At 33.7% G+C, this 144,179-nt stretch overlaps 8 protein-coding genes, 1 long non-coding RNA gene and 1 other non-coding gene across 11 annotated transcripts; 5 read left to right on the top strand and 5 right to left on the bottom strand.

The window, feature by feature from the left end:
• Positions 1–10,363: 10,363 nt before the first annotated feature.
• On the top strand, positions 10,364–13,158 carry LOC149906772 (uncharacterized; the record flags this gene model as incomplete). Its single annotated transcript, XM_090104943.1, has 3 exons — positions 10,364–10,399; positions 11,868–12,014; positions 12,682–13,158. Coding segments are annotated over 3 exons (660 nt in total), but the record flags the coding sequence as incomplete, so codon positions are not given.
• Positions 13,159–16,593: 3,435 nt separating this feature from the next.
• LOC149906771 (uncharacterized) lies at positions 16,594–18,842 on the top strand. Its single transcript, XM_090104392.1, has 2 exons — positions 16,594–16,653; positions 18,366–18,842. The coding sequence occupies exons 1-2, from the start codon at positions 16,594–16,596 to the stop codon at positions 18,840–18,842; spliced, it is 537 nt and encodes a 178-aa protein (XP_089960518.1).
• A 15,293-nt stretch (positions 18,843–34,135) lies between these two features.
• LOC149906770 (lipase member H-like) lies at positions 34,136–43,751 on the top strand. The gene is made up of 2 exons (XM_090104940.1): positions 34,136–34,277; positions 42,823–43,751. Exons 1-2 carry the CDS (start codon positions 34,160–34,162, stop codon positions 43,731–43,733), a joined length of 1,029 nt encoding a protein of 342 aa, XP_089961066.1. The 5' UTR covers positions 34,136–34,159; the 3' UTR covers positions 43,734–43,751.
• Positions 43,752–44,047: 296 nt separating this feature from the next.
• Positions 44,048–45,276, bottom strand: LOC149906769 (uncharacterized). The gene is made up of 2 exons (XR_016456993.1): positions 45,118–45,276; positions 44,048–44,814 (listed from the first exon to the last, which is right to left on the bottom strand). It is a non-coding gene; the product is annotated as an uncharacterized LOC149906769 (long non-coding RNA).
• A 21,267-nt stretch (positions 45,277–66,543) lies between these two features.
• Positions 66,544–68,520, bottom strand: LOC149906768 (pancreatic triacylglycerol lipase-like). Its single transcript, XM_090104324.1, has 2 exons — positions 68,367–68,520; positions 66,544–67,559 (listed from the first exon to the last, which is right to left on the bottom strand). Exons 1-2 carry the CDS (start codon positions 68,473–68,475, stop codon positions 66,655–66,657), a joined length of 1,014 nt encoding a protein of 337 aa, XP_089960450.1. The 5' UTR covers positions 68,476–68,520; the 3' UTR covers positions 66,544–66,654.
• A 4,352-nt stretch (positions 68,521–72,872) lies between these two features.
• Positions 72,873–83,926, bottom strand: LOC149906766 (hexosaminidase D-like). The gene is made up of 11 exons (XM_090104334.1): positions 83,869–83,926; positions 83,738–83,792; positions 81,693–81,875; positions 81,006–81,203; positions 79,962–80,145; positions 78,338–78,492; positions 77,508–77,620; positions 76,818–76,918; positions 75,823–75,937; positions 73,738–73,824; positions 72,873–73,100 (listed from the first exon to the last, which is right to left on the bottom strand). The coding sequence occupies exons 1-11, from the start codon at positions 83,874–83,876 to the stop codon at positions 72,917–72,919; spliced, it is 1,383 nt and encodes a 460-aa protein (XP_089960460.1). The 5' UTR covers positions 83,877–83,926; the 3' UTR covers positions 72,873–72,916.
• TRNAP-CGG (transfer RNA proline (anticodon CGG)) lies at positions 80,849–80,925 on the top strand. Its single transcript is given in 2 exon segments — positions 80,849–80,885; positions 80,890–80,925. It is a non-coding gene; the product is annotated as a tRNA-Pro (tRNA).
• A 758-nt stretch (positions 83,927–84,684) lies between the features above and the next one.
• LOC149906765 (monocarboxylate transporter 9-like) lies at positions 84,685–121,156 on the bottom strand. Of its 2 annotated transcripts, none has more exons than XM_090104935.1 (6): positions 120,969–121,156; positions 95,880–97,465; positions 95,362–95,799; positions 94,742–94,963; positions 88,043–88,352; positions 84,685–85,633 (listed from the first exon to the last, which is right to left on the bottom strand). In XM_090104935.1, exons 2-6 carry the CDS (start codon positions 97,104–97,106, stop codon positions 85,443–85,445), a joined length of 2,388 nt encoding a protein of 795 aa, XP_089961061.1. In that variant the 5' UTR covers positions 97,107–97,465; positions 120,969–121,156; the 3' UTR covers positions 84,685–85,442. The 2 variants fall into 2 exon arrangements, with proteins under 2 accessions (XP_089961061.1, XP_089961062.1); XM_090104936.1 differs by lacking the exon at positions 120,969–121,156 and adding an exon at positions 101,854–102,101.
• A 1,647-nt stretch (positions 121,157–122,803) lies between these two features.
• LOC149906764 (monocarboxylate transporter 14-like) lies at positions 122,804–138,807 on the bottom strand. Its single transcript, XM_090104937.1, has 6 exons — positions 138,722–138,807; positions 130,349–131,842; positions 129,790–130,260; positions 126,045–126,266; positions 123,948–124,233; positions 122,804–123,477 (listed from the first exon to the last, which is right to left on the bottom strand). The coding sequence occupies exons 2-6, from the start codon at positions 131,570–131,572 to the stop codon at positions 123,326–123,328; spliced, it is 2,355 nt and encodes a 784-aa protein (XP_089961063.1). The 5' UTR covers positions 131,573–131,842; positions 138,722–138,807; the 3' UTR covers positions 122,804–123,325.
• Positions 138,808–142,617: 3,810 nt separating this feature from the next.
• RpS24 (ribosomal protein S24) lies at positions 142,618–143,261 on the top strand. The gene is made up of 2 exons (XM_090104307.1): positions 142,618–142,761; positions 142,867–143,261. The coding sequence occupies exons 1-2, from the start codon at positions 142,712–142,714 to the stop codon at positions 143,213–143,215; spliced, it is 399 nt and encodes a 132-aa protein (XP_089960433.1). The 5' UTR covers positions 142,618–142,711; the 3' UTR covers positions 143,216–143,261.
• Positions 143,262–144,179: the final 918 nt, after the last annotated feature.

Here is a 144,179-nt window from a genome sequence, read left to right as displayed (position 1 = left end):
AAACCGCATAGAATTGCCTGCAAAATATACCCATGAATGAAGCAAAATATAAGCTGCACTGTACTTTCTCTGTGCGAATTTAATAATATTCGCTTGTTTATTATATTATACCTCGACATTTATGTAAGCATTAAACTGCCTGTTTAATAAGGCAAACCGTTGATTAAACTTCGTCGTAAGGGTCGTCGTTCATATGAACGGAATTTAATTTCAACCTCTCGAATTGGATTTGGTAACGTGATTTCTTGTAAATTGCAAGGAATATATTTTGTAAAAGTGATATTTTCTGGGTTTCGTAAAGATAACTGCTTTATTTTGATTATAAGAATATATCGACAGAAAAGCAAAAATTTCAATTCGATTTGTATAACATTTTTTTCAAAAATGTATGTTATTGCACGCCTCATAAGCGAAGCGTTGAGGTGGGTACTACTGTCACTTCGCGCAAAACATCTGATTTTTCAAACTTAAAATGTCTTTATGTATCATACATTGCACTTGTAAGATAATACATACACACACATATTAAGAAAAAACACTATTTTTAACGTTCATGATATTTTTGATGTCATTTTTGTTATTTAAACTAGTTAAAAAACAGTTTAAAAAAGTTCTGTCTTGGACGTCCGTGTGTCTGTATGTGCGGATCCTTTTTCTTGTTAACACGATAGCGACCGAAATACTTTACTAATCGAGTCTTTTTTTTCTCTTACGCTTGAGTATGCTCAGGAATAGAACCCTTTCATTTTTCAGAGTCTGATTCGATGTGGTTTAATTGTTATTAAATAAACAAAAATAATAATTAATAAATATTCATTAAAAAAAATTATGAGGCGTGCACTTTTGGATTTTCCAAATTATTTTTATTTTAGGCTTACGTACTATATTATTTTATTGCATATTAATTGTACATAATAATTATCCTTAAGTTTAACAAACACTCCTAAATATGTTTGTATATGTATTGTAATGTGAACTTGACTGAAATAGTGATTTCGACCAATATTATTGAATATTGTATTTGGTTTTTTTCAACCAAAGCTTTTTTAAAAGAAATGCTTATTAAAGTATTAAAATAGTAATAAAATAATAATTATTTAAACCTACATTTCCCAAAAAAATTAGAACTTCTCAATTCAAGCTCGTATTTAACTTTAAGTCAATCACAGTATATTTACCTCACCTTGGCGCAGTGTGCGCTGACCATAGAACATAAGCGTAAACCCGGATAGCATTAAACACACTTTGGCGCCATTACCCGGTTACCGTTATCCGGGATTACCCGGATCAACTTGTGAGCCATGCTTATTGTGTTACATATTAAAAATAGTGGTCAAAAGGTCTTTAGAATAACTATTTCTGCTTTCGAATTGTTAGGTAAAGGATTAAAATATTGTTGCATAAAACTTTTCAGGGGTGTTTTTAAAGTGAAGTGAAAAGCAAATTCTTGTATCTTAAAATGCTTATTATTCGTTCAGATTGAAATGGCTTCTACGACCTATGTGCTCTTATATTGATCAAATCACAGCTTAACATCAGGTGGGTCAAACGTCTGCCTATTATGTATATAAAAGATTAATTTAATTCAACCTAATAATACATAGATAATCTTTGTTTAATTCGGACTAGACCGCGTGGACCGCAGGAAAAAAACTTCGAAAAGCCAAGTCGAGTAGAACGATTCACCCACAAGACTATCTGCTAAGACACCATAAAGTTTTCCACCTTGCGGTCAAAACTCTGTCTATTAAATAAAAGCAATGCCAATTTTTTATGAATATCTTACTAAGACATCTCTACGCCCATAAACTTCATATAATACATATTTTACATCGCCTATGTAAACAACGAAAAGCGATATAACTGCTGTAAAATGATTAACCACCATGTAGATGTAAGGATGCTAAGACATACACCCATAAACTGGTCATACAATTTGTTACATATCCATACTAATATTATAAATGCGAAAGTAACTCTGTCTGTCTGTCTGTTGCTCAATCACGCCTAAACTACTGAACCAATTTGCATGAAATTTGGTATGGAGATATTTTGATACCCGAGAAAGGACATAGGCTACCTTTTATTGCGAAATATGTACCACGGGCGAAGCCGCGGCGGACCGCTAGTAACTTATATGTAACAAATTGTATGATATAAGCATCACGTATGACATGCTAACATGATCGTACAATTCGTACACAGAACAAGATCCAAATAGTTGAGCGTTAAGTTAACAAATGGGATTGGCCGTGCTTGCGCTGCATTGTGGATGCGAATGAATTCATGAGAGAATTGTTCGGATGTTTTATGATGCGTTCTTTTATTATTCTTCGTGTTATATGGAAGTGAGGTGAAAAGATTTTACAAAATTTGGTTTATTCTTAGCTAATATTAATAGTAGTAATTTGTAGAGCGTTCATTGTGGGTATTATGGCAGTATGGTAGGGGCTGGTAAAATTATAAAATCAATGCTAATACTCGATTCATTGCTGGATGATTTATTTAACGAAAATTGTCACTTAAATATAAAAAATATAATCCATCTCGAAAAGTGAAAGAAGACATCCTGGGGAAACTGACATGTCGAAGAATCAAAAGTTCGACGACATGTGACAACCCGCCCATGGCCAGAGTTGTGGATTATGACCTGAACCCACATAGGAGGCCCGTGTCCCAGCAGTGGAAACATCTTATACAGGGTGTCCCGCTGTTGGTATACTAAGCTCAAAGGAGGTTATAGTTTTGCATACGCTGAGTACGTAAAAAATAATTAAAAAATTCCAGACGCATTTTTTTTTCATATAGATGAATTCTTAAAACTCTATGTGTACACCCATAACAAGCGAGCCGCCCAACTTTGCCACCAGCACGTGAGCTATCGTTTAAGATTATGTTTTCATAGATAAAATGCTCATATTAGAGAAGCGGTATATGCCGGCTGCGCGAAGCTAGAGAAGAAAACACGGATTTTCAGGAAAAATTTAGCAAAAAATTTTGGACGTAATTTTTTTTTTAAAGTATTTTTTACGTGATCAGTGTATGCAAAACTACAAGTTCCTTCGCGCTTAGTATACCAATAGTGGGACACCCTGTATAAGCTGATGATGATGATGAAGAAATTATGGGGAAATATTTCCTTTTTTTAACAAGTATTCTGTATTTGCATATTCTGGGTACCTATTTATACAATCGCTGCAGTGTCACTAACATGAGCGACATCTAAACCATCAGTTCTTTGGCTATCCTCAAGATTCCAAACAAAAGTTGAACCAACCCGCTCCCGCTTGCAGCTTGTAAATTTAAAACAGACTCCGCTTTTCACGCACATTCAACAATTCAAGTGATTTATCCGAGCTGTAAACTAAACCGGAGCGTCGCTACGCCACCACACCGTTATTCCAAATGTGCTGGCTAAAGCATCGTTGACGTTGGCAAAGTATGCCCAATAAATGGGGACATTAACATATTGGGACGATAATTTTTCTTTTGTTGGCAAGTCCCGGGTTGCTACTGTAAATGTATGCATGTAAATAGTGGGAAGTTTATAGACGTTTTTAAAGTTTTAGATTAGATGTGAGGCAGATGTGAGAGTGTATTAAAGTTTTGTAAGTGGTTAAGTGTTTTGGCGTTGATGAGTGCATATTTAGTAGCACATATAACTTACTAGTATAGATATAAATTAATAGTATACAATAAAAGAATGTTGAAATATAATTATACCGCTTTCTCCTTATTACAGGAACACAAACAAACAATCATACGAAATCAATTAGTTCCCGATAAATGTTGATTAAATAAACGAGTCAAAGGACTCCACGTGTCTATACATAGAACTGTTTATTCCGGCGTCATGATAACATATTATATTTTTCTAACTAATTGATTGAGCAACTAAACAAACTTGACACTTAATTATTAACTATTATGACAAAAAACACGAGACTGTTGTGTATGAATTTAATTTTTTGTTTTTATACACATCGTGTGATGTCAGTCAAGTGATAGTCGCGTTCTCTTTGACGTTTTATAAAATAAAACAAAGCTCTTTTATCTAAAAACAAAACGTGCTAAACCACTTTTTCATTGTAAATGTACATATAAATCAGGACGCCACTTTACCGGCTGTACTGGCAGATTGAAATACGAGATGCCCCTATTGAATTTTTACCTTTGCAATGTCGGCTGTTGAAATTGGTACAAGAGATATGGAAAGGAATCTATAATGTACGAATTCGTACGTGCCGTTGGTTGTATTGGAAATGGCGATTTTTGCTCGCGAGAAATAGAAAAATTAATCATTTTTGATAAAACGTGGTGGGATATAAAAGTAAAATATAAAGAAGATATAAACTGTGCCTCTGAGTTTCTGGTTCCTAATTTTTTTTTTGCAACACTATCTATATGCATGACATGATATGTATCTCGGGTATAATCTATCTGGCTTTGTTAAATTGTAACAATCAGACTTTCGCAATTATAATATGAATACGATGGTAATAATATCCAAAAAAATTGACAACAGGCATAATCAGTAGGTATCCTCAACAGAAATAAGCAATCCATACTAATATTATAAATGCGAAAGTAACTCTGTCTGTCTGTTACTCAATCACGCCTTAACTACTGAATCAATTTGCATGAAATTTGGTATAGAGATATTTTGATACCCGAGAAAGGACATAGGATAGGTTTTATCCCGGAAATCCTACGGGAACGGGTTTTTCTTTGAAAACGCGGGCGAAGCCGCGGGCGGAAAGCTAGTAGTTAATAATTTCATACATCATACTAAAGTACAATGTAACATAATTAAATGCATGCATATGTCGATTCATAACGCGAACTCTACATGAATTTAGATCAACCTAAAAAACTAACAGGTCAGCTAAAACCCATATAAAAAAGTAATTTCCAAGTATTGCAACCACGGATCGGAGGAGCCTAAAATATTCTGAAACTCGTTGACCCGAAAATGGAGTAACATGAATGTAAATAGTAAAAAGGAAATAAAACTGACGGCCGGCCTGAATCCAGAACGTTTTAATGTTTCAGAACAATAACCAAAAGTACTAGGTATTCATGACATGACGAGGTCAGCTTGCGAAGCTGGAAAAACTGTTGTAATTTCAGCTTGAGCGGAATAATTAATTAGAGTACAAATACTAAGGACTGATCCTTCGATAAGAAAGTAACCTTAGTCCAACGCGATGTGAACGTTGTTAATACGTAGGAAGGTTCTCGAAAACAAAATAATGTGCGCACATATTTTTTCTTTCTCGATCTTATACAATAAACTCTTTAATAGCGATCTCTCTGGTCACATTACGAGAGTGGTGGTATAGGAAGTGCACAGGTGTTTGCGAGCATTACTAGCTGCTCCGCGCGGTTTCACCCCCGTGGATCCACTCCTGTTGGCCGTAGCGTGATGATATATAGCCTATAGCCTTCCTCGATAAATGAGCTACCTAATACCGAAAGAATTTTATAAATCGGACCAATAGTTCCCGATATTAGCGCGTTCAAACAAACAAACTCTTCAGCTTTATAATATTAAGTATAGATAATAATTATATATTGCATAAACTATCTGCTCATCATCTAGATTATCTGCTCAGTTGACTAGTCTTTATCGATCAAAGAGGCTTATCAGGATCAAAGCTGTCTTGGCTTTGAAATTTAGTATAGTTTAATTATTAAGAAAACACTTTAAACCAAAATAAAAACGATCCATCCACTTCAATTAAATTTATGCGGACCCTCTTAGGTCGATAAATAATTTACAAACTTCGACTTTAGTGTTGATAATAAAACCCTCACTTTAACGAGTGAAATAAAAAGCATTATAAAACTCACTTAAGTAGTTTCAACAAAAATCGTCTAGTCCATCCCAGCATAACTAACATCGAATGAAGAACGTCCAGTCTTCATTGACCCGTCATACCGTCCGTTAATTTGGAGGGGCCTTAGAAATTACAAAGCGAGCGTCTGTCGTAGGGATCAACGTATGATGGTCGTTAGACCTTTGGGGCAGTGATATAAAACTAAGATTTTTCAGTGTTCAAAGTGAATGTAGGCCTTAGGGATTGAGTTGTGAGCTAAAACTACAGTGCTGTGATTTTATTCATGGAGTGCTTGCTTTGTTTCGTCATTGCGGTTTCATTGTGGAAATACGGAGATGAAGTATTTTAGTAGTCACAAACTTTTGGGAATAAAATTGTGAATAAAGCCTAGATTTGTAAACGTGCTTAACGAGTACTACTGTAAATCTATTTTTAAATTCCGGTCATTCCTCCACGTAATAGAATCAAATTGATCGTACTTTTGAAGTAAAACTTCTTTATCGGGGTTGGAATAAAATTTAGTGTAACATTTTTTCGTTACGCGTGACATTTTTCCGTTACGCGCCATCTTTTTCTTATCCCTACCATGCGTGATTCGACGTATTTTTGTAAAGTAGCATAAAGAAAATATTTTTTTGAAAAATAAGGTCATAAAGAAGTTTCACTTCTTACGTGTGTACACTAGTACACGCACACATTTTTTTTATTTATTCGTGAACGTTTGTATATTATGTGTATTAAATGCAAGTATTTTTTAAGTTAAATTACCTAATGTAATAGCATAGACTAATCACAATAAATGCAATATTTATTCATACCTTCTACAACTACATACACATGTACAATTAAAAACCGTTATAAAATTAAAAAATAAATATTAAAAAATGTTCAGTTTCTCTATTTAATTAAAACTTCTAAATACACTACATACTCTTGTCCGGTTTCATTTTACATCTTGTTAATTTATCTAAAACTATGGTTAGCTCAACAATTAGTAGAAGATACGAAACTAACAATGTAGCAAGTTAACCCAAGACTTGAAACTTGTAAATTTACGATAGAGACAGCAAATTAAACACTATATGAAGTACCGATAGAATGATATTATTTCACGTGTATGTACTTCGATGTGTGTTAAAAAATCTATCATCAAAACAAAATGGTTTTACATACCCAGTACATATTTTTGATAATAATAAACAGTCTTAAGGTTGTTCTGCAATAGTTTCCTCGTTTCCATTTTCTTAAAAAAAAAATGAATTTTTTATAACGATATTTATGGCATTAATGATTCTTTTCTTTTAAATAATTAAAAAGAGCTTTAAGTCATTTTTCCATGGCTTCTTCTTTGAGCTAACATATTTTATAAATTATTCTCTAACCAGACATTCACTTTATATTCCATTTTTGTACCAAAACAACCACATCTACGCCAACTTTCTAAATTATTAAAGTACTAAAACGTACAAATATTTCTCCTCTGACGCTACAAGACTTATACAAGCATATTTTCAATTAAGGGCATCTAATTAAATCTCGAAAGGAGTTGTTTTCCCCTTGTACAACTTTAGTACATCGTAATACATCGTAACATATCGTGTGACCAGTATAACAAGACCTCCCGCCCCTTCTAAAATGGTACTTAACTGGCAAATAATGCGAGCAATGAGAGATCAAATGTCTGGTTATGTAGACCGTTTCGGAATACAAACGATCTCACTTTAGAAGTTTGATGTGTTCAGAATAAATTTCATTAGCATTTTATGGTTTTACATTTTAAACAGATGTTTGGGAAGTCTGGGGATCGAATTCGGTTATCTGTTATGGACTTGATAACTGCTGTGATTCTATGAGCATTTGATAATAATTATTAGTTCCTGTAAATGTATTGAGACTGGAATATTTACTTGCTATTCCAGGTTAAAATAATGTTTTAGGACTATTCAATTGCACGCCTCATAAGCGAAGCGTTGAGGTGGGTACTACTGTCACTTCGCGCAAAACATCTGATTTTTCAAACTTAAAATGTCTTTATGTATCATACATTGCACTTGTAAGATAATACATACACACACATATTAAGAAAAAACACTATTTTTAACGTTCATGATATTTTTGATGTCATTTTTGTTATTTAAACTAGTTAAAAAACAGTTTAAAAAAGTTCTGTCTTGGACGTCCGTGTGTCTGTATGTGCGGATCCTTTTTCTTGTTAACACAAACAAGAACAATGTTATTAAATTTGATTATAGATTAAATGATGAAATGCTTCAAAGAACAAATCAAATTAGGGACTTGGGTGTTATCCACGACACAAAACTGTCACATAATGATCATGTCGAGTTGTCATGCAAAAAGCTTATAAAAATCTAGGATTCATACTTCGCACTAGTGATGCATTTAATGACATTCTATGTTTAAAGGTACTGTATTTCGCGTATGTACGTAGTGTGCTCGAATTTGCGAGTTCTATTTGGCGTCCAATCTATCGTTGTCATATTGAACGGCTAGAAAAAATTCAAAAAATCTTTGTAAAAAAGCTAAATTTTTTATGTCAGGCTAATCCAGCTGACTATCTCGAATCTTGTGCACTCCACAAATTAAATACCTTAGAACAGCGAAGGGATATTATTGATATGATGCTCTTTTATGATATTGTAAACAATAAGTTGGACTGCCCGAATATTCTCAGCAATATATCTATTCAGGCGCCATCGCTCCGCACTAGACACACACACTTATTCAGAGTACCGCATGCATCAACCAAGCATCTGCAACACTCAGCTCTTTTTCGTTTGCCAGATATATATAATAAGAAATTTTCTAATGTGGACATATTTAAGACATCTCGCTCTAATTTTAAAAAAGAAATCACTTTTTCCAATAATTCATAATAACTATTATAGAATATAAATAGGTTTCAGTACTTAATTTTTAGTTACTTAAAGTACATACATACATACTCTCATTCACACACTCACTCACAACAGACTACACACCATACCCACACCTACACTCATCACAATAGTATTTTGTTTATTATTTTAACGTATATCTTTTCCTCCTACTTTCTTACTCAATTTTCTTTGTCACATGTTTATTATAATAATTCTATTAATGGAATTCCTTTTTATTGGCGTATTGTTCAATTATTATGTAATTATTGTAAGAATAGCTGTAAGGAATCAGAAATAAATAAATAAATAAATAAATAAATAAATAAATAAATAAACACGATAGCGACCGAAATACTTTACTAATCGAGTCTTTTTTTTTCTCTTACGCTTGAGTATGCTCAGGAATAGAACCCTTTCATTTTTCAGGGTCTGATTCGATGTGGTTTAATTGTTATTAAATAAACAAAAATAATAATTAATAAATATTTATTAAAAAAAAATTATGCGGCGTGCACTTTTGGATTTTCCAAATTTGGTATTTACTGTGATGAAAATAAAGGGGTGCTTCAATAAGTAGCATGTATGTTTTTCGTGTACGTGCGTGTCTGTTGTAAAAAAACTAAATGTTTTATTTTCGTAGTAAAACAATGAGTTTGAGTTTCAGGATGTAATTAATTGAAATAAATAAACAAAACCAAAGAAACTCAAGAATAAAACTTAATGCTTACCATATCTGCATGCCTTATAAAAAGAAATCAGCTTGTCTAAGCTTTTCTCATCTCCAGTCTTAAAAGATTTACTAAATAAAACCTTAATAAACTCGAGAATAAAACCTGCTAAGACGTTCCCGAACTCGCCAAGAGCGTTTTCGTGTTACAAGTTTTATCTCAAAGCAAACAAAACCACGTGTTTTGTTCACACGCTGTAAAAGCTTAAACTTTTTGCAAAATTTTTGTGTTTTTGTCGAATTTGAGAATGTCTCCTTTTTGTAGGTGTGGATGTTGGTTTGGGAATTGATTTTGAAGTGAAACTTCTTTAGGCGCTTTGAGAGCAAAATTTCAAGGTTGCGTCATGGCAATACCGTCACGTCGTGGAATAAGGCGACGAATTTGGTATCTTTGAATATTGCCAAAGAAGTTTCACTTCTGACACTAGTGCACGGGCAAGCACGATCTTATATATTATTTATTTGAAAATCATTTTCAATCGACTTCAAAAAAGAAGAGGATATATAGAGGATTTTACCATGATAATTTTGTCCTTAAATGTACTTATATGTTTAAAAAGTTTTTATGTGTGTGTGCCTAAAATAATAGTAAATATATCCTAAAATAAGCATACAATATTTTAAATCAATTATTACTATCAGCAAATAATATTATTTCAGATATAATATTACAAATTGAATGAAAAATTCAATCACAAACTATTAGTAGAGCAAATAATATTACAATATGAAATTGAAACTAGAATTTCACATGATTTAAATAGCAAAGTATGCTATTGGCTTTTAATTAATATGTTAATTGAACTATTTATGAATTTAAAACATATTTAGCAATGTTTTGAAATAAATGCAACGTAGAACAATAAAACAGTGGAGCTGCTTGATATAACAAAAATGTAATTTCTTTTTTATACGTTACAAGCTTTCTACCCACGGCGTCGCGTCGCCCGCTGTATCTATAACCTAGTAAATTATACATAAAAATAATTATTCAATCACTCTATCTATTAAAAAAAACCGCTTCAAAATCCGTTGTGTACTTTTAAAGATTTAAGCATACAATAGAGACAGAAAAGGCGACAGTGATATTACAATATGTTTTAAGAACAATTAGTCTATGTCGATAACTATCCTTTAAAAAACCTTTGAGACAAATAGCAAAAAGTGGAAAAACAGCATAAAATATAGTTATATTTTATTGTACAGTTATTATACATGTATGCATTGTTATTATACAGTTGTATATAAAATGAAAAATTTTGCTTGTTTATTATGAAAAATATACATAGCCACAAACAAACATCACAGCAATATTCCTCGATCTTTTCTCAAAATCATATGTATTGTCTTCCATTGTTTGAATTTGTTTCAACAACAAACAATTCTTGATTCCATCTTACAGCGAACATTGTCATTTAAAACTTGCGAGCGATGGAGGGAACATATTGGCTCATTTCTTTCTTATTGTTAACTCCAATTATAGTGGTAAGTTTTTATTAAATTAAAGGAATTGTTTTTGCCTTTTTACTGTGCATTTAGATCATACGAACGATTCTAAACCCACTATGTCAAATTCTTTTAGTGTAAACAGGCGTAGAGCATTATTTCGTTGTTCTTAGTGCATTCGAAAAGATTGTCTATATATTATAATGTTCAATTACTGAACAATACTGAATACGAGTTTTCGTTTATACTAAAATATCACGAAAGAATGCTCTTGCTCTGTGTTCGTTTGAGGTAAATGCACCATTACAGTATTCACAGATATCTTACGTTAAGTAAGTTCACGTGTGATTGTTATATTTTGAGAGTTAAGTATAATTTATTTTAAACTAGCGGTCCGCCCCGGCTTCGCCCGTGGTACATATTTACTTTTTCTCTACATAAAAACCATCCTCGTACTTCAAGGAATATAATAAATTAAGAATTATCGAAATCGGTTCAGCCGTTCTCGAGTTATGCGCTTACCAACACATTTTGCGATTCATTTTTATATATAAGAAGATCTAGATAGATAACTTGAGCCAATAAATAAATGATTATGATATTGTGAATGCTTCTGTTCCTGGTTTAATAGTCTTAGGTACTGAATACTGATCTTAATTTTAGAAAGCTCCTTATACGTGTTTCATTTTTTCTCTATTGTATATTGTACGTACTTAGTCTATGATAGAGCGGCTATAAAATCCGCTCTATTATAGCTTCCTTGCCGAATTATCATTAATGTTGTTATTTATACTAGCTACCCATCCCAGTTTCACTCGAGTTGATTCCGGAATTAATTATTTTTTGCTAGTAAAATAATTATTGAAATCGATTCCGTCGTTTTTAGTTACATCGTATATAACAATCAAATCTCTCCTTTTAAAATAATATAATATAGATTATTGCGTATATTTTCAGGAAGCCTGGCACACCCATGAGTACAGGCGGCACCCTCGAGGTCTGAAAAGCGACGTTCATTATCAGTCCAAACGTCACATGCTTCCCCGCGAGATTGAAGCAAGGAAGCGGTTTAGTACTCAGACTCCGAAGGAAGGGAGGAAGAAGGTTAGTCCTTTTTAATTTCATGTATTTAGACATATTATAAAATTTAAGGTTCCATTAAGACAGTGCGCGCACGAGCAACTTTGTCTCCGCAACTATTTTGTCTCTCCCACCTATGGGCTAGTATGAAAGTGCGCGCACGTAGCGACGCAACTCCCCATACAAATTGATGGGAGAGACAAAATAGTTGCGGAGACAAAGTTGCTCGTGCGCGCTCGCTCTAACATAACTTACCAGAATTCCTGGATCTTCGATCGATCTTTGTATTCGTGAAAAATGTTCACGTTTTGATTTAAAATTAACACGGAATTACAACTGTTCGTCTATTTTCTTATATTTTTTCAATCTAAAATTTGAATTATCGTTATGAGGCGTGCACTTTTAAGTTTTATTTTTTTTTTATAATGAATATTTATCAAGTATCGATATCATTAAACGTTTAAAATATCATTACAGTAGAGCTTTTGCAACACGTTTTTAAGAATTTTCTACGTAGTTTTTGGGCGTAAATAAGTGCTCCGATTTTATTGTTCTATGTATAACAAAATATTTTTTTTCTATATGCATGTTTTTTTTAATCTATAATATATTATAAAGTTTACTAAACATTATAATATTTATTAAATAGCTAATCTCGTCACTACGTTTTTCTAATCTTTCTCAATTGCAGCCTTCAGGCCACCTCAAACCTTTAAACGAAGATGACATGGAAAACGATGAGGTAATATCAGTAGCCGTGGGCCCTCCAGCGATCCGACCCCAATACGAGCAAACAATAAAACACCCCAGAACAACCCCCTCACAAATCAATGCAGGAACGAACATAGTTAAAGACGTACTAACACAACTAGGAAGAGAATTCCTAACCCATCAAGTAACAGAAGACTTTGTTTTCGGACAATATATAGGTAACTCCATGAAGAACCTAACCAGCGATTTGAAGCTCAAAATGCAACACGAGATTTTGGAACTTATTGTCAAATACCAGAAGGCTCAGAATGGCGAAACTGTACAAACAACAACTGTACAACCGGAAGAGAATATCACTAACAGCATTTTGAAGGAAATTAAAGATATTAGGGACAGGAGAAATGAGACTGACGAAGGGTGGCCCGATTTCAGTAATTTAGCTAAGATCGTTGGTTAAATAAATTGTATGTTAAATTTTTTGTTGTCTTTTATTTAAATCAACACAGGTATTCGATAAAATACTACCTATAATAAATGATATGTTCAGTAAACAGCTTACATTAATTACTCTAAAAAGACGTGTGGCACTCGGGGACTGCCGCGGTAAAGCTATTGCATGCTATGCCTTTAAGCCACACCTCCACGCCCGTCGGAGTGGGGAGCGTGAGGTTTTTTCGTTACGGAATTTCTGAATTCGGTCCCCGCGCTCAAGGCCCGCGATAGAAGCTATGCAATAACTTTAAAAGTAACGAACATGCAACAAAACATACTTCTACAATACATAAATACAGTCTATTTTTACATAACATTATTCACAAACTTAAGGGCAGTACAAACCTAATTCACAAACCGTTATCATTTGCTCAGTTTCACAAACCGAATACACTATTCATAGAATTCAAAGAACTATTTACGGGATAAATGCTACCGTCCCCTCATCCACAAATCTACTGAACCGATTAAACGTTCACAAACACTCCAATTTGTTAGAATTGGACCCTAAACCGTTTACTGCGTTCGGCGTTCCCGCTGCTAAAATTCGACCTTTTTAAGGTATGTTTTGGGGCTGAAAAATTTACATAAGTTACTATAAATAGAGTCGTAGGTACTAAAACATAGGATAACTATTATAGGAAATTATTAGATCTATAGGTAAATAGAGTTGTAGGTACTACAAAACATCGGATAATCATTATATGAAATTATTATGCAAAAGTGAAAGAAAATGCGAGTTGACATTGACATAAACAAAATAAAACTACATGGAACTCAAACGACTTCAGAAAACATTCAAAGGCAATGAACATAAATTATATATTATTTACAAGAATATTTTTAACATTCATTCGCTGGAAGCTATCTCTAAAACTGCAGAATAAATATAAAAAAAAAAACATTCACCTGTCGAAATCTATTACAATATATTATCTCAGACCTATTTCTTACCTAAACAACGTAATGGTAACCAACATACTGGAAAAAGCTATTTCTAAACAATATAAGATCCACAACCACAATTCAGAATTGGTTGACAACGATCAACGCTTACCATCTGCATCGATAGCGCAAATTGCGAAAATTGCAAGTGTGCACTTTTATGTTTGTCTCGCATCTTGGTTCATTACCGGGAACTGCTAATAAAGTGTTTATTCAGCAATTGTGGAAACGTCTAACCTCGTATTTGAGCTGCTTAATGAGGCTTTATCTCGCATTTAATATTAAACGAATTGGTTCTATATTACGAGGAAATTCCTTACGTAGTGAATGTTTGAGAGTGAATTTGAACGGTTTGTGTAACGAAAAATAATTTATAATTGAAATATTTTTATTTAGTATAAGATGAAATAACGTTTTTAAACATATTGTATTTTATAGTAATTGAAACACATTGATTGTCTTAAACTATCTAGTTTACACTTATTTTTTATGAGTACTTACCTATTATAAAGTGTATGAATACATCATCTATACTGTAATAATGAAAAGATCAATAATAATCTGTGAAACATAATCCTCTATAATATTTAATCTACCATGGTAGCCAAGTGCGAGTGTGAACCATCACAAACTTAATGTCAAACTTTTTCGCTCGAAAACGCACCGTAACAAGATTTTCCTTGAACGAAATGAGCAGCGAGCAGAGAAATTGCAAAATCATAAAAATTTTGATCATCATACCCTCTCCACATATTCGAAAAGAGCTGAATTAAATCACGTTTAAAACATAAAGAAATCCAAGTTGTAAGGATCTATTTAATTAAAAATTTCTTATGAGCCAGCGACATAATCACTCTTTTATGTAAGCCCCGCCATCTTTTTTCCGTTTCACTAATTTGAAAGCAATTACAGTGAAGTACCAACGTCTGAATATCAAGCATTTCTAATTAGGAGTAGCTCACAAAGTTTTTTAATTGGACTCCTGGTTTGACCCCAACCTCGTTAAAGTTGGGGACACATTGAACTTTTAACAACTGTTTTTTTATTGGCGCTTAACGCTTCGTCGGGACGGCAAATTTTTGTACAAATTTCATTAATTTCGCGAATGTAAGGCGCTAAATTTTTTAACAGACTTTGTTTCGATTGTGAGGGAATGAGTACTGAATGATAATGTAGGTATATTTTAAATAGGCGTTGAATTTTACAGCGATCTTAGTTAATTTTAAGCCAGTAGTAAAATATGAATTCTTTATACAAATATTTATTTTCATAATCATTTATATGATCTCACGTTATAACAAAATAATACATTCCTAAAATTTAAAAAATACGAGTAACTTGATATTATAAGGCATCAAACCTATAATTACTAAATTTTTATTTACAGAATGCTGTATATAAATAACAAAAAAAATTATTAATAAATAATCGAATCGGCCTATTGTATCTCTGGCCTACACAAAAAACAGTATGAAATCTGATTTATTAAAATGAATTTCTTTCCTAATTGAAGTTTCACATTGTTTCAACATTCTTTTACTTAAGTTATTTGCAATTTGTTTAAACTGATTAATGTGCGAAGTTGTTAAACGTGATTGAATTCTTCTGAACAATATTTATTTTATACCTTATACGATATTGTATAAATTTTATTATTCACAACTCTATTACAATAACGATTTTCAATTATCTATGACTAACTCTGCCCCGCGATTTTACCCGCATTGCTCTGCTCTTGTTTGTCTTATCGTGATGACTTCTCAACCATCTATGTATTTAAATACCTGTCAAGTCAGCTAAACAGTTGTCTAACTCATCACTCTACTAAAGAACACAAACACATCAATAACTATTAACTAGTGCCCTGCGGTTTTCCCGCAGTGCTCCGCTCCTGTTGGTCTTAGCGTGATGCTATAATATAGCCTATAATAGCCTTCCTCGATCGACCACGCTCGCTGTAAAGCTGCTGTTGTAAAGCTGTGTACCGAAATAATTTTTCAAATCGGACGTAGGTCTTGAGATTAGCGCGTTCAAACAAACAAACTCTTCAGCTTTATAATATTAAGTATAGATTGAAAATCGATTCAAAAGAAATCATACAATAATTATTCCTATCAGAATACTATTCAATTAAATAATTACGTGTACCTATACAACGGCGATGGTCTGGTAATCATTATGGAACACAACAATTTACTTAAATATCTAAAGAACGCGGTTGTATTTATTATTTGTAAAATTAAAAAAATATATATTTTTATCAATCTAGAGTAACCTTTACAAGTCTACCCAATTCTTTCAAAGCATTTCTCCACTTGTTTTACCAAAAGCCTTTTTTTAGCCCTTTATAGCCAAAGAAAAGTTAATCTACCTTTCAGAAGCTTTCAGTACATACTACACATTACTTCAAACCCTTTAAAGCCTTCCGATTTCCCGTGAAGCCTACTAAGCTGGTATGGTAATTGCTGAGCCAGTAAGGCTAAAAGCAAACAACGATAAAAAGAAGAAAAACTTGGTTAGAAGTGCGAATTAGAGAGATGGGGTGGTAGTGAGAGCGGTGTATAAGGCAACTTCTTGATAGAATACTAAATAATTCTAGAGTACTAAATACTGTTGTTGTTGTTCAAGAAAAACTAAAAAGTGTTTTAAAGTTTAGAACAAGCAAATTGTTCTTCAGTGTTTCGGGAATTTAAATTTTATAACAAAAGTAATATTCTGTGTGAATTTATTTTATTATTGTTAAGAAACTTGTCCATTACTCAGAAATGGATAGAATAAATCAATAAACCCATTCCAATTCCGGGATAAACCTATCCTATGTGTTAATCCAAGTTGCCCCCTATATGTGTGCTAAATTTCATTGTAATCAGTTCAATAGTATTTGCGTGAAAGACTAACAAACATACATACACATACATCCATCCTCACAAACTCTCACATTTTTAATAATAGCAGGATAGGCAAATCGCGAAATACTTAGATAAGATTTATTCAAATCGCGGCAAATCGAACCGAACCCGAGAGATAACCATGTAATGGTGCAACGGTAAATTAATTTTTACCCGCAGTAACCTCAACGGCATGAAAATCCACAATTTTCTTTTATTTGTTCGTTTGTTGAAAGTAAATTTTAATATAGAACGGCTCAGTCAATTAGGCTTATACAACCCGCATCAAAAGTAATTGTTTTTATGTAAATTATAAATTGGTTTATGCTAGCTATTGCCCGTGACAACGTCTGCCCAATATGTACTTTTCAAAGTATGTGAGTTGTTAATTTATGATGTCCCGTAAATACTGTTAGTATAATATAATCCCAAAAAGTGTTTTATTTATTCTTATTTATTCTATCACCCATTTAAAATCGAACATTTTTGTTTAATAAATTATCTGGCATTAAAATAATCATTAATTTGGTTATAATAAGGTCGGTTGGTGTGATGAATAAATCGTCGAAATTTTGACTTTAATTTTGCCAAAATTCTGAATTAACAAATCAAAATTCATATTTAGTAAAAAACATTTTAATAGCAATTAAAGGCAATAAAACTGCGTCTGCACTATCGACAGGTTCGCTTTTGAAAGAGGAAGCAGCCAATATTGATGGCACAATGTTCCTGCTCCCTAACTAGATACACTTAGTATGTTTCCATTCAACACCATTTAACATTGACCCCTCCCGATCCGTCACTCCCCTGTTTTGAAGAAACATGTTACAAATGCTGGGGTTCTATACAAACTGGACGTGATGAACGCTCCCGACTTTAATCCTGCGTTTAACGTGAACCTTATGCGGAGGAAATAAGGTTGTTTTTGACTTGTTTGTAGTATAGTTTGGTTTCCACGCTATTATTTCGTGAATGTAGAGAATAAGCTGTCGTAGGTGACGAATTGTAGGCTTTTCACTGTGCAGTACAAATTGCATGTTCTGAATACGGATTCGGAATCGGTGATTTTAGCTGGCTGCTGATATAAGCAATATTGAAGCGCTTTTCAAATGTCGCTAGGCAATGTGGTAGTGATGGTTTTGTATTTATAAATGACAGCTAGTACAGTTTTTGAAGTCGTATTGAATGTCTCTATACCTACCAAATTTCATGCAAATTGGTTCAGTAGTTTAGGTGTGATTGAGTAACAGACAGACAGACAGAGTTACTTTCGCATTTATAATATTAGTGTGGATTATTAATCTCGTCAATACGTTTTTCTAATCAATCTCAATTGCAGCCTTCAGGCCACCTCAAACCATTGAACGAAGATGACATGGAAAACGATGAAGTAATATCAGTAGCTGTGGGCCCTCCAGCGATTCGACCCCAATACGAGAAAACAATAAAACACCCCAGAACAACCCCCTCACAAATCAATGCAGGAACAAACATAGTTAAAGACGTACTAACACAACTAGGAAGAGAATTCCTAACCCATCAAGTAACAGAAGACTTTGTTTTCGGACAATATATAGGTAACTCCATGAAGAACCTAACCAGCGATTTGAAACTCAAAATGCAACACGAGATTTTGGAACTTGTTGTCAAATACCAGAAGGCTCAGAATGGCGAAACTGTACAAACAACAACTGTACAACCGGAAGAGAATATCACTAACAGCATTTTGAAGGAAATTAAAGATATTAGGGACAGGAGAAATGAGACTGACGAAGGGTGGCCCGATTTCAGTAATTTGGCTAAGATCGTTGGTTAAATAAATTGTATGTTAAAATTTGTGTTTTTTTTCTTATTGCTTTAACACTCACTGATAGAATGCGATGCAACTGTTTGTTTGTGTGTCTTTCTTTCGTTGCAACAAAGCAATTTCAAGATATGATTTTTATGTCTGGAGATAGTAAGGAGGCTAGTTAATGACATATCTAGGTACTATTACTACTAAGTACAGCTAATTTTGTCGTGTTTAAATAACTCATTCCCATAGGAATTTCCTTTTACTTCGCGGGAAAAGTCGTGGGCGTAACACCATTTATATCATTACAGATATTCGATAAAATACATATAAACGATCTGCTCAGTAAACAGCTTACATTAAGGTAACGAACAAACATACAACAAAAAATACTTCTACAATACATAAATACAGTCTATTTTTACATAACATTATTCACAAACTTAAGGGCAGTACAAACCTAATTCACAAACCGTTATCATTTGCTCAGTTTCACAAACCGAATACACTATTCATAGAATTCAAAGAACTATTTACGGGATAAATGCTACCGTCCCCTCATCCACAAATCTACTGAACCGATTAAACGTTCACAAACACTCCAATTTGTTAGAATTGGACCCTAAACCGTTTATTGCGTTCGGCGTTCCCGCTGCTAAAATTCGACCTTTTTAAGGTATGTTTTGGGGCTGAAAAATGTACATAAGTTACTATAAATAGAGTCGTAGGTACTAAAAAACATCGGATAACTATTATAGGAAATTATTAGATCTATAGGTAAATAGAGTTGTAGGTACTACAAAACATCGGATAATTATTATATGAAATTATTATGTAAAAGTGAAAGCAAATGCGAGTAGGTAGGTACATTGACATAAACAAAATAAAACTACATGGAACTCAAACGACTTCAGAAAACATTCAAAGGCAATGAACATAAATTATATATTATTTACAAGAATATTTTTAACATTCATTCGCTGGAAGTTATCCCTAAAACTGCTGAATAAATATAAAAAAAACGTTCACCTGTCGAAATCTATTACAATATATCTCAGGCCTATTTCTTACCTAAACAACGTAATGGTAACCAACATACTGGAAAAAGCTATTTCTAAACAATATAAGATCCACAACCACAATTCAGAATTGGTTGACAACGATCAACGTTTACCATCGTTAAGTATTCGTTAGCGCAAATTGCGAAAATTGCAAGTGTGCACTTTTATGTTTGTCTCGCATCTTGGTTCATTACCGGGAACTGCTAATACAGTGTTTATTCAGCAATTGTGGAAACGACTAACCTCGTATTTGCGCTGCTTAATGAGGCTTTATCTCGCATTTAATATTAAACGAATTGGTTCTATATTACGAGGAAATTCCTTACGTAGTGAATGTTTGAGAGTGAATTTGAACGGTTTGTGTATGTGTAACATTAAACACTAGCTGTGCCTGCGGTTTTACCCGCATTGCTCCGCTACTGTTGGTCTTAGCGTGATGATATATAGCCTATAGCCTTCCTCGATAAATTGGCTATCTAACACCGAAAGAATTTTTCAAATCGGACCAGTAGTTCCTGAGATTAGCACGTTCAAACAAACAAACAATATAGTTTATGATGAAGCAACGTTATTAAACATATTTTTATTTTAAAGTAATTGAGGCACATTGACTGTCTTAAAAAAAGTTTACACTTATTTTAAATATGAGTTATTAATTGTATAAAAACATCATCTATTCTGTAATATTGAAAAGATCAATAATAATCTGTGAAACATAATCCTCAATAATATTTAATCTACCATGGTAGCCAAGTGCGAGTGTGAACCATCACAAAGTTAATGTCAAACTTTTTCGCTCGAAAACGTACCGTAACAAGATTTTCCTTGAACGAAATTAGCCGCGAGCAGAGGAATTGCAAAATCATAAAAATTTTGATCATCATACTCTCTCCACATATTCGAAAAGAGCTGAATTTAATCACGTTTAAAACATAAAGAAATCCGAGTTGTAAGGATCTATTTAATTAAAAATTTCTTATGAGCCAGCGACATAATCACTCTTTTATGTAAGCCCCGCCATCTTTTTTCCGTTTCACTAATTTGAAAGCAATTACAGTGAAGTACCAACGTCTGAATATCAAGCATTTCTAATTAGGAGTAGCTCACAAAGTTTTTTAATTGGACTCCTGGTTTGACCCCAACCTCGTTAAAGTTGGGGACACATTGAACTTTTAACAACTGTTTTTTTATTGGCGCTTAACGCTTCGTCGGGACGGCAAATTTTTGTACAAATTTCATTAATTTCGCGTATGTAAGGCGCTAAATTTTTTAACAGACTTTGTTTCGATTGTGAGGGAATGAGTACTGAATGATAAGGTATATTTTAAATAGGCGTTGAATTTTACAGCGATCTTAGTTAATTTTAAGCCAGTAGTATATATGAATTCTTTATACAAATATTTATTTTCATAATCATTTATATGATCTCACGTTATAATAAAATAATACATTCCTAAAATTTAAAAAATACGAGTAAATTGATATAAGGCATCAAACCTATAATTACTAAATTTTTATTTACAGAATGCTGTATATAAATAACAAAAAAATTATTAATAAATAATCGAATCGGCCTATTGTATCTCTGGCCTACACAAAAAATCAGTATGAAATCTGATTTATTAAAATGAATTTCTTTCCTAATTGAAGTTTCACATTGTTTCAACATTCTTTTACTTAAGTTATTTGCAATTTGTTTAAACTGATTAATGTGCGAAGTTGTTAAATGAGATTCAATTCTTCTGAACAATATTTATTTTATACCTTATACGATATTGTATAAATTTTATTATTCACAACTCTATTACAATAACGATTTTCAATTATCTATGACTAACTCTGCCCCGCGATTTTACCCGCATTGCTCTGCTCTTGTTAGTCTTATCGTGATGACTTCTCAACCATCTATGTATTTAAATACCTGTCAAGTCAGCTAAACATTTGTCTATCTCATCACTCTACTAAAGAACACAAACACATAAATAACTAGTGCCCTGCGGTTTTACCCGCAGTGCTCCGCTCCTGTTGGTCTTAGCGTGATGCTATAATATAGCCTGCCTTCCTCGATAAATGGGCTATCTAACACCGAAATAATTTTTCAAATCGGACGTTGGTCTTGAGATAAGCGCGTTCAAACAAACAAACTCTTCAGCTTTATAATATTAAGTATATATTGAAAATCGATTAAAAATAAATCATACGATAATTATTATTCCTATCAGAATACTATTCAATTAAATAATTACGTGTATACAACGGCGACGGTCTGGTAATAATTATGGAACACAACAATTTACTTAAATATCTAAAAAACGCGGTTCTATTTATTATTTGTAAAATTAAAAAAATATATATTTTTATCAATCTAGAGTTACCTTTACAAGTCTACCCAATTCTTTCAAAGCATTTCTCCACTTGTTTTACCAAAAACCTTTTTTTTTACCCCTTTATAGCCAAAGAAAAGTTACTCTACTTTTCAGAAGCTTTCAGTACATACTACACATTACTGCAAACCTTTTAAAGCCTTCCGATTTCCCGTGAAGCCTACTAAGCTGGTATGGTAATTGCTGAGCCAGTAAGGCTAAAAGCAAACAACGATAAAAAGAAGAAAAACTTGGTTAGAAGTGCGAATTAGAGAGATGGGGTGGTAGTGAGAGCGGTGTATAAGGCAACTTCTTATAGGGATAGAATACTAAATAATTCTAGAGTACTAAGTTGTTGTTCAAGAAAAACTAAATAATTTGGAAAATCCAAATGTGCACGCCTCATAATTTTTTTTAATAAATATTTATTAATTATTATTTTTGTTTATTTAATAACAATTAAACCACTTCGAATCAGACCCTGAAAAATGAAAGGGTTCTATTCCTGAGCATACTCAAGCGTAAGAGAAAAAAAAAGACTCGATTAGTAAAGTATTTCGGTCGCTATCGTGTTAACAAGAAAAAGGATCCGCACATACAGACACACGGACGTCCAAGACAGAACTTTTTTAAACTGTTTTTTAACTAGTTTAAATAACAAAAATGACATCAAAAATATCATGAACGTTAAAAATAGTGTTTTTTCTTAATATGTGTTCAGATGTTTTGCGCGAAGTGACAGTAGTACCCACCTCAACGCTTCGCTTATGAGGCGTGCAAAAGTGTTTTAAAGTTTAGAATAAGCAAATTGTTCTTCAGTGTTCCGGGAATTTAAATTTTATAACAAAAGTAATATTCTGTGTGAATTTATTTTATTATTGTTAAGAAACTTGTCCATTACTCAGAAATGGATAGAATAAATCAATAAACCCATTCCAATTCCGGGATAAACCTATCCTATGTGTTAATCCAAGTTGCCCTCTATATGTGTCCTAAATTTCATTGTAATCGGTTCAATAGTATATGCGTAAAAGACTAACAAACATACATACACATACATCCATCCTCACAAACTCTCACATTTTTAATAATAGCAGGATAGTCAAATCGCGAAATAGACAGGAATTATTCAAATCGCGGTAAATCGAACCGAACCCGAGAGATAACCATGTAATGGTGCAACGGTAAATTAATTTTTACCCGCAGTAACCTCAACGGCATGAAAATCCACAATTTTCTTTTATTTGTTCGTTTGTTGAAAGTAAATTTTAATATAGAACGGCTCAGTCAATTAGGCTTATACAACCCGCATCAAAAGTAATTGTTTTTATGTAAATTATAAATTGGTTTATGCTAGCTATTGCCCGTGACATCGTCTGCCCAATATGTACTTTTCAAAGTATGTGAGATGTTAATTTATGATGTCCCGTAAATACTGTTAGTATAATATAATCCCAAAAAGTGTTTTATTTATTCTTATTTATTCTATCACCCATTTAAAATCGAACATTTTTGTTTAATAAATTATCTGGCATTAAAATAATCAATAATTTGGTTATAATGAGGTCGGTTGGTGTGATGAATAAATCGTCGAAATTTTGACTTTAAATTTGCCAAAATTCTGAATTAACAAATCAAAATTCATATTTAGTAAAAAACATTTTAATAGCAATTAAAGGCAATAAAACCGCGTCTGCACTATCGACAGGTTCGCTTTTGAAAGAGGAAGCAGCCAATATTGATGGCACAATGTTCCTGCTCCCTAACTAGATACACTTAGGATGTTTCCATTCAACACCATTTAACATTGACCTCTCCCGATCCGTCACTCCCCTGTTTTGAGGAAACATGTTACAAATGCTGGGGTTCTATACAAACTGGACGTGATGAACGCTCCCGACTTTAATCCTGCGTTTAACGTGAACCTTATGCGGAGGAAATAAGGTTGGTTTTGGCTTGTTTGTAGTATAGTTTGGTTTCCACGCTATTATTTCGTGAATGTAGAGAATAAGCTGTCGTAGGTGACGAATTGTAGGCTTTTCACTGTGCAGTACAAATTGCATGTTCTGAATACGGATTCGGAATCGGTGATTTTAGCTGGCTGCTGATATAAGCAATATTGAAGCGCTTTTCAAATGTCGCTAGGCAATGTGGTAGTGATGGTTTTGTATTTATAAATGACAGCTAGTACAGTTTTTGAAGTCGTATTGAATGCTATATGGACGCAATAAAAAGAGATTATTTTCTATCTATAAGATTTCGTTTTCAGGTATTTTCGAATTTAGGAATACGTTTGCCTTGTTGGACACAACCTTGCTTGTTTTTATGGAACCTCTATATTTATTATTTAAGCTGATTAAATAACAAAACCTTTCACACGTTGTTCACATGTACGTGTTCTTTGTTCTTAAGCATTAACACAGATTATAATTGATGTTAAAGAAATATTTCAAAATCAGAAACTCAATTGAAGCATGAGCATGTCTTTTTTCGCGACTAATAACTAAAAATAAACTCGAAGCATTTTCTTTCCAATATCTTGTTTCTAAATGCACTTTTTAATTGACAAACTGTTATATTCTACACTAAAAAGTGATAGTGAAGTCCCATGTCCCCTAGTGGGGTAAGGGGCAAATTATACATCTGTTTCACTGATCGATTTTCTTTAGGGAAAAGTAGGTGATCCTTCTGTGTCCTGCTAGACCGAGACATTTTTTTTGTTCGTCTCCACCGGGAATCGAACCCAGGACCCCTCGGTGTTACGCTCACGCGTCAACCACTGTACCGAGGAGGCGGTCATATTCTACACTACATGACTGAATAATTTTCTCCTCTAATAATCTGGTCCTCCTCAGGCCTCTTATATAATAGCGAATTGTCTGACTATCTCCTTCAATCGCCTCTACAATCTATCCAAGATTGGCACAGTACTAACACAAATATGTTTGACAAGTTGGCAAGTAAGATTACACTGTAAAGCATAACATCTCCGAGATGAAATACGATACTAATTAGAAGTTTCACGGGCCTGTCGGCAGCGGCAATGGGTATGACGTTGTTTTAGAGATAGACTGATAGTGAAGTGTGGGTGGTAATAACTAACTATAATACATAATTAAACAATAACCAATCAGAATACATTTAGTAAAAGTAATATCAAAGCCAACCAGCAAGGAAAGTATTATCAATTCTACAATCATAATAATCAAAGTGTTCTTATATTGTGAATGCAAAATAATGTCTGTTTTGTGTTCACCGTTGATTACTGGTTAAAAGTTTGCATGTAAAACACTGCTTTTAAAAACCAAAGTGTTCAATCCTGAATGCAGAAAAAATTAAAACATCTTATTAGACGTTTTTTTTATTGTTTTATTATCTAGAATGAACAATTAATGATATCGTAATTTACTTATAAAAGAATGAATTTTTTTTCTTCGCAAGAAACAAAAATATTAATTCAAAATATCGATATCGCAATCGAACATCACTAGCAATTATAGTGTCGTCCACAGCTCTCAACGCAACCCGATAGTAGATCGTTATAACTCCGCAACTTATAACTTTATAGTAACTATCCTCAATCGACTTCAAAGGCTGTGTTAACGAACAAAATCTATGATAAAATTTTATCGATATCTCTTTATAGCATTTTCTCGAAGCGCCTCACTTGTAAACTTGTATAATGAATATTAATATCGTCTTCACTGTTTTGTTTTTCTTTCCTTAGATCAAATAACTTGAATAATAAATTATTGAGTAAATAAGTTCTACGATTTCGAGTGGGTGTGTGATCTAGAAAAATATTAAGACAAAAATGTTATTACATTACATATTCAATATCTTTAATTTTAAATTACAAAAGAGCCTTCATAAATTTAAGAATACAACAGCAATGCAATTATTATAGTCGCTGCAGACTACAGTAAAAATTTACTTTTTCATAGGTCTATCCTTCTCTCGCATCTAGAAAGCATCTATAGTAACATAATATTATATTACAACTAGCGGCCCGCCCCGGCTTCGCCCGTGGTACATATGAAAAATAGATGTTGGCCGATTCTCAGACTTACCCGATATGCACAGAAAATTTCATGAGAATCGGTCCACCCGTTTCGGAGGAGTATGCAGACTAACATTGTGACACGAGAATTTTATATATAAGATTATATGACATTTCGTTAAAAATACTTCCATTGTTCAGATTTCCCGCCATAATTTGAGCGCTTTTAATTAAGAATGCAATTTACTTAATTGTTAAATAATTAATCAATAGTCACCAAATATAGTCATTAATTAAAAACAGATGATCACTTGATTGCTCGTGAATCATTTACGAACAGACAAAAACCCAATTATGTCGCGCTGTTTACAGAGTAATTAATGGCCGCCATTTTGAGATGCACATTTGGCGCGAATTTGCGCTAGACGTTTTATAATCTGTATTTGTTAATGCTACTTTGTTCGCTCTTTTTGAAAAATGTGTGTTTTTTAAGCTTTTATTGTTACGGTATAAAATAATGTTTTAACATTCAATTATTTATTTATGTTTAATTGTATTTCTAATTTATTCTTCACTTACCAAATTGTTTTTAATGTAGTCGGTACTCAGTAGGTAGTTAATGTAGTGTATAGGAATATTATATGTATAAACATAGGAAAAAAATAAGATATTCAGAATAAACAAAAGCAAAAATCTTATCTTGATAAATATTTAAATTACTAGCTTGCGGCCCGCGGCTTCGCCCGCGTTTTCAAAGAAAAACCCGCATAGTTCCCGTTCCCGTGGGATTTCCGGGATAAAACCTATCCCACAGTATTACCATATTTCCTACAGTAGTGCGACGAATGTACTTGTGCAGAGAAACGGAGGGGAACTTGCGGGGGTCGGGCGACGCGGGCCGCGTAAGGCAAACACGCTTAGTTTGCCTTACCTAGCGAGAAAGGACGACGCAGTCGTATTTTTTGTGTAATAATTTTATTATACATAGGTACTTACATATTCTATTTTGGCGCGCACAAACTGTTCCGTTTACGGATGTAAATCTACATTGAAATCCCAGAAGGAAACAATATTTCAGAAAGATTGTATCAACCTAATTGTATCTGTTGAATTAAAATCAAAGCTATGTATATGTTGTCCTCATTATTTTCTAATCAGATTGTACATCCCAATGCGAATGCATTACTTAGTTAAATGTTATAAATTATAATATACAATTAAGAACATCCAAAAATAAAGTGTCCACGTAAATAATATTTAGCAGTGCAATATCTATAATTATATATTTATGAACAAATAATTACATCAGATTTAATAATCGCAATTATTTTGAATGTACATATGAATAAATGATTACATCATAATATTAATAATCACAATTGTTTTATTTCCCATTTGTTGCAACCCTAGCGTATTTTCGTGTGGCAGCGTAAGTACCTACGCTGGCGGCGGCATCGCGCGACATCAAAGGCGATTCCTTACTGTAGGAAATAATATTGTAATACTGTGCCTATCCTATGTGTTAATCCAAGATAACCTCTATATGTGTGCTAAATTTCATAGTAATCGGTTCTGTAGTATTTGCGTGAAAGAGTAACAAACACACACATACACACATCCATCCTCACAAACTTTCGCATCACTACATAGTATAAAACAAAGTCGCTTTCTCTGTCCCTATGTCCCTATGTCCCTTTGTATGCTTAAATCTTTAAAACTACGCAACGGATTTTGATGCGGTTTTTTTTAATAGATAGAGTGATTCAAGAGGAAGGTTTTAGTATATAACTAGATTTCCGCCCGCGGCTTCGCCCGCGTTTCCAAAGGAAAACCCGCATAGTTCCCGTTCCCGTGGGATTTCCGGGATAAAACCTATCCTATGTGTTAATCCAAGTTACCCTCTATATGTGTGCTAAATTTCATTGTAATCGGTTCAGTAGTTTTTACGTGAAAGAGTAACAAACATCCATACATCCATACATCCATACATCCATACATCCTTACAAACTTTCGCCTTTATAATATTAATAGGATTTATTAGGTTTTAGACAAAACGGGCGAAGCCGCGGGCGGTAAGCTAGTTTATAATATTAGTAGGATATGAAGTAGGATATGTATTTAAGGCAGATTTTTGAATAGATGTATTTACTATACCTACGGTAAGTGTTAAAAAAACAATTTTTTGTATGTATTTTTATACAAATCCTAAGCAAAATTGTTTACCAACTAATCCGTTGAAATACATATGGGTGATTATACAAAAATGGGGTAACTCGATGTCATCAGCCAATTTAAACAAAGTCTTATTATATTTTATTCAAATAACAATCTATTTTAAAACAATGAAGCGTCCTTTATTTGGTCACTCAATTTCACTTCTTTATTTAAAATACAAATGAATAAAAAAAATAAATTAATACCTCAAATGTCAGTACTTTGGCATGTCACAACTCCGAAAACCAACAATCAAGTGACTATCGTTTAAACATTATCATCGATTTAAGAAAACTTACACAAACACTACAATCTTTGATGTACATAGTATTATATACTACAAATTTCATAACGCAATGTTTTCCATTTTATTTAAAAAATAAAATTAAACTTTGTCATCGTTTTCACTAGTCAGTCCGTTGTGTGTTTTTTAAATTCGAAATTCTCGCTAAATATCACCAAGTCGAGGTCAAATCCCTGTCTAAGTATTAATGTTGGTAATGAAGTTACTTGTGCACCGCATATTTTGACGGCCGTCATAACTGTACCAGCGCTAGGGTTGTGTTTGTCTTCTAAAATCTTGCTGCGCCAGTCAACATTTCAGTCCTATGGTGAGTCGTTATTTTATTGTTAATCCGATTTTTATTTTCATTTATAAATGGTTAACTATGATTTGTAAAAATATAGTTTGTTGATATTAGAAATTAGGCAAAAAAACATAATTTGTGATTATAACCTCATATTAAGTCCCTTTTCATCAATCCGCTGGCATCAGTCCTTTGTCAGATATCGTGCCAGAGGACTGACGCGACCCCATAGTACTGATGATTCTGTCGTTTTTGAGAACTTTTATCTTGATTGCTATTGGTATAAGCATTTCTATTTTATATTTCAGTTTAAAACGTCATGCGCCACGCTAAAAGAACCTGAATTTGACTTGGGAAGAAACATTTAAGAAAGAGTAGCAAAGAAAAGAGCTATTGAAACAAACTACTAATAATTTTATTAAAATAGATCTTATTTTATTTTAATTATTGATTTTGATGCTTTCAGGGCATAGCTTTTTATATTTATCAGATAAATACGTATACGTATATTACTGTGAAGTAAAATTACCTCAAAATAACATAAAAGTTAATTAATATACTTAATAACATTATAAAAATGTCAAGGGGCTCTTATGAAAACTCAGATGAGACTTTCATTCGAGACTTTGGTTTTTAATTTTACTATAATTAGTACTTTTAACATAAATATTGGTAGATTTTTAGGGCTCCGAACCTCAAAAGGAAAAAACAGAACCCTTATAGGATCACTTTGTTGTCCGTTTGTCTGTTAAGATGTTTTTTTTGGAACGCGTGGAGGTATCAATCTGAAATTTATATTGGATACTCAAGATTAAGAACCCTTGGGGCTGTAAAAAAATCAAACTTATAACGCAACGCAATCAAAAGATACCTACATCCGTTAATACTGCAAATTTCCGCAAAATTAAATATTCGCAAGGGAATAAAAAAACACACAGGATGCTTGCAGTGTATACAGTCTACTATAAACTGCTATATAGTTTACTTCTACTTGGTAAATAGCAACGTCTTTATAACACAGATAAGGAAAAATTGCTAAAAGCAGAGGCGGCTCGTGACAAAATTTTATGGGTGTTCACTTGAAATAAAACACTGAAAATACATGGTGTAAAGCAGTACATTTATCAAAAAAATTACTTATAAAGGAAATACATAGTTACGTCTTTCTTTTTGGTGTGCAAAAATATAGTTATATAACTTAAAGCGACAAGACATTCGTTAATGTCTGTTGTTGCTACGGGCGCCCAGGCGCGGCGGTAAAAACGTACCGGCAACGTTTGCGGGAGCGGCGCTCCGAATTTTGCTATTTTTCCATAGAAAATCTTCTGTTTCACGCGCGCAGGGCACTGGCAAACCCTCTCTTTCACTCCTATTGGATTTCGTATTAGGAAATGTACTAAATATTTTTTCATTGGAGCGCAATCGTGAGCGCGCCGCTTCGCGCGTTACTGTATAATACAGTATTATTCAGGTGTATGGAATGATGGAATGATGGATAAATTCATTGGTATTGACAGTAGTTTTTTACGATTACGATTGATTATAAATAGTAATAATTAATATTAATAATGAAATTAAGGAGTATGATTTTATTATAATTATTTATGGGAGTTCACTGCACCAGCGCTCCTTAGGGCGAGCCGCCTCTGGCTAAAAGTGTAAATTTTTAGTTACAAACATAATAAAAAATAGGTTTTTTAGGACTCCAACTCGCACTTGGTCGTTTTTTTGTTTCTATTGTTTGTGAATTACTTGAAATATCAAGTAAAACTAAGTCAAAGTAGAAAAAGTTAAGTAAGAGAGTAAGAATATTCACGTAGCGTTAAATGTCAGAAGGCTGTTTTGAAACTTGAGACATTGTTTTTTCCCAGTATCACATATTATTAATTATCATTTTTAAACGTAACTAAGTGATTTTAATACTTAAAAGACATGTGCCATTATTAAAACTGAGAGATTTGTAGTAATTTTCATTCAATTTCTTTAAGAATATTACAAAATTGTGTTTTTTATCAGTACCATGTTAGCCTCGTCAGTCCCCTGGAGGCCAATTTCAGAAAATTTAAAATATCTCACAATCTACTTAAAAAACTGGCTGGCCCGATTTGGAACAATATATTCATTAGATTAGCTATCATATACACCCTAATTTGTAACAATCTGATATAAAAAATATAGTAAACAAAATATCCTCAAAAGTTCCCCCATTTTTGTATAATCACCCATATAAATATTCTCACGCGAGGTCCTTGACCGTAACTCGCGATACGGATTTGTTATACTTTGAATGTATTAACCTAATTTTTCAAAATATTAACTAATTATTTCTTATTAGATGTTTCCGTGTGAGTTGTTTCCTTATTTTTGCATTTTGAAGTAAAACTTCTTTAGGCGCGTTGAGAGTAAAATTTTAAAGATGATGATTTTGGTATCTTTGAATCTTGCCAAAAACGTTTCACTTCTGACACAATATGTGCATTGTGCACGGCACACACACTCTTTTTTATTCTATTTTTTTATAAATAGTATATAATAGATACCAATGAATCCACAATAGTTATGACATTAATGGTATTCATTTAGCATTTATTTTAATTATAATTAGATTCTGCGGAGGAAGCTCTGAAAACTCGCCATTATAAGTAAAACAAAGCGCAAATTGATCAATTATTGGATATTTTAATTTAAGAAACAGACAGAAGAACAAATAAAATTATGACTATAGCAATTCCACTAGTAGTTACTTATGTTTTCACTATAATTAAGAGTTGCTGTTTGATGAAATACAAAACAGCTTTACATATAGGTATGTAGCATGAATACATATTCATGTGAAATTACGTAGTTGATAAAATTAAATTATACTAGCGGTCCGCCCCGGCTTCGCCCGTGGTACATGTTTACGTTTTCTCTACATAAGAACCATCCTCGTACTTCAAGGAATATAATAAAAAAAGAATTATCGAAATCGGTTCAGCCGTTCTCGAGTTATGCGCTTACCAACACATTTTGCGATTCATTTTTATATATAAGAGAAGATATAAGAAGAAGATTATTTGTACATAATATATAATTTGTCACCTAACACCTACAAATTCAAAATAGATCTAAAATTATGTTACTATCACTTAGTGACACTTATTACATATTGAATAATCTGTGTACCATTTAATAAATCGTCGATTTAACTTAAAGAAACAGACAAAACAAGTTTACATCACTAGTACATAAACACAATATTATCAGATATGTAATGATGCTGACGTCACAGACCACATACACCCAGTATGATTACAGCATCAATCAATCAACTTACAAAATTAACATTTGCGACGTGGCTACTCTATGTAACGAGTTTTGACCGAAATAACTAGTTAAACAATGACTGACAACTTGCTAAATGGCATTAATAATGTACTTGATATTGTAGAATATGCATACAGAGACTTAACGTGATTTGTATGTTGTTTTGCTGAATTCAATTTTATTATGCTGTGCTGACGTGTTTAATTGTTTTTGTTGAATTTTTATTGAAGTGAAACTTCTTTATCGGGGTTGGAAAACAATTTAGTGTAACATTTTTTCGTTACGCGTGACATTTTTCCGTTACGCGCCGTCTTTTTCAAGTTGCATATAGTAAATTATTTTTTTTAAAACAAGGTCATAAAGAAGTTTCACTTCTTACGTGTGTACACTAGTACACGCACACATTTTTTTTTATGTCTAAATGTTTATTATAAAATGACTCCTCTCTAATATAAGTACTTAAATTATATAAAACTAGGTTTCCGCCCGCGGCTTCGCCCGCGTAGTCAAAGAAAAACCCGCATAGTTCCCGTTCCCGTGGGATTTCCGGGATTGCGTCATTTTCCCGGGATAAAAAGTAGCCTATGTCCTTTCTCGGGTATCAAAATATCTCTATACCAAATTTCATGCAAATTGGTTTAGTAGTTTAGGCGTGATTGACTAACAGACAGACAGACAGAGTTACTTTCGCATTTATAATATTATTATGGATTATGGATTGGACCACTGTTTGATATTAACTGCTTTATATATTACTTACTTATATACAATGACGTTACTATACTATGTAACTTAATTTTTCCTCGTATCGGGGAGATCCCAGGTTCTTTCCCGTAAGAAATTTGATCAAATATATAAATGAACGGCTCTTAAGATAATGAAATATTAATATTTATTTATTTAATGAGGTTTCAGTTAACTATGTTTGTGAATATAGGAATACCCGTATAATTACTTTTTAATTATAATTTAAGTAACTAACTACTATATATCGTAACGCCAGTAATAAAGGGGTTTTCTACACATCATTAAGTCTTGATAAAAACCAATGCCTTCATTAAAACACGATTTTTATGATATTTCAGAATAACTTAGTTTGATCAAAGACTCCGTAATATGTATATATTTTATCGTTTTGTATCAGCAATATTATTATAGTTTTGTATAATAAATAATAGTATATTATCAATAGTTCTGTATAATAAATAATAGATAGTAATTATTTTAAAAAATATATTTTTACCTGCTAATGCTTTTTTCTCACAATTATCACTACATAGTAGACCGTATAAAACAAAGTCGCTTTCTCTGTCCCTATTTCCCTATGTCCCTTTGTATGCTTAAATCTTTAAAACTACGTTACGGATATTGATGTGGTTTTTTTTAATAGATAGAGTGATTCAAGAGGAAGGTTTTAGTATATAATTTATTAGGTTTTAGACAAAGCGGGCGAAGCCACGGGCGGTAAGCTAGTTGATTTATAAACAAACATCACGTGTAGAGTTTTAAATGATGTTACCTACTCTTAATCAATTAAACTATATAAATATTTTATGTTGACAAATCAGAAGTTTACTCCTTACTGTATCCTCTGAATACCTAAATAGAAAAGTTTACAACCGAAAAGTTAATAAATTTAATACATATTAATATCAAAAGGAGTGCGTTTGATCGTATACCCATACGTTAATGAACTCAGTTATAGTATAGATAACACAAAGATTTAATTTCCTGCTCGAAGCACATGGCAATAATCTCGTGATCTCACGCCAGTATATATCTGACCTCCGTGGAGTGTAGTTGTGTCATAATGAAATTATTTATCTGTTTTTTGTTTTGTTTATATGCGAAATCGCACGCTTGGGGACGCGGTGATTTGGAAAAGTATGGACCCTTCCAGATGGCGCTGCATTCGAATTTGATTAAATGTAAGTTATATACAGGGTCTATAATTTTAATAAAAATGGGATTTTTGTAATGAAGGTGAAGGTAAAGAATATGGGTACATATTACATTTTTCTTTAGTAGTATGAATCAAGTACTAAAAGGTAAATAACTCATAACCTATGACAAATGCAATAAAATCTGAACAACAATGAACACATAAGATACAGTTAATTAACAAATAAATTTACCTTCAAGACGGGAAGGAAATTTGAAGTAATTTATTTGCGTAGGTGACCTACTATTTGTATTTCCTCATTCTATGTGTTTGTTTTTGTTAATCGATATAGATTAGTGATTTAAGCACGTATTCATTGTGTTTTTATTTTATTGTGTAAATACCAATGTTCCTAATATTTTTATGTCTGTGGTTTTCTTTAATCTACTATAAGTATAATACCAAATATCTAAATAACATATACCTAAGTTATTTATAAATCTATAACAGTATCGATAGTAACCTTGTTTAACCTTGTAACACTTAGAGCCTTATAATAATATTATTATAATATTATTATATAAAAAATTAATTTAACCCATTTACAATTTTTTCTATTTTTTTCATTTTATAGGATTATAGGTAGTAGAGGAATAAGGGAGCTTTTCTGGCATGATTTTCAGGGATCCCCAATATCAATACATATAATAAAATTCTAGAAAAGTGGTGTCTGTACAATGAAAATATGTAAAAAAAAATTAGCAGGGGTTATTACTAAATCGATCCCAAACCCAAAACTGTTGTTAAAAAATTTTTTGTCTGTTTGTCTGTTTGTCGGTTTGTCTGTTTGTCTGTATGTTTGAACACGCTAATCTCAGAAACGGCTTATCCGATTTAGATGCGGTTTTCACTAATATATTGTGGTAAGCTTCATTTAACATTTAGTGTTTATTTCATGTCAATCGGTTCATAAATAAAAAAGTTATGACCATTTAAGTAATCACAGCGAACATTTGCTAAGGCATTCTAATACATGAATTACTTTATTACGTAAATTATACGCTAAAGTTATTCCTTGACATGTCCAGATGATCATATCGAAAGTCCCCAAGCGTGGGGGGGGGGTGGTTATGCTGAGGGGGTAGTAGGGGGGGTCAAAGGACCTTTATTTAGATTTTTGCTCATAAGTCTAAAACCTGCACAAATATGTAGCATTATGGTTACTTCTAGGTAAATTTTCTATATAAAAGGTCTTTGAAATTATGTCGTAGGTATTATTTTTAACCCCCGACGCAAAAAGAGGGGTGTTATGTCCGCTATGTGTGTATTGCGTGTCTGTCTGTGCCACCGTAGCTCGCTAACGGGTAATACCAATTAGATGCGTTTTTTTGTTACATTAGTTGTTTATTATATTATATAGGGGTAAGTGGGAATGAAAAAAACGAATGTTAGTTGTTAATGTAGGTTGTTAATGTAGGTTATACCCAAGTGATATATCAAATGAAAATAGACGACATGTCAGAAACAATTAGTCAAATTTTATCAAAATCGGTTCATCCATTTATTTGATAGAGGGGTAAAAGTGGGAATAAATAAATGAATTTTATCAAATATACTCATGTGACGTATCTAATGAAAGACATGACGTGTAAAGTACAATAAGACATATTTTATCAAAATTGGTTCATCCATTTATTGTATATAGGTATAAAAGTGGGAATAAAAGTTGTCAAATAATATACCCAAGTGGCATATCAAATGAAAGGGCATGACCTGACGTGAGAAGTATGATGAGGCATATTTAATCAAAATCGGTTCATCCATTTATTGATTTATAGCGGTAAAAGTGGGAATGAATAATCGAATGTGGTCAAATAATATAATCAAGCGGCATATCAAATGACGTGTGAATTACAATTAGTCATGTTTTATCAAAATTGGTTAATCTGTTTATTACATATAGGGCACCTTAGGGGTGATAGTGGGGATAAATAATCCAAATGGATTACCAAACGAAAGGATATGACATGTACATAATATATAGGTATGATTAGACAATAGACATGGTTTAGATCAAAATCGGTTCTGCCATTTACTAGGGGTGAAAGGGAAAAGTTGAACGTCTGTGAAAGTAGAAGGAAAATGGGAGCGGGAGAATAACAACATCCTGGAAATTTTGAACTCTTCTGTACCTAAGTTTTATACCTAGCTCAGTTTAGTAATAAATTTTACTAACAGTTCTTTTGTGTTATTATTTATTTTATTTCTTAACTTTATAATAATGTGTAAGTACTTATAATTTAGTTGTATATGATAGTACGTGTTTCAAGACGTGTTTACTCAATAATTGTGTGTTAAGTAGTAACTACTATGCAGTCACTATTCCACGCGGACGAAGTCGCGGGCACAGCTAGTCTTAACTAAACTAACATCTGTTAATAAAGAGCGTGTGTACCGAGCACACGCGTCAGAAATTAAACTTCTTAGGCAAGATTCATATATACCAAAATCGTCGCCTTACTCCATGATGCCAGGTATTGTCATGACGCTACCTTTAAATTTTACTCTCAACGCACTTAAAGAAGTTTCACTTCAAAAATTAAACCTAATTCTGTAGCGATAGATTAGTTAACAATATGTACCTACCTATTATTTATAATGGTTCAAATACACCCAGATATATAACTAACGCTTATAAATTTATCCATCCAAAATCCAAAAAGACATATAATTAAAATTATTCGTTCAAAGTACCTAATATTATTATAAACTAGCTGTGCCCGCGACTTCGTCCGCGTGGAATAGTGACTGCATAGTAGTTACCACTTAACACACAATTATTGAGTAAACACGTCTTGAAACACGTACTATCATATACAACTAAATTATAAGTACTTACACATTATTATAAAGTTAAGAAATAAAATAAATAATAACACAAAAGAACTGTTAGTAAAATTTATTACTAAACTGAGCTATAAAACTTAGGTACAGAAGAGTTCAAAATTTCCTGGATGTGGTTATTCTCCCGCTCCCATATTCCTTCTACTTTCACAGACTTTCAACTTTTCCCTTGCACCCCTAGTAAATGGCAGAACCGATTTTGATCTAAATTCTAAACCATGTCTAATCATACCTATATATTATGTAGGTACATGTCATATCCTTTCGTTTGGTACTCCATTTGGATTATGTATCCCCACTATCACCCCTAAGGTGCCCTATATGTAATAAACAGATTAACTAATTTTGATAAAACATGACTAATTGTAATTCACACGTCATTTGATATGCCGCTTGTTTATATTATTTGACCACATTCGATTATTCATTCCCACTTTTACCGCTATAAATCAATAAATGGATGAACCGATTTTGATTAAATATGCCTCATCATACTTCTCACGTCAGGTCATGCCCTTTCATTTGATATGCCACTTGGGTATATTTGACAACTTTTATTCCCACTTTTATACCTATATCCAATAAATGGATGAACCAATTTTGATAAAATATGTCTTATTGTACTTTACACGTCATGTCTTTCATTAGATAAGTCACTTGAGTATATTTGATAAAATTTATTTATTTATTCCCACTTTTACCCCTATATCAAATAAATGGATGAACCGATTTTGATAACATTGGACTACTTAATTGTTTCTGACAGGTCGTCTTTTTTCATTTGATATATCACTTGGGTATAACAGACAGCATTCGTTTTTCTCATCCCCACTTTTGCCCTACATATAATTATTGGATGAACCGATTTTGATTAAATATGCCTCATTATACTTCTCACGTCAGGTCATGCCCTTTCATTAGATATGTTACTTGGGTATATTCGACAACTTTTATTCCCACTTTTATACCTACATATTATATCCAATAAATGGATGAACCAATTTTGATAAAATATTATGTCTTATTGTACTTTACACGTCATGTCTTTCATTAGATACGTCACTTGAGTATATTTGATAAAATTTATTTATTTATTCCCACTTTAACCCCTATATCAAATAAATTGATGAACCGATTTTGATATAATTTGACTTGTTGTTACTGACAGGTCGTCTTTTTTCATTTGATATATCACTTGGGTATAACAGACAACATTCGTTTTTTTCATTCCCACTTTTACCCCTCAAAATCGGTTCATCCATTTATTATATAGTATAATAAATGGATGAACCGATTTTGATTAAATACCTATGCCTCATTATACTTCTCACGTCAGGTCATGCCCTTTCATTTGATATGCCACTTAGGTATATTTGACAACTTTTATTGCCACTTTTATCCAATAAATGGATGAACCAATTTTGATAAAATATGTCTTATTGTACTTTACACGTCATGTCTTTCATTAGATACGTCACTTGAGTATATTTGATAAAATTCATTTATTTATTCCCACTTTTACCCCTATATCAAATAAATGGATGAACCGATTTTGATAAAATTTGACTAATTGTTTCTGACATGTCGTCTATTTTCATTTGATATATCACTTGGGTATAACCTACAACCTACATTAACAACTAACATTCGTTTTTTTCATTCCCACTTACCCCTATATAAACAACTAATGTAACAAAAAAACGCATCTAATTCGTATAATACCCGTTAGCGAGCTACGGTGGCACAGACAGACACGCAATACACACATAGCGAACATAACACCCCTCTTTTTGCGTCGGGGGTTAAAAATACAATACCTACGACATAATTTCAAAGACCTTTTATATAAAAAAATTACCTAGAAGTAACCATAATGCTATTTGTGCAGGTTTTAGACTTATGAGCAAAAATCTAAATAAAGTTCCTTTGACCCCCCCTACTACCCCCTCAGCATAACCCCCCCCCCCCACGCTTGGGAACTTTCGATAATATGATCATCTGGACATGTTAAGGAATAACTTTAGCGTATAATTTACGTAATAAAGTAATTCATGTATAGAATGCCTTAGCAAATGTTCGCTGTGATTACTTAAATGGTCATAACTTTTTTATTTATGAACCGATTGACATGAAATAAACACTAAATGTTAAATGAAGCTTACCACAATATATTAGTGAAAACCGCATTTAAATCGGATAAGCCGTTTCTGAGATTAGCGTGTTCAAACATACAGACAAACAGACAAACCGACAAACAGACAAACAGACAAACAGACAAAAAATTTTTTAACGACAGTTTTGGGTTTGGGATCGATTTAGTAATAACCCCTGCTAATTTTTTTTTACATATTTTCATTGTACAGACACCACTTTTCTAGAATTTTATTATATGTATTGATGATGAACCGATTTTGATTAAATATGCCTCATTATACTTCTCACGTCAGGTCATGCCCTTTCATTAGATATGTTACTTGGGTATATTCGACAACTTTTATTCCCACTTTTATACCTACATATTATATCCAATAAATGGATGAACCAATTTTGATAAAATATTATGTCTTATTGTACTTTACACGTCATGTCTTTCATTAGATACGTCACTTGAGTATATTTGATAAAATTTATTTATTTATTCCCACTTTAACCCCTATATCAAATAAATTGATGAACCGATTTTGATATAATTTGACTTGTTGTTACTGACAGGTCGTCTTTTTTCATTTGATATATCACTTGGGTATAACAGACAACATTCGTTTTTTTCATTCCCACTTTTACCCCTCAAAATCGGTTCATCCATTTATTATATAGTATAATAAATGGATGAACCGATTTTGATTAAATACCTATGCCTCATTATACTTCTCACGTCAGGTCATGCCCTTTCATTTGATATGCCACTTAGGTATATTTGACAACTTTTATTGCCACTTTTATCCAATAAATGGATGAACCAATTTTGATAAAATATGTCTTATTGTACTTTACACGTCATGTCTTTCATTAGATACGTCACTTGAGTATATTTGATAAAATTCATTTATTTATTCCCACTTTTACCCCTATATCAAATAAATGGATGAACCGATTTTGATAAAATTTGACTAATTGTTTCTGACATGTCGTCTATTTTCATTTGATATATCACTTGGGTATAACCTACAACCTACATTAACAACTAACATTCGTTTTTTTCATTCCCACTTACCCCTATATAAACAACTAATGTAACAAAAAAACGCATCTAATTCGTATAATACCCGTTAGCGAGCTACGGTGGCACAGACAGACACGCAATACACACATAGCGAACATAACACCCCTCTTTTTGCGTCGGGGGTTAAAAATACAATACCTACGACATAATTTCAAAGACCTTTTATATAAAAAAATTACCTAGAAGTAACCATAATGCTATTTGTGCAGGTTTTAGACTTATGAGCAAAAATCTAAATAAAGTTCCTTTGACCCCCCCTACTACCCCCTCAGCATAACCCCCCCCCCCCCACGCTTGGGAACTTTCGATAATATGATCATCTGGACATGTTAAGGAATAACTTTAGCGTATAATTTACGTAATAAAGTAATTCATGTATAGAATGCCTTAGCAAATGTTCGCTGTGATTACTTAAATGGTCATAACTTTTTTATTTATGAACCGATTGACATGAAATAAACACTAAATGTTAAATGAAGCTTACCACAATATATTAGTGAAAACCGCATTTAAATCGGATAAGCCGTTTCTGAGATTAGCGTGTTCAAACATACAGACAAACAGACAAACCGACAAACAGACAAACAGACAAACAGACAAAAAATTTTTTTACGACAGTTTTGGGTTTGGGATCGATTTAGTAATAACCCCTGCTAATTTTTTTTTACATATTTTCATTGTACAGACACCACTTTTCTAGAATTTTATTATATGTATTGATTATAGTAGACAAAATTGAGATTCTCTTAAGTTTTTCAATACGATAAAACTTCTGCAGTGTGCGTCCAGGGATATTTATTTTTATTTATCCTGTTGAAATTATCAGATATCAGTCACTGATATTTCACTATTGCAAATATAATAAGATAACAGGGCCTTTATAAGAAAACAATGACTCTTTTCTTATCAACAAATCAGCAATGACTCATCTATCACTTAGATAACTTAGATCAACAAACGTTAAAAAAATGGTTTTAGGAAAAACTACTTCTAAACATATTATTGTTATTTAAAACAATTAACAATTAATGTTATAAATATATTTTAATTTAAATCTTAAAACAATTCATTCATTAGTTTTTTAATCAAATGAGTCATTAGTAAGAGACGTTTTTCTCTTTTCTACGATTTAAACAAATATTCTAAGTCTCTCTTTTGTTTGTATGGACCACAAACATGAATTATCAATAGGTAATAATAAGTATTATGTATCTCTACTATATAGTAGATACCAATACTATATAAGTAGCCTTCGAGCATGCTTAATTCATAATTGTTTGAGAGAAATAATAATTCATACGAAATTTCAAAACAAACTATCATAACATATTATATGGTTCAAGTACTAGTATCTTTATCTATATGATTGTTAATTTATCGTAGAATACTGTAGTTCTCATTATAATAATATATGTGAGTAGAACATACATAAAAATTTTTCGCAAAAATGAGAAAAATATCTTCCTTCTGAAAAGAGATGAAATTGCGTGTATCAGCCATTACCTGCATATAAATATAGACCTTGAATTCAGTATGTGCGTCAGTTCTTTATTCAGTAATGTTACGCCTCAATAGCTCTACTATATATTATAGCTACATAATAGTATATAGTTTCAGTCAACACCTATATAAAAATAATCCTTTTCCTTCTTTTTACAGTCTATCTTTATGTGAACATCTTCATTATCTGTTAAACCAATTTAAGTAAAACCTTACCTTACCTTTATTAAATGCTGTATATTGTAATAATCGAAATACTGCATTGCAAATGATATAATTTCCATATTTAAATGCTATTGTATCAGACAGGCTGGTGTCACGATTCATGACCTAACACTTATATTATTATTATGCAGGTTTCAAGTGGATCAGGTCATTATTTATTTATATAGATATTGCAGATTTTGCAGTCCTTGTAATCATTAGAGCATACCCAGGGGTATAGCTTGTTGGAAAAATTCTCGAAGAAAATAGAAACATGGAAGGAATATTATGTTGAGATGAATATCAATTCAAGGATGCTTTGATTTATATGTATTACGTATTCATAGTATTTTTTATTTACTGTGCTTTATAGAAACAATAAAACGCACGACAAAAACAAATAATTAAATAAACTACTTCTATACATATAAGTATAGATACTTACATTAGAGAAATAAAAAATAGGAATCTAATTGTCTTTAACATTTTGATAAATACGTCTTAAAGATAATGGGTTAAAAATAAATAATAATTAAAATAGAATAGATGTTTATCTTTCAAATATAACCTTGTTTCCTTAAAATACCTTTTAAACTAGGAACTAATTTAAAAATGACTTTCTTCCCAAGTGCCTATTGACCATTATGTAATCAATGCCCTTACAATTATACGCCTTTGCATACTTATCGAAAACATCCCGCCGTAACGAGACGCTCATTACCTCATTGTATCTCATTGAACTCAATTACCATTGTTACAGGTGACCACGACAGAACGCTCAACCTTGACGTCAGCGAAATTGACGTCTACTTCTACGACTTTCCTCGCAATGACGTCGAAACTTTCCACATCAACGACGCAGCGAAAGGCATCCTGGCCCTAAAGGAACTGGACAAAACAAGGAAGTTCATCATCTTCGTACCTGGTTACAAGTCGAACATAAACAAGAAGACAGAAGAACGAATGAGGGATACATTTAGAAACTATCCAAATAGCTATTTGATAATCCTTGACCATTCTCCATACACAAATAACAGGCAGGGCAACGTAAAGAGTTACGAACGTTCTGTCAGATATATACATTACATCGGCAAAGCATTAGGGAACATGCTTTCTGAATTAGCAAATGGAGGGATATCACCTAAAAATATGCATTGTATTGGCCACAGTTTGGGCTCACAAATGTTGGCGCATACTGGTGAAACATTCTATGAAAATACGGGTAACAAGATTTCAAGAATCACCGCGTTAGACCCAGCTGGGCCTTGTTTCTCCAACAGCTTAATACAAGAACAGATTAGAGCTGGAGTAGCGGATTACGTTGAAGTGTACCATTGTAACGCTGGTGGTCTCGGAACAACGAGCGTTTTAGGTGACATAGACTTCTTTATAAATAAGAAAGGAGCCGCCCAGCCCAAATGTGGGACACCATTAATTCCTGGTATATTCGATTCATCCAAAGCCGCTAAATGCAATCATAGAGCCTGTATTGATATTTGGACGTCTACGGTCAGTAATCCAAATTGGTTCTTGGCGTGGAAATGCGACTCGTATAAACTATTTAAGAACGGCGCGTGTGCTGCCAACGAAGTTACTATCGCTGGCTTCTGGAACCCTGGTAATGCGACCGGAGTTTTCTACTTCTCGACTGATGGTTATGATGTACAATAAATTATTTATTTTTAATGATATTTTCTTTTATTGTCAAAATAGAGCAATACTTTTATTACACTTGAATCCTTTTGTAAATAACAGTACCTATGTGCCATGGAACAAGGCCTCATAATGAGATCTTTAAGTGAATTAGTAACACCAAACGTTTTGAAAAGCTTTTTTAATTTTAACTTTATAAAATATTCGATAAAAAGGCGCTCTACAAAGGAATACAAAAATATGACAATATTACAAAACATAATAACATAATATCTTTTTTTTTTATTTAATGCAATATTTTTTACATAACTTTCATGTTATTATGTATGTAAATACCACAGAACAGTAAAAACATATAGAAGTGCTGTAATGTCTAATTAGTATGAAAACCAGTGTCGCCAAACCCACACATTTAAACCGATAGTTATACAGTACACTACAAGTAAACTATGCCTTTGATTGGACAGCTTAATTTGAGTAAAAACTGACTTAGGTTATAAATTCAGCATTTCAATATGTACCCTAACGCACCATGTTACGGTTTATTTTAGTATAACATCCCTAGGTATATTAGCTGTTTTGTTTCTCATTGCACAGAAATTCCAAATTCGAAAACATTCAGCTACTCCACAACAGAGGGCGTTAGTTTTCGATAGATATAAATTTGAAACGCAACACATAGAGATAAGGTTGAAATTTGTGTCACTCAACATTAATGACATTAACTTGATATTTATCTGATGCTATGCTCTGAGGGATGTCAGCCTTGTTATCGATAATTCACAAATAAATATTTTTTGTGTATTTTTTTTCTTTCTTTTATATGAGTATAGTATAATGCGTCACATTTTGGAGTATGTTTATTACTACTAAGTACGTCTTTTTATATTATTATTATTAAATAAAAAACGGAATAGAATAGTATAAATCTATATTTACAAAATACAAACAGAAAATATGCATTATGTTAAATCTTGGAACTGCTGTAGGTTTGATGTATCGGTGGCCTTTGTTAGACCGCTTAGTACTGTTCGGCATCCAGTTAACTCGTCACGTTGCATTTATCCATTTCTCTTTTAAATTAGCCTCTTTGGGAAATCTATAAATAAATTAGACAAATGATAGCTAAGGAAAAATAAAATAAAATTTAATATTTATAATGTTTGTCTTTTCTAAAGTATCGATACTGTCGATATGCACCACAAGCATCACTAAAGCGACATTCGTTTGTTTATTGCAATAATATTCCAGAAAGTCTTGTTTGCTGTCCAATCTATAATAGTACTAATTTCTTATGGATTAAGGTTCATTTTGACTAGATATTTGTATACAATTTTGACAAATTACGACAAGCGAAGTTATAACATAAAATATAATTAAAATAAATTAAAATAAGACTTACCGACGGTATGAAATGCCTTCATTGCTGATATTATTTCGTCTGCTATCATTTTTGCACTCTTTATACCGAACAACACGTCCTAATTAATGAATAAATATGGAAAAAAGGTTTGACAGCTGACAACCGACTCGAATATTTTTCTGCGCACAACTGAGAGCAAGTTAGGTCATTAGGTGATCTAAACTTATCATTGACACGTGGGCTACGCCCACATCACACTTCTATCTACTGTTCTGTGGTAAATACCATAATATTGTGGTTGCTATAGGAACTTTTTTGAATATATAACATAAGTAAATAGGATTTCCTTTGTATTATATGAAGCATTAGGGAAAATATTATTTACACCCAAACAGGAATAAAAAGAATTTATAAAAGAGTAAGCCTCTTTATTTTTTCCTTGTTTTTCGCGTTATTATACTCTTGAAGGAAAATCAAAGGAAAGAATTTTCTTCATATGAGTACAGGTAAATGTGGATTAAGTGGTGTAATTAAAAGATAATTGTAAAATCGATTTATTTTAAAAGCACATTTTATAACGTTTCGCTCAGATGGTATATATAAGCGAAACGACATTCAAAATCTTTGCATATATATACTAGCGGTCCGCCCCGGCTTCGCCCGTGGTACATGTTTACGTTTTCTCTCCATAAGAACCATCCTCGTACTTCAAGGAATATTATAAAAAGGGAATTATCGAAATCGGTCCACCCGTTCACGCGTGATGCCGTGACCAAGGAAAACGGATTTTAGTAAAGAATGTCTGTGACGATTTACGTAGATATAGTTTTATCTTTAAAGGAGAGACATTTTGATGATAATTTTTCCAAAGCTACTGGATACCTATGAAGGACAATCCATACTAATATTATAAATGCGAAAGAAACTCTGTCTGTCTGTCTGTTACTCAATCACGCCTAAACTACTGAACCAATTTTCATGAAATTTGGTATGGAGATATTTTGATACCCGAGAAAGGACATAGGCTACTGTTTATCCCGGGAAAATGACGCAATCCCGGAAATCCCACGGGAACGGGAACTATGCGGGTTTTTCTTTGACTGCGCGGGCGAAGCCGCGGGCGGAAACCTAGTATGTAGATATGAAAGGATTTCTATATTGTTAAGTGAATGATAAAGTTTTAAGTAACGATTCAATCTATACCTACTTAAATCACAATAGTCTTTTAAATAAATCTAAAAACTAAAGAACATTTTTTTTTTAATTCTTACACCATTAGAATAGCAAAAATAATCTTTATTTTTCGAAATCATTTCAGTTTGTTGTGTGATGTTATTTTAAAAACACTTTTTAAAATAACATCTTGATGTTTTTTTAACGAGCAGATATTTCTACATACGTAATTGCTAATATTCATTCAATATATAACTATTTATCTATTTTTGGGTATTTTGGGGTGTAGTGGGGCATATACGGAAGTACTATAAGCCACCCTATTGTGAGGGTATAGTGCTCCAAAAACCGTAGGTGTTCCATAATCCTCTCACCAGTGGCTCCAAGTAGCTGTAGTGCATGCAGCGGCCACACCCCGGGAAACCGCGTTGGCTCGCGGGCGAAACCTGGATGAGGGGGGACCTTGTTTGCTTAACATGGTCTAATCGCAGACACCTCCTGCACAGTGCACAAAGACTGTCTCGGCGATGAAGGCAGCCATAGCAGATATGCAACGGACCTGGCGGACTCGGCGAGATAGCAAAGCATGGTGGAAGGCTTAGGGCGACGGTTGAGGTGCCAAAGAGACCGTCGGCCAGACACATCATCCAATCTCTTTTCCAGTCGTAGCGGTCTCCGTTCCACTGGGCTCAGAAGAGAGAGGACGAGTGTGTGCAATTGCATGTGCGCGTATGCTCTTGCACCTGAATATATCGTAGCGCAATAGACTGCTATGCTATAAGGACTTCGAGACTTCTTTAAGACCTGTGGCGATAGGTAGAAGTAGAGAGGTCAGGTTGTGATGCATACCTGGCTTTGTCGGAAACCTGCACACAGGCGGCTTGGATAATGATGGTCGCTCCTGCGCTGCACTCGGGATAACAGTACAGGTTCGGCAGCATACCGAGTGTCGAAGCAGCCCTATTTAGGGTGACTCTGCTTCCCCCGCCCAGCCGGGGACGGGACTAGAAAAGGTGTCCCAAAAAAATGTTTATCCCACAACTTGAAGGGTGGTAGTAACCACGGCTACCAAGGCATCCCAAATTCCACGTGGTCGACGAAGAATTAAGAAAAACCAAATAATTACATCTTTCATGACATTTGGCGCATGGAATGTGCGTACATTACTCGATTCTGACATAAATCTCTGTCCAGAAAGAAAGACTGCCGTCGTAGCTCGTGAACTCGGCCGGTACAAAGTGGATATAGCTGCACTCAGCGAGACTCATTTAGCTGACGAGGGCGAGCTTGTAGAACAAGGCGGTGGATACAAGTTCTATTGGAAAGGGACCTCAGCTTCTGAACCCAGGCGCTCTGGCGTCGGATTTGCCATTAAGACTCTAATTGCAAATAGACTTGAGGAGTGTCCAGTGTACATATCAGACCGCATAATATCTTTGCGATTACATATGACCAATAACAATTATCTCAACATCATATGTGTGTATGCACCTACACTAGATAAGGACGACGAAACTAAAGGCAGGTTTTATGATGAACTTACTCGAACTCTTGCGAAGATTCAACCTAGAGAAAAAGTTTTACTGATGGGTGACTTTAATGCGCGGGTTGGCTGTGACTATAAGGCGTGGCCCAAAGTTCTGGGGAAACATGGCGTGGGGAACATGAACAGCAATGGCCAGTTGTTGCTAAGTTTGTGTACGCAGTTTAACCTGTCTATTACTAACACACACTTCCAGCTCCCAGACAAATATAAAACTACATGGATGCACCCTAGGTCACGTCATTGGCATCTGATAGATTACGCAATTGTTCGACAAGTTGACATGTCCCAGGTTCTTATAACTCGCGTGATGCGTGGTGCTCATTGTTGGTCAGATCATAGATTAATATTAATAAAATTAAGGCTCCGCATGCGATACCCACGCAGATCCTGCAGAGTAAAGCCCACGGGTATTAATGTGGATAAGCTTTGGGATCCTGATACTCGCCAACAGTACATAGATATGTTAAATGATGAGGTTCTGTCAGGGAATAACGACGATGACCTCTTGGCTTGTTGGGGTAAGTTCTCATCACAAATTGTAACCACGGCTAAACAGGCCTTAGGTATTACGAAACGTAAGAATGAAGACTGGTTTGATGAGAATGATGCCGAGTTGTCTGAAGCTCTTCGTCACCATCGCACCCTCCTTAGACAATATGATCATAATGAACATCGAAATAACTATCTATTGGAAAAAATTAAAAAGAGTAATTCAGACCTAAGAAAACTAACACGAGACACTAAAGACAACTGGTGGCTCCGTAAATCCGAATATTTACAATGGCTTTCCGGCACCCAGCAGCTGGGTGAATTTTATGCTGAACTAAGGAAACTGGTTGGAATAACACCGCGTAACAGTGTGCCCCTCAGGTCTCATGACGGCACTCAACTTATTGTTGCCAAAGAAGATATTCTAAGACGATGGGCAGAATACTTCAATAGTTTACTAAATACCGACCGAACTCCAAACTTTCAATACATTAATAATCTCCCTAGTTCGCCGGAAGTTCCAGAGTTGGAAGAACCACCTTCGTTGCTGGAGGTAATAGGAGCCATCAGGGGGCAGAGTAATAAAAAAGCGGTTGGCGTGGATAATATACCTGGCGAATTGATTAAATATGGTGGAAATGAGATACATACTACGATTTGGCAGTTTTTTGTGCGAATGTGGAACGAAGAACTGCTTCCACCTGACTTTAAGATCTCTCGCATCTGCACTCTGTACAAAAACAAAGGTAGTCGATCAGATTGCAATTCCTACCGTGGTGTCTCACTCCTTTCTGTACCTGGTAAAATCTTTGCTAGAGTCTTGCTCAACCGTCTTCTTAAACTATCAGAAGAGCTCCTTCCGGAGACCCAGTTTGGCTTTCGTCCTGGCAGAGGAACCTGTGAAGCAATTTTTTCTGTACGACAGCTTCAGGAAAAAAGTCGCGAGCAAAGTCGACCATTGTTTCTCTCTTTTGTTGACTTAGAGAAGGCATTTGATAGTGTTCCTCGTAAGGCTTTATGGATAGTACTGCAAAAAGTAGGATGCCCAGAGAAGTTTCTTCGAATGATAAGGCTCTTTCACGACGACATGAGATGTTGCGTCGCTGTTGGTGGAGAGCAATCAGATTACTTTTCTGTTAGCTGTGGTGTTAAACAGGGTTGTGTTCTTGCACCAACACTATTTGCAATCTACTTTGCAGTCGTAATTAAGGACTGCATCGAAATGGCTCCTGTAGGAATTAGGATTAGGTTTCGAACGGATGGGAAGCTCTTCAATTTGGACAGACTACGTGCTCGTACTAAAGTCTCTCATACCATAATAACTGAAATTATGTATGCGGATGACTTGTGCTTTATAACGGACTCTTCTGACTCTCTTCAAAGGCTCATGACTGGTCTTGGTGAGTCATGCAGCAAATTCGGTCTCAAGATTAACATCCGAAAAACCGAAGTAATGTCATCGGGTTCAGTGAACCAACCATTGAATATCTGTCTCCACCAAGATGTCCTGAAGCCGGTAGGAAAGTTTAAGTACCTGGGTAGTATCATATCTTCGACGTGCGACCTCGAATGCGAAATAAATGCTAGAATTAACGCGGCGTCGGCTGCTTTTGGTAAGCTGAGACGGAAGGTACTTTGCTCTCATGATCTTAAAGTGGCGACAAAAGTGTCAGTCTACAAGGCTATAGTATTGCCCAATCTTCTATATGCATCGGAGACTTGGTGCCTCTATCGTAAACACATCCGCATTCTTGATCGCTTCCACTTGCAGTGCCTTCGTGATATACTAGGTGTTAAATGGTCTGACCGTGTCAGAAATACAGGAATACTTCGCCGCGCTAACACCGTCGGTATAGAAGCAGTTCTCATGCAACGACAATTACGTTGGTGTGGTCATGTACTCCGGATGCCTGAAGAAAGGATAGCTAAGCGTATCTTCTACTGTGAGCTACAGGAAGGCAAACGTAAGCACGGAGGGCAACTGCTACGGTACAAGGACGTGTTAAAGCGGCACATGAAAAAAGGTGGCATCGATTCCTCAAGATGGGAGTCTCTGGCTGATGATCGCTCAAAGTGGAGACACCTGTTAAAGCAAAACATCAATGCTTTCGAGGAAGATCGTTGCAGGGATCTCGATGCCAAACGCGATGAGCTCAAAGCCCGACCACCTGTGGCAATTTATTATAATTATCAAGGAGGTGTTTTGACCTGCCCAAAATGTGACCGCACATTCCTCGCTAAAATTGGCTATATTAGCCATCTCCGAGCGCACGACAGGGCATTGTTGACTCACCGTAACGACGACACATAGCAGTCGCTGTAGCCGAAATCGGCAAGGAGTGATTATTATTATTATTATGTTTCTCATTTCCATAATACTCGGGTACCACCAGAAGGACAGTACCCGGATCTTTGGAAGGCTTACGTGGGGACACGGATCCAACACGCAGAGGCCCTTTCGAGAATTTTAATGTGTTGTGGGACACCAGCCGCAGCCTGCCCATGACTGCACTATAGAGATACAGCCCTGGGCAGTCCGCGGCCGATGTAGGACTATTGCAGGGTATGGAAATTTAATGATTGGGCTATGGATTGGGATGCTAAATGGACTGGTACTGAGGACTATGGGAAACTATGGCACCTGCCTTTCTACTAAAAGAAAGTAAAAATATGTTGGCAGGTGGTGACTCGCCCTCTCACTGTATGGGCCCCCGAAATAAGTCGCTGCAATAGTGCGACAAGGGGGCAACATATTGTGAGCAGCTAAGGGTGGAGAGGCGTCCCTGGACTTTAAACTACGATCACGCGCTCCCTGAGGGTCCAGCATCACGTGCCCACTCGCCACTTACGCTTCGCATCCACCCTTCGAGCTAAAAGCTCTCGCGACTCCACTCTGGCCGGCCGGTTAAGGCAAGCCAGAGGTGGGGGTCCTGTCCTCGTCAGGCTTCACTCCGACCGGCCGGTGAAGGCGAGCCGGAGATGAAGACAGGGGCCTCCCCCGGGAGCACTCGGTTCCCGCGGGGTCGCTACTCCCCGACACCCCGCCACAAGGTGTCCTGCGGGTTGACTGATTGCACGGGTGGAATATCTATTGTCACGTAGACAATAGATATTCCAACCGTGGGCGATGGGGTCGTCACATCCCTACGCCCTTATTATTATTATTATTATTTATCTATTTATAAAAGTCAATTGATTTCCATTTCATTCCTTTAGATTATAACAGAGTAGTTGTTATGTGGCTATACCTTCCTATTACAATGTACTCTATGGTGTACAACATAATGTCGATATTGAATTGAAATGCATAGGGTTACGGGCCATGCTATGGTTTATATTCCTTGAGCCAGTAGTAGCTCGATGATATAGTCTCGGTACTACCATCGACCGCGCAAGGTGTGCGCACTGAGTCATTATTTAATACTAGTGGTCCGCCCCGGCTTCGCCCGTGGTACATATTTCGCAATAAAAGGTAGCCTATGTCCTTTCTCGGGTATCAAAATATCTTCATACCAAATTTCATGCAAATTGGTTCAGTAGTTTAGGCGTGATTGAGTAACAGACAGACAGACAGAGTTACTTTCGCATTTATAATATTAGTATGGATTATTTCACATATGTACCTAATTATAATTAATTATGGAGAGTTATTTAAATTCTCAGACTTACACTTGCAAACAATAAGATTTTAGGTTAACATTTCAATAAAGTATTCAAAGTATGGAATGAAACTTTCACCAATTTTAGTTGATTTATAGCTTCATATTTTGTCCATAAACATTTTAACAGGAGTGGAGCACTGCGGGTAAAACCGCGGAGCACAGCTAGTGTATACAATGAGCACTAAACAAGGAATAGGTACAAAAAACATTACATAGAAAACATAAAATATTATTTATTTTCTTAACGTTATTCCACAAACAAGCTAGATCATAATAATTGCGGTTTCAACGTGAGTCGGAAGCACAGCCTCTTTGAGGAAATTTAAGAAAATTTATGATCTTTGAAACACAAATGCTTGAGTGTATTTGTAAACAAAAATGTTTGCGGTATTTTTTGTATTTATTTCTCTTGAAGTTTAAATTAAAATTCATATTTTTATTTAGTAAGAGGTCGCTTTTTGTTAAATAAGTGGATACTGAAGTTTTGTTGGCTTGGATAAAAGGAAAGTGTAAATAAAACCGGCCAAGTACGAGTCGGACTCGCGCACCGAGGGTTCCGTACAAACCTTGTTTCTTTTGATTGCGTTGACATAGAAGTTTGATTTTGTTACAGCTTAAAGGTATTATAGACTTGAGTATTTGGTATGAATTTCAATTTAATACCTCTACGCGTTTATGAAGAAATGGGTAGTAAGTTTAAAATTATTTAAAAAAATATATTATGTGATGTAACTAAAAATTTATGGTTTTCGTAATTTTTCCTTTATCTATGCTATAAGACGTTGCTTCGTACCAAATTTCAAGATTCTGAGTTCACGGCAAGCACCCTGTAGGTTTTGATTCCCTTGCAAGTGTCGAAAATTTGCGGCATAAACGGCTGTATCTTTTGATTGCGTTGGCTTAGAAGTTTGATTTTTTCACAGCTTCAAGGGACAGTATACCTGAGTAATTGATATAAATTTCAGCTTCATACCTCCACGCGTTCCTGAGAAAAAGGGTCTTGACAGACGGACGGACGGACGGACGGACAGACGGACAACAAAGTGATCCTATAAGGGTTCCGTTTTTTCCTTTTGAGGTACGGAACCCTAAAAACAATTATTAATTAAAATTACAATTACTTAGCGTTTGCTTTTACGAAATTACTTTTTAAATATTCAGGAAATATCGCCATCAACGTAATTTACAATATTGTTTTCATTGATAATGAACTATAATAGTTCCACTAGAAAAGACTTAGGTTAAGTATTTTATGAAACAATTCCCTGAGTTATTGTCGAACTACGAACTACGAATAAAATTGAAGTATTTGGAATATCTAAATATAAATAAGTTTTTATCGAAATTGACCTTTTATCGGAAATGTCAAAATTAAATGAACTTTAGTTTGAGTTTTTTTTTAGGTTATTATGTACTAAATTTGACGAATTTAAATTTAATAACGGAGTACTTGTAATTATAAAATGAAAACACAAAAATTATAACGTAAGTACTTGATTTCCATTCGTTTTGATCCTCGAAGGACCAAATCGACATAAATTACCATAATTTAACATTTTTAAGATTTCCTAATAATGAATCCCACCAAAAACATTTTCATGTAAAATGTTGCCAAGACGAGCCCATATGACTCGCACTGTCAAAAAGTTATCAGATCTCATGTAGAGCCAAGCTTCTAACACTACACGCCCTAACTCTACAAGGCCTAACTTCACAAACTCTACACCTTAGTCAAAATATGTGGCTTGGCCATTTCGCTACATTCACATCGGCGTAAGGTGAAAAATTAATTCACTGTTCATTACTTTTGTGTTATACAATAGTTCTTGTAGTAACGAACGGCCAAGCCACATATTTTGACTAAGGTGTAGAGTTTGTGAAGTTAGGCCTTGTAGAGTTAGGGCGTGTAGTGTTAGAAGCTTGGCTCTACATGAGATCTGATAACTTTTTGACAGTGCGAGTCATATGGGCTCGTCTTGGCAACATTTTACATGAAAATGTTTTTGGTGGGATTTCATTTCTTTTTGTAGGTTGTTTGTAACAATTTTTTTTTAACAAGGAGTACCTATACATATATATATCTAGGGGAACCAAGTTTTAGATTATTAGATTAGACCTCTAGCGTCATCAAAATTTAATTTAAAATTACAGGTCTCATACAAACTCCCATCCCCTAGTTTAAGGGGTTGGGGGATGAAAGTTACAAGTTTTATAATTTTTTTGTTGTTTGTGTGCTAATACTAGCTTACATACAAAATTTCAGCTTTCTAGGACATTAGGAAATACCTTAAGAATTTTGATGATCATCAGTGAGTCAGTGACGAAATTAGCGTTTTTTAGATATAAATAAAATCTGAAGTATAAAAGCTAATGTAATTAAAACTTAATATGTTCAATAAGTCCGCTATTGACAATATATCCCGAAAATTTTGTTGATCTAGCATAATCCAAACCCAAGTTATGAGGGTTCAAAAAAACGTCGAAGCGCTTCGAGAAAAGGTAGGTAGTGCCCGTGCGCCTCGCTTGGCTTGTCTTGGCGGGGGCACTACCGTGCCCCCAGATCAAAGGAATTGTGACGTCACCTTCTTGTCATCCGTTACAAGAGATGGCAAAGGGAAAAAATGCAGGTTTCAGGGGATGAAGACCCACTTTAAGAATTACGTGATCAAGCGGTTGATGTTTGAAAATGTTTGCTAGGAGTGGTGTGAGGGAGGAGCGTTTGTGGGTAAAAGTATGGAAAATAAAAAAAATGTTTATTTATATATTTATTTACATTTTTAATTAATTTATATTATTACTAAAATATGTGTTACCCTTATAGCTAAGGTTTAAAGTCATAAAGAAACAGAGAAAATGAATTTTTAGAATCTCGATATAATAGCCAAAAGTTCACACATATTTTAAATTGAAAATCTTCTAATTGAACAAACGAACACACATTTGTTGTTTTGTGACTTGCTAACAAACATATAATTAACCACTTGCCCTACTAGACCCGGATAAAAGAGCCTATGTTACTCAGTAAAGACGCATTTTAATGATAAAATAATTATTTAAGTTGATCGAGCAGTTTTTGATTTAAATCATAACAAACCAGCACATAAAAATTCTAATCTTTCCTCTACGGAATACTAGTTTAGATTAAGCATAACTGAAACATAACTTAAACCACAACCAACTAGGTTACCGTCAAAAGGCACTTCAGCCAGCGACTTAGAGATTTTGGAAGCGCGTGATAAAAATTCTTATGTCACGACAGCGTGCGGTAGTTTTGAAAATTTTTAAAATGCAAAAGCGTCGCGTTCTCCACTTTTATAATACGTGCATTTTATGTTTTGAATATAATATGTTACGGTTTATGCACGTATATTCGTCACGTTGTTAGATTTTGAACACGAGCTTTTCGAATGAATCCGTATTATGCATTTTTAGAGTTCCGCACCCAAAGGGTAAAACGGGACCCTATTACTAAGACTTCACTGTCTGTGTGTCTGTCTCCAGGCTGTATCTCATAAACCGTGATAGCTAGAATTCTAAAAAAGCGGCTTTACGTTGCCGTTATAACAACGAATACTAAAAATAAAAAATATTAAACGGGGTCTTCATAGTACGGAACCGCATCGTGCGCGAGTCCGACTCACACTTGGCTTGTTTTTTATAATGCTGTTGAAATACACTTATTTCATACGTGTGCAATGTATGAAATAAATAGGAATATAATTCATACAAATACTGAAACTGTAACAAGGTCGAATGCATTGAATTTGAGTTATGAAAGGCGATTTGATAAAAGATACGCCTTTTTAATTATATCTCTTTTATAAGCCTACATTGAAGATCGCATAATTATTATTTAATTAAATAAAGTGAAAAAAACATTATGCTTTGCTGTTTGTTTAGCATCGCGAAGTGAATGAAAATAATTAAAAAATGTTTACGGATAGGTAAATAAATAAAGTAGTTTTTATTTGACCTACTAATAATACTAAGAAAAACATTTAATTAGTAATATTATATAATTGTATAATACAACGATTCTTTCTAATATGAACAAAAACTAGGTACCTAATTTAATTAAAATTGGTTTTCTTTTTTACAAAATTAACGTAAAATCTCTTCTTAATTACTAACTGTAACATACGTCCTATTACTTGTTTGAAACTCTTTCACGTCACATACAATATCAATATATGCTCTGTAATTTACTCATAATACTTATATTTATATTTTAATATATATTATAAAGGCGAAAGTTTGTAAGGATGTATGGATGTATGGATGTTTGTTACTCTTTCACGTAAAAACTACTGAACCGATTACAATAAAATTTAGCACACATATAGAGGGTAACTTGGATTAACACATAGGATAGTTTTTATCCCGGAAACCCCACGGGAACGGGAACTATGCGGGTTTGCGGGCGGAAATCTAGTGAAGTTATAATAAAAGGGAAGTAGGTTAAGTAGTACTTTGGTGACCACAATTTCGTGCGTGGGTATTTTCCATCATTAGAAGTATGTTCATTGTAAAACTTACTGTAGTTATTAAATTAGTCACTAGCCCCGACTCTGTCCGGTAATAAAGAAAATATACATAACTAGGTGTGCTCCGCGGTTTTACCCGCAGTGCTCCGCTCCTGTAACCTGTTGGTCTTAGCGAGATGATATAATATAACCTATAGCCTTTCTCGATAAATGGGCAATCTAACACCGAAAGAATTTTTCAAATCGGATCAGTAGTTCCCAAACAAACAAACTCTCAGCTTTTGATTTTGATTTTGATGATTCAGTATACCTAGATTTAATTTTCAAAATTGGATTTCCCTCGATCATAAATACATTTTAAAATATTTATGATGATAAACTCTCATTTCGCATGATCACTAGAAATATTTTATCTCTTTTTCATATTTTAAGATTGATAAATCAATCATTTTTATTTGAATATGTAGACAGGAAACATGGCTAAAACATTTAGAATTACATAAAAATATAGGGAAGTATTGGACAAAGATGTTAATTCCACGTAAAGGTAAAAACAATAAGTGTTCGCTACGGGGTTGGTTTTATCGTTCAAATAAAGCTTTTTATACTATTGCGACTAATTCTTTATTCTTGCGATTTCTGTCTTAACATTATAAACATGTTTTAAATAATAATAGTTTAAAAAAAACTAAAAAACACGCTTTTTATAGAAACCGAACTAAAAAATGGAATAATTTTATCAAATTAGTGTATTGTCATCGGTCCTCAATAAATCTGCAAAGTTTGAACGAAATCTGGCCGTTTAAAGTGGGTCAAAATCGCGCCCAAAGAAGTCGGTTACAAACATACAAACATACAGGTGAAGCTAATATAAAGCGTGTAATAAAAACCATCAACATCGTTAACGAGTAGCTGGCTATATAATTACAATTTGCAACACATGTGATAGCAGTAAATGTCTACGTCTTCATATCCATACTAATATTATATAAATGCGAAAGTAACTCTGTCTGTCTGTCTGTTACTCAATCACGCCTAAACTACTGAACCAATTTTCGTGAAATTTGGTATGGAGATATTTTGATACCCGAGAAAGGACATAGGCTACTTTTTATCCCGGGAAGATGACGCAATCCCAGAAATCCCACGGGAACGGGAACTATACGGGTTTTTCATTGACTGCGCGGGCGAAGCCGCGGGCGGAAACCTAGTTTTACATAAAGGAAATTTTATACATTAGCCAAGAGGATGTGTAATAATAATAGTCCTTTTTATTAATTTTTCCTGTAGTCGCGGCTACATATAATATCAAATATGTAAAGACTGCGATTTGGCTTTCTTTTGCATCCATAAAATCTATCATTTATCGAGTATAAAAGAGCTGCATTAAAATCTGAACTTTTAGGAGCGCAATTTATCTGCGTTTCGAACACATCACATATTATGACAGAAAATTGATCAGATGATAAGTTAATACGTAAATTTTTGATTCATAACTATTATTCATATAGCTTTATGTCTTACCACTGATCTACCCCTAAAGCTTATAGTCTAAAGCGTATATTCGTTAGTCGTTCGTGTATACCACGCCTTACCGGGTACCATTTGCACACGCGTCGCTGGCAACGTTCAATTTACCGCTTCAGTGTCCGCCATCATAGCGTGGAAAATATTTCGCGCCGAATGAATTAAATCTACCGTGAGACGTTATGAAAAACGACGCTTCTGCGACCTTTTATCAGTGGCATATTTAGATTGAATGTTAGGTTGATTGATAATAATTGTGATAAATAGTTTGGTAATAGATGTTCCAATTTAGGTTCAGTAGGTAGGTACGTTAGATAGGTGGGATCGTAATGTATGTAGTGCTTTCAGACTGCGTTGTTTATCTACATTTTATGCGCTACTATTGTTGTATCTGCTATTATTGTAATATTGTTAAATTGATTAATTTAAAAAACCTACAAACAGCTGAATAATCCATACTAATATTATAAATGCGAAAGTAACTCTGTCTGTCTGTCTGTTACTCAATCACGCCTTAACTACTGAACCAATTTGCATTAAATTTGGTATAGAGATATTTTGACACCCGAGAAAGGACATAGGATAGGTTTTATCCCGGAAATCCTACGGGAACGGGTTTTTCTTTGAAAACGCGGGTGAAGCCGCAGGCGGAAAGCTAGTAATTCAATATAAGTTTATAAAGAACCTATCTTTGTATTTAAGTTGCTGACACACATTTGCATATTACCTATAGGTATTCACTCCTAAAGAAATATTTTATACAAAAACTTTGGGGTTTTTGATGAACTGCAAAATATTATAACATTTTATTGATACTTAGAATCCGTATTTCTATCAAACAAACAAAAAATCACCCTAGATTCATCATATTAATTACCACTGATTGAAGCAAAATCAAGATTACTATAGCAAAGCCAACTTACACTGCAGTAAAAACCGCAGTCGTATCGGATCCGGGCCAGATAATGACCGAGGACCGCAAATCGATTAGTTGTTTCTGTTTATCGAGTGTGAGCCGATCTGTGGTTTACTCATTATGGCGGGAATTGAGGACAATCTTTGTAATTTAAATGTTTTCTTTTAACTATGTATATGGCTTATATTGCAAAGATTTTACAAGAACGTAAATATTTAAACCTTTATTCATCCATATTGTACAACTTAAAAAATTGACTGCCTCCTCGGTACTGCGCGTAACACTGAGGGGTTCGATTCCCGGTGGAGACGAAGAAAAAAAAATGTCTTGGTCTGGTAGGACACAGAAGGCTGATCATCTACTTGTCCCTAAAGAAAATCGATCAGCATGCCATATTTGCAGCACTTTATTAGATTGGTTATTGAGAGAGAAATCAAGATAACAATAATTATTAGAGAATTACGAAAGCTCGACATACTAATCAATATCTATCTAGTTATCTAATGTCTTGTGATCAGATTACACTTCAATAACTTTTACTGTAATAAGTAGCAGTATGTATTATCTAGAAAGCCTATTTAGATACAATTCAAAATTGCTATAAAATTTCTTAAGTAGTAACAATTTGATATCTTATAATATGTAACTAAGTATCCTATTGTTATTTGTTAATGTTTTTTTTTTTGTTTTAATATGTATATAAAGTAAAGTTATAAAGTAAAGTTATACCTTTATTTAAGAAGGGCGATCAAGAAGACTGTAACAATTATAGACCTATCTCTATTTTACCAACATTAAGTAAGGTATTCGAGAAGTTAATATTAAACCAATTGAGTAGTCATTTTGCAAATAATAATTTACTGCACACCAAACAGTTTGGTTTCACAAAGGGGCGCTCAACCACAGATGCTGGAGTTGCACTTCTAACACATATATATAAGGCATGGGAAAACTCAAAAAATGCTCTAGGGATATTTTGTGACCTCTCCAAGGCATTTGACTGCGTTGAACATTGTACTTTGTTACGTAAACTTAATCACTATGGAATTAAAGGAAAAGCCCAGAACCTCATAGCGTCATACCTGCATGATAGGATACAGACTGTAGTTGTTAATGGAGAACGTTCTAGCGGTGCGTCAATTAACATTGGTGTTCCACAGGGGTCAATTTTAGGTCCCTTCTTGTTCTTGGTATATATCAATGATCTTCCCTATTATTTGCAGGATAGGTGTGAAATAGTTCTGTTTGCAGATGATACCTCATTAATTTTTAATGTGGATAGGCATGACCCAAATGTTGACGAAGTGAACAGTGCTCTTTTACACATATCTGAATGGTTTACTGCCAATAATTTATTATTAAATGCCAAAAAAACCACTTGTGTTGAATTTTTACTTCCTAATGTAAAAAAGTTGAACAGAGATATTACCTTGAACGGGGAGGTATTGCATCCTACTGAGTCTACTGTATTTCTAGGGTTAACATTGGACGAGAAACTACAGTGGGGAGCCCATGTCAACACCGCTGCAGGTAAGCTCAGTTCTGCTGCATATGCAGTCCGAAAAATAAGGCATCTCACCGATGAAGATACGGCCAGATTGGTTTATTTCAGCTACTTTCATAGCATTATGTCCTATGGAATTCTACTGTGGGGCAGGGCTGCAGATATAGAAACTATATTTATCTTACAGAAAAGAGCCATTCGCTCTATATATAATTTACGTGCTCGGGACTCACTAAGAGATCATTTTAAGAATACTGGTATCCTTACTGTACCATCACAGTATATATTTAATAATATTTTGCATGTACACAAAAGCTCTGACTTACACACAAGAGTAGGAGATAGACACGATTATGGCACAAGGAACAAGAATAGAATTGAAATGCCATTTTTCCGATTAGCTAAAGTTAAAAATTCATTTATGGGTCAAGGTATACGCTTATACAATAGAATTCCTCATAATATTAAAGAGTTTAGTAGTACTAAATTTAAAACTTACATAAAAAATGTACTAGTTCAGAGAGCGTACTACAGTATTCAGGAATATATGGACGATAAAGACCCATGGAGGGTTGTCGCGTAAAAACCACAGGACAGTTCTTTGGCATATTATGTAGTTAGGTAGATATAAGTTACATATTATGTAAATTTATTGACATTATTTAAAAGAGCAACTATGGAGTTTCTTGCCGATTCTTCTCCATAGATACTGCTTTCCGAATCGGTGGTAAATGTTAAAATACTATGTAATGACGATTCGAAAGTGCTACTAAATAGTAGTCTAATTGAATAAATGAATGTTTGAGTTTGAGTTTGAGTTTATATTGTTGAGTCACTTTTCATATGCCGGCCTTATATTGTATTTATATTTTTTTACCCAATAAACGTTTCAATTTTGCAATTTAACACAGCAAAACAATAGAAAGTGTCGATTTGTCCTAGTCAATATGAATTAATGATTGTTTGTCGGTATGCAGCAATATATTATGATAATGTCAAACTCGACGTTCAAACTCATTTGTATTGAATACTACATGAATGAGAACGCTTGAAACACAATTACTCAATACCCGATAGATGGAATTTGCAAATGTAATATGACGCGTTGAAGGAACTACATTTCTACATGATTTCTACATATTATAAATTGTATTTCTATAAATGATATAGTCAGATTCATGAAAATTATGAAAAAAATATACCTACTTAGTGAAGAAAAATACGCGAATAAAAGTATTGTATTGTCACCGATTATCAAAAAAAGTTTGAATTGAATCTGGCCATGTAAAGTGGGCCAAAATCATGCCTTCCGGAGTCGATTTCATACAAAGTTTCATAGAAATGTATTTTACGTCTACACTACTAGGTATTAGATATATACTAGATATATAGGTAAGTCGGTAGCACTGTTTAAAACAACATTACAAAAAGATTTCTCGCTGTCGTATTTTTTATCATACATAAACAACATAGCTTTACACACTTTTAGTAGAATTTCCGTCTTCATTAGAAGATACAGAATATTATACAAAGAGATAGAATGTAAAATGCATGAAAAAGTAAAAAACAGCAAATTACCCATTGGTAAACTTGTATCAGTAAAAATAGCAAAATACTTGTAAACTCGTAACATTTAACTAGTTTCCTGTTACAAAAACGTACTTAATAATGAGCAAAAGCATCAGTAGCTTCATATTAAGAAAGCCATTAAAGCACTCGTTAATTTTTAGTAGCACTAAGCGGGAACATTAATTGTTTAGCGGCAACACTGGGAGCTTGTGTCATTAGCGCTAGGCGTTCAAAACTGCACTTTGTTATTGCATAGACGTTAATAGCAAGGGATGTGTTTGTGTCGATTAAAATACCATTTATTTTTCACATACGCTATTTTATTGTAAATATTCCTTAAGCTTATAGTGGGCAAAGATATGTTTATTGTTTGTTATGGATGCGAGCTCAAAACTACCAAGCTGGTTGAGGAAAATTTTCAGCACCATTTTAAGAGTATTAAAAAGTTAAAAGAGTCCGTTTTTTGTTTTAATTGGCTACCCTGAGCGATTGCCTAGTTTTGTAATGTGGTATTTATGAATTAGAAGCTTAATTTTAAAAAAATCTGCTTTCCGGGATGACTCAATAGGTCTCATGATAATTACATAATAACATGATAATTTTTTTGTACTTTGACGCTTCAAAAGCGCTAAATAATGTCTAGTTTAATAAATAAATGTATTATTATTAATAATTTTTGTTTGAGTTATAAATCTGTGATGAGGATTACAGCATGCTCAAGACAAAATAAAACGTAATAAAAATGTCAATGGCCTTTATCTGTCAACTGTCACATAAAAAGTGTTGGTTTTTTTCACAGTTTTTTTACAGAAAATATAGAAAGATTCGGCGACACGTGAAATCAATTTTTGCACGTGACGTCGTCTATAATTTGGTTAGGCGCGGATTTCCAGAGGTTGAATTTTATTTCTGACTTTCAACTTGAAAATTACTGTCCTATGTGAATAAAATACTATATTCATTTTTATTTACAAATACTGCGATGAAATAAATAGGTTACCTCAAAATTACCTCTAGAAAAATATTCAATCTACACGATAATAATATGGAATTTATTTTTGTTCGTTTGTCAATCAGCTTTCCCATAGCTATTTTATAGAGTGACATAAGCTACTTTTTACCGCTGTAAAACATCTTATTGAAATGGGAATTTCCTTTGAATAGGTGGTCCTAGCCGCGGGCGAAAAAACAGTAGCTTATAAACTATATCAATACTACTAGAAAAGTTAGTAGTACAATTATAAGCTCTAACAATAGTTTTCAATTTTTTAGTAAAACTAAAAACCTGGGGCCATCCCTAGTTCCACGATTTACAGCATGTCTCGTAGCGGGGGTGTGCACCCCTATCGAGGAAGCAATATCAACAAAATACACTCATTACGTCCTCGTGTGTGCAATTGAACAGCAATTGAACAGTATGTACTGTTACTTATAGTAGGTACCTAGTACCTACCTATTGTGTATGTGTGATCGTTTTTACTTTGGTTCGAAATTCGAATATTCAGTCGTCGATCCTACAATCCCTACATAGTATATAAAACAAAGTCGCTTTCTCTGTCCCTTTGTATGCTTAAATCTTTAAAACTACGCAACGGATTTTGATGCGGTTTTTTTTAATAGATTGAGTGATTCAAGAGGAAGGTTTTAGTATAAAATTTATTAGGTTTTAGACAAAGCGGGCGAAGCCGCGGGCGGTAAGCTAGTAAATTATAAACGACGATTCTATTTTGAACTCTCTATTTTGATCTTTGCTCACGTTGACTAAAATTTATTCAATTGGATACTAAAATCATTCTTAAGAACCACGCTATCCATTTGAGAAAACAGAATTAAATCAGTACAGTAATTTTTGTATTTATAGCGAATAGACAGACAGACACGACGGAGGACTGACTCATCAGCTGTAAATAGCTACATTAATAATTAACATGTGAGTAGGTATGTGACTATGTTTTTGTTTGGTTATATTATGTAAATTTTATCCCTTATAAACCATAGAACCGCTGAATTATTTTGTATGACTTAAGTTAAATAATATAATAAATGTTCCTATCAATTAATTATGGCCGATCAATTTTACTTTGGTTACATTCCTAACATTATATTAAACACAAATTAATAACAGATTCAATATAATAATACTATACCTATCCGATGAACATTAGCCGAAACCATATCTAAGTTCTGCCAATAAAGTCAATCATGATATCAATTTGCCAGTTCACTATTAGAGGTATATTACGAATACACAATGATCAAGCACAATGTAGATTGACAGGGACGGACTTAAGGGAATCGGAACAGGGCTCTCAGAGCCTCATAACATACCTACCTACTTTATTAAAAGTTGGTTAGTTACCTACATTTATAATACGGATTTCAATTATTTTCGGTTAGCTGGATTAACTTAGAATAGGATAGTAAGGATTTTTTATTTTTCAAAAATTACAATGTATGGTAGGTAATGGTAAGGTACGGGGTACCGTGGTTGAGGCGAGCATAAAAGGTTGTAATAAAGAGAGTCAATTATTGACATCGACAAAATATGTGGACCATTTGCACAAAATACATATATCTGTTAGAAGAAAACCTTTAATATTGTTGTACAACCAACAAATTATGTTTGATGAGCTTTCCATTTATTACAATAATATCTAAATCAACAATATTTTTTTAAATAATTGATGTGTTTAAGGTTATCTATACTAATATTATAAAGAGGAAACGTTTGTATGTATGTATGTATGTATGTATGGTTTTCACGCATAAACTACTGGACCGATTTTGATGAAATTTGGCACAGATAATCTTTAGACCCTGAGAAAGAAAATAGGCTACCTTTTATTGCGAAATATGTACCACGGGCGAAGCCGGGGCGGACCGCTAGTAATATTATATTTGCACGGATAAATATCTCAGGCCCTATCAACTCGCTGTAAGCCGCCTCTGGGCTAAGTAGCTGGAACAATTAAGTGAACATGAGCTATTTTACACATAATACAGTGCAGTACCATAAAGGATAGGTATAGGAAATTATCTGAAATCTGAAAATCTACATTGGTATCTGAAACTATACATTGGTAGGTAGAAAAAGCAAAATTCAGAACGAAAATATTTACAAAGTGTACATGTCCATCGTCGCACACAACTTCAGTTTAATTTCTGCCAAACATAAATAAAAACTTTTCAATAAAACAAACTTTCAATTTACAAAAACTCATCTAAATCGGATCATCTATATACGATCTGCGATGTCACGAACGAACAAGTTAAACATTTGTTTCTTTAAGCGTTCTTTTATTAATATTAATTTTAGAAAAAAATAAAGAATAATTCGAAAGTAAAATGTATCCTGCAATAAAAATACATACTTAATATTAATAGAATTTACCTTACGATAAGTTTTAAGGGTTATAAATATTATATTGAAACTTACAAAAAGCATGTATACTTGTATGTAAGTTTCAATACAACGTCAGCATGTAACTAAAGTCCTGCATTAACTACATGAATGACTTTAATCCAGTCCACGTTAGCATTGTAATTAAATATATCAGTATCAACTGAATAACGAACTCGCCCCTACAGTTTGTGGTTTGAGGTCAGATTTTACAGTACTATTGGTTCTCGATTTTAAAGTTTAACGTCATTTTAGTGTGTACTAAGAGACCACAAGAATCGTTAATATTGTTCAATGTATGATCTTTCTTAGCAAGTTGCTTACCTATATAATATTAAGAGATGAGAAGAAGCAAAAGGCTCTCCATTATGACTGCCATAAGAAAGTAAATCAATATTCAATGTAGAAATTGCTTAGTGATAATATTGAACATTACATTTATTAACTACACAAATTATGTCGGAAATTTGAGGCCAAATTGTAAATTGTAATTCAACTTTTCCTAAACATATCATATGAGTTTCATGAAAATTTTAAGATACGATACAAATTTGAGCATCACTACATAGTATAAAACAAAGTCGCTTTCTCTGTCCCTATGTCCCTTTGTATGCTTAAATCTTTAAAACTACGCAACGGATTTTGATGCGGTTTTTTTTAATAGATAGAGTGATTTAAGAGGAAGGTTTTAGTATATAATTTATTAGGTTTTAGACCAAGCGGGCGAAGCCGCGGGCGGTAAGCTAGTGTATAATATAGTTTAGTTTAATATCATTTAGATTATTATAGACAGTGAACAGCTAGTAGGGGCATCTTAATATCACATTCCTAGAGCAAGGAGCAACCTCATTAGGCAACGTCCGGAACTCAAATTGAATGAATAAATGACGTTTTGGAGGTACAAATATTTCAATGATCCCTCTTAATAGGACCAGGAACAGGGATTGTCTGATTGCGAAACTTTAAAGTGACCCACTAAATAACATGTTAAATTAGAATGGAAATGCCGAGCAAAATGTTTAAATAGTAAAAGGTGTTTAAACTTTAAGGTATACGTGCGTGTTAAATGTTAGAATGAGTTTAATATTTGTTTGCATATTTTGTACAGAGAATTGAGATTAATAATTATTAAATACATACTTAGATAGATTATAGAGTAATCAAAATACACTGTAAACGCTACATAGGTACGTGCAGCCTCTCAAACTCTACATATGTGGTAACTCATTAAAAATATTAAATCTTCACTCAATTCTGTTTCATTTCATTTCACTTTAATTTACACAACACTTAAAATATTATTAAATTATAAAACACCGTAAGTCTCAGTGGACGCGTAAAACACACCAGACGTGTTGCCAGGATTCGTATACCCAGCTATCGCCACTTCATTCCCTGCACATTTACCACTAGCAAAGTCTCTGTAAGAATCGCACCTCCACGCCAAAAACGACCCTGGGTTATTTATGCTATAGGTCCAATATCGAACGCAAGACTTGTGGCTGCATCTCGCTGCGTCCGACTCACCATAGCCCGGAATAATTCCAACATGACAATGCGGTTGTACCTTTCCGTCGTTTAAAAAGAAGTCGATATCAGCCAGGACGCTCGTAGTGCCCAGACCACCAGCGTTACAATGGAAAACTTCCACGTAATCTGCAGCCCCTGACCGTAGTTGCTCTTCTATCAAACTATTAGAGAAACAAGGACCAGCTGGATCGATACCAGTGATTCTCCACACTTTTTCTGCTGTCAAATCGAAATAAATGAAACCAGCGTATCCTAGAATTTGACTGCCCAAGCTGTGACCAATACAATGAATGTTTAGGGACGGGAATCCAACATTTCTGAAGTCAGCTAGTACTTTGGCTAGTGCTTTTGCTATGTAGTAGGAATAGAAGACTGATCGCTCATAGCTCTTCCGATTTCCTTCTCTTGATGACGTGTATATAGAATGGTCTATTATAATGAGGTAGACGTTAGGAATTTGTTTAAAAGATTGTCTTATAAGTTCTGGTGCATTTCTACTGATATGCGACTTATAGCCCGGTACAAAGAACTTGATTTGTCTTGTTACGTCCAAGTTATAATATCTGGTAATTGAATCAACAGCATTGTTTATTTTGTAGCTAACGTTAAAGTCGTTTTGGAAATCATAGAAGTAGAGTTCTGTTTCGCTGACGTCTTGGTCAAGCTTTTTGCTATGGTCACCTGAAAAATGAAGGTTTCATTTCGCTTTACCACCACAAATATTATCTTACCACCGAAGATCTTAACTTAGTATGTAATTAAAATGTAAATTTTATTTGTAAAATTTATGAAAAGAGGGCTCCAACAATCTCATAGCACTGAGACTTGAAACTACGAAATCTCCATGCAAAATGTCTAAATTCTATAAAAAGCCAAAAAATATGTATATAAAGTACTAGCTTTCCGCCCGCGGCTTCGCCCGCGTTTTCAGAGAAAAACCCGTTCCCGTAGGATTTCCGAGATAAAACCTATCCTATGTCCTTTCTCGGGTATCAAAATATATCTATACCAAATTTCATGCAAATTGGTTCAGTAGTTCAGGCGTGATTGAGTAACAGACAGACAGACAGACAGAGTTACTTTCGCATTTATAATATTAGTATGGATTATGAACAATACAATTTAAACAATATAATACACGATTTATTACATAAATTTATTATCATCTCTGACGTTTCCGGTAAATGTAAACAAACAAAACAATTCCATTCTTATAACGCGATTGTTTCAACTGAAATCTTTATTACAAAGAAAAATTCTTGGAATGTTTATTCGATATAAACATTCCAAGAATTTTTCTATCTTTTTAATTATTTAAATTTATGACAGTCATCGTTTTTACATACCTTTAAGCAAAGCACAATTACTTTAACAGTTTTCTTGTAAGAACTATCTATCTTTAAAAGCTCTAGATTAGGGAGAGTTTATTAGAGACTCTAATACTAATATTGTGTGCTTACTATTTAATATTTATTATTTAAGACTTACATGTAATCCACTTTGAGTACAGGACGTTCTTGAACGGCCCATAATCGGATTGCCAATTTGCATTCACAATTACAGTAAAGGCACAAATTAAAAATATAAATAATGCCATTGATAGGCGTCCGGCCGTGTCAACGGTCAAGAGATAAATGAAATATGTTATATGCGCTTACGCATCTGTTTCGTAATAATATCCTAATTATTTTCTTCCTCTATCGATTTTATTGGTATATGAATATGTATGATCTACAAATACGACGTATTGGCTTGTTCGTGAATATAAGAGCCATGAGACTAACGTGAGTAACTTGAGTTCCTTCAACAGCCCAATTTGGAAGTAAAATATACAGTGATTCAGACTATTCATATATGTATTTTATAGTCAATAGTGTTTTTAAGAAGATATATAAACTGGAAACGTTTTGTTTTTATTTTTTGTTACATTTAACAGATTCTTGATTATTGGATCGTATTTTTATACGTTGTTCTCCAAACACACTAATCACCTCGGAGTAGGTATAGAAATAAGATAAATACCAACTGTACAAAAGATTTCATTAAAATCGGTAGAGCAGTTTCAGCGGTTTATGGTTAAAAACATTGTAATACGAGAATTTTACATTCATTTAGGTTTAATTATTAGTATGTATGTATTAAAATTAAGAATTACCGATCGATGTGTTACTAATTCATAATCTTTTATATTCATTTCAAGTTTATTATTGAGACATTCTCTCGTAAAATTGCCAGAAATAACATTGAGTTACATACACCCACATTTCCTTTTTACGTAATTCACTTAGCACTTGGACAAAAGAAAATAGTTCTCAGAAAGCTATTATCAGTTTGGGAATAGGGTTGCCCCTTTCGTATTTATAAAGAGGATTAAAGTACTATAAATAGATACCTACTAATGTAATCTATATAATATTATTATAAAACAGATCATTTTATTTGAAACAGATAGGTACAGCTCTGTAGCTACCTATCTGTTTCAAATAACAATGACTTATTTTAAATATTAATTATCAACTCCTAAAAGATTAATAGAAAATTATGTCATCTGGGAGTTCCTAGAATTTGTTCTTAGAGAAACTTAAGATGCATGCTTTACTAAGAGGGGCTTGTTAAACTTCAAGGCTTTCAAAGATAATCTATTAGTATGATAAATTCGAAAACAACTGTGTCAAGCCGTCTGCCTTTTAACAGTTCATGCGTAGAATCAATGTAGGTATGTACATGTCAACTACACGATATAAGTTTAATAAAAAATAAACCTTCAAGATAAAATAGTTTGCACAAATATTCCAGATTTTACGAAGTCAAAGCGATCTTGTTTGCAAGTCTGGAAACTGTAAAATTCTTCACGAGCTTTTTACCTTTAGTTAGAAAATAACGGAATTTCCTAACCCTACTCAGATGAAGATTAACGAGAAAGGTGTCGGGGCGCGCGAAAAGTCAATTAAAAACTTTTATCGGCAGTCCGATTAAGCCAGTTAATTACTAGTTGGAAGGCCGATTATCGGACGTTCCTGTTTTATTCTGTTTATCTAAAAAAGGCCAGCAAAGCTTCTAGAACCGTTCCTCCCTTTATCTTAATCCTTGACGCTCTCTTTTATTGTTTTTGCTCTTTATTTGAGTGATTTCGTAATTTATCTTAATTAGGTAATTTATACGCTTAGGTTAGATTGGGTATTGTTTTTTGCGTATTATAAATGAGATTTTTATATCTACACTAAGTATCTACACTAATATTATAAAGAGGAAAACTTTGTTTGTTTGTTTGATTGTAATGAATAGGCTCATAAACTACTGGACCGATTTTAAAAATTCTTTCACCATTCGAAAGCTACATTATCCACGAGTAACATAGGCTAGGTTTTATCCCGGAAATCCCACGGGAACGGGAACTATGCGGGTTTTTCTTTGAAAACGCGGGCGAAGCCGCAGGCGGAAAGCTAGTATTTAATAATGCTGCTGATGTAGGCGAATACTTAAAAGGTATTTAAAATTTATAAATAACTAGCTTTCTGCGCGCAGCTTCGCCCGCTTTGTAGGAAATTTCACAAATTAAGAAAAGCTATCCTCAAGAACCACTTTACGTAGTTTTGAAGATTTAAGTATACGTATTATACCTAGTATGTAGTGATTATGGGTGGGTATGTAGCCTTCTTTGGTCGAAATTTATTACCTTTTCAGTCTTACAAAGTTACAATTATTATTCTGTTTAGTAAGGTGTCCTATAAGGTCGAAAAGACGACGCGACCCACGGTTAGGATGGTAAGTTAAAAAAATAATCGTCACATTCACAACTAATGGTAACTACTACCATACAAATATTATAAACGCGGAAGTTTTTAATTGGATCAATGGGTGTATGGATGGATGTATGGACGTTTGTTACTCTTTCATGTAATAATAACTATTGGACGGATTTGGATGAAAATTTACATTGATCTTGCAAGCGGGTTCGTGCGCGGTAAAACGTTCTAATTAGATAAACTATGGGTGAAATGAATGTGAAATTTATTTGCCCCATACGCCGTAAGGGGACAAGTCACAAGTGCTTTAGTTTTTATATGTACTAGCTGATTCCCGCGGCTGCATTCATGTCTTAAAAATCCTTAAGTCTGTAAAACTTTACAGGATTACATCGAAGTAACAATCCTGTAAAGCTTTACAGACTAAAGAATTTTTTGTTGATGCTTTTAGATTCTACTATTTTATTTGAAATTTTTGACAAATATTTCTTATTCTGTGTCGAATTTTTGGTGATAAACTATGAAATATCTTTATGTAAGCTTTGAAAATAAATGTTTCCGCGGTAAATAAAACAAGTGGTTATATTATTTCTTTAATTCAAAATAATCACTACATAACTAGTATAAAACAAAGTCGCTTTCTCTGTCCCTATGTAGGGACATTGTATGCTTAAATCTCTAAAACTACGCGACGGATTTTGATGCTGTTTTTTTTAATAGATAGAGGGTTTAAGTATATTAAGAGAAAGGTTTAAGTATATAATTTATTAGGTTTTAGACAAAGCGGGCGAAGCCGCGGGCGGTAAGCTAGTATAATATAATTCAATGAAGAATAACTACAAAAGGCTCGTTTAGTACAAAAAAAAAAACAAACTATGTTTAGAACTTTCAATAATTCATTTATTTAGGTTTGCTTGCTTATATATACATCTTGTAAACAGTTTACAGGTAGTTTTATTGAAAATAAAAAGCTTGTGTTGAACAAAAAATTGTAAATGTTTTCCTGAATAAATGAATAAATAAATAAATAAATAAATAAATAAAAATCTATTTTCTAGGAACACAAATCAATAGATATATTTTCTTTACTATTTTTACTAGCGCCAGTTCCTCTCCTATCTAATGCAGAATAAATTCATATGCTTTTAAATTTAACATTAAGGATGCAGAAACTATCCATTCTGATGATATGAGCATATTATTGCTACATTGATCTCTCACTAAAACTACAGCTATCACTATCTGAAGTTTTTAATGTCTTTTTTTTTCTATAATCTTATTGTTGACGCATATATTTAATTCTGGGGCTTACAACTATCTATTCTAAATAACTCTGAAAAAATTGTGTGGATATTTGCAAGTTTTAAAGTATACGCTAGTTACTGGCGCTAGTCACGCTTCCACTTGACTCTCACCCAATTCCCACTACGATATAGTTTCATACTGGGGGAAGTATTTTGCCCCATAGTAGGCAATATTCACACTTTTAATTATTTTACCAATTCTTAACACTTTTTCTGGGGTCTTATCCATTTTCAACAGTCTTATTCTGAACATTTCATAGTCTTATTTATTTATTGAAGTGAAACTTCTTCATCGGGGTTGGAAAAAAATTTAGTGTAACATTTTTCCGTTACGCGCCATCTTTTTCTTATCCCTACCACGCGTGATTCGACGGATTTCTGTAAAGTTGCATATAGTAAATTATTTTTTGAAAAATAAGGCCATAAAGAAGTTTCACTTCTTACGTGTGTACACTAGTACACGCACACATTTTTTTATTTCTTCATCTTATTTCTACTTTCACACAAGCTACCTCGCCCGGCAGTTATCTTGAAAAGTCCCATAGCGTTACAAAATTTTGTGCTAGCGCCATTGAGATATACATATGGAGACGACACCGCCTACATCACTTTACTCCGCTCAACATACGCCATATGGCGTAACTGCATGCTCATTTTTTATTTGTTTTAAAGTGAAACGCATCAAATATGCCTTCGTGTGTGTTACGATATTGCACAAATAATACAAGTAATACGGAAAAGTGCAAAGGAATAACTTTTATCGGTAAGTACCTAACCAGATAATAATTTTTAAAACTTAGTAAGAGCAAAAAAATGGCGCACAGATTTTGTTCGTGGTGTCTCCTCCATACGTAGTAATATTATCTCAATGGCTAGCGCTAGTCACTATCTCAATTTTCACAAGCTAGTTCGCCCGGCAATCATCTTGATAAGTCCCATACAAAATTTTGTACTAGCGCTAGTCACTATCTCAATTTTCACAATTCCACTACAACGGTTTCACACTGGCGCTAGTATCTCGCCTCACAGTGGCCACTCTGTTCAACTCTTCTACTTGTTTTAGTATTGTATCGAAGAAACTCCCCATCCACTCTTGCGAACTTCTCGGGCCAGTAACTAGCTCCAGTTGGCGTTTAGTTTCCGTGTGTAGGCCTTTTAAGTCTATGAGTAGGCTGTAAGAAAAGGATTTCTATTTAAATTGAAAGGCTTAATTTAAAAATGTGATGAATATTAATGCTGATCTAGTTTCTTAATTTGCGTCTTAATTTTGTCGGATTTGATACATTTAATTTTATTTATATTATGTTTTGTAACCAACGCATATAAAATATGTGGTAACATTTTTTAAAAAGACTATAATAATGGTAAAAAATATTGTCTGTCAAAATACGTATGATTATTATTCAACAAAACCTATATAAACTTGGCTTAAAAGAACAAGCAATTGATTATTCTAATATACACAAAACTAGAGCTTGAAATATAACAATTTTAAGGATGACACATAAGGATGCAGTATAAAGACGCCTAAAGGCTATACTTTAATAGGAATAACAACATTTTATACGAACAAAACCGCTGGTAAAAGCTGGTCATCCTACTACTATTATAAAGGCGAAAGTTTGTAAGTATGGATGTAAAAACTACTGAACCGATTACAATGAAATTTAGCACACATATAGAGGGTAACTTGGATTAACACATAGGATAGGTTTTATCCCGGAAATCCCACGGGAACGGGAACTATGCGAGTTTTTCTTTGAAAACGCAGGCGAAGCCGCGGGCGGAAATCTAGTATTGAATACTTACGCATGCGAAGCGTTCGCTAAACTCTCCACTTGTACCGGACTGGTGAAGCCGTTTTGTATCTGCCACGGGTTTAACCATGTCGCTACTCTGTAACAACATATCTATATATAACTCAAAGGTAACTGATATAGTGATCTATCAACGCACAGCCCAAACCACTGGACGTATCGGGCTGAAATTTGGCATGCAGGTAGGTTAGGACGTAGGCATCCGCTAAGAAAGGATTTTCCGAAATTCTTGCGGGAACGGGGAAAAACGGGGATGCACGTACAAAGTCGTGGGCGGAAGCTAGTTAATTATAAAATCAATACTAATATTACAAAGCTGAAGAGTTTGTTTGTTTATTTTGAACGCGCTAATCTCAGGAACTACTGGTCCGATTTGAAAAATTCTTTCGGTGTTAGATAGCCCATTTATCGAGGAAGGCTATAGGCTATATATCATCACGCTAAGTACAACGCGGGAGCCACGTGGGTGAAACCGCGGAGCGCAGCTAGTATTTAATATTTATTTAAGGTTAACACTCTGTAAATAGGGTCATGCTTAACTGTAACTAGGGATGTAACGATACCGATACCGATACCGATATATCGGCCGATATATCGGCAAGCCGATATATCGGTATCGCCGATAATAAATCAACCGATACCGATATTTTTTTATTAAATTCTTTCTTTTCTTTTATGTTTTTGCATTGTATTCATTCATATTGTTTTATTTCTGTTTCTGTAATAGTGTTAAGGAAGAGCGGAACCTCCTGACACAAGCACTTTATTTGCTTACTAGGAGTGTTCCAATCACAAATTTGTTTATGTAAAGGAAAGAAATAAATAATTTTGAATTTTTTTAATTTTTAACGTGATAACGTTTTTAAAATCGTTTTAGTCGGGTGACATGTTCATAAACTTGTGTCACACCAAAACCTCACGAGCGCGATCGCAGGTATAACGAGAGAGAGACGGACCGATCTCCCGTTTCATCTCGAGCGCTGCCACTGCATTATGTTATCACATAAACATCTCGATCGTAAACCTACTTTACAAACAACCAATTTTTTTGATATCAAATAATTCAAAAACCCGCGCCCCATGAACGATGCGGGAGGCCGCCCGCGCGTGCGCACTTTGTTTTCTGAAAAAACTCTACCAATAGTAAACTTTTATTAGGTATCGATTGTATGTGTATTACTTAAAGTTTAACTGACTTCGTAAAATAATAATACTAAAATAAATGGTTTTGTTGTTTTTTGATTTGGCATTTTTATTTAAAAGAATACGATTAACAGTTGTCTCTGTTAAATGTTGGTAACTTTTTATGCATAATTCACTATTTATTTTTCTACCAAGCCATCGATATCGGTATCGGTATCGGTATCGCCGATACATTACTACAAATATCGGTATCGGTATCGTATCGGCAAAATCATGTATCGTTACATCCCTAACTGTAACATAATATTACGTTTTACATTCGTAGCAGATTACCGAGTAAACAAATAAATAAATCGACCAATAAATTTATGAATCAATGTATAAATAAAAACGAAGACCAAATAAATCAATAATTCATTATTGACTAAATTTCTAATTGATTAATGTCTAGAATTGTTAACTAGGAATCTGTTAATAAATAAATCAGTATATAAATAAGACAATGTGTAATAAATACCCAATGAATCAATGAATAAAGGAATTGGATTATCAATGAATCAATAAATGTGCGAATAAATAAATACAGGAATTATTTTGTAAATACTAACGCATCTCCATGCAACAGTTGCCCGCAACGTTCCCGAAGCATCACGAACGAGTGAATGCAACGAGCTAATTCGATACCACTCCATTCATTCAATCAATCAAGCAACATATCAATCATGATTATTTTACTCATGAATCAATAAATAAATTAAGGAATGAATCAATGTTAATAATTATATTGTATAATAAGCGACAGCAAATTCTTATACTTTTAAATTTGTTTTGTTACCTACTGTGTTTTTGCTGAAATAAATAATTTTTCATTTTCATTTTTCAATGCATAAATGAATAAATAAACAAATCAATTATTATCAAATAAAATACTAACGCATCTCCATGCAACAGTTGCCCGCAACGTTCGCGTAGCATCACGAACGAATGAATGCAACGAGCTAATTCGATACCACTCCATTCATTTTCGGATAACACGTCGCTTACTGCTTCTGAAAATAAAAGTATAAACGTAAGTTTATTTTAAAGAAAGCTTTTATTGCGTACTAGGTTTCCGCCCGCGGCTTCACCCGCGCAATCAAAGAAAAACCCGCATTGTTCCCGTTCCCGTGGGATTTCCGGGATTGCGTCATGTTCCCGGGATAAAAAGTAGCCTATGTCCTTTCTCGGGTATCAAAATATCTCTATACCAAATTTCATGAAAATTGGTTCTGTAGTTTAGGCGTGATTGAGTAACAGACAGACAGAGTTACTTTCGCATTTATAATATTATGTAGTATATGTAGTATGTAATAGTAGTTATGGATATTTGTAGAGTTGTAACAGCTCTGTTCAAATACGCTTCTAAATGAAATCTAGTTAAATAAATAGAAAAAAAATGTATATGGTTTGACATTGAATGCAATTATAACGTAACGTCAAAATAAAGAATAAAGAATTGAGAATGAACACAGGCATAATCGAAAAAATTTTTTTTAATTTTTTTGATATTACCAAATAAGCTTAACTCTGTTATATTTTTATCCTATTTATCGGATACTATATTTAGTTCAAATTGTGGTATGCTATCCTATCATGTGTCTACTTTATGCCGCAAAATTAATTGTTTGTGTGAATTCATGCGTAAACAGTTTGTTAAATGTTAGTTTATTTTCTATATTAACGTGATAACGTTTTTAAAATCGTTTTAGTCGGATGACATGTTCAGAAACTTGTGTCACACCAAAACCTCACGAGCGCGATCGCAGGTTTAACGAGAGAGAGACGGACCGATCTCCCGTCTCATCTCGAGCGCTGCCACCAATAAGACGTTATCACGTAAACATCTCGATCGTAAACCTACTTTACAAACAACCAATTTTTTTTACTTACCACTTTCAGTAGCGTCTGGCCTCATCCACACTTTCAGACAGCTGAACAAACTTGGCAAAGATACGGGCAGCAGTTCACATAATGTAGCGTAGTGATCGTATCTGTAAAAAAAATTGGTTGTCTGTAAAGTCTGTTTACTGACGATAGTTGAACGTGACAACGTCCGATTGTGCTTCTTTGTCGCTCGTTCCGCGCTCTCGCTTGCACTTCAAGCCTTACATGGAACGCCTCAGAGCGAGGTAACGCCGCATGAGTCATGTTTTTTCGTGCGTGCAGCCGGCTCTATCGAATTATAAGACGTTGTCACGTCAAAAATATGTTGTTATTACCATAAGCCTTTTATTTGTTTCATCAAATAGTTTTTACATATCAAATGTGAGTTAGTTGTGTTAATATCCTATTTAATACACTGTTATTAGCTTGATCTTTCAATCTTTGTACACTTTATACCTTATTGAATCGTGATTTTCAGAATTTTTTAACTTATAAAACTAGATTTCCGCCCGCGACTTCAAAGTGTTCATTTATTTATTTATTTTTGTGATTGCCAGATAAGAGACCACAGAGTTATATTGGTTCCTTTTTGTCGCGATGTATTATCTCATTCCCATAGGAATTTCTTAAGTCTAAACGGGCAAAGCCGCGTGCGGAAATCTATCATTAAATAATAAAAATAAACAGTAATATAACCTCGACCACCCTGTTAATATAACACCAACAAATCTTATGCTATCTGGTTTTCGTGTAATCGCCCTGCACCATGCTTCTTGATTGCTCACATATCGACTCACTGGCGATAACACCTGAAAATATTATACAAACCTTATAATCAGAACAAATGAATCATTTCATAAATGCATCAGTGAATCGATGAATCAATGAATAAATAAATGAATGCATCTGTCAACCAATAAAAAAAAACTTATTACTTTATCCTTATTTACTTTCAGGTATTTCAGCTAAAAGGATTAAGTTACTTACTGCATACTATTTTTTTATTGAATTTTAGTAACTAAAGAATAATGTATATCCTGATACAAGAATGATGAAAATTTGTAGTACATAGTTTTCGAATGGTATCCAATTTTTAATTCAATCTTACATCCAGTAAATCTAATCACACTTTTACTGAATAAATAATTAAAACTATAAATAAATATTTTCGGGACAATTTTCACACGGAACGATCTGATCCCATACTAAGCTTTTGCTTGTGTTATGGAAACCAGATGGCTGATAAACATACATATATAATTTTAAATAAATACTTATATATAGATAATTAACACCCAGACACAGGGCAAACATCTATATTCACCACACAAATATTTACCCCGGGTGGGGATCGAACCCACGACCTCTTGCTTGGAACGCAGGGCCACTACCACCAAGCCAACCGGTCAGTCAAAACTATTAAAAACAACACTGATTCCAGTCATACACATTCCTTGCTAATTCAAATTTCATCAAAATCAAATTATTTGTTTCTGACTGTTACCGGGACAAACATACAAACATACCTGACTACTGCCATTAGCGCCTTTAAAAGCGGAACCTGCCCATACATCAGTGAAAATAGGAACGTATTTGTCCCATAGAGGCTTCTCAATTTGGAAATGTTCCGTAGTGTTATAGTTCCATAGTACTGGTTGTATTAAATCTCGAAGGTTGTATGCTGTAAATATTTATTTATTTTTTATTTATATTTACTACTAGCGGTCCGCCCCGGCTTCGCCCGTGGTACATAATATTTATTTTTTCTCTACATAAGAACCATCCTAGTACTTCAAGGAATATAATAAAAAAAGAATTATCGAAATCGGTTCAGCCGTTCTCGAGTTATGCGCTTACCAACACATTTTGCGATTCATTTTTATATATAAGATTACTACAATAATACAATTCATTATAAATTAAATTAAACTGGCACAAACATAATCTTTTTAGAGATTTATTCATATAGTGTGGTTGATACTTCAGGTTAAATAATATAGTAAGACTAATTTCCGTCCACGACTTTGCACGTGCATCCCCGTTTTTCCCCGTTCCCGCAAGAATTTTGCGAAATCCTTTCTTAGCGGATGCCTACGTCCTAACATCTACCTGCATGCCAAATTTCAGCCCGATACGTACAGTGGTTTGGGCTGTGCGTTGATAGATCACTATATCAGTCACCTTTGAGTTTTATAATATAGTAAGATAGTTGAAGAAGGGAGTTGTGCAAAAAGACAATAATTAAGGCATTTTGAGATATTTGCTCTTCACTACATAGTATAAAACAAAGTAGCTTTTGCTGTCCCTATATCTCTATCTAATCTTTAAACTACGCAACGGATTTTGATGCGTTTTTAAGCTATTGCATAGCTTCTATCGCGGGCCTTGAGCGAGGGGACCGAATCCAGAAATTTAGTAACGAAAAACCTCACGCTCACCACTCCGACGGGCGCGGAGGTGTGGCTTGAAGGCATAGCATGCAATAGCTTTACCTCGGCAGTCCCCGAGTGCCACACGTGTATTTTTTAATAGAGTAAATAAATATAAATAAATAATAAATAAATATTATAGGACATTATTACACAAATCGACCTAGTCCCACAGTAAGCTCAATTAAGGCTTGTGTTGTGGGTACTAGGCGACGATAAATATAATATTTAATAAATACATATATAGATAGTAACACCCAAACCCAAGAACAAATAATTGAGTTCATCACACAAATATTTGCCCTGACCGGGGATCGAACCCGGGACCGTCGGCTCAGTAGGCAGTTACTTTACCACTGCGCCAACCACGTCGTCAAAACTAGAGTGATTCAAGAGGAAGGTTTTAGCATTTAGTTGACTGCTCGGGTTGTCGCTACAAACCGCTCAGTTGACGGCTTGAAGCAGTCGCGACTGCTCGAGCGGTCCGTGTACAGCCGCCCTTAGATAAAGCGGGCGAAGTCGCGGAGTAAGCTAGTTGTAATCCTTAACTACTGAACCAATTTGCATGAAATTTGGTATAGAGATATTTAGATACCCGAGAAAGGACATAGGATAGGTTTTATCCCGGAAATCCTACGGGAACAGGTTTTTCTTTGAAAACGCGGGCGAAGCCGCGGGCGGAAACTAGTATTATATATTTATATGAATAATAAATTCATACCTTGCAGGGTTTCAACGCTCATCTGCCGTAGCATATCATCCCACATGAGTATAGTTATATTTGGTCTAAACCGTTTAACAAATAACGCCACTTCTCGTATATGGTCGAGATATAAAGCTGCCACTTTGTACTTATGTGTGGACGCTTTTCTTTGACAATCTGGACATACTGCTGAATGCCATACCTGGAACAAATGTAGATGTTTATATAGTTTGTTTCATAATCTATACTAATATTATAAAGCTGAAGAGTTTGTTTGTTTGAACGCGCTAATCTCTTGAACTGCTGGTCCGATTTGAAAAATTCTTTCGGTTTTAGATAGCCCATTTATTGAGGAAGGCTATATTATATCATCTCTCTAAGACCAATAGGAGCGGAGCAATGCTGGTGAAACCGCAGAGCACAGCTAGTCTTATATATTTCTGTAACTAATTGTATACTTTGCAAATTTATTATATTGTTATTGTTATTAATCTGTGATTTTATTCAATATAAAATATATCAAAATAATATAATATATTATGCACACAGATTATTATTGCTAGCCTATACCTGATTCAAAAACCTTGATGACCCTATGAAAAATAAAGTTTTACATCTAAATTCCGAGTCTATCATAAATTTGCACATTTTTCTATTCCAATATTGGATTGAATGATTTTAAGTATTATCTGTCTTACTAATAAAATGTTACCCATTCGCTATGCAGTGGATTAGTTATTGCAATAACCTGTCTCATTTTTATGATTGACGTTTCATGTGAGCAAGAGCAGGACACAGCTATGGTAGAAAACGGTAGAAATTTATCCATTGTTTAAATTTTTATTAGTAAGGCCTTAAGACACATAAAACTGAAGGAATAGAATAAATTCGATTGCTCTGGCGGGTCACGAGTGGCCGAGTTGGTCAGGCATCCGCCCCGGAATGGCGCGAAAGGATGCGGGTTCGAGTCCCGCCTCGTGATCGAATTTATTCTATTCTTTATAAATTTATATTTAAGGCCGTTAATGTTTAGAAATTTTGTTGTTATATCATGTTACTAACCTCATCCGCGCCAATATGTATATACTTAGCATCCGGCTGCGCCTCCAAAGTCTGTTGAAGCAGGTTACACACAAGACGTAGAGCCTCTGGTTTTGTGGGGCAGAGCACCGCTGGGGAACGAGGGGACTCCCGCAGGTGTATGCACTGAGGGTGCTTTAGTACAAACTCCATGTGACCAATTGTTTGGATCAGTTGTATCTGTAGAAATTGAATAAATAAATAAATATTTCAGGACAATTTTCACACACGGCACAATCTGATCCCTTTCAGCTTTCGCTTGTGTTATGGAAACCAGATGGCTGATAAACATACATATATAATTTTAAATAAATACTTATATTGATAATTAACACCCAGAAGTTAAACAGATGTAAAACAGCTTCACTCCAAAATCTACAGAGCTCCAATAGACATCAATATTATCTTTAAATCACATTACAGCTATAATAATCCTACTAAAATTATAAATGCTAAAGTTTGTGAGTATGTATGTTTGTTACTCTTTCACACAAATACTACTGAACCGATAACAATAACATTTGGCACGGAAGTTTAATTTGAAACTTGAATTTTATTTTTTTATCCCAGAAATCGTCAAGGAACGGGAATAGGTTTTTTTTTTTAAATGCAAGCAAGGCTGCGGGCGGTAAGCTAGTTAATATTTATTAAATATATATAAGTACATACCACTTCCAGGCCATTTGCTTTAGCGCACATTAAGATATTTTGCACATCTTGTTGTGAATACATGCCGTCCCCTCCACAGCCCCTCACACTGCCAAAATCTACCAAATCTTTTGTATATGGAAATGTGTCTTCCCATTCTATTAGAATTCCCGTACCACCCCATGATTTTATGTGATTAAATACCTGAAAATAAATAACATAAAATTTATTAATTTGAATTTGAACATAATATTCCAACTTAAGAATTTGTCTTATTAAATTAGCTTTAATGTAGTGATTAGTTATTGTTCATAAGGTCTTTAATTTGTAAAGGAAACAAGCACACTTTTTTTATTAATAAAATATCATATATTTATTATTGTGAATTATTCTATATTTATAATTGTGAATTATCATGTATTCATTATTGTGAATTATTCTTATTGGTAGAAACTATTGAATTAAGCAGTAGGTAGTTTGCAAAAACAATGTACTTATTATTAAAATTCAAGTAAAAGTTATTCTAGTACAAAAGTTGTAAGTTGGAGAATGTGAACTATCTAGTAGTATCACTACATAGTATAAAACAGTCGCTTTCTCTGTCCTTATGTCCCTATGTATGCTTAAATCTTTAAACTACGCAACGGATTTTGATGCAGTTTTTTTTTTTTTCAAGAGGAAGGTTTCAGTATATACTTAATTTACTATGTTTTAGACAAAGCGGGCGAAGCCGCGGGCGGAAAGCTAGTTACTAAAGAAAGCTAGGGTTGACTTTAGAAACGTGCGGCACGAATTTCGGCGCGAATTTAATTTTTATCGATCGATAATGATGCCCCGAAACATACATTAGCGGCTTTTCGTGCGGAAACGTGTAATTACAGAGAAATCTTTTTTTTAATTTTTGAGATTATGTTCAAAATTGTTTGAGTTACATTGACAAAACTACAAGAATTGTGTTTGAAAGAGATAACAAATGTCTTAATGTACATATTAAAAACCATAGTTCATTCAAAAGCATGTTGCTGAGGGGACAACAATTCATACGGGTTATTGGCGAGCATATGATTGTTTGAAATATGGGTATGTTCATAAAAAAGTTAATCACTCAGACCCAGACAACCCATTTGTTGCCTCTGACCCATTTGAGTCCCAGTGGCATGTTGTAAAAAGATTTTTTAAAAAAGATAACTATAACCACCCAGCAAACTTCGGTGATAATAATATTATAGAGTATGTGGAGACGATGGGTGGAAAAAAATAAAATGGATCCATTCATTGCCATTGTAAATTGTATCAAACATGTATACAAGATTTGAAAAATAATTACATATTTAAAAAAATGTTTTTATTGTATGTATATTGCACACAAATTGTTAATCACAGAACCGAATCTGTCCACCCCGATTCCACGTGGTACTTGTCTGTCATACACTAGAGTGTATTTAAAAAGTCGGAGGCGCGGAGGAGCGTGGCGCCCGCGTGTGCTGAGGAGCAGGCAGAGTCAAGCGAGCCGGAGTGGCTGAGGCTGGTCGCCAAAGGCGACCAAAAAGCCGAAGCTACGAAGGCGAGTGAAGACTCCTGCCTGCAACGAGGTACACGGGGGCAAGCGCCACGTTCTGCAGCGCCGGAGCAGTCAAGAAAGCCCATAATCTTCGTTATATTTCTAACTACATCACTACATAGTATAAAACAAAGTCACTTTCTCTATCCCTATGTCCCTTTGTATGCTTAAATCTTTCAAACTACGCAACGGATTTTGATGCGGTTTTTTTTAATAGATAGAGTGATTCAAGAGGAAGGTTTTAGTATATAATTTATTAGGTTTAAGTCAAAGCGGGCGCAGCCGCGGGCGGTAAGCTAGTATAAATATAATCTCAAAAAAAATTAAAAAAAAAATAGAAGGGGGGGTTTCCTCACCCCCCCACTTTATAGGGGGTCTCCCCTTACCTCCCCCCTCCCGTTCCCTCTTCTCCCCCCCCTTAATTCGTGCCGCAAATTTCTAAAGAAATACCGAAAGCTAGGTATAAAAGAAATGTATATAAAAATAAAATTAAACTGAAACTTACCTTTTCTAAATACGACACTTTCAAAGGTGCTCCTTTGAAGTCAAAATGCACTATTCTAAAACAAATATGTAGATTTATTTATAAGTGTATTGAAATTGTTATTTAAATTTTAAAATAAGAGCAATACAAACCTCTCCATTGTTAGTTAAAGATTAATTGAGGAACTGGATATTATGTTTATAAAAATACGAATATATTTTTTAATAAGAATATATTTTTTTTTTACAATTGTGCTGTTCAGTGATATTAAAATCATAAGTGCTATTCAATAAATTTCAAACCATTCGTCTAATTTTAATACATATTTACGCTTAATTATTTAAATGATATTTTTTTTATTTAGGCTAAAATTTAAATATTATTGTCAGACAAGTAGGTAATAAATTGTCAACATTTAAATTGGCATTTGGCACCAAAATTGGCACTGGCTGTCATTGTCATTTGCAAATTTTTGTCTATGAGCTAATGCTTGTGCTACACGTACTTTTAAAATAAAAAGAAGAAAGAAGAAGAAATGAATAAAAAGAAGAACGTTAAAGATACAAACACGTCATACTTGATTTGTAGCGAGGAATGTGTTTGTCAAGAACTTAGGTTGAGAAATAATCATGCCACTTCATTTAAGCTTCATTTAGTTGGTGAAAAGCTTATAAGGTGAAAAGTATTCGGACAATATTTCGAAAATGTATATTTTATAATAATTTGGTATGTAGTACATAGATATGTTATAATTTTTTTTTCGATTTTGTTTCATGATTGAGCAACAAATATCTTGATTAAGGAAATTCATAATCATATTTGTAGGACATTTTCACATCAAATAGTAAATACCATAGCACCGTGTACTTCATATATTTTTAAATTATATTATAATTTAAAGTCTATACGGTATTAAAATAGAATGAACCCATTATAAATAGGAATGATGTTAAAATAAAACAAAGTAATTGTTCTGAATAAAATATTTAATAAAATATTCATAATCAATACCTATCGAAAATACTTGAAACTAAGAAGAATCAAAAACACAATCTCGCCTTATTATTCTAAAAAAGTAGTTATGTGGGTATAGAAAATTTTGGCAGTATAATCATTTTAATTTAATTTAATCGTTTTTTTTAAATATAAGTATCAATCATACTAGTAGTCTAGAACACGCAAATTGAAACGCTCAGTAAGTACATTTAATACCAAAATAAAATCACACTTGATTTAAGGTTTATCAGAATAATAATATAAATAGCTATTATAAAACTTGTACCGTCGATTACAAACATTCTAAACTAAAAAATATTTTGCTAGAAAACCCTCACAAATTACGTCCTGAATACCACACATCATAATATTCTAATTCTACCGAAAAACTTATTTAATATAACATAATACATAGTAGTTAATAAAAATATTATAGATACAGTAATATTTAACTTGTCAATTTTTCGTTATACTCATATTAAGTTTAATCAAACGCTTTTACTAATAATCCAGAAACAATGCGTAAGCCGTAACTAATAATATTTTAATTTTTTAACAAAATTGCATTTAAAATCATCAGTCATCTGTAATCTATGACTTTTAACGTTCTTTTCTTTGTCCGATTCTGGGCTTAATTTCTGTCAAAATTAAAAAAAAAACGCATTCTTATTTTAAAACAATTTCGGTTGTTGCATTTTAATTACGTACTTATTACGTAATTATGTACTAATTAATGCGCAATTATAATTTTAACACTAGGGTCCGGTTCGCCAGCCACATCTTTCGCGAGCGGCGCGTTGCCGATGATTCGGAAGTTCTTGGTGTACGGTATCACGGCAACCAAGAAGCCAGAGACAACCACCCAGATGCCAGCTACGTAAAATGCCGCGTCCCAATATCCTGTTCTATCACGAAGTGCACCTGAAGAAAACAAAAAACAAAATGTGGTTGTAAAAGTAAGTTCTTATATTTAATATTTTTTATTGCAGACGTTATTACGTTATGTTTACATTTGTTATAGCGCCCGGCAAACTTCTTGGCCAAAAAGTAGCGTGGTGGGGGAAGCTTGCGCATATAAAAATATAGGTACTAAAACTTGAAAACTTCCCCCACCACGCTACTTTTTGGCCAAGAAGTTTGCCGGGCGCTATACGTTCTTAAGAAAGAAGAAGTTATTACTTATTATGTTATGTTTTATTACTTTTATAGAAAAGAGGATCAGAATTTTTTTAATGTTCACATTTTTATATTGGTAGTTAGGTATGATTCTCTACATAACAAAATATTAATAGATATTAAACATAGTACCTAGTGCTCATAGCAACCAAAGAAATGAAGTTTTCAGCCTCATGCCGCATAGTAGGTAAATAATTTTAAATTTATAACAGACAGTAACTGCTAAGTGCGTAAGCGCAGATGCCAGACGAACGATTAAATTTTAATACCATTGAGGCCGCAACCTTGAATTGATGAAACCAAAACGTATCCATACTAATATTATAAATGCGAAAGTAACTCTGTCTGTCTGTCTGTTACTCAATCACGCCTTAACTACTGAACCAATTTGCATGAAATTTGGTATAGAGATATTTTGATACCCGAGAAAGGACATAGGATAGGTTTTATCCCGGAAATCCTACGGGAACAGGTTTTTCTTTGAAAACGCGGGCGAAGCCGCGGGCAGAAACCTAGTAGTAAATAAATTATATGTTGCTGCCCCATAAACGTTTCCTAGTAAATTTCCTGTAAACCATAGGAATATTTTCCTTACATAATATGCAGCGGTGATAAAAACCCATAGAAAGATAACTCATTATTGCAATAATATAGGAAACTAACGCGTTACATAAACTCGCTGCCCTAGTTCAACAGTAAGATATTTTGAACAAAGTATGTTTTGAGTAATTCATACTTTTATGATTTTAGTGTCATTAATTCACTCGTTGTTAATTGAAATGTGGTTGATTTTTTAAAACTATAGTTTGGTTTAATGTGTTACGGAGTTATTTATATTTCAATATTAATAAAATAATTTGAATATTAGTTTTAAGGCTTTTAATAGAAGATAACCTTATATTGAACTCAGACTAAATAAAACATGTTTTGTATTTTTAATGTTGTCTCTAAAATGGTTTATTAAAAATTAAGTTTATATTGTAACTCATAGAGTTATTGTTTTTTGTTTTGTTTAAGAAATACTAAAGATTTATCCAACCAAGCTTCCAAATTTATGGAAAATCCACAGAGATCGACATAATTTTAAGATATCTCAGTATTATAGTACATCGATATTTGAGAATGTAAGTTGTCCGACTAAATCCGCGGAAATGTTTGGTAACGGGATAGGAAAATTAATTAAAAACTGAGAATTAGTTTGCTTGTAATGTATTATTTATTACCTAGTATCTTAATTGCACAAATCAGTCTCATATTATCAGTTAAAATCTTATTATTATTTTTGCACAAGTCAGTTTACCTATTACTAGCTTACCGCCCGCGGCTTCGCCCGCTTTGTCTAAAACCTAATAAATTATATACTAAAACCTTCCTCTTGAATCACTCTATCTATTAAAAAAAACCGCATCAAAATCCGTTGCGTAGCTTTAACTTTTAAAGATTTAAGCATACAAAGGGAGATAGGGACAGAGAAAGTGACTTTGTGAAGCGAAGATTTTGTAGCCAAATTTGTATGGATCTTCTTTTTTTAACCGCCTTCAAAAAAAGGACGAGGTTATCAATTCGGCCGGTATATTTTTACTTGGATACATTTGATGTCACCTCATACAATTTTTTGACCATTTTCGTCTAAGTTGAAATTTTTCACCATTTTAGACAGTTTTTTTCCAGTCATAAATCTGTTGGTAACCTATTTCATTGACTGTATAAGGTTTACCAGTTTTTTTGGCTGATTTTAATTTTTTTTGGCAGTTAGATGTCTCAACATAGAAATGTTTTTATAATTCCATATAAGGACATTTGAAGATGTCTCTGTGTAGAAATAAAAGAAAAGTAAAAATCTTCCTGACTTTGTTAAAAATATGCCAGTGAGACATTTAAATTTTTCACATGAAACAAAACTTATCTCAATTTTGTTTTTTTTTAAGATATCTTACTGTTGAACTAGGACAGCGAACTGCTCAATATAATAATCCTAGGTATTTATAAAAGCAACTAGCTTTCCGCCCGGCTTCGCCTGCGTAGTCAAATAGAAATTCCATTACCTATATCAGTACCCATAAAAAAATCATACAGTGTAATAATTATGAAATCGCTCAGCTGCAATTTAAAAAAACGTACTTTCGCATTTATAAAACTAATAAAGATACCCACCAGCCATAGGCGGTCCTATAAGATGTCCCAAGCCTTGACTCAAGAGCACCAATCCATACGCCATAGTGAACCTCTCCAACGCAATCAATTCCACCAATATACTCGGCGTATACGAATACGAACTGGAGAAGGTTAGCCCGAATATCAGAGCATTGATAGTCAGTATGTAGAAGCTGTAGTTCTCCTTGGGGTCCATAATGCGTATCAGCACTGGGAACAGGCAGATCGTACCGCCGCATATTACGAGGCATAGCCCGTAGGTTTTGGTGATGTTCACCCAGGGTAGATCACCCATCCAACCGAGACCGACCTGGAGGTAAAGATTGACTAGTTATTGTAAGAGAAATGAAGTATTAATGGGCAATTAAAACATGTTTCGTATGAAGCATATTATTTTCTTTATGCCCAATTAAAATGATAGTAGGAGTATGATAATTTGGCTCTTGTATTATAAAGTACTAGCAAACCGGGCGAACTCCGTTTCGCCACCAGAGACACCTTTTTTTTGCTATAAACCTCACGGAGCCCGAGACCTTTCCAACGAATGCAAAACCGTGGAAATCGGTTCGTGCGTTCTGGAGTTATAGCGTCAGGAAGGAAAACCCGACTTATTTTTATATAGTAGATAATATAAAACATGTATACAAATTTTACATTGACGTATATTAGAAAGTTATAAGCTCGTTTTCAATAGAGAAATCAATTGGAAATCAAATATCCAACCTTCAGTCACAGATCAGGTGACCTACCTACGAAGTCTATGTTACGTTTCAGTATGCAAAATAATCGTTTATCCTTATATGAACGAGACGTGACTATGATAACATCTCATGCATCAGCTTACATTGTGACAATATTAGTAGGAATCTTGTTGTATGTTTTAGTAATACAATTGTAACACTAACAAGAAACTATTTAGTGCTTATGTAACCCACATAGCCCATAGGAATATTGAATAATTTGCTTTGCTATACTTGTCATTATTGGATAAGTCAAAGTGGACTGTGTGCAAGATTTCCAAAATGCAATCATCCCTTAACAACTCAATTAATGAATCTCAGAAAATGATAAAAAAAAATCTTATTACATTATGAAAATTTTAAACACATACTTATAGAAGCTAAACGTTTCCGTAATAAAATCTAAGCAAATCTTTTTACAATGCAACCTTGACACCTGAGAGTGAGAGCGCACAATAAATAGTACACGCTACATCATTACCATCTAATTGCACAGATAAGATATGAAAAACCTATCTCGAACTCTTTGTTTTCATAATGATATACAAATTCTTCGTACTAGTGTCATATTAATCTGTCTTTAAGTTATCTGAATCCAAATTTAGTCGTCAGCCTTGAGATTTTTCATGCACAGAAATAATGAAATATTTCGAAATTATCTCATTATAATATATTACAAGAGTTTATTTTGAAGAATGCTACATTGGTATAACGTCAAGATAACGTACGTGTTTATGAGTACCTATAGTACGTATATTTAAATCTTAAATAATTCTAATAATTGTAAAGATCTTTAATAAAAAATTTTGGTCTGTATTCAATCAATCAATGTATCAATCTATGATTGTTGATCTAATGACGAATCGAACAAGGAATTTTATAAAATACTAGCTTTCCGCCCGCGGCTTCGCCCGCATTTTCAGAGAAAAACCCGTTCCCGTAGGATTTCCGGGATAAAACCTATCCTATGTCCTTTCTCGGGTATCAAAATATATCTATACCAAATTTCATGCAAATTGATTCAGTAGTTCAGGCGTGATTGAGTAACAGACAGACAGACAGAGTTACTTTCGCATGCTAGCGGAAATGAAACAACGGATTGACAACCTCTTTATATTGGAGCCAATTTACGACTGAAGTACAATTGGTAGAATACATATTAATGTTACATGATGCCTGACCTAATAAGTAACTGTAATGTGCTGACGGCACATAGCTTTCCCCTAAATTTGGAAAAAAATTATACATTGAAAAAAATTTTTTTAACAGTAAACATTACTTGTACAATATAATAATCATCACAAACATAAAAAATAATCTTTAGCATGAACTTTAAATTTCTAATTTCAAAATTGTCTAATATAATCGAAAAAGGTATATAATAAAATGTATATAAAAGTGTATATAGCAAAAACAACATTATACAGTTAAAAATGTAAATAAAACAATAGAAATAAATGTAAAAATAAAATTGAAAAGTTAATATAAACATAATGCATTGATATAAAAAATAAAATAAACATGTAAGTACTTCTAATTACAATTTAAATCTTACGACAGGTTTAACAATGCGACCTGATCGTGTTACAGTCGGCAAGTTGTTTACATTAGGCGCTTGCGCTACCGTATTCGGACTATTGTCATCAATGTTTATTATAAAGGCTGGTTTAAGACGATCAATACTAATTATGTTCTCTTTGTCTGCTTGTGATATTTTGAAATATTTATCATTTCTTTCCAAAACTTTGAAAGGTCCTCGATATGGAGGTGTCAGCGATTTTACCATTTTGTCACAACGTACAAATACATGTGTGCATTTTTGCAATTCTGGATGAACAAATATATTGCGTTTACTGGACTCTCTTTTAGGAACTGACGATATGTTGTGTATTTTTTTACGCAGTTGGCTAAGGAATGTTTCATTCTCGGAAATATTAGGCCTTTGCAGCTGGAAAAAATCTCCGGGTAATCTTATTGCTTCACCATAAACCATTTCGGCGGCACTTGTCTGTGTGTCGTCTCGTAGACTCGCCCTTAGTCCAAACAAAACAGATGGTAATTGTCCAACCCAGTCGACTGCATTGCCTCTACACATAAGAGCTGTTTTCAATACTCTGTGCCATCTTTCTATAGCACCGTTCGCTTGCGGGTGATATGCACAAGTCCTTATCTTTTTAATACCCATTCGCTTTGCTAAATTTGTAAACAAACTTGACTCGAATTGTCGTCCTTGATCGGTAGTTATCCGTATAGGACTTCCAAACCGACAAATCCATCCTGAATAGACAATTTCAGCTACAGTCTCTGCTGTAATATCTTTTATGGGAAAAGCTTCTGGCCAAGAGGTACTTCTGTCGATCATGGTTAGAATGTATCGATAACCATTGCAATATTGTAAAGGACCAACGATGTCGATATGCAAATGCTCGAATCGGTCGCTTTTCGTAAAAGTTCCAGTAGGCGAAATAGTATGCCTATGTACTTTGGAACGTTGACACTCTATACATGCACGTGTCCAATTGGTAACATCTTTGTTTATAGATGTCCATATAAATCTGTCTCGCAAGAGTCTTCGTGTCGTACGTATGCTAGGATGACTAATTCCATGTATGGCGTTGTAAGCCGATATACGAAATTCTTCGGGCAAATATGGTCTTGCGTTCTGCATAGTTACATCACAATACACTGGCATGTTACTAGGCGGTAAAATTATCTTTTTAAAGTTTAGATTTTTCGATTGTAGTAATAACTTGAGTTCCTCATCATTTTCTTGAGCTTTTGATAACTTTTCGTAATCGATGGGCGATGGCATATCTATTGTAGCTATCCTTGATAATGCATCGGCCACTACATTTTCTGATCCGCTTATATGTTCGATTGATGTACAAAATTGCAGTATGAAATCGAGATGACGTAATCTTCGCGGCGTATCATTTTTGCTGATTGTATTATTTTTGAATGTATGTATTAAAGGTTTGTGATCAGTATACACGGTTAATGGCCTGCCTTCGACCATATATCTAAAATGTTTTATAGCCATGTATATAGCTAGCAACTCTCGATCGAATGTACTATAGCGTTGTTGCGCTTCGCTTAATTTTTGTGAAAAAAATCCGAGAGGCTTCCATGAGTTTCCTTCTCTCTGTTGAAGTACTGCACCGGCACATGTGCTAGAACAATCGGTCATGATAGCAATAGTAGCATCTGCGGCGGGAAATGACAATGTAACGGCACTTTGAAGGTTTTCCTTACATTGCTCGAAGGCTGTTGATGCTTCATCAGTCCATTGTATCGGAGTTTTATCTTTCTTGCCGGAGTTATGTATGTACTGATTTAGTTTTGATTGTACTTCTGCAGCGTGAGGTAAATGACGTCTATAGAAATTTAGCATTCCTAGAAATCGTCGTAATTCTTCGACTGTTTGTGGTTTTGGGTACTCTTTTATGAACTTGACCTTATCTTCTAATGGTTTTAATCCTTGTTGTGAAATATTATATCCCAAAAAACTTAATTCCGTTTTGCCGAATTCACATTTTGATAAATTGATAGTGATTCCAAACTCATTCAAACGTTCGAAAACCATTCGTAAGTGTTTCGTATGGCTCTGGTGTCCTGATGACGCAATGATGACGTCATCGATGTAGGAAAATAAAAATGGAACGTTTTCCTCGCTTTTCTCGCCATTTTCGGAATCAGTTGGAAAATGAAGGTCACGGAACACAACGTTGTTTAAAAATCGTTGGAATGTCTGCGCTGCATTCTTAAGTCCAAAAGTCATTCTTTTAAATTCATATAAGCCGAAGGGTGTAGTTATGGCTGTTTTCTCAATATCTGATTCGGCGACACCAATATTATGATAGGCACGTTGCAAATCTAACCTTGAAAATATAGTTTTTCCTGCCAATAGGTATGTACAGTCTTGTATACGCGGTATGGGATATCTGTCCGGTTTAGTTATCGCATTTAAGCGTCGATAATCTCCACAGGGTCTAATATCTCCGTTCTTTTTCATTACCACATGTAAAGGACTGGCCCAGCAACTTTTTGATGATTGACAAATCCCCATCTCTTGCATTCGCTGAAATTCTGCGCGAACTTTATTGTATTTGTCAGGCGGTAGAGGTCGCGGTCGCGAAAATACGGGTGGGCCGCTTGTTTCGATGTGATGGACTATAGAATGTCGTGGAGCCTCTATGAAACGCATTGGCTTAGTAATGTTCGGAAATTGCGATAACAGATCACTATATTTATGATTAAAGTCGATTGTGTTCACTGGTATATGTTTACTCAAAGTTACTGAACCGATTACACATAAGTTTGTCACTGTATCAATTAATTTTTGACGATGAATGTCCACTAAAAGTTTGTAATGTCCCAAAAAATCAGCACCTAATATTGCTTGTTTCACTTCGGCTATAATAAAAGTCCACCGGTAAGGTCTACGTAATTTTAAATCTAATGTAAGTGTCTTTACACCATAAGTCTTTATAACGCTTCCGTTAGCAGCGTATAACTCGTAATTATCGCACTTCGGTCGCTTATGCACAGTTTTAGTCACAGGGATCACTGATATATTCGCTCCCGTATCAATTAAAAAATTTAGTCCCGATGTTCTATCGGTAATGTTAAGGCGGTGCGATGGCTTAATAGTGCAAATCTCCGCCTGCGATTGCACTCCTTCTAGTTTTCCTGCTGTTTAGGTTTTTTATTCCAAGCACACGGCTCTATACATTTGTTAGCTCTATGATAAAATCGCGCGTGGTAATAACAAAGACTGTCGGCGCTCCGCGGCTCACGCCGTATCATGTTACGTCCACGGGATCTCGAACTAGACCGATTACGATAATTATAATTTCGTTTTTTATGTTGCAATCTATAAATGTTCTGTAATTCCATCACTTGTAGAGTCAATTGAGCTATTTGCTCTTGCAGCACGGAAACGGTATCAGCTGACGTCGACGGTTTGCTACTAACCTCCGATATTTGATTGGGTCTTATATTTTCCATAATTTTGTCTGCAATCGTAGCTAAATTTTCCAAATCTTTTACGTCGGTGACGGCGAGAACGGAGCGTACTGCAGCTGGAAGATGACCTTGCCACATGATACTCAGCGTTTCATCGGGAATTTTTCCGCGGGCCAAATCTCGCATGCGCCTCAAGAGTTGAGAGGGTTTTTCGTCGCCAAGGTCGATTTCGCTCAAAAGTTTTTGGAGTTGCCGGTTTTCTGATTCTTCATACACTGCTAATAATCTTGCTTTTAAGGTGTCATATTTCTTCGTTTGGGGCTGCTGAAGCAATATGTCGCTTACTTGTTGAATGACGTCTTTTCCCAATTTCGTGACGACTAAGTTAAATTTCGCCTCGTCGCTTAGTTTTTGAGGTGTTAAGATGGCTTCACACTGCACGAACCATAAGCGAGCTTGATCGCACCAAAATTCCGGTATTCTAGATGATACTGTTACTGTTGCTAACTCGGACGCTGGGCTTGCTGACGGAGCTCTATTTTCAGTTGTCATTTTTATATTCTTATGGCTTCGTGTAAAGTCCGAGGTCACGAAATACGTTGTCAGGTTGTCGCGTTGTCAGGCGTTGTGGTTAGTCGGGTGTTGTTGTTTGTCGGGGTCACCAGATTGTAGCGGCTTTATATATTTTGGATAGCGGAAATGAAACAACGGATTGACAACCTCTTTATATTGGAGCCAATTTACGACTGAAGTACAATTGGTAGAATACATATTAATGTTACATGATGCCTGACCTAATAAGTAACTGTAATGTGCTGACGGCACAATAATATTAGTATGGATACTTAAAAATATGAATAATAGCATATCAAGATTCGTAATTATACTGCAAAAAGCTGGGTTTAGTACATTATTTCAAAGTATGCTTGTTAATCCGATATAAGAAGCAAAAAACAATATTGTAAATGATGTACAAAAGATCTTGAATACTTACAATACCAATGATGGTAGCCACTCCAAAAGTACTAAGCATCAAAGATCCTTGTGTCTCCGTGTACCCGCTCTCCTCCATGAAGGTAGATATGTAGAAGTAAGGAACTATGAACCAGATGAACAGCACAATGGTGGACAGGTTCATCATGAGGAAGTGGAACTCGGTGAACATGTTGAAGTCGAATGTCTTGTTAATCATGTCTAATAGGCGTCTGCAGATGGTCTGTAAATGTAATATTAAATTTTTACTTTACGAATTTTAATACATATTTTTGTACAGTAGAAATTGGTAAAAGTTGCATGGTTTTGCCAAATCTTAATACTGAATAATTTCTAACTGAGGAAATATGAAATTTGAGACAGTTTTCTAAATCTATACTAATATTATAAAGAGGAAAGGTTTGTATGTATGTATGTATGGTTTTCACGCATAAACTACTGGACCGATTTTGATGAAATTTAGCACAGATAATCTTTAGACCCTGAGAAAGAACATAGGCTACCTTTTATTGCGAAACATGTACCACGGGCGAAGCCGGGGCGGACCGCTAGTAAATGATAAATTTAAAAAGCATCGAGAGATTATATTTGTACCGTGTATATGTGACATTTAAAATTTACCTTGTCTTCCTGATCCTTCACGGACCACATGGAGTTTCTATAAATATCGGGACACGAAGACGCTTTGAGTTTATACTTGGCAATATTCATCATAGCACCGCGATGCATAATTGAGTTGCGATGCACCCGGATATCCTTTAAATAATGGTGGTCCGTTTGAAGATGTTTCGTGAACCAATCTTGACGAGCCGTCTTCGGAGATGTGATATTATTTTCAGGTATCGGTTGCAGCAAATTATGCTTCACCGTCTCAAGTTTCTTATCAAATTCCTTTTTATCCTTTTTGCTTATTTTGCCTTTATCATCCTTTTTAGATGACTCGATTGGCAACTTGGTCTCTGAAGATGATCTTAAAGCCAGAAGTGAAGGGTAGTTCTGTAATACAATATTGTAGAGGCGTTCGTTTGTTTTAAGTTGATCTAATACTTCAATTGGCACCTGAAAATAAAATAAATTATATAAATCATTGTATTGATGGTTACATATCATTGTTTAATAATTAATTTGTTAATATATACCTTCTCGTGTTGACGTAAAAATGTAGGTAGATTAATAACAGAGCTTCCCTTTTGTATTTGTGACAAATCAGCGTTTCTCTTTGTTATTTCTTCAACATTTTCTGCTTCAGCTATAGAAGCAACCAAAGCCATGAGAATATCCTCAGGGGTTTCACCACTTTTTATCATTGACTTCAATTCTTCAGCACCAGGGTAATTGGATTCCCCACCACCCGACCTAGCTGATCTTCCTGAGATAGATGTAGAACTTGACGCTCTCTTTGATTTACTAAGTTTCCTCTGTTTTTTCTGCTCCAAAATCAACCATTCGGGGTCTCTCATGACAGCTCCACAAACACATACATTAAGTACAGTGCCAGCTAGTAGCAATAACGTGCCTCTCCATCCATACTCGTCTAATAAATAAGTAGTCAGAGGCGAATACACAAACGTACCGAATCCAACACCGCATGATCCTAAACCGACGGCGAGATTACGTCGCTTTTCAAACCAGTACGCTATAGACACAACAGCAGTAACATACAACAGACCCATACCCAATCCTGCAATAAGACCGTACGTAATATACAGCGCTTCTACAGTATTACTGTATGAAGCAGCCACAAATCCAACCGTAGAGAACACCCCACCGACCATAGTCATTTTCTTGCATCCATATCTATCAACGAGTGCACTCATTATCGGCCCAGCTATAAGCGGCACCGATATAAAGAGACTTCCAATCAATGACGTTTTTGCTTCACTCGCTTCGAAGAAATCCACGAACTTGATCTGCAATAAGCCATATGAGAAAGCTAAGCCGTCAGCCACAGTGGCAATGAGAAAAGAGGCAACTACGACCACCCAGCCCCATCCCCCGTCCGGTATCTGTGGCTCTTGTTCGACTGAATGCTTGCTCGAACAAATACTGTCAGCGTCACCCAAACCCAAGAACTTGACTCTTTCATTCGTCGACTTCGCATCGTCATCATCTTTGCTATACGCTACTATCAGATTGTCCTTCTTAACATCATCCGTTTTAATCGAATTCACAGTGTTCAGATCGTTGGCCTTATCCGAATCTCTCACATCAAGCTTGCTGTCATGTACAGAGTCGATGAACTTGATATCGTTCTTGACTAAAAGCGGCGACGTAGTCGTCTCCTCTTCAGACGGAACCTTATGTTCATTGTGGATACCTTTATCTTTACCTGGAATTCCATTTGCGTAGGTTCTTTCCGTTTCCATCCCACGCGTTTTAAGTACGGTATTAAGTACGTACTTCAAATCCTGATCTTCCTTGGAAGATGCAAATTGCTTTCAATAAGGAAATGCCGGAGTCCGTTTAAGTAGAGGAGACGATTAGTTCTCTCGACCAATGTCTTAATCTAGGATCTCTTGCAGAATAGCGACAGGGCCTCTTCGATATACAAAGAGTGATTGTGCAGGGATTGTAAGTTGACGAGTTCATCAAGGACCGGCTAGTCCTCGATTTCAATCTATTAAAAAATACACTTTCAAAGTTATCGCGCGTTTTTTTATTAAACGACGTCTCTCTTTTTGACATTAAAGTCTTTCTGCTTCGTACATTTCAGGGCAGTAAAAACCTGAAACAAAAAATACTATGTTTAAAAAAAAACGGTAGTTAAACATGATATCAAATTGTAGTTACTGATATAGATTAAAAAATATAAACATTGCAAATAAACTATTTAGGTCGTGCCAAAGTTGAATAACTTTTATATACCTATCATTATTATCAGTAATGTAAAATCAACATTAGTTTTATCAGACACAATATTCTTGATAATCTCTAGACAAGGACAAACAAAGTTTTATCTTGAATTAATATGCCAATGACAAGGACGGATATATAGCTAATCTTATTAATTAGAAGAGGATGGTTAATTATAATAAATTATTAGAGTGGCGGTCAACGTACCTTAAATCTAAATTCAAGGGCAATAAAATTAGGCAAGATGTGTTTTTTCGTAGACTGAGGCGCCATATAAAAAAATGTATGCGTGTACTAGAGTACACACGTAAGAAGTGAAAAAAAGTTACACTAAATTTTTGTCCAACCCCGATAAAGAAGTTTCACTTCAATAAATCAATGCCATGAGGAAACCTTTTAACAATAGCACCTAGATCTTATTTGTTTATTATCTGCCATCTTATCAAAGCATGATTGATTTTTCTGATAAAAAATAATACTTGTAATAATATGTAAATCTAAAGATAATCATTAATTGTTTAAATACTCTAACGTCAAGATTGGAATGAGATTGGAAGATGTTTTATAAGTATGTTGTACTAAAATATATTGGAAATTTAACTTGTTGTGTTGTCTCAAATCTCAATACCTTTTTTTTTTTTTTTTTTTATAGTGGGGAAATCTTCCAAAGATACCCACGGCCCCCGGGAAGGAGCCGTGGGTTATGTCGGATTCTTACCGACTAAAACCCCACTGTGTTCCGTCGAGCCGCTTTAATGATGGGGCCGCGGGTATTTGTTAGAATTCTTCCGCGACCCCCTCGGCGGCAGCTCTCAATACCTACCCAATTCGATTAAATTTAATAAAATGTACCGGTAGGCAGCACAGCTCTATGATATTTACATTAATACATAATAGAATTTTGTCAAAAATAGGAAAACGAATTTAATCTTATTATGTATTGTGAACAACTATAATATCGCAAATTACAATACGTGCGAGATAATGAATTGTATCATAAATTTTTTCACCGGAAATAACCTAATAGGTAATTAATATCCAAAATCCTATATTCTATCTCAATTTTCGCTTATTACAGTTTATCATGAAGTAAAGCTCATATCGATTATTGATTACCCTGTGATAGCGTTTAGCAACTATTATGTATTCTGTGCCTGTGATATCGATCCATATTATAATGTTCTTATATTGCAAACCAATAGGATTAAGGTATTACTAAGTGGAGATTAATTAGTATTTAACTTAGTAGGTTTTCCTATAAATTTCCTAACACATGTGTAGGTACATTGAAACAATTTTATACTTTTACTCGGTCGTAGGTTAAAACCTGAAATCTTTTATTGACCGAAAAATTACACGCAAAATTCATGTTATGGTTATTAAGAGATGCTACGACGCGATCTGATCATTATAATATTATAAGATATATATCTTTATTATAAGATATGAAAAGTTAAATTGTATCGCTCGAATTATAACGTCACAAAATAGGTAGTTTTCGTTTGTTCATTTTAAAAGCAAAGAAGACTAAAATTAGACCACGTATCAACGTGTATCCGATATATTCGGAAATCGGATGTATCATATCATTTTAAATATGTATTACGATTACACATCAAACGAGCGAATGCTCATTCTAGCCCCACTATGTCAAATTATTTTAGTGTAAACAGGTGTAGAGCATTCTTTCGTTGTTCTTACTTCTTACTTCTTAGTGCATTCGATAAGATTTTATGCAATGTTTTAATACTGAACAATACTTAATATGAGTTTTCGTTTACACTAAATGATCACGAAAGAATGCCTTTGCTCTAGCTCTAGCTCTATGTTCGTTTGGTGTACCTAAATGCACCGTTAAGGGATGATAATTGTAATCAAGAAATATGTTTTATAATTCTTTCGCATTATTTATAATCCGACAAAATCAAGATGGCCAGGACAAATACCCGATACATTTTATTCTATAACGGGAATCTATTTTCAAAAACCTTTACTGCTATGAGGTGTGTCGTTAAAAGTTAAAACACCATAACAGAGACCGTAAAAATCTGTTCATAAAATGTTTCCAATGCAATGTAAGTACTAAGTTCCATGTATGATGTCATTATGAGTTTCCTGTTATTTATAGCAAGCACCGATATGAACAATTAACAAGTGAATAAACCGTATATTTTTGGTATTCCATAGAGAACGTTGTAGAAGCCCTGAAGCATGAGATTTTATGAGCTACCGGTTATACATAATAATTAATACATAGTATTATATTATTTTCTGTGATAGTACCTACGTTTAAAATTTACATTTTATAGAGCAGCATATATTACTACTCAATTACATTCAGTCTCAACAAATTCATGAAAACCTGTACAGCCATACATGAGTGCAGAACACAATATACGAACATGTTATACTTATATATACCTATGTATCTTATAAAAGACTTTTTACTTTCTAAAAAGTTTCAAAAGAAGGCCTTTAGCTTTCGTGCATAATTTCTTTATCGATAGTTTACCAAGAACTCCCTGACCTTGCAAAAATAGTTTAATCATTGATTTATGTAGGTACCGTCTCCTTTTTATAGACATACTATAGTGGTCCGCCCCGGCTTCGCCCGTGGTACCTACATGTTTAAACAGCTATCCTATCTCTCAAGTTGGATCGAACTGCACATGGTGTGCGAATTTTATTATAATCGGTTAAGTGGTTTAGGAGTCCATTGAGGACAAACATCAAATCAAATCATTAGTTGCACTATTTTAAGGGGTCATAAATAAATATTTATTTTTGTAAATAGGTCTGTTCTTTTTCGTAAATGGTAACTATCAAATTAAAAGGCAATTCACTTCAATTTATAGTCGCCATAAAAGATAAGATAAACTAAAAGTTAAATATAACGAATTTACGGCGATAGATATCTTTTATGAGATCTTCTTCATCATTTCCGAAAATAGAGCTCCTAAGATAAGGTGTATACTTTTAAATAATTATATACCTACTAGCGGTCCGCCCCAGCTTCGCCCGTGGTACCTACTATCCTATCTCTCAAGTTGGATCGAACTTCACATGGTGTGCGAATTTTATTATAATCGGTTAAGTGGTTTAGGAGTCCATTGAGGACAAACATTGTGACACGAGATTTATATACATATTAAGATAGGGGAATTCCAAAATCATAATAAACATATTTATACGGAATAGAATTCTATATATTCTATAAATTCTTAGAAAAGTAAGACAGTATAGCTAGGTATAGGCACAAGGGAAAGCCAAAGAAATAGTCTATACTCTATAGTCTATACCATCCATACGGTGTAGATAATATTATAATTTCGGAAGTATAATATAAAATATTATATCTGTCTTGTCTGTTGAAATAAATCTTGCTTCGATATCGAAATAAGATACCTAGGTATGGAATTTATGTAGAGGCTTTCAGGTAGTAAATTTCAACTAAATTATTTCCATAATTTTGCTAAATGCCACTCATTCCTTTAGGCCGTGTTTGCAATTAAAATACGTATAGGATTTATTTCTAAAGTTTATAATGTTTTTGACAACCCTACTCACTCATTGAATAAATTGTTTATATTGACGCGAGGCATTCAAATACCGCGAAATTATTATGTGAGCGCCAACTGCAATATAATATGTACCAGGAAACTTCTGCTTTATAACTCTACATACAGTGATACATATGTACAAGAAGTACCTACAATAAGTATAAACAAAAATTATTTATACGTGAACTAACGCACTAGGTACAAGGCTTGATTTAGCTTTAATATTTATTTCCTGTAAGTAACATGAGTGATCGCGACCAAAAGGAAATACAAAAATAAAATTTGTTTAATAGGTACAATATGTTACTTGTGTGAAGATTATCAAACGTTCTTGAAATAAAATTTCAAAGTCAACGATTTCTTTAATCCAATTGCGACATAATCTAATAAAAACACAACGGCTTATTCATCAACATTAAAATACCTTTATTAAGTATGTTAAATAATATTATGTAGGTTAAACTTTTTCATTGTCACCCGTTTTATCTGAGTCAACAATAAATAATGGTCACCCGTATGTGTCATGAAACATAATTGTTTACAATTAAACAGCAATGAAAGTAGGTATTCAATCATTCCCAGTCAGAATGCATCCGATAATTTTTTTATTAATGGAACTTTTAACAAACCGGTTTAATCGAGAACAATCTAGCTAGTGTGAATTAGGATTAAAAATATTTCCCTAACAATCTGTACATACCTTAATCGTGTCGGTTCAATGACCGAGTTCCAATTTCAAATTCGGGAATGGTGCACAACGTTGACGGAAACTTTAAATTGCGAACTTTCGATTCGTAATTTGGAACTATCACAGATAAGTAACAACAATCGACAACAGATGTCTGATAACTGAACGGCCGAGCGTCGTTCAATTAAATATATTATGGAGTATGGACGGATGCGTGGATGACGTCACGCTGCGTGGCGAGCACAAAACACGGCCGCCGCTGGCCGATGTTAATAACTTATTAATACGTAAGCGAACCCACGCGTTTGCGTATGTAGTATTCTTATCGGCTAGGAGATAACATTTGACTAGTCGTGGATGGAAACCTAGATTGTATCGAGTCCTAGAATCGAGTAATAATAGCCTACAATATAGTGCAAGGTCATCAGTAACTAGACTTTTTGCAGATCTAACGTTTCCTGATTGTAATGCATCTAGCAATTTGTTGATTACTGATTGTATGACGTCATTTGTACCATATAAGTACTAGGTTTAATAGTTTCTATGATAAACTCTTATTATTAACATACAATGTAGTCTCTTCAATTTGTATTAGGATTGATACTCATAATCAATGTAAAATATTATTCAATAATTTTAATTTACAGTACAGTCTACAGATGATGGTGTAAACTGTAATCATATATTTATATTTTACAGTTTATAAAACGGACGAATAGAATTAGACTGCGATTGTAAATTCCATCGAAATTAGATTTCATTTCATATTGATGTAAGCGGTGACCCTGAAAATTGACCCACTGATCTTATTTATTAAATAATCGCCTTCAACTAGGTATTTGTATTGGATTACCATAATTAATATTAAAAATTATTTAGTTTACGGCAGTAATAAACACCATCCAAACACATACAATCTTAATTTACCAACAAGTTTAACCTCAATAAAATCTACCTATGTTTATATACAAATCTAAAAAACAAATATATAATTAACCTCGCAAATCGTCTCATTTCAAGTAAAACGAGACATTGGACATTGGCCAGAATATTTCTGACGTAATGCCGATGTTTTGTAGATAACACCTTTTTGGTAGCCCTCCAGTTTATTTCATACGCGTGATTTTTGCTATTGGCAACAAAGTCAAATATTTTTTTAACGGAAACGGTCATCACTTTATTTATCTTATTATCATTGTCTATGAGCATTTTCAAAGATACAGTTGTTTATATTTTGCCTTTTGTTAAAAAAGGGAGAAAATAAGGGTCTCGGATACGTAAAGGTATAGTCAGTTACGTAGTAACTATTTAGTTATCTGTATTATAGTATTAATAATATTAATATATTAGTAAAGGTAAAAGGATAAGAACAACAGAGTTTCGTTGTCTGAAACTGAAAACGCAAAAATTAGTTTTTATGTAGAGTAAAATCAGCAAGACTTATTATGTAGTCTTCATTGTGTCTAATGAATCATCTTCAACACCACGTATCTATCAATAGCTTTCCGCCCGCGGCTTCGCCCGCTTTGTCTAAAACATAATAAATTATATGTATACTAAAACCTTCCTCTTGAATCACTCTCACCTCTATTAAAAAAAACGCATCAAAATCCGTTACGTAGTTTTAAAGATTTAAGCATACATAGGGACAGAGAAAGCGACTTTGTTTTATACTATACGTAGTGATAATACAAAAGATGTTAATCATATAATGTTTATTAATATTCGATAATATCTGTAAATAAACACAATAATTGCTATCACCAGCAAAAATCTAATTATCTTATCTCCATGAACAGTATTCTCCTGTTTCAGTAATCGACTGTCACTCATAAATCATAGTCAGAGAGACAATCACTGAAATTATTTAACCCGGGATTATTTCAATGCAAAGTTATGTAAGCGAAACATAACAATACATATTAGTATGAACCTTTGGTTATTGCCTTCACATAATATGTATAACTAGTATTATATTTTAATGATTTTAATATTGAGCTTTTTAGTACTGCTTTTATTTAATAATCTGTGGTACGACGACTAATAAAACTAGAATATTTCTTACCACATAGAAGCAGCCTATATCTGAATCCACGAACATTCGCAATATCCATTTGGAATCAACGATTTAACATAATTTATTCAAAGGCTGAACAGCTTCCAAACAAGTAACGTTATTTGCAAGTAAAATATAATGAAACAATGGTGAATGAAGATCATTGTTCGACAGTCGACTGAGCTCTTCATAACAAGATCAAATATAACCAAATTACTCGGAATTTACAATTTATCCATGCTGATACAAACGGGCTCTAGCTCACAACAACAATATTACAGAGGCGTGTTATAGTGTTCTATCTTTTAATTTAATGAATCTATTCAGAAGATGATGTTCATCAAACATAGCTCAGAATATTCTCGACTAATGTACCATTCCAAAAGAGAAATAATCAAAATTGAGTATTTGAATTAAAATTTTTTTTGTGATAAATGGAAAGATTATATATTAGTTTTATAACAAAACTGTTTTTATTTTTATTTTTTTGCAATAATTCAAAAGTTATTTCAAAATAAAAATTAGTCTTTGAATCCAGTACCGAAGACACGCCGGCAACTCCCGAAGCGTCACCCAAGCGCGTGTGACGTCATAATGTTAATTTTCACTCATTGCAGTTGATAGAACAATAAATATAGTTTGAAATACTTAACAGGATAATAAGGTAAATTTATGAAATTATTGTATTGTTACCGGGTTTTTATAAGTATACAAAATTTAAATTAAATCCGTCGGTTTATAGTGGGTCTAAATCGAATCGAAAGGAGAATTGGTTACATACAAACATATGTTTTAAGCTGATCCTGGCGATCCTTATCAGGATAAATTTATGATATTATTGTATTGTCATCGGACCTCGATAAGTGTTCAAAATTTGAACAAAATCCGTCGGTTTTAAGTGGGTCAAAATCGAGTCGAAACTTCGAAAGGATTCTGTTACATACAAACATACAGGTGAAGCTAATAAAAGCGTGTTAATACAGTGTTTTGATCTATTTAATTTTGTTGTCATTATTAAATTACATATTAAATATATTAATTGTTAATTATATTACTTAAATTTATATTAAAAATGGCGAACCTCAAAAGTTATCGTTTTGTACCATTATGTACGAATACTACAAAGGCAACTCCTGACAAAAATCGGTGATCATAAATATATCAACATCTATTCTTAATGATTCTTATTTTTTTCGTAACTAACTAACTAATTCAGAACCAACTAACAAATCGTATTTTAGCAATAAACTTTCAATATTATTGTCTAGTCACGTGTAATAGCCGTAAACGCTATGTACTGCAGTTAATACATAGCTATAACATTATGACGTCACAACTGTGGTGACCAGTCATGGCGCGTTTGTAGTCACGTGATTCTAATTTAAATTTCATCAATTTTTAATTGCTTATAATTAACGGAAAAAAATTTTTTTTTGAAGTTATTTGTATTAAATATCAATATTATTAATAATAAAGTTTCAAAATACATAAAAAAAATCAATATTTTTTTTTATTCAAATACTCAATTGGTTCATCCACACACGTCACAAACTAGACGGAATTTCCAGAGAACTTACACTTCTTTAAGTCTAAGTCTAAATCTAATCTACCACGTCATAGTTACATATTATTTCTGAAGTTTATTCATAAGATGCCTCAGCCCTATAGGATTTACTTATGGTATTAACACATCAAATTTCAGAATAATTTACCTCTAATATTAATAAACATCCCAAAAACTAGTCTTTAAGGAGGATTTTCATTGAATCACTCCTCGATAAATATTTAACTTTACTTATCACCTCTCATATAAGGTAGAATTGTATACAAATTGCTAGAATCTATCATTTAATTTACACACACTAAGTAAATAATACACACAAAAATCATAATATTATTTTGACTTATTTACGTCACCATATACATTTTCATATCATTGCACCCCCTTCGAATTTTGTTACATCTATGCTACATTTTAAAGAAATTCATTCATATCGGATAAGCGGATCAGTAGTATAACGTAATAGACTTACAATTAATTACTTTCGTTTGTATCTAAAAACCACTTTACTGATGATGTCTCTCATAGCCTATAAATACGACTCTTTCTGACAGATAAACTAAACAGAACATATCTGAAGTTGTAAAACAGACTAAAACTATAGATTATAATGTGAATAATTATTTATACAGTCAATTTAATGTAGACGGGTGTGAAAAACATGATAAAATAAATATTTGATTCATGGAAATCAAGTCAATGATACATTTGATTGGTAACTACATAATATAATGTTAGTGCAGAACTGTTTGAACAACATAACAACACATTTTACATGAAAATGATAATTCATTAAACATACAATAACACGTTGCCTATAAAAATGAGGTAATTAAAAAATATTTTTTTTTTATTTAGGTACCCAGCCTGTTATAGAACGACATTTTTGCGAAATGTTAATTCTATAATGTTCTCAATTTTTTTAGGAACAATCACTTTAGCTGGTATGCATCCAATGATATACACCTGCCTTTACAATGAGACTATATTAATATCTCATGAACCTCTAAAGAGCTCTTCTTCCTTTCTAAGCCAATAAAAATACTACCTACAAGCACTTAATTATTATTATTATCGGCTTCTTAAACCCACTGTTCTTCAAGTCCTTGTAATCTGTAAGTGGATCGAATGCATTTGACATACATTCATAATGAGCTTTTGAATGATCACCTCCAGTTTCAACCAGTTCTAATCCGGGCACTGTTGATCACTCATTATTTCGTTATGCTTGTTTTACCTGGCGGTAGTGCCTGTCTGTGACGTCATTAAGCAGTGACCACATCCTTTTTGTTTCAATCCGCGTAATGTTTTAGTCTTTAAGTTTTAACTAGGTGAACCCAATCACAAAATATAACCTATAATATGTATACCTACATATACTGCATGTGTATTACAAGCCTTAGAGCGTATACGCACTATGCGGGTAGCCGCATTGCGGGTAGCCGTCCGGCTGACCGCAAGCACAATTATGTACGTAATATTCATTTCTATGCGCACTGCGATGCGGCTACCGCAGACCGCACAGTGCGCATAGAAATGAATATTACGTACATAATTGTGCTTGCGGTCAGCCGGACGGCTACCCGCAATGCGGCTACCCGCATAGTGCGTATACGCTCTTAGAGGTTCTCTAAGACAATGTAATTAAAGATGGCTTTAAACCAATGGAAGTTTAAAATATTCTAAAGAGGCAGTGCCGCAGTGTACAAATTCAGTATTCCTTAATAACGTTGTGACTTGGAATATATTAATATTCAAACCAACGGAGAGCAATAAAGAATATGCAAAGCCTTTCTTCGGTCTTCTTGATTTCTCACGGTGGATATAATTCCTAGAATTTCTTGTATGCGTAGAATAGTATTTTCCAGTTCGCCCGATTCGTACAGCAATCAATTGATACGTACAAGTGCAATGTAAACTTGTGTGTGCAATGAATATAATTCATTATTTAAGTAGGAGTAAAATAATAATATGAAAGATGTAAAGACAAACATCTCTTTAGAATTCGATTAATTTAATTTAAGAGAAGAGATACTTAAAGTAATAGCATTGATAAGGGAGTAGATACTTTTACGTTTTCCTTTAGTATCTCTTGTATAATTTGTCGTATATAATTTACGAAGTTAAAAAACGTCTATTCTATCAAACTAGCGGAAGAAATCTTACAACCGCATTAGTGACTAATGGAAGGTCGTACACTCGTTAAGGCTTATTGTATGTTTGTACAACAACGATTTAGTAACTAGAGCGAGTAAACAAAATCATTTACAGTGTTCCATTCTCTAACATTCTGTCTATTTTTATATAGTTTTAATATTACTATAAGTAGTTCACTTAATTGTTATTTCATTAATGCCTCCATTAAATAGAATGGATCCATCAATGTCAAGTCGATGTGGGTATAAATTGATAATAAACCAGCATGAATGGGAGAGTCACGTAAAGTGCAGCTGGAAAAACACTGTCGAGATAAAAGATTAGATAATCTAGGTACTTAATTATTTATTTATAATTCATTAAAGATTCTTTGCCATTAAATCCTGTGCATAGTTGAATGTTATGCATAATTAGTAAAATTTAATATCAACATATTCCTTTGCGCAGCAGTTGGTGTAACAAGTCTAATAACACGTCGAAACTGATACATATTTTCACACAAGTGTTCTAAAAAATTGAGTACCTTCCTTCTAATGGAATCGGAGTAATATGGAAATAGAAACAACAATAATTCAAGCCAGCACTAGCGCCAGTAACAATACCGCCAATAGCTAGCCATAGTGCCTTGAACGGCGCTCAATATCCGCTCTGAACCAGTTCAAACAAACCGAAGCAACAGATCCAACCTGATTGCAACGGCCTTTGCTGACTGGAAGTTACTTACCGCATTGCAAAGAAAGGTTGGAGATGTTTGCTTCCTTTGTATGCACTTTTATTTGTGCTTCGAGTGATGCGATTCGATGTTTTATGCGTATGCATTCTGCATTTATACTTGTTGTAGATATTATTTGTGTAAGATAACAATATAATTAGCACTGTCTAAAACAGTAAACGACTTTCAATTTTTTATGAAAGAATGCGATAACGCAACGGTAGTAGGATGTAGGGGTGCCAAAATTGTGAAAGTATTTTAGGGCCAATTTTTCAATGCTTGGATTAAACTTATTCGTCGAATAATGTATCAAACTACCATTTTAAAAACGTATCCTAATTGCCCGTATTTGACAGTTTACGTGACATTTTAATATTATCGTGTAATACTTTATTGGACGGATAAGTTTTATCCGAGCATTGAAAAATCGGCCCTTAATAAATTAAAATAAAAAATCTCTGAACCATTTAACGATGTTACATCATTTTTCGTTCAATTAACATTAGGCCACATAAATCATTTAATCAAGCAATTATATCTAATCTCAAATAATAAATAATTTATTCACCAATAGAGCATTATACCCAGTGGCGTAGCTAAGGGGGGGCGGCGGGGGCGGCCCGCCCCGGGTGTCACCCGTTTAGGGGTGACACCCGAGCCCGACTATGACCATCAGTTATAGTTCTTTCTATTTATAAAAAATCGTAAATCTGCGGCAGAGAGCATAACCGCCACTAATAAAATTATCTAGGTAACTATAATATCGTACCACGAACATAATAATTGATATTAAAAAAAAACAATGTGCACAGTGTCAATCGATCAGGGATTCCCCCAAAATTTAATACCCCGTTCGCGCATAACCAACGCTAGTCAGGGGATTCCCTCGATATAGCGCTCGTCACTTGTATTGTGGATTGGGCTTCTTTTGTTTCCGACCGCATTCATTTCAATATTCGCTTACGTGAACGTGTGAAAGTCTAGTGCAAAGTGTTTGTTAATTATTAGATATTATAAACAACATTTTTTGTATAAAAGTCGATTCTTGAAGAAAATAAACAAGGTAAGTGAATTATTTTTGTTATTACAGGTAATACTTACATTTTTTATCCATTTAGTTTCTAATAGCAGTATCTTAGATTATTTTGAAAAACCCTTCAATTTTATTCTCTTTTAATTACTGTGTATTTTAAACTATATTATTGAGACGTCCTAAATGATAAATAGGTACCTAAAGAAGGTATTTCAGACGGATTGCAATAATATTTTTTTGTTTAGCCTGGGCAAGTATTACTTATCTACTAAAGGTATTTATTTATTAAAATAGGTTTTAAAGACTTTGCTGGTGTAAAAAGATTTTACTTATATTTCTACACGTTTTACGATATTACTTTAGGTAATAATGTTTAATTGTAAATAATATTCTTATTTATTATTAACTTACTTAATATTTTCCTATCTAATAGCAATGGGATTTGTTTACAAAAACGGAATACATTAAGTTTAGATTTTTGATTGAAAGTTATCATAATCATATCATACAACTTCGCGTACGTTGATTTTGCTCCGAGATGAGCAGCTCGAGCACTCGTGGCACGGATATCACAATTAACGGTGGAGTTTTTAACTAATATTTTTCTAATAATACTTAAAAACATATTTACACCCAGACGCAGGATTGTTAGGTAATATAAATTAACAATCCTGCGTCTGGGAAAAATATATTTCACAAAGCTAGTTACGTAACGTGTAGGTGTTTATTTACTGTTATAATTAGTTTATAAAATCAACGTTTCACTTACTAACTAAAAATATTTTTTAGAATACCCAGAACGAAATATGCCTCGGGGAATTCATACTTCGAAAAGACAAAGCGGGTTTCAACAGAGAAAAGCCAAAAAGGCTAAAATGGATGAAATTCAGAGCATGTCCGGTTCTCTTTTCAAATATGTCACAAAAGCAGATAGCGGCCAAAGTTCAAGTAAAGTACCCGAGTCTCCTGCTGACGAAAGTAATGATTCACATCTTGGAGACTCACATTCAGATAGCAACATCGACAATACAGAATCAATGAAGACGACCCAGGACCTTGACGGAATCAAAATAAATAATGAAAATGACGCCGTTAATGCTACTTTCGGAGATAGCATTAGCTTTGAAGAATCAGTTCAACACTTGAGAGATGTTTCACATTGGAGTTTACCGGTACCTGATAATGTTCGCATTGACATAATAAAAAAGGGCAGTGAACATTTCCAGAACAAAGAAGGACCGTTTCCTACTGTATCTCGTCATGGTTCAAAGATTAAAGCGCGTCACACACGGTGAAGATACTATAATATTTTATCTTAAGATACTGTTATATTTTATATTACAGTATCTTAACGCTTCCGGTATCAGCGTTCGGACCATCATTTTTCTTTTTGTCATTGCGTACCACCCACCCCTGTAGAACCGCCATCCTGTTACAAATGACGCGAAATTTTGTGGGTCATTTGTAACAGGATGGCGGTTCTACAGGAGTCTTAGTACGCAATGACAAAAAGAAAAATGATGGTCCGAACGCTGATACCGGATGCGTTAAGATACTGTAATATAAAATATAACAGCATCTTAAGATAAAATCTTCACCGTGTGTGACGCGCTTAAAGGTGATTCTCGTCATCTTTCACAGGAATGGTTTTATAAACCGATGCCTAGTGGTGAAAAAATTCTACGATCATGGATGGTATTTTCTCCTATATCAAATAACCTGTACTGTTTTTGCTGTCGTTTATTTGCTGTCAGTAACATACAAACAACATTTACAACTGGATTTCAGAAGTGGTGGAAACTAAATCCTAAAGTATTGGACCATGAAACTTCATGTGAACATTTAGAAAATTTCGAAAAGTGGAAAGCTTTGGAAATGAGATTAAAATCTCACACCACAATAGATGATGCAGCCTTGCAGCAATTTTTATTGGTTGTATAGATCATTCAATTAATTTATGCGGCCAACATTCGTTCGCACAAAATGTGACTTGTGTTACATTTTTCGGAGCAGTGGAAACAATATTTAACTTTTTTTCAACTTTCAACAAGTCGTTGGGAAGTGCTCCTCAATCACAGCAAAGCATCTGTTAAAAGACTTTCGACAACGCGATGGAGTGCTCATTACGGTGCAGTAAAAGTATTGGCTGAAAATTTTGATGGGATAATATCTGCAATTGAGGAACTATGTGACCAAGACGTAAATTTAGAAACTAGAGGTGCTGCACAAAATCTTATGCCTGCTGTGTGCAATTTCTCATTTCTTTGTTTTCTTTTCTTTTGGAATGATGTGCTAAGGGAAGTGAACAATGCTCAGATCGCATTACAAAGTAAAGGTTTATGTGTTGATGAAATAATCATAAAACTAGAAGCACTTCGTCTATTCATTGGAGAGAAACGGTTGCATCTAGCAGAAGAGGCAATAGATTTTGCTGTACAAAAATCGGAAAAATACAACATTTCGATGGAACGACGAATTCGTCGCAAGAAACGCATGCCCGGTGAGTTAGCGTCGTCCACCGAGGCTGGACTTACACTTAGAGCGGAACTTCAAAAGGACATGTTAGAATGCATTGACAGATTCAATATTGAACTCGAAACAAGAGTAAAGTCCATTAAAGACGTAGCTTCATTGTTTGAGGTTGTGCAGTCAAAGACCTTGCTTTCGGCAAACACTGAACAGTTAAAATTAGCTATATCAAAATTTACTAACCTTTACGATGAAGTATCAGAAACAGAACTCCTTTTAGAAATACCAAGATTGAGAAGACATTTAAAAGCGGCTAATATTACTGTCTCTAATTGGGTGATACTGGACTTTTTGAAATTTATTGTGGAATGGGATTTTACAGAATCTCTTCCGAATCTAACGGTAGCACTAAAGTTATTTATAACAATATGTGCATCAGTAGCTTCATGTGAGAGAAGTTTCAGCAAATTAAAATTAATTAAAAATTATTTGCGGTCTACAATGACCGAAACCAGATTAAACAATCTTGGTACTATTTTAACGATAGAACATGAAGCAACACAAAATATAAATTTTGAAGACGTGATTTCGGAGTTCGCTAGTGTCAAAGCTAGAAGGAAGAAATTTTAATTTTTAACAAACTAAATTTGTTTTACATAATAAACAAATATTTGTAATAGGTACTCATATTTTAATAAAACGTAAATGATTATAACTTTTTTTTATTTTAACAGTTTCGATTGAGTTTTAGGGTGACACCTATAAAATCCGCCCCGGGTGCCACCTATGCTAGCTACGCCACTGATTATACCCTAAGATTATACCTGATTAATTATATACTATTTAAATAAATAACGGCCGCAGTACATCAGAGATAGGTATACCAACCTCACAATCCGAATAACCCGAGCCAAATAAACAGGCGAGGTTATATTTAACCACAAAATCCGGTAAATTCATATTTACAAGGTCGCCAGTGTCACCCACGACGTCTAGACTGCACGTGCACCAAAAAATGGGTTAAATCGAGTTATAATATTCTATATTTATAAAAGAAAGTCGTGGTAGTTACACAACTTCTAACTCAAGAACAGTTGAACGGATTTTGATGATTTTCGGAATCTGGGATTTGTCTCTGATTGGAAAAGGATAGCTATTAAAATTTTGGACAATTTTCCAAAAACGTATACCTACCTGGTTGGAGTATAGTCCAATAAATATTGCATAATATGTTAACGACTATTCTGAAGGAAAAAGATGGTCATGATTTAAATAAATTATGAGTAAGAATTTTTGTTTATTTCATAATTTGACAAATGAGGTTTTGTCACGTAATGAAAAATTCAATATCTATGGCGTCATGTAGACGGTAAAGTTTCATCCTTTTGGGCATCTATAATTGAAATGTGTAAATGTTTATCCATTTAATTAATACCTAAGAAAAAAGAAACCGAAGTGGCTCAAAGTCAATCAACCACAAATATAGATAAGAGCCCACAATCACCAGGCAAATCAGACATAAAAAATTTTTCGGAAGTTTTTTTTCCGAACGCAATGACAGAACCTTTGCGTCCCATTGAGGGCTCAAGGCTGTTCCAAAATAGAAGGGAAATACAACAACGCACTCCGCAGTCATCTGACGTCATTTGGCAGACTCCAGTATTCCGTGAGTGTCGCTGAATTAGATCAAATTACGGTTTTACGGTGTTGATGGGAACGCCTGAAGCGACACATTGTCGCCGATTCTACTCGAAGCTTCTGGAAGTTTCGATAACATTTTTGGAAAGGGAGCAAGCAAGAAATCAGCCCAAACTTTTTATAGAATTAGAAAGGATAAAAGCAGTAAAATAGGTGCTTTGAAAGTCAGTATGGAAGCTAAATTGATAAAAATTGGCTATTTTTATTAGATTGAGCACGAGTGTAGCCTGAATTTGTAACGCACGCAACCTTATAAAACCTACCCTATTACTAAAAGTGTAATTACATGACTACTATAAACATATTATAATGGAAAAGCCTTATTATCCATTTGAAACATGCCTTTAATTAAAGTATTTATCCGCAATGGAGCATGTATTACCGCTCCTCACGAAATTACAGTGACAAAAGCCAGAACAATATAAAATAGTTATTATCTCATCAAACTCAGCGTGCAATAAAATGTTATTACACTTATACTAATTAAAAAGTTATCTGGCTAGCAATAAAAGTAAAAAACCCAGTTTCTAAGATCTAGAAAAACATAATCACCTCGAACAATTTTTCTGGCTCATTAAAATTGCACTCATTTACCAATTTGAATATATTCTATAAGGTTGATAGTATTTAAGCTTCAGTGCCTTATGAAATACAGCCATCACTGTAGGTACTTAATTATTTAAGCCGGCTGCAGATTCTTTAAAAATCTCTATTCCTATAAAATACTTTTATAAATCCAGATTTTCATCTAATATATCATTCACATATTAGGTATGTAAACTGATTTTGACTGCTAGTATTTTTTTGTTCAAAATGTATCCCCATACAATATCAAAACGGTATGTATGATCTTAAAGTCTTTCCATGGTTCTGTGAACGAACAAGCTAAGAGCATACAAAACTGTCGGTATTAACCAATGTATTCATAACTGTGGCCTTACTATCTGCTGGAGCACAAACCAATAACGCATTTCAGTCCAGGCACATGATGGCCATTTTTAGATTTATAGTCTGAATGTTGAACTAGACAAGTCAATTGGTCAATTAGAGCAATACATTTGCGCTGCACAGACCACTTCAATAGGGCTATCAGACATAAATAACTAATGTAAATCATAAACCATGAAATGTAATGCAAAAAATATAACTAACGTAGTAATCTGTGAACTAGAATAAATACTCTTCATCCTTGACAACGACAAAGCTCATGTAGACAGTATTAAAAAATTGTTTTATTTACTGCACTGGTTCTTAGATCAGGCTAAAGAGAAATAAAGAAATTAACACTGTATCACGACGAACACTAAAAATTAATAACGAGAATTAATTTGGATTCTCATTTCCGAACATGCAAAATATTTATAACCATTATTAAAATCCAAGAGAACTCATTAGTTTATAGCTACTAACGAATCGTGACCTCTGATACCACATTTGTATTATCAAAATCTAAATACCTAGATAGTCTGAACACTGCAGGAATAACGCAAAAAACATCTGATGATCTATTCAGTCTGTCATATAACACTATCACTCCTTATAATAATAGGAGTAGCAGCCCTACTAAAGGGGTCTATTACAATCAAATCGTTTGTATGTAGACTGATGATAAAATGGAGTGAAAATTGATGTAATCTTACTTATTTAGAGGATTGTTAACAGAATAGTAATTACATATAGCAATTTAGCACGTCGTTTTGAGAATGGAATAATACCCAATAACTGTTTTTATGATCATTCTTTAACATACCAGCACATTGGTCATTATTTTTAGTGTCGCCCATAAAGAAAAAGAATATGTACGAACAATAATTGTGCTTTTGTCTTATGGCTAGGCCTAGATAATAGTATTGAGATAGTAATTCATGTAGTATTGTCTGTGACATGTAAAAAATGAAATTGACATATAAGTCGTATCATTTAGAAAACAAATTTAGTAAAATTAAGAAATATATATGAACCTACTGCAAATAGTTCATACAAGAACCACCACTTATTGATATATCTCTTGACAACATATCCATTACTAAACACTTTCTACCATAGACCAAAAGCTAGGTGTACAATTATTCTAGAAACGACGCTACCTGCCCCCGGTCAATCACCCTTTGCATACTTGAGGTCACACACACATTGGCATAATGCAAAATGCAAGCTGTTATTACACACATACACCCATGTGTATGTTTGTGCGTGTGTGCGTATTCAAATGTTTACAAATATTTCAGTATTTCTGGATGCTGTTAAAATTCCATATAAATATTCACTATTGATGTTTCCATAGAAATTAATGGAATAAGTTAAGCTTAAATTATTCGTTTACAATTCACAATTATTTATTACAATGTTAATTAATTCAGAATTATTATTCAAAACGGCTATCGGTTAAAATAAAAGACTATAAAAGTCTAAAAATTATATCGTAAAAGATATTGCATCCTGATAATTGCATATTGTATTTATATTAAGTACCTACTTGTAGTATTGTGTCAAAAATGCATTTAAAACAATGCAAGTACTAATTAACTGATAACATTTGCAATCATTCAAGGGCATGCAGTTAGACCTTATCAAAAATGCAATTATAACAATACAGTATTGAATAAAAAACAACGCTTGATACTTTCCACTGTGAAGAATTTCATTTGTTTTATGTTTTATTTTAATGTTACATATGGCTATTTTTATCGTCTAGACTCTAGAATCTAGTGGTATTACCACCAAATAATTTAAACAGTCTAACTTTAAAGAACTTTAAACCAGGGAACTGTCACTTGTAAAAAACAACAAAACCCGATTAAACAAAACCCGCGATTAAAGTTAAACCCTGTCCTAAAGTTTTTTGTGGTAAGACAGTTGATGTACCCAATGGATGTACCCGATAAAATCACTGGCTATAATTTTAGATGCTTCAATATAAAAAAAGCCTGATCACAGTAATAGTATCCCGTTACGTCTAACTATTTTCATTTGAAATGTTATCTACCAAATTCAGTGCTGTAAATCATGCGAAAACACACAGTTTTTGCCAAGAATTATGTGTAATGTCCAGTATTACTATTTTTCCTGTAATAAAGTAATTTATGTTCATGCCAACTTAACTGATTGTTGCCAGACGTAACCAGTTTCAAATAACCCTGAACGAAGGTAAACTGTAGGTAATCGGGGTTTAACCAGTATTATTGGTAAGAATGATGAAGGTGCGACAAGGAATCCTTTCCGTATTAAATACCTAGGTTCTACTACAGATAATATAATACTATTCTGTACTACGATACATAAAAATGTGTTATTTTTGTCTAGCTGTGTAACCTAATAAAAATTAGTTATTAATTTTTTAAAGAATGGAAAAAATCGATCACGAGGCGGTTTCGAACCCGCGTCTTCCGCCATGAACGTGACGTTCATTGTCGTGGTATAGTATTTCTATTCCTTACTAGCTGTGCCCCGCATTGCTCCACTCCTTGTTGGTCTTAGCGTGATGATATATAGCCCGATAAATGGGCTATCTAACACCGAAATAATTTTTCAAATCGGACCAGTAGTTCCTGAGATTAGCGCGTTCAAACAAACAAACTCTTCAGCTTTATAATATTAATTAGTATAGATAATAACATACACTACTGGAACTTATTTGTCACTTTCACTGATAGACCACTCGTTAACACAACACTTTGCATATTATCTTCAAGTTTCCGCATTTCTCTTATACATACCTAATATTACCTACATCTATCCCATTTCTGAAAAATACATATTTCTTTATTGTGCCAACGATCACACTTAGCCTTTTTATCCCAAAAATTTTTGTATTGCTTTTGTATCAAAAGAATCCTGGAATGTACGCTTGCACCTAGCGTTCCAAATTCATAGTATTTTATAGACAAAAACCCATACTTAATTAAATAACTCATTTCATACGACTGCAAAAACAACACGAGAGAAATAGGTATCCATTTCAAGGATTTTTTGTACAAAAACGTTAAACCACGTTTAAAAATAAACGATTGATGAGGAAAATAAAATAGCCAAGTTTTAATTTTACTTATATTTCTTAGTATATTTAAGTGTGTTCTACTCATTTATAATTGTGAGGAACGCACTATCTAATCATGTCGCACTCTACCACTAAACTGTTAATATAATGCAAATAATTCAATAAAACGTGAAGCATATAAATATAATACTCTAATATTTAGATAAAATATAGGCCTGCTATTTGCATTATGAAAAAGTACGTTTAAATGGTTATCATTTAGCGATGCATTATTATCTTTTAGGTATAATAAACTGTAAAGAAAATTATTTTTGAAGTGAAACTTCTTTATCGGGGTTGGAAAAAAATTTAGTGTAATCACAGACTAATAATAATATACTACGTGTGTAACATTTTTTCGTTACGCGTGACATTTTTCCGTTACACGCCATCTTTTTCTTATCCCTACCACGCGTGATTCGACGTATTTCTGTAAAGTTGCATATAGTATTTTTTTTTAAATTAAGTCATAAAGAAGTTTCACTTCTTACTTGTGTACACTAGTACATTTTCTTTTTAATACAGGCTTTGAAGTGTACTTTCCGATCGGGGAGCTTACCATGATATCTTAGAGCAGTGATATTTCAGAGAGGGAAAGTGATGGCGCTAGACGACCTATATAACGCTGTCATTTTTCCACACTGGAAGTAAGATTGCTATAAGACATCATGGCAAGGGGGCTAGTGTTACCATAATTCATTTATAAGTTTTTAAAAACAAGTTTGGAATTAAAGGGATTTTTTCATGATAATATAGTAGTTATTTATTTTGTTTATAATTGTTATTTTTCTGATTCTTACACAAAACTTTTCTGGTTATTGTAACCGTCACAAAAGAACTGTAGCTAGTGACTAAGTGACGGAGATTCTAAATTTGATCCCTGTGACTGCTGGCCTGAAATTAGACTTAAGTATTCATATGGAATTTGTTAGTCATAGCCCGATATTTGATACTGAGCTCAGGGCTTGTCCATTAATCATGTTTAGCCCAAAAATGGGCTAAAGTATGAAAAAAATCCAACAAAAAAGTCAAAGGACATGGAAGAATTAGTCTAAGTACATATTTTTTTTAATTTATGAAGAACTTTCAAGTTTACTGAAAACGTAACATGCATCTATTGCTTTTTTTACATATACATTTTTATACTATGCTTGATTACCTAAGAAAGTATTTAGTCAATACCTATGTTGTAATATGTTTACGCATTATTGGTAGTAATTTTCTACAAAATCTGGATATTTATTGATGTTTTGAACACCATTGGAAGTAATACAACTGCCTGTCTTTTCAGGAGCATACATACATATTACAAACATGTCCTATGGCTTTTCTTGGTATTTTGCAAATAAAAAACAAAAAAAAGGTAACTATAAAAGAATACGCTTTTGTTACCTGCGTAAACCGCTACACGGTACCGGATTTTTGTATTCATAAAAACGCTTTGTTTACTTAGACGTTGGGGTTGCCATCCAATTGATAAAATCAGGACAATATTTAACTGAATTTATGACTTATTAATTCTTTATAATTATAATTAACCATAAGAGTCCTTTCGCTATATTGCCATTATAAATAATAAATATATTTTTTTGGGAAGAAGGAATTTGTTATATTATTTTTTGAAGTGAAACTTTATGTATCGTTGAATCTTGCCAAAGAAATTTCACTTCTGACACGTGTGCTCGGCACACACGCTCTTTTTTTAATTATAATATAAACAATGAACGGTCATGGATAGAAAAACGAATGAGCGCATTGACTTAAAAATGTAAATGTAATATTTTTTTCCGAAGTTATTGACCTATCTGGTAAATAACACGATCGTTAATTAAAACTTTAGAAGTAATAAAAAAACGTATTATCAGAGTTGGGATAACATAAATTATATTCACTTTTTTAAATATTTACACAAAAATAACACATTCATACAATGTTAAATGTACAAATTCGCACTTGCTAAAAAAACGGGTTGCACTCCGGGAGTGCCGGCAGGAGTGAAAACTTGATTATTAACGTTCAGCATGTTTGATATTTTGGAATGGTATCCGGTCTTACTCATGGAATATAAAGGCTAAAAAAATAATTGGTAAAATGTATGTTAGGTACCAAAATAACATAAGTTTTGTGGGTACCTTATGAAAAAAAAAGTTCAAACTTGTCAGAACAGTACGAACAATACAGGGACTAAAATCACAGACAATACCTAGACGATACGCGTGTAATATAATATGTATTATGCAAAAACAATAAATCTTATCAATACAGGCAAACACAATAAAGAGCGACTATTTTACATAATACACACCGTTGAAGCAGTCAACACCGGTAATAAATAACTTTACTTTTGCTGCTCGATTGTGATCTTTTTTTGTAACGAGATAAAGGTCATTGTTGCTTCAAGGTCTACAACCGATTCATGGTCACTGGGGACCTTGTATTTTTGTGCGACTGTAGCGATTCCTCTAAGAATAACATTAAAAAATTACTGTCATGTCAACCTACATAGTTAGGGACTTAAAATATGAGATACGTAGTCTTTTTTTAACTTCAATGGGAATAGTTTTTGTTGCCTATAAAATGCTATATTTTCCTTTAATTTAACCGAAGCTTTAAAATAAATTGTGATGTTCGAATAATTAAGGTAATAGCAAAATTATCGTCATCCTTGTATTTATCTTAAAATGCGATAAATGTCAAACAAATTCATTTTTCCAAAAAACAAACGTTTGGTCATCCTACAAGGCTCCCATAACTTAATACAGGCTTCTTGGAAGCAACGATAACTCGGATTTCTTTTAGACAATACCTTATACTAACAATAATAAACATGAGTAAAATGAACGTGGTCAAGGGAACATTATACTTATAGGTACAAAGTTTAAAAAATATAAGAGTCATTTACAAATTTAAGAAAGATAGTGAAAGTCTTTAAAATGCATACTTATAACTTAAAAGATAAAGAACTAACTAAAAACTCATATGAAACATTGTGAGACAACAATTAATTTAAATAAGACATTGGAATAATAGGTAAATCGATTTCTTTCATATCAGCATTTATTTTTATTAAGTGTGATAAAACTAGTTTGAATAGCTATTTAATTGCTTTTTACGTGAACTCTACCAAGAGGGACTAATTTTGAAATGGTTTTTGGACAATCATTATACACTTGTAGCATAGTTAAAGTTCATCAATCAAAAATTACTTCATCCCATCTTTTAAAGTACAAAAATAACACAAAATACATTAAAATAGCCAAATCTTTTTATTTAATTTATATGCCAAAATCTTTGCAATTCTAAGGATAGTCAAATCGCTATGTAGAGCCGTATTTCCTCTTAACATAAAACCTACGTTTAACACAATAACTTTTATAAAGTACGAAATAACACAAAGGAACATACCTGTATGTATTGAATTCTCGCGAAAAACTCGTCGCAAATTCACGAATACCACAAGACGTGCGTTTGCGAAACCAACATCAGCGAACTAGCTTGTTAGGAGGCGTGACAAGGAACGTCGCGCCTCGTAGTGTATGTTCCCATTTTTTTTGTATCCACAATACGTCCGTTACACAGAAATTCCTCGCGACAAATGTCGTTTTTAATTATCAAACGATAACATTATTTACTCAAGATAGCTGGGTTGTTGTATTTGTTTTTGTAATCCTCATCTCATCAGGGAATCAGCGGAATTTTACTATTCAACCGTGAAGGTCACGTGCGATGCAATTTTTTATAGTTTTTTGCAATTTTTTATAATCTAAATTAAAATAAAATAGTTTTAAATAAATTATTGGTTTTAAAACAATTTTCACGATAAATTCTGAAGGGCGCTATCATTTATTGACATTACAATAATCATTTTAAATAAAAAAATGTAATGTTTATTTGCATAAAGGTTGAGGTTAGTCATAATAATTGTCGATTGGATAAACTCTATGACCTCCGTATATTTTTTATGTATCTAACATGTATACCAGATAGGTAAGTACCTTATAATATTATTATCGCGGCGCTAAAATTTTATTATAATTTTTAATTACCATGTTGCTTTAGGTAGTTATGTGGGAATTTATTTCACTTTTACAGCATTAAGAAATTTAAAATTCCAAATGACATTTCAAAGTAGATGAAAGTTAAGATTACTTATTGAACACTAGGTTTCCGCCCGCGGCTTCGCCCGCGCAGTCATAGCAAAACCCGCATAGTTTCCGTTCCCGTGGGATTTCCGGGATTGCGTCATTTGTCCGGGATAAAAAGTAGCCTATGTCCTTTCTCGGGTATCAAAATATCTCCAAACCAAATTTCATGAAAATTGGTTCAGTAGTTTAGGCGTGATTGAGTAACAGACAGACAGACAGAGTTACTTTCGCATTTATAATACATATTATAGTATGGATGTTTTTGGTTTTATTATTACTTGTAAAATGTTATAGGATATGTCATAGAGCACTAACATGCAATAAACAAATATATTCAAATATAATATAAACATAATAGGCAATAGCTATATAAATGAAAACGTGTTATACGAACTATCTCTATGTAAAGTTTCATCTAGATCTGATCACCTGTTTTTGCATAAAACATTTGCGTTTACGGTAGTTGTAGGTACTAGATACTACCACAGACTAATAATAATATACTACGTATTACTACTGTTAGAATTTCCTCTAATAAAATATAATCAATGCGTAATGAACACGTTTTTATTTTAAACACCCCTTTTAGAAGCGTAGAGAGGGTTAAAATAAAACTCCGTATTAGAATTAAATATCGTAATTTATTATTTTTCTTACATAATAAGTAATAACATGTCATAAAGCGATAACAATAGTAATTTGTTTATTTAATAATACTATAATTTGACTAGAAATGCATTAAGTACATATAATTCTAATAATTAATAGGTAATAATAATTGTGCGTAATAAATTGTAATAAATTTAATAAAATACGTTTTATTAATTTGTTCTTTATGTGAACATTTTAGAATAAATTTACGAAAAATGAGAGGCGAAAACTATATTCACAATAGTTTATTTTGGTGTTTTATTGAGAGGCTGTATTGAATTTTATAACTATAAACCTGTACTTTTATATACTAATATTTCTAGAAGGAATAAATCTTTAGTACCAATATTATATTATCTTAAGAATATCATTGAGGTTAATTATGTTTTAAAATTTAATTATTTATTCCAAATAAGTACATGAAAATTGAAAAGTACTTATATAATTCACATATTATATTTTGTGTTTCCACAGCGGAAGGTCATAATATCAAATTTAAAACTTATCAAAAATTTATACATTAAAATAATGAATCGTTTGTTTTATTCAAATTACCTCTAATTTGGTCTTTTGTTAAAAATTTAACACGAAAACTGTTATAGTAGAATTTTTTCACTATATTTTAAGCCGAATTACTATTTCAATTTCTATCAAATTGATTTTCTAATCAAAGACATATTAAGTCATAAAAGTGCATTCGTGATTGGAGTAATTGCGAATGTAGGGTAGGTACTTGCATAATTTCGAAAATTCATCTCTGATATCTTTTGAGGGAATAATTTGATTATAAATGTGTCGAGCCGTTTCAAAGGAGATTAGATACAAACACTGATGTATCAAAAGAGTATGCTCGCTCAGGAGTCAGGCATTTACCCGACTCGTACTGTCATTCTAGAAAGTATATATAACTTATAGATTGGAATAAGGCCCTGTTCGCAATTACCCCAAAACCACTAAAACAAAAAATTAAATAATTTCGCTATTCTGCTCCGTTTCCCGTCTCTGCTGGTAAGACCTGATCGGTTGTATAAATGCTGTAAGTACTCCGGCCATGACAATCCACCCCCCGCCGAGGTAAAAGGATAACTCCCAGGATAACGTTAGGTCGTATATGAGTCCTGGGAACGATAGAATTCTGTTAGATCTAAATGTCATTCTTTTATACCTAGATAGGTAGTCTATGTATATCGTAAAACAAGTTAGTTAGAAAAAGTAACTTCATAATAATCTATTTTTTACGAATCATAATAATTTTTTCTAGCTTCTGCCCTTCGCGCTTCTGAATTCATACACTTAATACTGTAGCATCTACAGTGTAGCTTATGATTTGTTTTCATCTAGAAATATATCGGATAAAACTACATAAAATGCACACACATTCAGTAGTTTTTGAGTTCAATGAGAGACTGACAAACAGACATATTGCTGTTGTTCTTATAAAAACTTCCCAAATAGTTTCAATTTTATAATTTCACTATTATTTAGTCATTATTTACACCCCTAGATTTTACACCCCCAAATGTCATTATCAAATACACAATAGATCATTAAAACACAAAATTACATTTTATTACAGAAAACAACTCACCAGACAGCGGTGGGCCAATCAAATGGCCAATCCCCTCCGCCAACAGCACCAATCCGTACGCCGAAGTAAAGTCATCCAAAGATACCAACTTGACCAACAAGCTTGGTACAAAAGTAAAAGATGCGGCGAACATCAAGCCAAACGTTCCACAAACGAAGGCCAATAGCCAATAGTTGGTGACCACTAAGGGAATAGCGGCTACTGAAGCGCCACAGAATAAAAGGCAAGCGGCGTATAGATTGCCGATGGAAACACTAGGGAAATCCCCTATCCAGCCTAGGCCTACCTGTAGGAGGAAAACGAGAATTAATTTTTAGGAGGTATACTTACCTACTACGTAATAAAATGCAGTTTATTTTACAAGGTAAAGCAGAAGTGTGTTTACGAGAATTGTAAAAAATAGCTTCGATATGATTTGACGACTTCGCATTATATATAGGTACCAATTTCAATTCAGAATAGTGTAGTTCAGTTAACGATAATTTTTATCGTCAATATAAATAATCGAAATTAACTTATTTATCTAGAACAGCAGTAATTTATTTGAAGTAATAGTAATTGCTAATTTGCATAGCTATCTAACCATACAATAAAGTGCCAATTTAACTTTGCAGCAAAAATTAAATGAACAATAACCGAAACTAAAAACGATATATCAATCTATACTTCAAATTTCGAAGCTACCGTTGATAAAATCCGAATATATCCAAAACCTTCGGTTATATTTAGTCTGTGGTAAGTGCAAGAATTTGGCACAGATGCGTAAATATCAGGTGACATTTGCTTTCTGGATTTTCTATTTTTGTCATAATTTATTGAACGTTAATTATATATAAGTTCAAATTGTGTTCCAATATTTTCAAGTTGCTCTATTTAGTGAAATGATTTATTTTCTTGGGTATTAGGTATAGGTAAGTACTTCGTTTCATAAATACAATATTCATTAAAAATAACATGACTTAACTATCTACCCACTGGTGTAAGTAATAGTATAAACCAGCCGTGTAAAATAGTCATATACACTTTTTGATTGATTACCTAAAGAATACAGCCCCCACATGCAAAGCAATATTATTTCCAGTGTGAAAAAATGACAGCGCTATAGGTCGTCTAGCGCCATCGCTTTCCCACCCTAAAAATAATATAGTCTTCTTAAATAATGGTTACCCTAAAAATAAAATATTATATTCAGCTTCTTATTGTGTACCTAAAAACATACGATCGACTGTCCTATCCTAACCTAGCTTTGGTACAAGACTTTTTAGTGTCAAGATAAAGTAAGTATGTATTTATACAAGGGTAGTGCATTTACCAATCAAGTACCTTTATGACCTGAAAGTTTGGTGAGCGAGATAAAAGTAGTTTCTAAAAATTATACAGAATCGTAAATCGTAATGTAAAATAATGTGTAATACTGTTCTAGATGGTCCAGCGAACTTTCTATAAAAAAATATGGAATATCCCAAGAATGCAGAGGTATTTTTAATTGCAAAAGAAATAGCTTTCCTGGACTTTTCTCGGTTAGAAAGAGAACGAAGATCGCGATACCGTATCTGTCTTATAGGCTCTCTTGAAAACGAGAGCGTTGGCCCAACAAATTATCACTTGCGCAAGAGTGGTAAGAGATAGCAGCCTATTGACGTTTCTCTCAGAAAATAGAGGTACGGATAATGTACTTGTACCTTCTCGCTCTGTCTAATGTTTGAAATTTATAGGCTAAGTTTTTCCTAAATAATTAAAGGTACCTCTAGGATATAGGTAATTGGGACTTGATACTGTAATGTCTACTATGCAAGGAACATAATGCCGGATTGACCATTTTTTTAATCTTGTACCTACTATTTCAATTCAACCAAGGCAGAGCTGATGTTTTAAATAAAATAAGTGACTCATAAAATATTTTAAACGATTTACTTTCGCGATAAATCGCGATTTATTTATTATTTAAATAAAACTAAGTATATTTTTAAGAATTTCATGCCTGTGTCCTATGTAAAATGTTCGAAACTTATTAATCCCGACGTTTCAAATAAATCGCGTTTAAAATCCCTAAAACTCGAGCATGCAACACTCACAATCAAATCACAAATAACTCACCATTCCAATAGTATTGGTGATACCAATCAAACTCAACATCACGGCTCCATCATCATCATTATATCCATTGTTCACCATGTGCTCAGCGAGGTAGAAATACGGCACAATAAACCATACAAATATTATTATTGTTCCAACACAAAGTATTATGAATGTGACCTCTTTGAATAGTTCCACGTTAAACATATCCTGTAGGACTGTGACGCAATCGTCGTACCAATTCTGTAGACAATAAGGCATATATTGTTATCATAATAATAAACCATAAGACTCACAATCGCATATCAAAATGCTATAAAGAACTAGACTCACAAATCACAATCGCCTGTCAAAAGGTCGTCGAAAAATATGAGTGATATTGTATAACACATCCATTGAAATTAGAACCTTATTTCTGGGTAGTAATGTTCAAAGTGTATTGTGTTGTGTATTGCTCATAAGAAAACTGCTTATTATATAGGCGCGTAGAGTTTTGCTCGGGACAATTTTAATGCGTGATTGTGAGTATTCGTTAAATAGTGATATATTATACAGTTTTATTTTTGTCAGAGACAACGCGAATAACTTGTTATTATAAACTAACTATGTATTAGCCAGCTGTTTTAATCGCGTGGAGTACATAATAAAAAATTAAAAATTATATAACTCGCGCGAGTTTAAACTTGACATCTGAAAAATGGTCCTGTCCCTTTCACTCCATTCTATTATCACGTGAGAGTAAAAGAGACGGGTATAGGTAGCAGATCTCAAGTTGACTCGCGCGGGTTGTATTCAAATTTATAAATTTATAAACGGTGCATAATATTGGCAGAGTTACATTTTTTAAACTATTGCATAGCTTCTATCGCGGGCCTTGAGCGCGGGGACCGAATCCAGAAATTCCGTAACGAAAAACCTCACGCTCCCCACACCGACGGGCGCGGAGGTGTGGCTTGAAGGCATAGCATGCAATAGCTTTACCGCGGCAGTCCCCGAGTGCCACACGTGTATTTTATTCTATTAACTTGGACAAGAAACATTTAAATTGATTGGATTTCACCTGGTGCATGATAAAAATATACAGACGGACAAAATGAAATAATTACAATCTTGCCCTACAAGCGAAATTATATTAGCAGTTTTCGATGATACATAGCAAAAAAGCAAGAGTAGGTCAGGTTAAAATTAACCACTGTCATCATTGTGGCAAAAATAGAATGTTTTAAAAAATTATAATTAATTCATAACGCTGTCTCTGCGCGGCTGCGCCTTGTTTCATCCAATTGGCATATTTTACGTGATGCGCGACAGATCAAGATCGACAAGATATCGGTCAATTAGGGAAAGCTGGCATGTTCACAGTACTCACACTTATGCAATTTCACTTACAGTATGTTCAAAAATAAATGCGACTCTAGTTTCATTTTAGACTTGAATTGTAAAATGGGTGCGTTGTAGATATGTATATGCAAATATAATTACTTATGAAAGCTCTCATAATTTACCTGTAAAATTATAATTTAAAAGTAAATCAATTGATGAAGTTAATTATTTATTCTAATAATAATCAATTGGATAAAAGTATTAATAATCATTCAATTATCAAATAATAATTAAATTCCTGACTTTGGTCGAGTAAAGATATCTAAGAAATATTATATTTGTAGTAAGTACGTTATACCTACCAATACGCGCTAACAAATATGTGTTACATGTTTATTGTATAATTTTCACACTATTGGTTTTAAACTCAAACTCAAACATTTATACAATTAGACTTCTTCTAGAAGCACTTTTGAATCGTCATAACAGTTTTAACATTTACCACCAATTCAGAAAGCAGTATCTATAGAGAAGAAGAAGAATCTATTTAATCATAATCGTAATCTTCTACTTCACTGTAACTTTCATCGCTCGAAGAACTCGATGTTTCGTTGTCGGAATTTCTTAATGTTATTATAAATGAGTCAGTGTAATTATCTACTTTTGGTTCTAATTGAATATATTTTTCCTCATGTTCTCGCGTCTTTCTCCAAACGTCACTAAACATATCCAGACTAATAGCATTTGCTTCCTTTCTAAATAATTCTTACACAGTTTTCAAGTTAAAGTTCACATTTTGTGATGCTACTTTCCCTTTAATTATGCCCCATAGTAACTCTATTGGGTTGAGATCTTTGAGGATTGCATCAAGTAGGTAAAAATTGTGTATAGTTTGGCTTATTTTTTTTAATAATGTGATAACTCTGATTATTAATTAGTTAGTTGATTTTTGAAAAAAAAATTCCGATTTTAGTCAAAATTTATATTTTTCTAACAAGATCCTTATCATCCAAATTTCCACCTTGGTGAGAAAAATTGACATTTCTAATGAAAATGAACAAAAAATTAAATGATTTTATTAAATACTGTAAAATAGTCTATAATTCTTCCATTTACTGTATCACAAAATTCTTCATAGATTTTTAGATATTCGTACTACACCAATTACATCACCCTGTATTTATAAACAATTGCAAAATATGACACATACATAGGCCGGGAGATACTGACACAAAATTTCGGGTCATTTGTAACAGAATGGCGGTTCTACAGAGGTCTTATTACGCAATGACTAAAAGAAAAATGATGGTCAGAACTCAGAACGCTGGTACCGGCGGACTAGTCGCGTGGGCGTTAGTCGAACTCGTCGGATAAATAGCGAAAGTCAAACGATTTACAAATCGTTTGACTTTTCCGCGGTATGGCGACCATTTGGAATCGTCCGAAAAGTATGGCATGGCAATTTTAGTAAATGGCTGCACGACTATGGTTACCTGTGCAAAAGTGAGCTCGGTACAAATGGTTGAATTGTTTTTTTTTTTAATCAACGCATTCACGTCGGTATGGCGGACTGTAAGTCACATCGTAACTGTATGGCATGACACTACCGCCTACATCTTTTTTAAGGGCTATCGGTAAATTCTAAAATTTTTGTGTTACAAATCGTTGGACTTTCGCTATTTATCCGACGAGTGTGACTAACGCCCACGCGACTAGTCCGCCGGTACCAGCGTTCTGACCATCATTTTTCTTTTTGTCATTGCGTACTAAGACCCCTCTAGACCGCCATCCTGTTACAAATGGCCCGAAATTTTGTGTCAGTATCTCCCGGCCTAACATGTGCAATGTGTAAATGTGTTGACGTTCCAGCTCTTCTTAATATACCTATAAGAGATTGTCTTATAATTAGTTTATATTTATTTTAGGAAATAAATTAAAATCTGAAGATAGTCACAGTATTAATTGATTCGGTGGATAAGTTATGGCTCAGTGGTTAAGGTCAAGGGTTTTGACTTGCAAAAATATTCTTGATTTTTCAATATAGGTTCATTCTCAACAGCTTATTTTATTAACCGACTTCAAAAAAAAGGAGGAGGTTATCAATTCGGCCGGTATGTTTTTTTTTTTTTTTTATGTATGTACACCGATTACTCCGTGGTTTCTGAACCGATTTACGTGATTCTTTTTTTGTTCGATGCGGGATGGTGTCGAATTGGTCCCATAAAAATTTTATTCGAATAGACCCAGTAGTTTTTATTTTATGAGCATTTTTGTCTGTATTTGTAAATGTTGCAAGTGCAAGTTTGAAGTCGGTTGTTTTTAACGCAGTTATTGACTTGTATTATATGACATACTCTTGGAATATGTTTAAAATACTGGTTTATGTACTTTTGTTACTTAATTATGAATGTGTCGTATAATAAATTGAATAAATTGTACTCACCTCTTCTTCCTCATTTACCGTCATCATGGAATTTTTAAATATATCAGGGCAAGACGATGCCTTCAGTTTATAACGCTTTATATTTAAAATCGCGTTCCTATGGCTTATAGAATTTAATGGCATCTTCAAATCGCGTAAATAATGATGATTAACAGATAATTGCTTTTTAAACCAATCACGTCTATTGTCTTTGCTGTCTTGTTTCAAGAGCGGTTTTAATTCTTTTGACCCGGACATTGATCTTCTTGTTACTTTTTGATCGTCGTTTGATTTCCCTTCGCCTTTCGTACCTTCGGCAGTTGCATTGTTATCTTTTACGTCATCTTTATTTTTAACTATCGGCTGAGTAACCATATTCGGTTGTAGAGTTTTCCTTAACGCTAAATCTCGATCGAACAAGTTACTTGCAAATGACACGTACTTCATGCTATCATCACACTCTTTACTTGTGTTCGTAAAGCCGCTGTTCATCTGAAATTATAGAAAGTTATATTGTTATTAACAATTCATTATCAGGCACTGTTATAGATCAATTTTATGTATAAAGTATACAACATACCTCAACAACATTACTCATATTCGATGGCATATCTATAAGAGATCTGGTTTTCCTCTCATCATTCTTCTTTTTCATTAACACCATAATTTCACGACGTCTTATAGTAGCTACTTCATCTTTTATCACTTTCTCGGCCGAAACACCCTTTGATATAAGACGCTTCATATTCTTACCACGCGAAAACTCATCATTATAAGAAACAGAATTGGCAATTGAGGCGGAACTGGAATATTTAGATTTCAGATCATCTCTAACAGATTTCTCTTCGTCCCTTTCAGATTTCTCTTTCTCCTGCTCCAAGATCCACCAGTCGGGATCTCTCATAACGCACCCACACACGCACAAATTAAGCAAAGTACCAGCCAATAAAAGGATCGTTCCTCTCCAACCGTATTCTTCTATAAAATATTGTGTCATCGGAGCGTAAATAAATGTTCCGACTCCAGTACCACAAGCTCCTAAACCGACAGCGAGATTCCTTTTCTTTTCAAACCAATAAGCGATGGAAACAACCGCAGTGACGTATACGAGACCGAGGCCCAACCCAGCGATCACGCCAAACGTCAACATCATCAATTCTATTGAATTTGAAACCGACGCTAATACAAAACCAAGCGTGGAAATCAAACCACCCAATATTGTCATACTTCGACAGCCATATCTATCCACCAGAGCGCTCATTACTGGTCCCGACAAAAGAGGTACAGCAATGAACAGACTGCCAATCCATGCTGTAGTCGCTTTGCTAGCTTTAAATTCTTCAAGAAATTCCATATACAGCAATCCAAACGAGAAACTAATACCATCAGCGATCACTGAGATGACAAATGAAGAAAATACGACCACCCATCCCCATCCACCATCTGGTATCTTTGCTTTAGGAACTTCGACTATCTTAATAAGCTTTTGTTTTTCTTTCAAATCATTACCCTTTACATGATTTTCTTTTGTTTCGTTGTCTGTATCGATATTCACTTTTGTGCACTTTCCATCGAGATCTTTATTATTTTCCTTACTATTAACGGCAAGTAGGTCTTTATTACTAACTTCGACTTCTGGACTAGAGAAGGATGTGGAACCAATACTTGTAGTATCATCATCGCCTTTAACTATACCCGATGTCGAATCGGTTAGCAAAGATTCACGTACTGCATCTTGTGGTTTTAATTTATCTTTTGGCGCGCGATTTCTCAATACTACAGATGACTTTTCGTCTAACTCCATATCTTACTATGTTACAAATAATACTGGCAGTGGGGACTGATTCAAATAATAGATTAACGTCTTAATCTTGGATCTCTGGCTGAATATCTACTAGACTGTCTAGCCACGCTGTTTAGTTTTAAGGTATTCGGCTTGTTTTCAACAGGTACCATGAAGATCTTTATCAAAGGGCTGAAGTAGGCAGTTTTAAAGTGACCCATGCAAGGTCGTCACTGTCTTAAAAAGTTAAAAATTGTAGTGCGAAGTCTTTGAAACCACAAAGCTCTGCTCCTGAAAAGATAAATATCACAATTACAATAGACAATAGAGCGTTTCTATGGTAATTGATATTAATATATAGCCATATTAAAAGTTAACTACATACATCCGATATTAAATTACAAGGATCAACGAAATAAATAACAATGATATCTAAGTGCAGTTAACTACCAGCTGACTCTTCATATTTTTAATCTATAATTCATAGTCGAATCTTATGAAACTTATCATTCATAGTCTTTTAAATAGAGTATAAATGAACCCAGGAATCTTATAAAAATATTACAAAACTGAAAACACAGATACTGCGCGTCTACCAAATGTTAAAAATAGTTTATATGGCCATGAACTGCACTTTTATAGGGCGCTTTTTCCCTATTAATTCTAATAGTCTGTCTAGCCTTGACTTTATTTTATCGCCGTAAGATCGTGGTTCTTCATAAACAAAATTGCCTACAACATTCTTTAGGGGAACCAATTAATCTGATATTGAAATATTGCAAACATTCTAAAAATATCTATTTTTTATTAGCAAATGTGGTATGAGTAATATTCTTTAAGGGCGCGTATAAAGTCAAATCACCAATCAACTTTTAGTTGATACGTGTAATATTCAAGACCAAATATAAAAAATAAAATATATGTAAAACTTGATGATATTTTCGATGATATTGTCAGATCAAAAACATAAAATATTGAAATTGACTCGATAGAAAAAATTCACGAAGTTACCTCTAAATTTCACACTTTTACGTTTTTTACTGGACATGGTAATACTTATTATGATTTTTTTTTCATAAACAATTATATTAAAACATTTGCAAGATATTTGTCAGAGCATTTTGTGTAATTACTTTTAGTTTTGGTTTAATCACGATAAAACACTTTTGGCGCTTACTATATTTTTAATTACGCAAGAAATCATCTTCCATCGCACGTTCCGGGAGCTAAAAACATAATTCTATTTCATACATCAGACGCTATCGCTCCGTTGAGACGAGTAGACCACGCTAAAATTGCTGCGCCGTGTTTTATAATTACGCCGAATATTGATTTGTTGAAAATGGTAAACAACAAAATGAAAAGACTTAAGAAACGAGAACTAAAGAAGATTCAAATTGAAAAGATAACTAAATGTCGAAGGTTATAATAGTATTGTTATAATATTAATAAATAATAATTATAATATAAAAAGATAAGTCTTGATTTACCTATTTGAGAAAGTTTAGTTTCTGTAAAATAATTTCCGCGGGCTGAGTATTGACGCGATAGCAGCAGCAACTATAGATAGGTAAATAAAATTCATAGTGGTACCTTATTCTTACAGTCGCGGTGCAATCAATCAAGTCAAGAAAGATTTATATTATTATTACTATAGGCAGATCCTATGTTCGCTCCAGTAAATAATAATATAAATAATATGTAAACCGGTTGTGAATAGTACATATATTATATTATATTTACAATCTGTATTAGATAATCATACATAACATCTATACATAGGTATAACAAATTCGTACGAAAGTCAAAACTGTACTTACATTGAATAGGTATTTTTTTATAATATACATATGTATATGTATATATATATAATATATTCATAATCTGTATTACATAGTAATATGTAGTACATATCTATACATAAATATAGTTTTTAGAATTTTTGTATGTCTGTCTGTATGTATGTCTGGGCTCTAATTTTGGTGCAGATATAGCTTGAGACCTGAGAAAGGTCATAGGATGAGTTTTATCCCGTAAATAAAAAAAACTGTCTGTGTTTGTCTGTTTGTTTGTACACGCTAATCTCCGGAACTACTGGACGGATTTGAATGAAAGTTATTTTGTTGTGTAGGTACTATTATATTATCCGGGAAATATAAAATAATAATTTATTTTGAAAACTGAAACACCTGATGCAGAACCGCAACAGACCACCTAAACTATAGATTCATTTGAGAAAGTTTATCCAGGCGAGTTTGGATATTATTATTTGTGTAAATTCTGTAAATTCGTTTCCGCGAGTTGAGTATTCATGCGACGATATTTATAGATACCTACATTCATAGTGGGTACCTACAATTTACAAAGACACTTTTTATACTTAGTTATGTAGGTACCTAATTCCTACGGTCGCCTTGCAAATGCAATCAATCAAATCGGGAATGTTTTATAATATTATTATATATATATATATATATATATATATATATATATATATTATAGTATTACTATAGGTAGATTCCTATGTTTGCTCCAGTAAATAACCAATACAAGTTGTGAATAGTAACTACACATTATATATATTTACAATCTGTATTAGATAATAATATTACAATCACATAGGTATAAAAAAAAATTGTACGAAAGTCAAAACTGTACATTGAATATTTTTACGGATACTTGGGGCGTGATTTTCAATCGATATAGTAGCCAAAAATATAGGTACATAGTTTATAGAATTTTTGTCTGTTTGTCTGTATGTATGTCTGGCTCTCTAAGCTCTAACTTTGATAGAGACTTTTAGCTTGAGACCTGAGAAAGGACATTGGATAGGTTTGTTCCCGTAAATCCTAAAAAAACTCTATGTGTCTGTTTGTTTGTACACGCCAATCTCCGGAACTATTGGACGGCTTTGAATGAAAGTTATTTTGTTGTGTAGGTATTATCTGGGCAATATAAATATACAAATTCGAAGATCTAGAATGTATGATGAGGGACCCTGAGATCACACTCTAACATTTATAGGAGTGACGTCAACAAAAATTGTTGCGTCTGATGGAAATTTTCTGTTGATTAAAAAAAATCAAAGATCTGGAACATCTGATATAGACCCATAAGAGCCCAGCTACACATTTATAAGAATGACGTTTTACAAAAATTTTTCAGTCTGATGATTCAGTCTAATTTCACAGAACAATTTTAAATTTGGAAAATGTGGACCCTCACTCTCAACCTGTGTCTACTGACTATTGCCACGCAGAAAAAAATACTCCAGAAAGGTACCTGCTAAAGTTACCAGCTCTCGATAAAATAATACGTAAATTTCGAAGAACTTTGTAATATTTTATAAAGGATAATTTTTATTTTTATTTTTAGAATAATTGCTGAGTCGAAAAATGTCGTACAATCTAATAGTCCATTGAATAAAAAGTTCTAGAGTGCGTGAGTTAGTAACGTAAGATGTTTCTTCGGAAACATGTCCAGAGTCCCTAGGTAATAAACATACTAAAACCCCGGGCCACTAGGAGGAGCCCCGGAGTGGGGGGAGGGGGAAAATGGGTCCATTTTTTCATTTTTCGCTTAAATCTCAAAAACGGTACATGTTAGAGAAAAACTTTCAAGGAAAAGTTGAAAGGCCATAAAATTATCTACAAGTTGTACCTGAATCATTTTTTCCTATATCCTACCGTTTCTGAGTTATACGCAGTAAAACATGATTTTGGCTCAAACAATTTCCACATCAATCGATCAAAAAATATTTCTTTCTTCCAAAAAACTCAAAAGTGCAACTTGTGACCGGTACTGATAGATTGCTCTTAATTAGGTCTATAATTGGTATAATAAACACATTCCTCCATGGAAGCCTTTAGGAGGAATCGATTGTCAAAATATTATATTATGGTAGTTTGAGTTACTGAACTTGATCTTTTTATTTTTTTCTTCCAAAAAACTCATAAGTGCAACTTGTGACCGGTACAGATAGATTGCTCATAATTGGGTCTATCATTGATAAAAATACCAGATTCCACCATGGAGGCCTTTAGGAGGTATTGAATTTTATTAGGGTAGTTACGATACATGAACTTTTTAACTAACTACCCTAATAAAATTCAATTCCCCGTAAACGCCTCCATGGTGGAATCTGGTATTTTTATCAATGATAGACCTAATTATGAGCAATCTATCTGTACCGGTCACAAGTTGCACTTTTGAGCTTTTTGGAAGAAAAAAAATAAAAAGTTCATGTATCGTAACTACCCTGATAAAATTCAATTCCCCGTAAACGCCTCCGTGGTGGAATCTGGTATTTTTAGCAATGATAGACCAAATTATGAGCAATCTATCTGTACCGGTCACAAGTTGCACTTTTGAGTTTTTTGGAAGAAAAAAATAAAAAGATCAAGTTCAGTAACTCAAACTGCCCTAATATAATATTTTGACAATCGATTCCTCCTAAAGGCTTCCATGGAGGAATGTGTTTATTTTACCAATTATATACCTAATTAAGAGCAATCTATCAGTACTGGTCACAAGTTGCACATTTGAGGTTTTTGGAAGAAAGAAATATTTTTTGATCGATTGATGTTGAAATTGTTTGAGCCAAAATCATGTTTTACTGCGTATAACTCAGAAACGGTAGGATATAGGAAAAAATGATTCAGGTACAACTTGTAGATAATTTTATGGCCTTTCAATTTTTCCTTGAAAGTTTTTCTCTAACATGTACCGTTTTTGAGATTTAAGCGAAAAATGAAAAAATGGACCCATTTCCCCCCTCCCCCCACTCCGGGGCTCCTCCTAGTGGCCCGGGGTTTTAGTATGTTTATTACCTAGGGACTCTTGACATGTTTCCGAAGAAACATCTTACGTTACTAACTCACGCACTCTAGACCCCCCTTGGAGGGACTCATTCAATGGACTATAACCAAATTAATTAATCAAAATAAAGTTCTGGAGGAATGTGTGTCGTCGACTGCGTATGTTTATTTAAAAATAGTATCTATACTCGCTATTTCGACAGACTTTTTTTACGGATTCGTGCTCTATACTGTTTCCCTAATATTGTTTTTTTTTATATATTACATACAGACAGTTTTTTTATTGTTTTATAATATGTTTAGATTATCATTAATAATTATAAACAAATAATAATAAAAAGACATATTACATAATTTGTGAGGATTTCAACTTCACTGTTTTATACAATTATTTTAGACAACATACCTACTAACTACCGAAAATACGCGTTGAACGAGCGAAGAATATTGTGTATAATTTAGCGTGCGATGAACTTTACGTACGTTGGATGAGCCGGGTGTATGAGGGTATTGTGAGGGCGCGCGGCATGGCGCGTAATGGGCGAGGCTTAATCGTAGAATTATCTGGCTTTATACGCCCTCTTAAGGTAACTAAGTGCAAGGAAACGATAAACTATAATTTTTCAAATTTTGTATTAGGTATAATATAAGGTCTCGGTAGGTAGGTATTAGGTATTACATATTAGGTACTTTTTTATGATTTGTCTATAAGTATGCAATGTTTAATCTTATAATATGCTCATTAGACCAGAAATATATATGTATAATAGTTATTATTGATTGATTTTATGTATACTTACATATTTTTTAATTAATTACGTTATTGGTAGTGCCATCGCGATCGTCTGCACGTCTGATATCTTTTGCCACCCCAGTTGCCTGGTAGTGACTGTTTTTAGCAATAAGACGGAATTTATGGCCCTATTCTCTATAATCTATACGCCTATATTTGTATGTTGTATTGTTTTCTCCTGCTTCTATGTAACTACAAAGACTAAATAAATATATCAGAAAAGGTAGAGGTCATAACAATAGAGCCAAACATAAATTTCTTCGCGGTTATTCCCACCGGCTAGTTAATAATATTTAAACAGGGGATGTTATTTTTAGTGCTCTTAGCTCTTCCCTCTTTTGTTTTACTCTCAATATAGACAACTAATATTATCTATAGAAATGACTAGCTAAAGCCCGAGTCTGTTACCTACAGCTACAGGTCTAAAAAGCACAAGAGAACAATGTGTATTTTCTACTAACATACTAGGTATATCTCCGTACAAAATTTAATAGGATACAATCAGCGATTTTTACGTAACATAGTAACCCATCTATAAAACTTTCATGTTTATAATATTCGTAGTAGCTACTTCTTGTGTAATCATTTAACCATCGGCGAGCTGGCCAACAATCAACAACAAATATTTACTGATTGAACTTCGTAATTGTTAGGTATAATATGAATAAGGCTTTAGGCGTAACTTTTAGCTATACCCTTTATACATATTCTTCTTATATATAAAAATGAATCACAAAATGTTTTGGTAAGCGCATAACTCGAGAACGGCTGAACCGATTTCGATAATTCTTTTTTTATTATATTCCTTGAAGTACGAGGATGGTTTTTATGTAGAGAAAACGTAAATATGTACCACGGGCGAATCCGGGGCGGACCGCTAGTATATAATAAAAACTCTACAATAATTAAATTGTTTCTACAACCTATATGCATTTAATAAAAACTCTACAATAAATATATTGGTTCTAACTTCTACTAGTTATTGAAAAATTGGGAAATAAATACCTATTCTAGGTACATATATATGTAGTTTTAAAAATATCTAGCTTTATTTTTTCGATAGTTGGTAGATAACTCAGAAGTAAATCACGTTTTTCGCTCTATCGTTCGTTAGGAATATTGAGCCAGGTCATGCTCCAGGGATAGACTGTCTGGCGTCTGCTCAAGGAAATATACCAAGTAGGTATTATGTTCATAATAATATTATGTGTACGTTATAAAATTATGAACTATGATAAAAATATGCATGGGGTTTATAAATATCGGTCACCGTTTCTTAATGATAACCACGTGACCTATTAAAAAGAGAGCCTATATGTACGTTTTCTAACTAAAATATAACACGTGCACATCGAAAAATACCATGAAGTGATTTCATAATAATACAAACGTGGAAAAATCACACAATCATATACCCATAATAACACTACTGTACCACTATAACACCATAATACCACGTGGCAACACGAAATTGTATATAAGAAAAGTACCACGATTAATATTATAATATAGAGCTGTATAATTTAAATTTATGATAATAAATGAATTCGGCACACTTACCGGTTCGACGACTTTCTGTTCCGTTACACGGGACCATCCGGTTTGAACGCACGTTATCGTATGAAATTGGCGTCAAGGAACGATCGATAATATCGTAGTAGAAACCACTATGAAGACCCCACCCGCCCCTCCCTGCCTTACCGTGAATACGCACAATCGATGGAACCGCATGAGCCGCGAAGGGTCTCGTTCGATGGTCTTTGTCGTGACGTCATCACGTTGAACGTAAAAAATAGCGTAGACGTATGATTCAGTAAGTTTTAATTTTGTTATCACTTGTTTAATTCATCGAAGCTACTATATATTATATCAGTAGTGTGAAGTATAACGATAATTAACCAACTTATCGATTAATCCGACATCGAATGTAAAGTAGGTACCTACTTAAATAAAAACAGTTTTTACAACTTATTACATTACTCTAATAAATGCTTTATTATGATTTTATCTGAACAAAAAATAACTTCTAATTTTAACTACTTATTTCGTTTTATAAAGTATATTTTCATTTTTTTCGTGTAGTTTAAAGTTATTTATTGCATAATACTTTATTCTACTATTAGACAAGCCTGAGCTTAGTTAATCTTTGCAAGAAAACAAAATATTTGCTCGTTATGGAGACATGGTCCCGTGAGAGCGATTTGTGTTATAATAACATTAAATTGTTTTTTATAGAATATTGATGTAGAATACGGTGATTTTAAGGGTGCGCGGTTTAACTCTGACGTCATTGGGGATTTATGATTCCCTTAAGTAATAGAGTCTATAAAAACATTATAGGTATTACTTTTACTTGTATAATACTAGCGACCCGCCCCGGCTTCGCACGGGTGCAATGCTGATACTAAAAACACTACAAAAAACTGTGAACGTTGTACATATATAAAAACATAGCGGCCCGCTCCGGCTTCGCACGGGTATAAAATTAAAAATACATAGCCGGGCGGCCGGCCGGTACCGCCGCAAACGCTAGGTCCCGCAATTTTTAAAGGCCGCTGCATACGTGACGGGATTTTACCCGGACGGGACGTGACGGGAAGTTTTGGAAACATCGTTGCATACAAAATGTATCCAAATACGTATATGTCACGGGAACATCGACGGGACGGGAACGTGGACGGGAAAAATATCGTCGCCGACGATGTTTAGCACGTCCCCGTCCCGTCCCGTCCCGCACGTGCCCCGTCCCGTCCGTGATTTCGCTACGTATGCACAGTCACTCCGTTCGTGCCGGAGAGATTAATAGTGACGCCTTCCAAGTATCGAAAATGGACGATGAAAAACTGATCGAATGTGTACGCTCTTATCCAGCGTTGTATAATTTAGCGAACCCACAATATTTAAATACAAAATATGGCAATTTTATTTTTATAAAAATTATTTATGGCGTAAAATTGCTGTGAAATTGTCATACAGTGAAAACGGTAAGTGTTATTTAATGAATATATTGTGGTATATTCCTAACTATACTTAGTCCTTTTCACCTATGATGATTCCTGTGACACTTCATCGTGTTCTGAATTACATATTTTATGTTTAAAATGCCAAAATAATTTTAGTGCATAATATTTTTGTTTTATGGCGGCATTATTACCAAAAATATAAAAATGAAACATCTTAAGCTTATAAATCAAAAACAGTATTGTTTAGTTTAAATTCAAATTCAAATTTCTTTATTTGCAGAATGTAGATTACAAAGATGTTAATGTTTTCTTGACGGTCGTAGCTTCTTCGTCATCTAGAGCAATAGCAATTAAAGCCAATTCTTGAATTGAAAAATCCATCTTTCGTTGTTCACAACACTAGCACGTTAGATCAGAATCACGTCACGGTGCGTATGCGTTTGCTCCACGTTCCCGTTGTGAACCAGGCAATCACGTGCCCGTCCCGCTCACGTCCCGTCCGAGGTATTTTCCCGTCACGTATGCAGCGGCCTTAAATCTGTAATATCTTCGAAAATATTCACTTAAATCATACGGTGTAAAGGGCCATATAGATCTATATTAAATGAACAATGTATTCAAGGTATTTAATTGGTTAAGGATTAATGCTGTATTGGTTAAAATCGCATCGAAAATTAGCCATTATTTGTCGTAAAAATTAAATGACAAAAAAAGTTATTGTGGGTTATCCATAAGAGATAGACATATACCATCGCGGACTTTTCTGTAGACCTTTTCAATGTGTATAATACTTAGTACATTATTTTGATAAAACTCGTAGGGTTCAGCCTGCGTTTGCAATATAAGCGGAAAAAATGTAATTTTTTACGACATCACATTAGAAACCTCAAAAATAACAGTACTTCTCCACTATTTAATGGATGTTATTATACATATAAACCTTCCTCTTGAATCGATCTATCTATTAAAAAAAACCGCATCAAAATCCGTTGCGTAGTTTCAAAGATTTAAGCGTACAAAGGGACATAGGGACATAGGGACATAGGGACATAGGGACAGGGAGAGCGACTTTGTTTTATACTATGTAGTGATGATGCATGGAAAGCATTAAGAAATTTTTTGTTAAACTAGCGCCCGTTCATAAAGTAGTAGCAATACCCCTATAATCGTAATGCAACAAAAATTATAGCCAGGCGTATAATAAATATGTTAATAAACAACATACTAGAAACATATATTGAAACAAACAAAATCGCGTTTTATATTCCTTTGGAAGTTGTAAAATTTCGTAACAAGTTCAGGATGTAATCCCTTTATTATAAGTAAGCCATTTATTAAAGAATTAGACCGTACCTATGGATAGGTATAGAAAAACGTTTACGTACTTAGGCAACGTCAATACATTTTTTATTCCTGAATGCATAATAACAACTTAATAAAATATAAAAGAGCAAACCATTATTTATTTTCTTAAATAATAACACCCTATCGATTATACCGTTTTGATTTTTAAAAGTTGAAAATTTATATGTTCCAGGTAACATTTCAATTTAAATAATCGCGCCAACATCAATGAAACTTCTTAAATAATTAGACCTGAGACTTTTGGTTAGATACGCGCATTTTTGAAATTAATAAAATAGGTATCATATTATTAAGTGATCATTAAATATGCATTAAATGCATTCTTATTAATCAGATATTACTATAACTAATACGGAATTACGGAAACATACAGAAAAAATAAATAATGGACAACTTTAATATAGGAATCATAAAATAAATATTAATGAGTGAAATAAATTAATATTTTGGTGTTACTAACGTTGTTTTAGCTACTGATACAAAGTAATGATTTATAGTAATTACCTCATAAATTAATTTGTGTTTTAATTTTAATTTAAAACTCGTTTTTTTTAGATAATAAAAAAAACAAGCAAACAGGAATGAAATGTTCAATAATTATCAAGAATATATTTTCATACATAAAACTATGTGTTCATATATCCATACTATAATATTATAAATGCGAAAGTAACTCTGTCTGTCTGTCTGTTACTCAATCACGCCTGAACTACTGAACCAATTTGCATGAAATTTGGTGTAGATATATTTTGATACCCGAGAAAGGACATAGGATATAGGTTTTATCCCGGAAATCCTACAGGAACGGGTTTTTCTCTGAAAACGCGGGCGGAAAGCTAGTATTTATATATTTTATAGATTGCAATTATACTTAATTTGATCAAAGTAATTTGAAAAATTAATGTTACATGCGTTCGCGTCCGCGTCCGTAATGGCAACTCTGTTACATAATACTTCAAAAAGTATTTTTCGAATGGAAAATATAATTGCACTGTAAATATTGTAAGATTATTATGTTTTAAATATTATTACAATTTACAATTATTGTTTTATCTTAATTTAAATTTAATAAAAATTCAGTGTGGCGGATGTCAAAAATGCTTTCAATGACACTTGGAAAATTGAACATTTTTCATGGCAACACCAACACGTTCTTTTTCCCTGTGAAGTTGTTAGGAGACACGTGCGTAAAGTACGCCGGAATCCCTAAAAATATTTCAAAATGAGTGAAGGCACAGCGACTATCCGTACTCGTAAATTCATGACCAACAGGTAAAAGTGCATATTATAGAAAGCATCGAAAAATGTTTGTTTCATGTGTAAAACGCGTCCATCCCACGATGACAGGTTATGTGACAACGTTTGTATCGTTTTCAGATTGTTGGCCCGCAAGCAGATGGTTTGCGATGTCCTCCACCCAGGCAAGCCCACCGTCAGCAAAACAGAAATCCGTGAAAAGCTGGCGAAAATGTACAAAGTGACACCTGACGTTGTTTTCGTATTCGGTTTCAAGACGAACTTTGGTGGCGGCAAGTCCACAGGATTCGCACTTATCTACGATACCCTTGACTTTGCTAAGAAGTTCGAGCCTAAACACAGGTTAGCCCGCCACGGCCTGTATGAAAAGAAGAGGCCTACACGCAAACAACGTAAGGAACGTAAGAACAGAATGAAGAAGGTGCGTGGTACCAAAAAATCCAAAGTAGGTGCCGCAGCCAAGAAGTGATGTGACGGTATAGGACTGTAAGTAAATAAACTCCAAAAAAACTGCATTTTGTGTTTGTATTTACGATTCCTCATATCTCACTGAAACATTTAGTTGATGCTTTTGAGATGAATAGTGGCTTTTACTATAGATTTAAATTAGTATTATTAGGTGCAATTGAGTTCAATATATTTAAACAATATTTATCAAGGAACAATAGTAAATGGCAATAACATTTTTGTATTAAATGCCTAAAATTGGTCTTTACAGTAAGTAATGCAATTGTGAATTATGTTTAAAGTATATTTTGTATGTTCAATCAAACTAAATATTTTATTAGATTATTCTAGTCATGATTATTCAGTAGTAATCACAGTAATTATTGCCATAAGTCTGTTTTATTTATTGCAGATATGACACTACCAATATTTTAAACTAAATTGACAATGAAGTTGACATTATATTATTCAATTTCAATCATATGATAGTTGCTAATTTTAGATTTGAGCATTTAGCCTACACTAGCTTTCCACCTGTGGCTTTGCCTGCTTGGTCTAAAACTTAAGAAATTAAATACACCTCTTAAAAAATCTGTTCATCTGTAATTTTAAATTGCATTGCACAGCAGGCACTGAAGTAGGAAAGCGACTATTTTATACTATGTATTGACTATTGAAGCTTTTATCACTGTTGACTATTTTTCGTGAAGAGCTTTGATCTACGAACCAATATAATCTGGTTCCATTGCTCAGTATCATAAGCAGTTGTTATTGTGTAGAAATTATTTACAAATGGGATAATAAAATTTGCCAACTGTTAAGGCATAGATTATCCTTTTTATAAATTCTAACATTTTTGCTACAAAATGTACCTTCAAAGTTTGAGAATATTTTAACAATACACTCTGATCCTATTTATATAAGGATTTTAGTTTGGGTATGGTATTTTTGTTTATAAATTAATATGTCTCTCCATAATACACGGG

Source organism: Colias eurytheme, chromosome 8 (assembly GCF_061535395.1).
Source record: "Colias eurytheme isolate Ceu_HAF_F1 chromosome 8, ilColEury1 Martin Lab GWU primary, whole genome shotgun sequence".
NCBI classification, from domain to species: Eukaryota; Metazoa; Arthropoda; class Insecta; order Lepidoptera; family Pieridae; genus Colias; species Colias eurytheme.
The sequence above is the reverse complement of the archived record's forward strand: the minus strand, read 5'-3'. Positions and strand labels throughout refer to the sequence as shown.

What these genes read in the sequence shown, in the direction of transcription:
- LOC149906764 (XM_090104937.1), bottom strand. Translation starts at nt 131,572, where the DNA reads ATGGAGTTAGACGAAAAGTCATCTGTAGTATTGAGAAATCGCGCGCCA. An exon ending in ATATGAGTAATGTTGTTGAG is followed by an intron (nt 130,261 to 130,348) that starts GTATGTTGTATA and finishes CTATAATTTCAG; the next exon opens with ATGAACAGCGGCTTTACGAA. An exon ending in CGGTAAATGAGGAAGAAGAG is followed by an intron (nt 126,267 to 129,789) that starts GTGAGTACAATT and finishes TATTGTCTACAG; the next exon opens with AATTGGTACGACGATTGCGT.
- LOC149906768 (XM_090104324.1), bottom strand. Translation starts at nt 68,475, where the DNA reads ATGGCATTATTTATATTTTTAATTTGTGCCTTTACTGTAATTGTGAAT. An exon ending in GTACTCAAAGTGGATTACAT is followed by an intron (nt 67,560 to 68,366) that starts GTAAGTCTTAAA and finishes TTCATTTTTCAG; the next exon opens with GTGACCATAGCAAAAAGCTT.
- LOC149906770 (XM_090104940.1), top strand. Translation starts at nt 34,160, where the DNA reads ATGAAATTATTTATCTGTTTTTTGTTTTGTTTATATGCGAAATCGCAC. An exon ending in GCATTCGAATTTGATTAAAT is followed by an intron (nt 34,278 to 42,822) that starts GTAAGTTATATA and finishes CCATTGTTACAG; the next exon opens with GTGACCACGACAGAACGCTC.
- LOC149906771 (XM_090104392.1), top strand. Translation starts at nt 16,594, where the DNA reads ATGGTAATTGCTGAGCCAGTAAGGCTAAAAGCAAACAACGATAAAAAG. An exon ending in ATAAAAAGAAGAAAAACTTG is followed by an intron (nt 16,654 to 18,365) that starts GTTAGAAGTGCG and finishes TCTCAATTGCAG; the next exon opens with CCTTCAGGCCACCTCAAACC.
- RpS24 (XM_090104307.1), top strand. Translation starts at nt 142,712, where the DNA reads ATGAGTGAAGGCACAGCGACTATCCGTACTCGTAAATTCATGACCAAC. An exon ending in CGTAAATTCATGACCAACAG is followed by an intron (nt 142,762 to 142,866) that starts GTAAAAGTGCAT and finishes TATCGTTTTCAG; the next exon opens with ATTGTTGGCCCGCAAGCAGA.
- LOC149906765 (XM_090104935.1), bottom strand. Translation starts at nt 97,106, where the DNA reads ATGGAAACGGAAAGAACCTACGCAAATGGAATTCCAGGTAAAGATAAA. An exon ending in TTTTACGTCAACACGAGAAG is followed by an intron (nt 95,800 to 95,879) that starts GTATATATTAAC and finishes TTTTATTTTCAG; the next exon opens with GTGCCAATTGAAGTATTAGA. An exon ending in TGGCTACCATCATTGGTATT is followed by an intron (nt 88,353 to 94,741) that starts GTAAGTATTCAA and finishes CTTTACCTCCAG; the next exon opens with GTCGGTCTCGGTTGGATGGG.
- LOC149906766 (XM_090104334.1), bottom strand. An exon ending in GCCAGACGCTACTGAAAGTG is followed by an intron (nt 75,938 to 76,817) that starts GTAAGTAAAAAA and finishes TTTTATTTTCAG; the next exon opens with AAGCAGTAAGCGACGTGTTA. An exon ending in CAACTGTTGCATGGAGATGC is followed by an intron (nt 73,825 to 75,822) that starts GTTAGTATTTTA and finishes ATGTTGTTACAG; the next exon opens with AGTAGCGACATGGTTAAACC.